Raw genomic sequence first — 143,170 nt, forward strand, 5'->3', positions numbered from 1 at the left:
AGTGTATATATATATATATATATGGCATTTGAAGTGAAATGATAATGTTGTCATCTGGCTCCAGAGCAAATCCATATCAAATATTTTATTTCATCGTATAACTTGGAAAACTTCTCAAATGTAAATCGAAATGTTTTAATCACAAGCCATTTTTTAAAGTAAATTTAAACTACATATAGCATCAATCATATATTCTAAAACCGTAAATATGTTTATATTTTTATGGAATGATTTATGCCACTATGTGTATTTGGTATATGTGTACCATGCATTTTTTCAAGAATAAACAACAATACAAGTTCAAAAACAACAAAAACAGGAAATAAACTTGGGCACATCTGCATTGTTTCCGTTTTCACGACATTCCGCGATAGAAGCCGCGGTTTACGAGGAGATCCTGAATGCAGCAAAATACCGTTTACACTTTACAGGGAGACAACCGCCAGACCTTGAGACGCATTTAGGATCTCGTAAGTAACAAAAGATTCATTATAGCAAGTTTCTTCACACATGAAATGCCCGTCACACCAGTTCACGAGGATCAGAGGAATGCGGTGCCGACACACAGGCTGCCCGGGGTCTTATCGGCATCGAGCCGCTTTACTATCTAGGAGGAAGCTCGAAAAACAAAAGTTCCATCTCCTCATGTCCTTTCCTTCAACTTCAACGCGCCGTTACCGTTATTTACGTCACCCCGCCGGCGCGTCATGGCTGTGTTTATACACCGACACACAGGACCGCCGAGAAGTCAAAGCCTCCATAACGGGTCCTCGTATCGAGTAAGTGATGCGTTTGTAGTCGGTACCGGTTGTTGGGAGCAGCCGCTAAGTAACAGTCTAAGTAAAGACTTCAGTAGGTGATGACACAGCTGCGTTCAATGTGTGAGCGGAGCTCGGAGGAAGTCACTCCGGGCAAGACGTTGAAATGGACCCGTGTAACGGGAGTGAGCTCCCGCTACAACGAGAACCGAAGTCACGTTAGTGGGTGTAGCTCCATGTGAGGTGTTGGTGAGCAGCACCAAGCTAGCCCGGTACCGAGTATCAACGGGAGTCCAGCTGAGCTTCTCCAACATGAAGCACTGTTTATTAGCATTGGTACATTTACTGCCATGCATTATAAATAGAAGATTACACACGAGTTGATACGGTATCCACGTGATGCACACGAGGAACTATTATAAATAACTTCCAATACAATTATACAAATTATATATTTCAATAAAACAACACAAACTACATCCCTCCTCCTTGAGATCAATGTATGTTTTATTTGAGTGCATATAATCCTTTGTATTCCTATTTGGCCATGAGTACCAGTATTCAACTCAACTAACATATTACAATAGTTTCACTGGCTTATTTTTTTAAACATCAAAACATTTTCATGGGACATCACAATGCTTTTAAGAAATGATTTTCAAAGACCTTTCCATTACAGTGTGTAATAGCTGTAGAGCTATGTTCTTTCATTAAAGAACATAGCTCTACAGAAAAGTGATTGTTTGTTTTACGAGTCGTTTTGCTCTTTATACAAGTATCACTCAGGTGTTTGGACAAGAGGTAGTAGGCATGTCACGTGAATGTCACGACCTCACAGCTGTTTGCTCGTGACTGATAAGATGGAGTGGAGGAGCCTCAGTGCTGTCAAGGTGAAAAGAGAAGAGAACGCTGGAGCTCCTCGTCGTACGCAGTGCGGAGCCGTTGATAACAAAACACAGAGAACTCAAATATTCAACCGTGCCTCAGAATCCTCATGAATATTGAAAACGGTTGTTAGAGTCTTGTTAATGTATGTTTCCGTTTCTTCCTCTGACAGCCGAGTCGGTCCTCATGAATCACTTATGCATTTTTTTCTTGTTAAAGGTCAAATGCAACAACACAGAGCAACTGCCTGAGTATCACTGCATCCCTGAGTTTAGTGTCAGTGTCTTGGAGCTGCAACAAATGATGGAGAACACCCTGACTGTTAGGATGGTTTATTAGACATGATCATGTTAACATTTTATGCTTCCATCTTCTCAGGTGTGGTGTGTCACTTTCTGTGCTTGTGGAATAATGTAGTAAACTAAATATCTTATCCACAGTCTTTAGTGTTTATTTAAAAATAAAATAAGCTTGTCTCCATACTATTTAATTAAATGAACCCCCACAATGTGGTTAATTTATTTCTGGGTAATCTACTGTATTCAGTTCAACTACATTGTTTTGTCTCCCCAAATGGCCATTTCTGAAAGACGTGCACACAGAATAATAATGGTTCTTAAATGGTTCTTTAAAAGGCTTTGTGGTTCTACGAAGAGCCATCACCTACTGAATAACCATTTTTTCGTTTAAGGCACCATTATAGGTTCTTTGAAGAACTATTTAAAGAAATGGTGCCTTAAAGAACGATTTGTTTAAGGTTCTTTGAGATACCTTTGTAGGTTCTTTGAATAACTCTTTAAGTAAATGGGTCTTTACAGAACCCTGGTGTGAAAGTTTCTTTGTGGAACTAAAAATGGTTCTTCTATGTCATCACTCTGAAGAACCACTTTTGGTTCCAGATGGCACCTTCATGTTTCTGTGTGTGCTGCATTGACAAACAGAACGTGCCTGTGTTGGAGCCAACATGTGTGTTAGGCCTGTTGGCTCATGGTTGTGATTCCACTTCTTTTCATGCTGTCATCGTGTCGGAACAACTCTAGTTTTTAGTGCTGCATTAGGCGAAAGCTCACAACAGGCCGGGGCCTGTTGTGATGATCTCACCGCGGTTGTTTGGCCTGATGGGAAGCAGAGGGTAGACGACACCCTTATCTGTGATATATTCACAACATATCAATGATAGACTAAAGGAATTAGACCTCAATGCAGTGGTTTGTGGGTAATATATCACGACAATGAACCAGGCGGAAATCTCCGGTTCAGGGGTTGACTCCTCTGGTTGTATAGAAATATATGTGTCATGTGTTAAAGCTGCATTCTCTCTACTGACCACCAGGGGGCGACTCCTCTGGTTGTATCGAAGTCTATACTTCATGTGTTAATGCTGCATTCTCTCTACTGACCACTAGGGGGCGACTCCTCTGGTTGTATCGAAGTCTATACTTCATGTCTTAAAGCTACATTCTCTCTACTGACCACCAGGGGGCGACTCCTCTGGTTGTATCGAAGTCTATACTTCATGTCTTAAAGCTACATTCTCTCTACTGACCACCAGGGGCCGACTCAGTCTATACTTCATGTCTTAAAGCTACATTCTCTCTACTGACCACCAGGGGGCGACTCCTCTTGTTGTATAAACTTTTATATAAAATGACTACTTTTCTCTTGATTTACTCCCTTCGTAAAACATTGTAAACATGAGTTCATGGTCTCAATCTCTAGTTGCATACATGAACATACAGCATGATGTTCATTTGGTAAATGGTCCATTTAGTGTCAAACAGACCATAAATCAAGGTATGCTTCAGTGCTGGGCTACTATACATGCCTCTATGTCACTCCACCTCAGTACAAATATCATCACTTCTGCTGAGTGGTTGCTAAACAAACAAGATATCACTCTCTGCTAATCACTAATACAATGTAACTTTTCTTCCTAATTATGTCAAATCATCATTTGTCTTTAATCCAGAATGTCCACTGTAGTTGAGATGAGGTTTTTTTCTGGGACCCATTTATATAATCTGATAATTTACTTGGCGACCCTGACAGAATCCCCACTATGGGGACTGTGGTCCAGACCCAGTCCTTGGGAACGACTGCCATTCAATTCTATCACCTAAAAAGATTTTTTAAAAACATATTTAAGTAAGAGCCAGGTGTACAAGAAACGACGAGAGAGCTTGTCCCCGGAGCCCGGCATCTCACGGCACCGTGTCCCCCCTGGCTCCAGGGCCTGTTAGTCCGGGTCCCAGCTGAACACCAAGAGGCCGAGTTCCCTCCAACCATGACGACCAGCACTGCCAACACACAGCGGCTCGTCATGCACGTGGTAGTCTGGCATTGTCGGAGGCCACAGGCGTCCTCCGAAGAGGAGGGACAACAGCATTGTTACTGTTGCCATGGGAGCAGTGGTGTGACTGACATGTGGTCAGGACAGACAACCAATCAGGCTGTGCTCCTACCGCCTTGCGTTTGGCCTTTTAGCCTCAACACTTCAGCTGAGGAGGCCATGCAGTTTAGTTTGATGATCCATAGTGGAGCCCAAGGCACACGCCTTCAAGCCCTCTGCTGCTTAAACGCTAACCTTTGAACTGAAGCAGGTCTTTACAGTTAGAATATTTCATTTTCTCACAAGTTCCAATGAAAATGTAAATGTTGAATAATCCCGTAAGACTCATACATTGCATGATGGGAATACAAATACAACATGGGTACATTGTACACTATGTTATCATTTCTATCCTTCTTTCAGGAGATGGCCCAGTGGCAGCTATGAGTCAGAGCAGCCCCTGCCTGTGGACTCGGCTCCCCCAGAGCAGCCGGTCCCCGTGTGACCGCTACAAGCACGCCTGCTGCAGCCATGATGGGAACGTCTATATCCTGGGAGGAAGGAACAGCAGCGGCCTGGGGGACTTCTGGAGGTACAGTGTGGGTAAGGGCCACACTTACTGTTCCCTTTGGGGCTTTACTTTAGGGCAGGGGACCCAGGCGCTGTTGTATCTGGACCCTGAGAAAGATTATATGTTGACCGAGCGCTTATAGTTTAACCGAAGCAGCTTTTCCAGCCTTTAAGCTCAGCGGTCCAGAAAACACACCAACTGAAATACATGCGTTGTAAATCACAGGATGCGACTCGTCCAATCAAATGTGTGCATTCTGGTAAGCATCGCGACTCGAGTGAGATATATACAGACAAGGAGACAGGAGGAGATACTAGAGAATGAGAGACTAGAGGTGGAGAGACTAGAGGAGGAGAGGCTAGAGGAGGAGAGGCTGGAGGAGGAGAGACTAGAAGAGGAGCGGCTAGAGGAAGAGAGGCTAGAGGAGAAGAGACTGGATGAGGAGAGACTATAGGAGGAGAGATTGGAGGAGAAGAGACTAGAGGAGGAGATTGGAGGAGAAGAGACTAGAGGAGGAGAGACTAGAGGAAAAGAGGCAAGAGGAGGAGCGGCTGGAGGAGGAGAGACTAGAGGAGAAGAGACTAGAGGAGGAGATATTGGAGGAGAAGAGACTAGAGGAGGAGAGACTAGAGGAGGAGCGGCTGGAGAAGGAGAGACTAGAGGAGAAGAGACGAGAGGAGGAGAGACTAGAGGAGGAGATATTGGAGGAGAAGAGACTAGAGGAGGAGGAGATATTGGAGGAGAAGAGACTAGAGGAGGAGATATTGGAGAAGAAGAGACTAGAGGAGAAGAGACTAGAGGAGGAGATATTGGAGGAGAAGAGACTAGAGGAGATATTGGAGGAGAAGAGACTAGAGGAGAAGAGACTAGAGGAGGAGATATTGGAGAAGAGACTAGAGGAGGAGAGACTAGAGGAGGAGATATTGGAGGAGAAGAGACTAGAGGAGGAGATATTGGAGGAGAAGAGACTAGAGGAGAAGAGACTAGAGGAGGAGATATTGGAGGAGAAGAGACTAGAGGAGGAGATATTGAAGGAGAAGGAGATAATAAGTATTGTTGAGATTGTCGACTTCAATACATATGGACCTAAACCATAATGAGACATTATGGGATGGAGGACAGGACCTGGACCTTGTTGAGCATGAGTTGAGCTTCTTTAGAGTAACACAAGAAAGTGGGGTTTGTGTAAATCAAAAAAAAAGTGTTATTTGTAATCTTGGCATCATTACTAACTTATTTTAATTCAGGCATGATATATTTATAGATATATAAACTAATTCAATTGAATTCCGTTTATTTTGTATAGCCCATTCTCACAAATTACAAATTTGTCTCAGAGTGCTTTACAATCTGTACACGTAGACATCCCTGTCCCAAAACCTCACATCGGATCAGGAAAAACTCCCAAATAACCCTTCAGGGGGAAAAAAGGGAAGAACCCTTCAGGAGAGAAACAGAGGAGGATCCCTCTCCAGGATGGACAGGTGCAATCGATGTAATGTGTACAGAAGGAATCATACACAAATTAAAACACAGTAACAACACAATCAAGGAATATGACAGAGTGTATGAATAGTTGGTAGTAGGCATGGACTACAATCCAGACCTCCATGATCCATCATGGTAGAGAGGAGGAGTGGGCGGAGCATCAACAGGGCCATTGCATAGTTGGTAGTAGGTGTATTCCACGAACCAGACCTCCATGATCCATCGGAGATGGAGGTAAAGAGGGCAGGGCATCAGACCCAGCCAGGTCCAATGGACCCTATGAGACGTGAAGTCAAAAGGACTCTGGGTGGAAGCAGAGTTCGTAATGTGCAATAGAGAGATGAAAATTCATCCATAAGTAGAGAGAGAAGAGGAGAGAGGTGCTCAGTGCATCCTAAACGTCCCCCAACAGCCTATCAGCCTATAGCAGCATATCCAGGGGCTGGACCAGGTGAACCTGATTCAGCCCTAACTATAAGCTCTGTCAAAGAGGAATGCCTTCAGTCTACTCTTAAAAGAGGTGACTGTGTCTGCCTCCAGGACTGAATGTGAAGCTGGTTCCATAAAAGACGTGGGAGTTAAAGGACAAGTCCCGATCAAAGATAACGCTGAGATTCTTTACAGTGGTGTTGGATGCTAGAGCAATGCCATCTACAGAAACCACATCACCAGATAATTGATACCTGAGGTGTTCAGGGCCGAGTAAAATAACTTTAGTTTTGTCAGAGTTTAACATCAAGAAGTTGCAGGTCATCCATGTTTTTATGTCTTTAAGACATGCTTGAATTTTACTGATCTACTCGTGTTTAATGTTTTAGTTCGTAACGATTGGACCGAGTTGAACTGCACCAGTGAAGCTGCCCCAGAGGAGCTGGAGGAACATTCTATGGTGGCTCATGAGGTACACACAGCGTTCACTGGGGGAGGCACACACAGAACCTGTCACATGACCTGTCACATGTTGCCCATATGAACTCTCCCGTCCTCCAGGGCTTCCTGTACGTGTTCGGAGGCATCCTGGACTCGGCATACACCGCGTGGAGATGTCCGCTCTGGGTGTTTGACTTAGGTGAGTTTCACCGGACGAGCAGTGAAAATATGCAGGGCTAATAATAATAATAATAATAATAATACTTTTAATAGCACTTATCTAGACACTCAAATATGCTTTTGTGAACCAATAGTTCAGTACTGTTGGGGAAACGTCTCCAGACTGTACTTTTTCTGGTGTGTGTGTGTGTCACCCATTTGATTGATCCCTTACATTATTGCACACTTTCTGAAGATGTTTAAATATCCAAATGAATCACTGATTTATTACCTTCGCATTGAAAATGCCGGAAAGTTATGTTTTGATCGCCGTGTATTTATTTATTTATTTATTTATTTGTATGCGTGTTATTCGCAAAACTCAAAAAGTATTGAACCGAATCGCATGAAATTTGGTGGGATGATTGTTTATTATCCGGGGACCAGTTGTTTTTTTACAATAAAAAAGTATATTTATTGTTTTAAATTGTATTAAATTATGGAAAGTATGGGGTAATTTTTTGCCTCTCCTAGTGACATCAGGGGCAAAATGAGATTTCTTAGCGGCAGGTCTGCCCATTGCCCTGGTGTATTTCTGACGCTGCATACATCTCAACCGGCTGTCTGTGTGACATCAACTCACCATCATTGCATAATATTTCATTTATGTCTTTTTGAACCTGAGCTCTACTTTATTTCCCTTTGTCGCTTCAGCGAAACAGACGTGGGTGAACTGCCAGAGGCCGACACGCCCAGCTCAGGTATGGAGACGTCTACCACGCTGACGAGTGGAAACACGTCAGATACGGCCCTGTAGTCCGTGTTGCCACTGACGATGCATCCCGTTTGATTATGCAATGCACAACACGCTGACAATGGAAGAACAAAGAAGTATAAGCGTTGTCCTCGTCGGCGCACATTAGAGAATGAACTGAACTATGTTAAAAAAAACAAAAAAAACATCATCCTTGTGTAGTGATTTCCACAGGATTATACATTTGTGTATTTTCTTTTGTAGAGTAGTGTTTTCAGCATAACAAACTGTAGGTGCTATTCCACTGCGGATGTTCTGTGGGGCAACATTTTTGTTAATAAAAAAAAATCATTAGAAAAAAGAGAATGAACTGAACTGAGTGGTTTCATGTCAAACTTCACATGTTTGAATGAACTTCAGATGCTTAGTGCAAAATATATCACCAGCATAGATTTAATAATTATTGTTGGGTTAATGTGTTGAAATAGTTCTTCACAGTGGGATGTGCTGCGTTTACTGAACAAACAAATGTTTGTGTACTGGCAAAGAATTCCAAGTTTGGAGGCACTTGAATGCAGCATGATGTGTTCAGGTGTTCCCTGTGCACACTCACAGACGCGCACATCGAGAACCACATGAGATCTGGAATCCTGTCGACTCCAGAGACACATTAAGCCCAGAGCTGCGCGTGAGTCCCGGGCTCAGTCTGTTTATGTTCTGGTTCTGACCTAGATGCCGACCAACAGGAAGGCCCACAGCGCTGTGGTGGTGGGCTCGGCCATGCTGGTGTACGGAGGCTTCGTAGACATGAAAGGGTCCTCGCACGACTTCTGGAGTTTGGACTTGGGTGAGTTTGAAGTTGCTTCCATTTAAATTACGAGAGGATTATAATGTCTGTGCACCTCGTCGGTCCGGATCTGGAGCGCGTTGAATATGTCATTTTTATTTCTCTCTCCATTATTCTGCCGACTAAACATGTATACTTTGTCACATGGATAACTACAGATGCAGAACAATTCCAAAATTACACTCTTTGCTAAACTTTATGGGAGTGAGACGGGGCGGATAGACATCGCAAATGTATGTCAACAGTTACCCTTATGTAATGTTCATTTCCCCCATTTGTGCAGCACATTGTTTAATGTGTGTGTGTGTGTGTGTGTGTTAGACACCATGGCCTGGTCCCTGCTGAGTGGCCCCCAGCAGGCCTCATTAGGCCCCGGCCCCAGACACAGTCACTCCGCCGTGGCCAGCCAGAGCTGCATGTTCCTGTTCGGGGGCTTGAAGGGTCTCCGAGAGCAGAGGGACTTCTGGAGGTGGAGCTCCACCAGCGACACGTGGACTTCCCTCAGAAACAAGTGAGAATCCTTGTCCTCGTCGGTTGGCGCCTCATCGGTGGTGCCTCGTCGGTAGCCTTGCCTCCACCGACAAGGCACCACCCACGTTTGCTCTTTACTCTGGGATTGTCCCACCTAGGCCTCCGTAGCTTCTCTGTGTGCAGTGCAGGCTGTAATGAGATGTGTCCTTGTAGATCTACTCTTCCATCACGTTAACCAGCTCATCACGCTGCAGCTGTTTTCATGCTCGACGTTGATTGTTGACGCGTACAGACTGGTGCGTGAGTTAATATCTGCTGCACATAGTTATGAAATAAATACATCAACAAATCACAATACTTACACAAGGTATACAATCAGATGACGTATCCCTGCATTACTCCTCACTTAACATACACACATGACACTTTCATACTTATTCTAACATACTTTTGATTTTGTTTTTGTTTATTCTACGATCGCATTGTCCATCCATCCATTATCAATACCGCTTATCCTCATTAGGGTCGCGGGGGCGCTGGAGCCGATCCCAGCTGACATAGGGCGAAGGCAGGGGACACCCTGGACAGGCCACCAGTCCATCGAGGGCACGATCGCATTGTGTTTATTGTTATGCACCAATCACCAAGACTAATGCCATGTAGGTGCAAACGTACTTGGTCACATTGAGATTTACACTGGTATTGGTATTGGTATTATCATGAGTGACATGGTACGCCCCTAAAGTAAAGTTACATCCTTCACACGCGGGTTCAGGCCACGCCCACATCTCACATCTCAACCAGCACCGGCTGACATGTGGAGAGTCACTATGAGTCATGTGATGAGTTCACTCTGAATAGATCATGAAATGATCTGCAACAAGTCCATTTGCAAACTTGACCTCCTCTCGTCGTTTCTTTTCTCAGTATTATTTTGTTGAAGCAGGATGTCCACCCCGTCACGGTTCCAGCTGGAGGTTGCACACAAAGACACAATAGGCATTGTTGGTGCTCCTTCCTGCTGAAGGAATTGTCCCAGGAATTGTCCCACCTAGGCCTCCATAGCTTCTCTGTGTGCATTGCAGGCTGTAATGAGATGTGTCCTTGTAGATCTTCAGTCATTACATCACGTTAACCAGCTAATCACGCTGCAGCTGTTTCCATGGTCAACACATCACAATACTTCCCCCCTCTTGTCCTCCTCAGGTCCGGGCCCTCCAGGCTGATGGGCCACTCGGCCGTGGCCTACAAGGACAGTATGCTGATCTTTGGGGGAGGCGAGAGCCAGAACTATCCAAAGAACTGCCTGTGGAGGTACAACTTCACCACGCAGAGCTGGGGGCAGGTGGCCACGGTCCCGGGCTCCAACCCCCCAGACAAGATCCACCACTGCTGTGCCGGGCTCGGTCCCAGCTACAAGTACAGCAGCAGCAGCAGCAGCTCCAGCTCAGGAATCCAACCGGGCCTTCTGGGAGGGAAACTGAGGCACTTCAAGAACAAGTGCTTCCCCGCCCCGCTCACGTTCCTGGGCTCAGAGGGCGCCATCGAGCTGGAGACCTTCAGCCCGGATAGATGCTACGGAGGCACAACACTGGCCCCGCCCTCCAGTCCGGACCACAGCACAGAGGGCTCGATGGGGACGGACGCTCAGCTGACTGGAAACTGTCTGACCTTTGAGAACAAGTCGTTCAGGACCCAGTGGAGTCCTACGGAGGAGCTGCTGGACGAGGAGGACCACGATGTGGCCCAGCATCTGCCCGATCTGCTGCTGGTGCTGGGGGGGAGACCATGGACCAGACACAGTCCCATCTCCATCTGGCAAATGACTCTGACGGACTCCTAACAGAACCTCTTGTTTTTGAGAGACATGTGCATCAAGAAAGCTTTAGTGTTAGATTATCACTTTGAGGAGTGTACTGACATTCTGTGTAGGAAGTAACGACAATTTTTATAATACTGTCACTTTGTTTTTTGATGTTGATTTATTTTTAATGAATACATACTTTTCCTTTTTGCAATACAGACCATGCTGTGATTTGATTTCAAGCTTTCACCTTTTCATGGAAGATGGTGACATTGATGCCAAACTGATTCTTACTGAAGACTAAAGTGTGAGACTGTCATTGTTTTGTAGCCCGGTGAGGGAACACCATGGGGGCGGAGCCTGTGGTCCGCTGAGGAAAGTCGCAACATTCCTTTCAGGAACACATCTAAACATTTTCTTTATTTCTATTTCTGCAACTGTTTTGATCAGATCCAGAAAAGACACCTGCAGTTACCACTTATCGCCAGACGTGTCGGCAAAGAGACTGAAACGGATCTTTCACCTCATACGAAATAGAAGCCTGGTGACCATGGAGTGTGTTTTTTGTCTCGTTTGTGAGTCACACAACATCCTGCTGCCTCAAACTCACTAGATTGGTGCTCACCAATCGTGTATTAATCCACAGCTGAAATCAGTCAGACTCGTATCGGTGTGAATGATGCTGCGTTCAAACAAAAAGCGTTGCAAAAGCTCACCTGAGTTTACTCGCTTGACTATTTTTTTTCGCTTCATTCGCATTTTAGAGGGGCGGGGCTTATCTCTGTGGCTTTACTCCTTGGAAACAGTTATCATGTCATTCATCCACCATGAAGAACTAACCACGAGTTCTGATTTATACTTGTTGAGGACATCCCACAAATGTCTGAACATCTAACGCCCTCGTGTTTGGGTTCATAACATTAATATCATATATATCATAACATCCCCCGTAGGCTCACACAGCTCGGTGACTTTCACCTCTATGTCTGAATAACTGTCTCTTCCAGCTCCACTAGAGCAGCAGCAGTTAGATTCATCAACGGCGGAGCAGCTCAGCGCTGATTGGCTTTCGCAATTTGAAATCGGGCGAATTTTTCCGCTTTGCTTTCAAAAATTTGTGTCATCAAAACCACTTGCGTCTGCACGTTGACTTTGTGATCTATTCGGGCGAAGAAAATTCGTTTTGGCCTTTGTATTTGTTGTCTATGAAAAACTTTGACCACATACGCTTTATGTAAGATATATAATACCTACGCTTTATTTGATGTAAAAAAAACTAATTCAGCATTTTCTGAATCATTTGACATAATCTGCCATTCATAAATAATAGTTATTTTCAAACCAATCCTCCTGTTATAACCACTGAGCTTTCAGCTCTCATCCAAAAATAACCTGAACTACAACGATAAAGTGCACAACATTGTGAGCATAGTTGTTACGACCATCATATATCCCACTTTCCCTCGTGATTCTGTTGTGTTATGTGAAAAATTTATAAAAGAGGCAGTTACATAACACCCCCCCTCTTGATGACATCACACACATGGTCACTCCGCTCTGCACTTATAATAGAATAGTACCATGACTTTAATCGCCCTTTCTTTGACTCCTAAGACTTGCTGTAAAGGCATCCTGTCTGTCAACATCTTGTGTCTGAATAACTGGCCGACCAATGAGGTCAGGCCTTTGGTTCACTGCCTCAAAGGCCGACCTCATTGGCCTCTTTCACGATGCCCCGCCCCTTCTTCTGCATTATTCAATTATTATTCATTTCGGTCATATTAATTGAATGTGTTGTAATAATGTGCCCGTTATCATCCTTTTTGTTCATTAATATTTAGAGGTGGCATCAAAGCAAATAAAAGCAACACTAATACAAAAAGTATCAAATGTTTTAGAACATTTTATATCTCTTTATACAATCAATTTTTTTGGAAAAAAATTATGAACATCAAAGTATTCTAATTGGTTAATAACTGACACTTGGGAATGTAGAAGTGGAGAAATAATCCCAGCAACATTTCTGAGCATATTTGTCCCAGATGGTTTTGACGTTTGGTGCAGTGGAGTCGGAGGAGGACGTCGGACTAACTACCGGAACCCTTTGGTCGCTTATCATAACTGTCAAACGTGGATTACCATAACTACTTCAAGTTCTCTATAATAACACTGTTGTTGACACCAATTTGGGAGTTTTTCCTGGTCCGATGTGAGGTTTTGGGGCAGGGATGTCTATGTGTACAGATTGTAAAGCACTCCGAGACAAATTTGTAATTTGTGAAATTGGGCTATACAAATAAACTGAATTGAATTGAATTACCCAAAAATGTAGTTTTTTTGTGTGCACTATGCTGTTGAAACAAAACTATTTAGAGTAACATTACTTTCTGCTTTCTTCAAAATAGTCCTGTTTTCACACATTGAACAGGAGCTATTTTCTGGATCTTTAAGTCTCCAACAATGTACATTTTAATGTGTGAAGTGTATATTGTAGAGTCATAACACACAATAAGAAGAGCAGTGAGACCGAGGACCGGTGTTCTGAATCTAAAAGGTTCCACAAACCAAGAACCACTTTAATATGAAGACTGACGCTTTCAGCTAGAAAATATTTGTTTAGGCCAAAACAAAAAGAAGGAAGTTCACTAAATAATCGTGTTAGTTTTAATGGCACGTGTTCAGCCGCTCTGCAGCTTCTTCATAATGAGGCTGCTGGGCGGTGCGCTGGTGAATATCGTCCCCACAAACACATGCGTCCCCCAGAGAGCGTGTCGGATTACTCTGCAGCACCCCAGGTCCTCGATCTGGAAGCCCAGGTGGCGGTACCGGTCATCGGTCTCAAACAGGGTGTTGTTGGTGTACGAGCCGAAGAACTGGGGAGGAGCACACATTCATCGTGTAGTTATAGGATCACATCCATCGACAGAAAATAGAATAGCGGATACAATTCTCTTCAATGCGAGTTTTGCTCCGTTTAAGAAATATAAATGTATTCGTCATTAGTCCTGTTTAACGGATCACTCACTGTTGGTTAACGGTTAATTATTAACATCCCAAATGGTGACAGTGTCACACAACGTAAAAAAAAGATCACAGCCTGCATCATTTTCCTACAATACACACATGCTTGAACAGTGCAAGTTGCACTGCAGGACTCAAGCAGCTGACCACACAGAGAGGAGAGTATTGGTTCAGGTTTTTTCTTGGACTCTGGATGCATCCATGAGATCTCTACAGCGAAGTGGTTCTGGGGACCTTGAGACTCGTAGTTTGTGGATTAGTGGGCTCTACAACTCAACTATGATGAAATGTACAGCCGGATGTCATCATTCAACCGCTGGCTGTCGAGGTGGTGCCCAGCGAACGATGTGGGCTACGTAGATAAATGGAAGACTTTCTGGGGGAAACCTCATCTCATGAAGAGAGACGGCATTCATCCCACTTTGGATAGAGCACGCCACATTTCTGCAAACATGACCAAGTTAATCAACGGACAGCCATATCTGTGACAACGCAAGGTTCATGTCAGAAAGCAGAAACATAGTAGCCCCACGCCCCTCCCCCCCTGTCACCCAGTGCCCTCCATAGCACATCCCTCCCCCGCCCCCCCCAGAGCTCCATAGAGACTGTCCCACGGCCACTTAAACTAATTATATTAAAAATAAGCAGAAGAGGAGTCATCCAAAATAACCTCATAAAAGTTAACACCACTAATTCCGCAGTGCAACACAACAGGAGAATTAAATGTGGACTCCTAAATATTAGATATCTGTCATCTAAAGCTGTGTTACTAAATGATTTAATATCAGATAATCACATTGATTTATGTTGTCAAACTGAAACCTGGCTGAGCCATGAAGAATATGTCTGCCTAAATGAATCGACTCCTCCAAGTCATATTAATACTCACATTCCTCGAGGCACCGGTCGAGGAGGTGGAGTAGCACCCATCTTTGACTCGAGCCTATTAATAAATCCTAAACCTAAATTAAACTACACCTCATTTGAAAGCCTTGTTCTTTGTCTTTCACATCCAACCTGGAAAACACTTCAGCCAATTCTATTTGTGATTCTGTACCGGCCACCAGGTCCATATTCAGAGTTTATATCTGGATTTTCAGAGTTTATATCAAGTTTAGTTATTAAAACTGATAAATGTATGAGATTTTAATATTCATGTGGATGTTGATAATGATTGCCTTAGTGCTGCATTCATCTCATTGTTGGACTCGATTGGCTTCTGTCAAAGAGTACAGAAACCCACTCACAGCTTTGGCCACACGCTTGATCTTGTTCTTACATATGGCGTTGACATTGAGCATTTGAAGGTTTGAATTCTCTTTAGCATTGTAGCCAGGCAGACTGTCTTGTTAGACCTTAGTGCTGCATTCAACACCATTGACCATGACATCCTGTTACAGAGACTGGAGCAGTCGATTGGCATTTCAGGCACGGCACTAAGTTGGTTTAAATCCTATTTATCAGATTGATCTCAGTTTGTATTTGTAAACGATGACGCCTCGATAACCACCAACGTTAGTCACGGAGTTCCACAAGGTTCTGTGCTTGGACAAATTTGTTTTACCTTACACATGCTTCCTTTGGGCAATATTATCAGGAAACACTATATAAACTTTTATTGTTATGCAGATGATACTCAACTATATCTATCGATAAAACCAGAGACCAACCAACTCAGTAAAATTCAAGCATGTCTTAAAGACATAAAAACATGGATGACCTGCAACTTTTTGATGTTAAACTCAACTGAAGTAATTTTAATCGGCCCTGAGCACCTCAGAGATCAATTATCTGGTGATGTGGTTTCTGTAGATGGCATTGCTCTAGCATCCAACACCACTGTAAAGAATCTTGGCGTGATCTTTGATCGGGACTTGTCCTTTAACTCCCACGTAAAGCAAATCTCAAGGACTGCATTCTTTCATCTATGTAATATTTAAAAAATCAGGCACATCTCGTCTCAAAAAGATGCAGAAAAATTGGTTCACGCGTTCGTTACTTCTAGACTGGATTACTGCAACTCCTTATTATCAGGCTGCTCTAATAAGTCTCTGAGGTCCCTCCAGTTGCTCCAGAATGCTGCAGCTCGTGTTCTCAGGGATGTCTATACGTACAGATTGTAAAGCACTCCGAGACAAATTTCTAATTTGTGAATATACACTACCGTTCAAAAGTTTGGGATCACTTAGAAATGTCCTTATTTTTCAAAGAAAAGCATTGTTTTTTTCAATGAAGATAACATTAAATCAATCAGAAATACACTCCATACATTGTTAATGTGGTAAATGACTATTCTAGGTGGAAACATCTGGTTTCTAATGAAATATCTCCATAGGTGTATAGAGGCCCATTTCCAGCAACTATCACTCCAGTGTTCTAATGGTACATTGTGTTTGCTAATCGCCTTAGAAGACTAATGGATGATTAGAAAACCCTTGAAAACCCTTGTGCAATTATGTTAGCACAGCTGAAAACTGTTTTGCTGATGAGAGAAGCTATAAAACTGGCCTTCCTTTTAGCTAGTTGATTATCTGGAGCATCACATTTGTGGGTTCAATAAGACTCTCAAAATGGCCAGAAAAAAAGAACTTTCATGTGAGGTAATGTGATGGTCTGGGGCTGCTTTGGTGCTGGTAAAGTGGGATATTTGTACCAGGTAAAAGGGATTTTAAATAAGGAAGGCTATCACTCCATTTTGCAACGCCATGCCATACCCTGTCTGTGGGCAGCGCTTGATTGGAGCCAATTTCCTCCTCCAACAGGACAATGACCCAAAGCACACCTCCAAATTGTGCAAGAACTATTTAGGGAAGAAGCAGGCAGCTGGTAAGCTGTCTGTAATGGAGTGGCCAGCACAGTCACCAGATCTCAACCTGAGCTGTTGTGGGAGCAGCTTGACCGTATGGTCCGCAAGAAGTGCCCATCAAGCCAATCCAACTTGTGGCAGGTGCTTCAGGAAGCGTGGGGTGACATTTCAACAGATTACCTCAACAAATTAACAGCTAGAATGCCAAAGGTCTGCAATGCTGTAATTGCTGCAAAAGGAGCATTCTTTGACGAAAGCAAAGTTTGAAGAAAAAAATTAATACTTAAAATACAAATCATTATTTCTAACCTTGTCAATGTCTTGACTATATTTTCTATACATTTTGCAACTCATTTGATAAATAAAAGTGTGAGTTTTCATGGAAAACACGAAATTGTCTGGGTGATCTCAAACTTTTGAACGGTAGTGTATATATATATAATATACAAATAAACTGAATTGACTTGAACTGAGAAGAGATTTGTCTAAATGGTACCATACAAGCTGATGAAACACGTCTGTAAAGGGTTCCAGTGTCCTCTGTGACCTTCAGCATCACTGATAGAGCTGCTGAACGATGACACACGAGCAGGAGCAGAGGGGTAGGAGACAGTCAGTGCATTTACATGCATTCGAATAACTGGCTTAGTCGGACTGAAATCGAATTATCCATTTCATGTAAACACCTTTGTTCGACTATGTGCGGTCCGACTACGATCCGATTAACACCCCTGGATAACTCGATCCGATCCGGTTGATAATTCGACTATCGCGGCATGTAACGGTGAATTGGATTAGGAACTGGACTTTGCGTCTTTGCGCATGCTTGAGATCCCGCCGCCCTCCTCCCTCCCTCCCTCCCTCCCATGTCGTGACCCGGAAGTCGAAAGAGACGATAAGTTTTCACTGCCGGGAGCCTGGCCGGCAGAAAACAAACAAACAACCAGTACCGCTGCTAACCATGTTGGTGCCTGAAGCATAACTCCTTCATGATGCCCCCCTGAGATAGGAAAGTGACCCACGGCGGTCGTTGTCACCTGTGTGTGCGGATGTGTCGGCGCGCATCACGGCAGAGCGATGCAACCCGAGAAGTGTTAATGGGGGGGGGGGTTGCTGAGCGATTAATTATATCTCTTGTTTTGCCTGTTTTGTGATATATATGCCTAAAAGGCACCTAATATTTCTAGACTGAAATAATATCGGCATTATAATTATTATAACTATGAGGATTTTTTTAGTTGTCTATTTTGTGGAGCCCCCTCAGGACTTGGTGCCCTACGCGCAGCGCGTAGTGCACATTATGGGAGCGGCGGCGCTGCAAACAACGCTATGGAGAACACAAGAGCCACCACACATTTCTGGACCGAAGAGCAGACAGAATTTATGCTTAATGTATTGAAGGAGTTGAACATACTAAAGTTCATGGTTCTTTCTCGAAATGTTGATGTTGTTGTTGTTGGTTGTTGTTGGTGGTGGTGAAGAGGTCAAGCGGAAATGGCTGTATCACCACGAGTTGTAATGAAAACAGCGCCACCTATCGTATCGGATATGACATGCTTTCAAAGGCCAATGATTCGAATTACTCACTGCCATGTATATTGGGATAATAGCAGATCCCCCAAAAGATAGCATAGTCCGACTAAAGCAAGATTCGAATTATACCATCATGTAAACTCACTGAGTGTTTAATGGGGCAGAAGGGAGAACTAGATACCTGCACCCTGACGTAGTCCAGTCTTTGAAATAAGAACAGGGCAGATTCTCTTCCACAAAGATGTCTTCCTTCAATCCACCAAACATGTCATGCACTTATTGTGGTCGCTTTGGATAAAAGCGTCAGCTCAATGTGGAAAATTAAAGATTGTTAAGTGGATTCAGATTTGAATCCGAAGCTTTATCTTACCGCCATGCCCGAGGAGGGGTCGATGAAGTCGGCCCAGAAGCCCTCCGTCTGCAGGGCGGAGCAGATCTCCTTTGCCCCGTCAACAAACTGCAAAGCAGAGACACAATGCGTGTCGGTTGGTGATAATAGTGCAACACGTCTTTTCTCAGGTGAATTACAACAGGGGAAAACAACTTCATTAATACAGTTGTGTGAAATACATTTATTAAGGGTACTCCGACTTTCAGCAGACACAATTCCTTCTAAATGGTTTGATCTGTGGCCTCCATGAAGGCCAATCAGAAGAGATGATCTGAGGCTACATTAAAAACACTTTCATGAGAGACACATCCGTCTGCAGCAACAGTTTCACCAACCGTCTGATTTAAAGTCAGAAGAAAAACACGGGTAATCAATATCGGAAAAAATAATTTATACTATATAATTAATATATATTATTCATATATAGAATATAATTCAATCTGGTAAATGATCAAATGCATTCCTTTTGATGATCCTGCTTCCAGAGGGGAGATGAGAGCACACACACAATCCTCCTTATTGTCTAGAGAACATAATTCCCTCCAAGCACAAAATAAACATTTTCAAATAAACAAATAATTCTATTTCCAGTACAAATCCTTAGCATCAATACATTAGCATGTGTTCTGAATGTGTACATTATCTCCCTTTGTGTGACAATGTCGCTTTTGTAAACATACTGGATTTTGTAAATGTAAATTCATGAACAAATGTTGACTTTTGGGCTTTACAACGATTTGGAGTTACTGAACATGTTCGGATCACACGGGTCAGTCACATGTCGACGTCATGAATGAAGCTTTACACTTCTGGGTTTAGAGATAATATTCGGTTCAGTTGGTTTGTACAGACACAGCACCAGCCCGAGGCTCCAGAGACTCGTGGAGGGTGGAGTGGATCCAGATCCTGGGGCATACACCAGCATCACGCTCCACGTGGCCTCCGTGGAGGTCTGGACTCTCTGGTTAAGAACACATTGTTTTACATATTTCTTGTCGTCCGGGGCTGGAGTGTGACCCATTCTACCCAAACATAGAAGAACACGGCAGCTCACCGTGTCCAGCATCTGATCCCTCTCCAGCTCCACCTCAGCAGACCATGACGTCATATCGTTCTGGGTCTTTTGGGTCACGGTGACCACCATCATGCTAGTGGGTGGGGCTTCAGGGAACATGGACTGGAAGTCTGTTCATCAGCAAACACACACACATGAGACAGAAACCACTTCTCCTCAACAGTAAGAGCAGAACATCCACAGTGTTTCTCTCCAGAGGGTTCAGAAAGACACAACACTGTTAACGAAGGATCACATGGCCGGTTTAGCCAGTCAAAATGAAGACGATGAATGTGGATGTTGCTGCAGCCTCAGCGCTGTACCTTTCTTGAGAAGTTCAGGGCAGGACTGTATGGCACACTCCAGACTGGAGCTGTCAAAGTACTGAGTCGCTCTGTTGACATCCTGAGACGAGGAAGGGTCGTCTTCTTCTTCCTGAGAGAGACAGAGACGGTCAACACTCGAGGAGGTCAAGCTGAGCAGTCCTCTAATGAACATGAAGTCCGACTGCGTGTCAATTAGTATGTTAGCTTGTGTAGTTTGTTACCTCATTGTAAATGTTAAACAAGTGCTTGCCCTGTTTGAGTGTCAGAAGAACTGAGCATCACGTAACATAACACAGAACATTAGACCAACTATAACAAGTTGAGAGCCTTTTTACTTTTGGAAAGAAAGGGAAAGGTTTCTCACCCTAACATCCACCTCACATGTTTGACTTCTGCCTGCTCCTTTTACACACTGTCGTATGAACCATGATGTGGCGTCACTCTGAATGCATCATTAATAACAGAATATCCAGAAGTGTGATTTCATGGATTACATCATGCGGCTGTTCTGAGCTCATGACTGTCCAGGGTTTCTTTTGCTGGTACTTTGTTAACCCTTTAATGTCGCTGCAAATTCTGTGATCTCCTTTCATGGATGGATGGTTACGTGATTATTTGGAGAAGAGAGGGTCCGATTGATAAGTAAAATAAAGCAACAGTTGAAGGATTTCTGATGCTCCTCATCAGCTGCTCTGGTATCGTGGACCAGGAGCTGATGGTCCTGTCTAATATATTCTACAGATCACCTTTGTGGGGAGAAATAAACTGAAACCAGGTCTGATAGGTTTTAACCCTATGGCAAGAAACTACTTACGTTAACATTACTATACTTACAAAGAACTCTCCCATGACCTGGGCCAGAATGAACTCATGTCTCTCTCTGCTGGATGGGGAGGACAGCAGGTCAGGGACCATGTTGTGTGCCAGGCTCCTCTTCTGCTCTGCTAATCCCTCCAGGTGGCAGTCAAATCCCACTTTACCAGGCAGCTGGAAGCGCTGGTCCTGGGGCCCAAAAGGGCCCATGCTCTCATCGGGCCACACTGTCCACAGTCCATAAACAGACAGACATGTTATTCAGAGGTCACAGACTTCTCATTTTTATTTTATATCATCAGCTCCAGCTAATTCATGTTTAAAACAAACATCCTACTCATGTCGGCGGGCGTGATGGCTACGCGGGTCTCATCAGAGCCTGATGATCCAGCACCAGAGAAGGCTCTGGCTCCAGCCACACGATGCACCAGCACATGAAGCCCCGGGAGGTAACTGACCAGCCTGGCTCTGCTGCACAGCACCTGTTGTGGATCGGTTTGAATGATGGAGTTCATAAAGAGAGGCGGTTCTATCACTCTGCCTCCCTTTATATGTACGCACACATGCAACCGTTTCAAATAAGGGCCAGGCCCGTCTGCACATATTTTCCTCCGTTAAAAACGCTTACTCGTCCTTCTTTTAACAAAATATCCAACCATGTAGTTAGAAGGACGACCTCCTCCATCCTGAGCTACAGTAATGTATGAACTCTGTCTGTCAGTTGTTGACTGTCTGTTGTCAGGTCTCTGTCTTGAGTGTTACTATCGACCATTCATTCAACCTGCATGTATAACTTTTGTTGTTGTTTGTCTTCTTGTCTTCTTGTTAGTACAATGTCTAAGAGTATAATCACTATTCTCACTATTAATTGTTTGTGCACCCATTGTAAAGCGTTGCATGTGTAATCTTATGTTTTTAAGTTTGTTTTATGACATCTGCCTCTCGGGACGACAGATGAAAAACAGTCTCTTGGCTAACTGGCACAATTACAGAAATCTTTTTATTAATGTGCTGATCAAATAAACCAAAACAAGAAGAAAAAAAACTGAAGAGACATTGTTTGGTTCGTTGAGCTACTGTAGAAAGATGGAGGACTCAGAGGACCAGCTCCCCAAGGAGACTTGAAGAGTAACATACTTGGTGTGTGTTGGTGTACTCTTAACATGTTTGTTATCATACATTATTATACATTTTAACTTTACTATTGTACTGTTTATTGTTACGCACCAATCACCATACCAAATGAACCCTTTTGGATCCTAAGCCAACATAAACTTAGTTATGAATATTATATGAAATCCTCTGCCAATACATTGGTGTCTCACACACACACACACACGCACGCACACACGCACACACGTACTTACACTGGCCATCCTGGTGGGCCTGTTCTCCTGCAATGCCAGTTATATTTCTGTGGGAGAAACAGGTGAAACAGTCAGAAAGTAGCCATACCCAAACACTCGCGTTGAATAGCAGAACCTCAACCCAGAGTGAGAAAGAGCAACATGTCAACGTTTTAACAAGAGTCTGACAGAACTAAACGTTGCCACTAAATTCAGAATATAAGTGTCATTGGGTGACATACTGTGTACAGACACTGAGCAGATAGGGCCACTGTTACGGTTCAACCTGAGACCCTGTTAACTGGCGACCTTCGGTCGAATGCGTCTGTTGTTGTCGTAGTTACGGCAGATGTTGATAATAGCATGAGAACACGCAGCTGTCCTCGCGAATGCCGCATTGTTTAGTTCTACAATTCAATGAGAAACCTTCTCGTGTCGTGTCTGGTCTGAACATACCGGAGGAGACGATGTAGAAGAGAAAGCGTCCAGCGACTTGAAGCGTCGCGTGTTGTTTATGGGTTGAAACAGGAAGTTAGCAAACTGCCCTTCCTTTGAAATACAATATCCAAACATTATACCCATATGTGATTGTTTACCATCTGTCATATTTAAAGTAAACTAAAGAAGTGACCTGAACTGTTTGACCTCTCTGTGTTCTTGGCTGGTTGAATTCTTAATTGTGTGGCCAGCCAACAACACAGAGAAGTCAAACAGTACAGGTCACTTATTTACTTTATTTAAGTGGCATAAATCACAGACACAATAAGGCAAAGTAAATATGACAAACTTAATGTGGTCAATGCCCATGGTCTATGGACAGATGGTAGACAATCACATATGGGTGTAATGTTTGTATATTCATACATGTATGACCATTTCTGGCCTTATTGTCCATATTGTGTATGTTTACCTCATGACAACAACACAAACATTTTCCTCATTAATGTGCCGCCCTTTAAAGACGTTTTGAATTGAAACAGCTGACTATTTGTTTGAGAAGCCATCACTATTGTAGAGTGCTCCTTCGTTCACGTCAACATGCTCCATGGTGGTCGGCAGTGTGCTTGGTCACAAGTTGATCTGGTGGTTCTCTGCCTTTCGTGGTGACCAGTGACCGCAGTGCAGGTTATTTAATTGTGCGAACAGAGTAAATCGTGTCGATTTTGGCCTAGTGGTAAGATCCCCGTCAATTAACCGTTTTTCCTCCCAAAGACATGAGTTCGAATCCCGTAACATCCTTATATATTTTTGTTGTTGTTGTACTACAGAGTTATGCTACGTGATACATGTTTGCACAAAACAGACTCCCAATTGTATGTTGATTAAGTGTTTATTTATTTGACCAAATGTATTTCAAAGGAAGGGCAGTTTGCTAACTTCCTGTTTCAACCCATAAACAACACGCGACGCTTCAAGTCGCTGGACGCTTTCTCTTCTACATCGTCTCCTCCGGTATGTTCAGACCAGACACGACACGAGAAGGTTTCTCATTGTATTGTAGAACTAAACAATGCGGCATTCGCGAGGACAGCTGCGTGTTCTCATGCTATTATCAACATCTGCCGTAACTACGACAACAACAGACGCATTCGACCGAAGGTCGCCAGTTAACAGGGTCTCAGGTTGAACCGTAACACCACCTTACAGTGACTGGTCACTTCTTCTCCTACAGCGTGTCCTCTAACGTCACTGAATCTGAAGAGTCACGGAGCACTACGTAAGGTGACCGCCAGCATCGGACGTCACTTAGCTAGGCTAACAGAACCAGAACCAGAACTTACCTGACGGCGTAAAGTTCAAAGTAGAAGCCAGTTAGCGGGCATTAGAAGTGTTAGACGGACCACCCGACAAAAAACACGTCGTGCTTTCTGCTAGCGTGAGCGGATATGTTCGATTACTTAAGTCACTTAAGGTTAGTTAGAATCACAGCAGCGGCTAACGCTAAATAAACTCATCCCACAGGTAGCGTTATATCCCTGGAATATTCACCTTGAATTCGCGCATGCGCCGTTGGGATGGTGAATAGTCTCTTTTTGTTGTGTTTTGGTAAACAACCATAATACGCATTACCGCCACCTACTGACCGGAGTGTGGACGTATCTGGCTTTTCTGGATATACAGGACTGTCTCAGAAAATTAGAATATTGTGATAAAGTTCTTTATTTTCTGTAATGCAATTTTAAAAAACAAAAATGTCATGCATTCTGGATTCATTACAAATCAACTGAAATATTGCAAGCCTTTTATTCTTTAATATTGCTGATTATGGCTAAGAAAACTCTAAAATCCTATCTCATAAAATTAGAATATTTCCTCAGACCAAGTAAAAAAAAAGATTTATAACAGCAAAACAAAATCAAACATTTGAAAATGTCCATTAATGCACTCAGTACTTGGTTGGGAATCCTTTGCACGATTACTGCATCAATGCGGGGCATGGAGGCAATCAGTCTGTGGCATTGCTGAGGTTTATGGATGCCCAGGATGCTTCAATAGCGGCCTTTAGCTCATTTGCATTGTTGGGTCTGGTGTCTTTCAGCTTCTTCTTCAGTCAGTGATGGTTTGGGGAGCCATGTCAGCTGCTGGTGTTGGTCCACTGTGTTTCATCAAGTCCAGAGTAAATGCAGCTGTGTACCAAGAGATTTTAGAGCACTACATGCTTCCGCCTGCTGAAAAGCTCTATGGAGATGAGGATTTCATTTTCCAGCATGATCTGGCACCTGCCCACAGTGCCAAAACCACCAGTAACTGGTGTACTGACCATGGCATTACTGTCCTCGATTGGCCTGCCAATTCCCTGACCTGAACCCCATAGAGAATTTGTGGGGTATTATGAAGAAGAAGCTGAAAGACACCAGACCCAACAATGCAAATGAGCTAAAGGCCGCTATTGAAGCATCCTGGGCATCCATAAACCCTCAGCAATGCCACAGGCTGATTGCCTCCATGCCACGCCGCATTGATGCAGTAATCCGTGCAAAAGGATTCCCAACCAAGTACTGAGTGCATTAATGGACATTTTCAAATGTTTGATTTTGTTTTGCTGTTATAAATCTTTTTTTTTACTTGGTCTGAGGAAATATTCTAATTTTATGAGATAGGATTTTAGAGTTTTCTTAAGCTGTAAGCCATAATCAGCAATATTAAAAGAATAAAAGGCTTGCAATATTTCAGTTGATTTGTAATGAATCCAGAATGCATGACATTTTTGTTTTTTTAATTGCATTACAGAAAATAAAGAACTTTATCACAATATTCTAATTTTCTGAGACAGTCCTGTACATATTGTGATATATATCTGAACTAGAAAATGCATTTCCTGCTAAAAATGCGTTGGAATGCTAACATCTGAAAGCTTGAAGGTGAAAAATAAACACTAAATTGCTGAAAATGTTTGAAAATAGCTGAAAATGTCTGAAAATAGCTCAAATATGAAATGAATAATTGAAAATATCTGGAAATAGCTTTTTTTTTAAAGCTGAACATAGCTGAAAATAGCTGACAACAGCTGACATAGGCTGAAAATAGCTTAAACATCTGAACATATCAAAAAGGGAAAATTCCTGCTGAAAATGTTGAAGCACAAACATATTGGGCGGAAATGTATAACTGGAACAGATAAGCAAAACGTTATCTTCTAAATACCTTTGGATTTGATAGAGAACCATAACTCTGGTCCTAAAGGTGTCTATATTAGGAGATCCTCAAGGCTTTTGTGAACGTTTACATGTCCTTAAATATTTTTTAGGTATAGAAATGAGAGTTTAATCTCAGTTCATAAAGTGTTCCTGTTTGCTTTAAAAAAGTTGAAATGTTGTCAGATTTTCAATGAAGATGACTGAGCAGAAAGGTGGAGTTCTCCCCTCGTTAAGGCTCATCTAGAAAAATCTGGGAAACTGTTGGATTCCATAGTCACACGTCTACGACAAGCACAAGATTCCCTACTACTTTACCAGAAAATAATGCCTAAAGAGTAAGAATTGCGGCCGTAGTGACGATATACAACAACAAATTCTGCTTGATCCTAATGCATCTCTCCCATCTAGCGATGATGTCACTGCTCTAGACTTACCCACACACACCCATTGAAAACTCCAGGTGGAGCGGAAAAATACATACAACTAAAACGGGGACAGTTAAATAACTATAAGAGCTATGAAGAAAAGCTGAATTCATTGAATGTATTTTAACTCTAAATCTGTCCTTCTGTACACATTACATCTATTGCACCTGTCCATCCTGGAGAGGGATCCTCCTCTGTTGCTCTCCTGAAGGTTTCTTCCATTTTTTCCCCCCTGAAGGGTTATTTGGGAGTTTTTCCTGATCCGATGCAAGGTTTTGGGGCAGGGATGTCTATGTGTACAGATTGTAAAGCACTCCGAGACAAATTTGTAATTTGTGAAATTGGGCTATACAAATAAACTGAATTGAATTGAATTGATATAACTGGCAGTAGATAGGAGACCAGAGTCATCGTCGTGGAGACCGCCCAAGTAAAGCAAAGAGAACATCAAATACGTGTGTACTATCATTTTGGGAGGGGAGACACCACAGGGTTGACAGTACGTCAACTGTATGTTAGATTTCATTGTTTGCGTTCACATGAGCGGACATACCTAACACAGTTTTAAAGGAGCTGGGGACAATGCCCCATTTCCTGTTCGTATTAATTATCTATTCTGCATTGAATGGCTCATTTATGAAGCAAAGTCACAGAATACTCATTAACTATCAATCTCTTTATAGCAACTAGTGGAGATTGGTCCACAACTGGTCGGATATTGGAGATAAACTTTAGTGAATTCAAAAGGACAGACAGAAAGGTCATTTAGTTCAACCAGTCCTGAGGGTTTTATAGGACGTTGCCTCTGCACTATGTTAGTGTGTAAAGCAGCCCTCCAGCCATATATTGAGCCATGTTTGTGTAACGGAGTTAGAAATACACTGTCATTTCTTATTTTCAATGTATTATATTTTATTTTTGTTTATTATTCAACGATACTGTTGAGTGTTTGTGAATTTTATTTTAATGAGTTATTTTTATTTAGCGTTATTTCTAAAAATCTGTTTCCTACGGAAATTGCGGTTCATCTCCTTTGCACTTCCTGAACCTTAGTCCTGTCTTTCCCTCACAATGATTCTATATTGCTGAGGGTGAGTTGAGTGGGAAATGATGTTGCACTATTTTGGTTGTATTCTTTAAAAATGTAACCCTTTATGTTACACACGGTAATGGTTGCTAATATGATCACGGTGTCCAGCTGTTGTGTGTCATTTGGGTCAAAGTATACATTTTGTGGCGGTTTAATTGAGCCACTTTGGCGCCGTTTGTTTAGCTACATCCGGTCGCCCCGACGTATATTTTCCTTGTATAAATTGTGTTGTTTTGCATGTTTAGGAAGTGCAGAGAGAGACGGATCAGAAGGCAATGTGTATGTTTTATTGTCTTCTGCAGGTATATGTGTTTTCCTTTGTTTAACATTAGAATGTTCGCTGTTTCTGCTGAGTTAAGGTGCGTTCACACCAAAAGCGAAACTAATTTTCGGGGGGTGCTAGTGACTTTTTCTCTGCTCCGTCCCGATGCGCGCAGACCGGCGTCGGAGCTCTGCGGCGACCGCGATCGATTGGTCGATCGACGTATTGAGCACCCCTGCATTCAAACATTAAATAGCCGAGAGTTTTTTTCAGCGTGAGAAATACGATGTGTGGCGAGAGTGCGTGAGTTAAGACCGAAATGCGTGAGTCTCACGCTCAATGCGTGACACTTGAGAAACCGGATTTCCGTCATCCACCAGAATAACTAACAACTAGTTCTGCTTTATATTTGTTGTGGACATCCCACACACTAACGCCCTCGTCTTTGGGTTGATGACGTCACCCGTAGACTCACTCAGCTCAGTCACTTTCACCGTTGAAGTTACTGTTACGTCTGAAAGACTTCCGCTTCCAGCGCTACGAGAGCGGAACTCAAGAGCTGATTGGCCCGAGTTGCGAGATGACCGCCTCAAAGTTGAAATATTTCAACTCAGGGCGAAAATAGCGCCGCTGTAAACGCGTCGGCCACATTGCGTTGCCCCAAACGCGCCGCCCGGGAAAATATCGCGTCTATCGCAGCCACACGCGTCTGTACGTTGACTTTTCATGGGATTCAGTCGCGCGAAAAAATTGTTTCGCTTTTGGTGTGAACGCACCTTATCTCTAGCGCATGGTTATTTATTTTGTCCATTAGGGTCGCTGTTATCCCTTGTATGTTACAATTCATGGTTTTGATGAGAATTGTTATCGTTTAGATTTAACGTAGTCCTGTTTTCCCGGACAATGTTTCTATATTGCTGAGGGAAGTGGAAGTGCAGAAAGAGACGGATCAGAAGGCAATGTGTGTTTTATTGTCCTCTACAGGAATAGATAAATGCTGGAAAAACTATCATCTGAGTCGACTTCTTCCATGCCCTTTTCACATCTGTTACATTTGGATGGATCCAGTCTCACTAAAGAAAACACTACACCTGTGGTTGATTGAGTATTCAGATCTTTTAATGAGCAATAGAAGAGACAGACAGATTGACAGGCGTACACCATGTTGAGTATTGGTCTAAAACTGTAGGACAGGAAGTCAAGTATCATTAACAATTCTCCCTGAGCCCACTGCTTTATCTTCAGCTTGTGTACTTGTAAATAATAATAATAATCATGTAGGGAAGAGAATCAACAGGTTGCTCAAGAACCGTGTAACATAAAAACACAATTTTCTCAGGGAAGTATGTGTGATTTTAGCCCAATGTTGACAGTCCTCTATATGTCAGGAAAATCATACATTGTTAAGTGTCTTGCACATAAAATCACTAAATCTTCAGCTCATCTTGCAGCTGTGGGAGGCAGGTCCTCAGAGAAAAAGGCCTGCAGCGCCTTTCCCCTGGAATTGTACTGGATGCTCTCTATCTCACCGCCGTAATTACTGGGCTTCTGGAAGTGGATCTCCAGGTGGTCCTGCAGGTCATCCTCCTCCCCCATGTCCTTGATGTCCTCCAGGAGGATGGTACGCTTCGGAGAGCCACAGAAGGTCTAAAAAGAATCGCCAGCAGATGGATATTGATGATACCAAGTTAACATTAAACAATGATGGTCAACATACTTTGACTTTGTCAGGAGGAGGATCAAATGCTTCATAGAAATTCAGCAGAGGATCACAGCAGGTTCAGCTACATCAGCACGGGAGTGGAAAGCAGACCATAATATGCTGCATAGAATGAGTACCAGTCCTGGATCTCACCTGAAACTTGCACAGCTGGTGTTTGTAAATGGGTCCAACCTGCACGTTCACTTCAGAATCCAGATCCACAAGGTACCTCCCTCTCAGCGCCAGGCTCTCAGCAACTACACACACACACACAAACACACAGATGTTGGTTCTGAATTCAAACTGATGACCAGGTGTAACCATAGTGCTGAGTCATTATGTCCCTCTACAGAAACAAGATTCATTAATGAACACAACATCTGATGCTCTGTAGCAGCTGCTGTGGTTACAAACTATGAAATCAGCCATCGTTCATCTGAAGAGACACGTAGAGGGTTCCCTTCCCCTCAGTGGAGCATGTGGCCGGTCCTATTCTACTAAACTATTCTTGACTCTTGTTGCATTCATTATCAAATTACCCTTGAACATTGGAACATTGTCAATACATTTGAATGTCTGGAGTTCAGTCCAGGAGCTCTGTGTTAATAAATCAAATCCCCATAGACACATTTGTTCTTCAGCTCTTGACCAGAGTTGTACCTCCAGGGTGGAGAAAGGTGATCTGTCCTGTCCCATTGTTCCTGTCGTACTCCACACCATCCACCTCTCCTCCTCCTCTGCTCTGCCTGGAGAAACTCATCTCCAGGCGCTCCTTCATTCTCTCTTCTGGCATGGAGGTGGGGATGTTGGAAACCATGAGCTCTTTTCTGGACACATCGAGGTGGATCTACGGCACAAACGATGACAGTAATGCACAGTGCAAAAAACACAGACCATGTGTACAGTATATAACACATTAATTAAGCACCACTGTTCTGCGAGTCAGTGTTGGTGCTGGAGCTACACTTGTATTTGTATTTTGTCATTGAACCTGAACAAAGCCCCTCCCAATAAGATAAGCTGCTTAACACTCTTTTCTGCAAAACGAAAGCTACATGTGAGGAAATAATGGTTCAATATTCAGATGTTACTATTACGGATGGATAGCAGCCCACGGACTTCAGCTACCTTGCCTGGACAAGGGAAACCGGGGCACCCTCCCGGAGCCAGACCCAGGAGGGGAGCTCCCCGGCGAGGGGCTGGTGGATGGGCCTTCGCACATGGGGCCCGGTCGGGCTCAGCCCGAAGAAAAAACATGGAGCAGCCCCCCTGAGGACTCATCACCCGCAGGGACAAGCATCGGGGTTGGGTGCTATGTAGACTGATCGGCGGGCGGGGCAGAGGCTGCTACGGTTGTCCAAAAGCTTCTTGGTGGCAAGGTGCCGGGGGTGGATGAGATCCCCCCTGAGATGCTGAAGGCGCTGGACATTGTTGGGGGCTGTCTTGGCTGACATGCCTCTTCAATGTCGCATGGGGGTCAGGGACAGTGCCCATGGACTGGCAGACTGGGGTGGTGGTTCTCAGTCTCAAAAAGGTGGACCGGAGAGTGTGCTCGAACTATCATGGTATCACACTACTCAGCCTCCTGGGGAAAGCTTATGCCAGAGTGCTGGAAAGAAGCTCCGACCGTTGGTCGAACCTCAGATTCAAGTAGAGCAGTGCGGATTGCGTCTCGGTCGTGGAACTGTGGACCAGCTCTTTACCCTCGCAAGACTACTGGAGGGGTCCTGGGAGTTTGCCCAACCATTCTACATGGGCTTTGTGGACTTGGAGAAGGCTTTCAACAAGATCTTTTTTTTTTTGTGGGGGTACTGCGGGAGTATGGGGTTCCGGACTCGGTGCAACGAGCTATCCGGTCTCTATACGCCTGCAGTAAGAGTTGTGTTTGCATTCTCGGCATTAAGTCAGACCCGTTCCCGGTGAGTGTTGGCCTTCGCCAGGGCTGCCCTTTATCACTGGTCCTGTTTGGACAATACAGGACTGTCTCAGAAAATTAGAATATTGTGATAAAGTTCTTTATTTTCTGTAATGCAATTAAAAAAACAAAAATGTCATGCATTCTGGATTCATTACAAATCAACTGAAATATTGCAAGCCTTTATTCTTTTAATATTGCTGATTATGGCTTACAGCTTAAGAAAACTCTAAAATCCTATCTCATAAAATTAGAATATTTCCTCAGACCAAGTAAAAAAAAAGATTTATAACAGCAAAACAAAATCAAACATTTGAAAATGTCCATTAATGCACTCAGTACTTGGTTGGGAATCCTTTTGCACGGATTACTGCATCAATGCGGCGTGGCATGGAGGCAATCAGCCTGTGGCATTGCTGAGGGTTTATGGATGCCCAGGATGCTTCAATAGCGGCCTTTAGCTCATTTGCATTGTTGGGTCTGGTGTCTTTCAGCTTCTTCTTCAGTCAGTGATGGTTTGGGAGCCATGTCAGCTGCTGGTGTTGGTCCACTGTGTTTCATCAAGTCCAGAGTAAATGCAGCTGTGTACCAAGAGATTTTAGAGCACTACATGCTCCCGCCTGCTGAAAAGCTCTATGGAGATGAGGATTTCATTTTCCAGCATGATCTGGCACCTGCCCACAGTGCCAAAACCACCAGTAACTGGTGTACTGACCATGGCATTACTGTCCTCGATTGGCCTGCCAATTCCCTGACCTGAACCCCATAGAGAATTAGTGGGGTATTATGAAGAAGAAGCTGAAAGACACCAGACCCAACAATGCAAATGAGCTAAAGGTTGCTATTGAAGCATCCTGGGCATCCATAAACCCTCAGCAATGCCACAGGCTGATTGCCTCCATGCCACGCCGCATTGATGCAGTAATCCGTGCAAAAGGATTCCCAACCAAGTACTGAGTGCATTAATGGACATTTTCAAATGTTTGATTTTGTTTTGCTGTTATAAATCTTTTTTTTTACTTGGTCTGAGGAAATATTCTAATTTTATGAGATAGGATTTTAGAGTTTTCTTAAGCTGTAAGCCATAATCAGCAATATTAAAAGAATAAAAGGCTTGCAATATTTCAGTTGATTTGTAATGAATCCAGAATGCATGACATTTTTGTTTTTTTAATTGCATTACAGAAAATAAAGAACTTTATCACAATATTCTAATTTTCTGAGACAGTCCTGTACATATTGTGATATATATCTGAACTAGAAAATGCATTTCCTGCTAAAAATGCGTTGGAATGCTAACATCTGAAAGCTTGAAGGTGAAAAATAAACACTAAATTGCTGAAAATGTTTGAAAATAGCTGAAAATGTCTGAAAATAGCTCAAATATGAAATGAATAATTGAAAATATCTGGAAATAGCTTTTTTTTTAAAGCTGAACATAGCTGAAAATAGCTGACAACAGCTGACATAGGCTGAAAATAGCTTAAACATCTGAACATATCAAAAAGGGAAAATTCCTGCTGAAAATGTTGAAGCACAAACATATTGGGCGGAAATGTATAACTGGAACAGATAAGCAAAACGTTATCTTCTAAATACCTTTGGATTTGATAGAGAACCATAACTCTGGTCCTAAAGGTGTCTATATTAGGAGATCCTCAAGGCTTTTGTGAACGTTTACATGTCCTTAAATATTTTTTAGGTATAGAAATGAGAGTTTAATCTCAGTTCATAAAGTGTTCCTGTTTGCTTTAAAAAAGTTGAAATGTTGTCAGATTTTCAATGAAGATGACTGAGCAGAAAGGTGGAGTTCTCCCCTCGTTAAGGCTCATCTAGAAAAATCTGGGAAACTGTTGGATTCCATAGTCACACGTCTACGACAAGCACAAGATTCCCTACTACTTTACCAGAAAATAATGCCTAAAGAGTAAGAATTGCGGCCGTAGTGACGATATACAACAACAAATTCTGCTTGATCCTAATGCATCTCTCCCATCTAGCGATGATGTCACTGCTCTAGACTTACCCACACACACCCATTGAAAACTCCAGGTGGAGCGGAAAAATACATACAACTAAAACGGGGACAGTTAAATAACTATAAGAGCTATGAAGAAAAGCTGAATTCATTGAATGTATTTTAACTCTAAATCTGTCCTTCTGTACACATTACATCTATTGCACCTGTCCATCCTGGAGAGGGATCCTCCTCTGTTGCTCTCCTGAAGGTTTCTTCCATTTTTTCCCCCCTGAAGGGTTATTTGGGAGTTTTTCCTGATCCGATGCAAGGTTTTGGGGCAGGGATGTCTATGTACAGATTGTAAAGCACTCCGAGACAAATTTGTAATTTGTGAAATTGGGCTATACAAATAAACTGAATTGAATTGAATTGATATAACTGGCAGTAGATAGGAGACCAGAGTCATCGTCGTGGAGACGCCCAAGTAAAGCAAAGAGAACATCAAATACGTGTGTACTATCATTTTGGGAGGGGAGACACCACAGGGTTGACAGTACGTCAACTGTATGTTAGATTTCATTGTTTGCGTTCACATGAGCGGACATACCTAACACAGTTTTAAAGGAGCTGGGGACAATGCCCCATTTCCTGTTCAGACATTATCTATTCTGCATTGAATGGCTCATTTATGAAGCAAAGTCACAGAATACTCATTAACTATCAATCTCTTTATAGCAACTAGTGGAGATTGGTCCACAACTGGTCGGATATTGAGATAAACTTTAGTGAATTCAAAAGGACAGACAGAAAGGTCATTTAGTTCAACCAGTCCTGAGGGTTTTATAGGACGTTGCCTCTGCACTATGTTAGTGTGTAAAGCAGCCCTCCAGCCATATATTGAGCCATGTTTGTGTAACGGAGTTAGAAATACACTGTCATTTCTTATTTTCAATGTATTATATTTTATTTTTGTTTATTATTCAACGATACTGTTGAGTGTTTGTGAATTTTATTTTAATGAGTTATTTTTATTTAGCGTTATTTCTAAAAATCTGTTTCCTACGGAAATTGCGGTTCATCTCCTTTGCACTTCCTGAACCTTAGTCCTGTCTTTCCCTCACAATGATTCTATATTGCTGAGGGTGAGTTGAGTGGGAAATGATGTTGCACTATTTTGGTTGTATTCTTTAAAAATGTAACCCTTTATGTTACACACGGTAATGGTTGCTAATATGATCACGGTGTCCAGCTGTTGTGTGTCATTTGGGTCAAAGTATACATTTTGTGGCGGTTTAATTGAGCCACTTTGGCGCCGTTTGTTTAGCTACATCCGGTCGCCCCGACGTATATTTTCCTTGTATAAATTGTGTTGTTTTGCATGTTTAGGAAGTGCAGAGAGAGACGGATCAGAAGGCAATGTGTATGTTTTATTGTCTTCTGCAGGTATATGTGTTTTCCTTTGTTTAACATTAGAATGTTCGCTGTTTCTGCTGAGTTAAGGTGCTCACACCAAAAGCGAAACTAATTTTCGGGGTGCTAGTGACTTTTCTCTGCTCCGTCCCGATGCGGCAGACCGCGCCGAGCTCTGCGGCGATCGCGATCGATTGGTCGATCGACGTATTGAGCACCCCTGCATTCAAACATTAAATAGCCCAGGGGTTTCTTCAGCGTGAGAAATCGATGTGTGGCGAGTGCGTGAGTTAAGACCGAAATGCGTGAGTCTCACGCTCAATGCGTGACACTTGAGAAACCGGATTTCCGTCATCCACCAGAATAACTAACAACTAGTTCTGCTTTATATTTGTTGTGGACATCCCACACACTAACGCCCTCGTCTTTGGGTTGATGACGCCACCAGACTCACTCAGCTCAGTCACTTTCACCGTTGAAGTTACTGTTACGTCTGAAAGACTTCCGCTTCCAGCGCTACGAGAGCGGAACTCAAGAGCTGATTGGCCCGAGTTGCGAGATGACCGCCTCAAAGTTGAAATATTTCAACTCAGGGCGAAAATAGCGCCGCTGTAAACGCGTCGGCCACATTGCGTTGCCCCAAACGCGCCGCCCGGGAAAATATCGCGTCTATCGCAGCCACACGCGTCTGTACGTTGACTTTTCATGGGATTCAGTCGCGCGAAAAAATTGTTTCGCTTTTGGTGTGAACGCACCTTATCTCTAGCGCATGGTTATTTATTTTGTCCATTAGGGGTCGCTGTTATCCCCTTGTATGTTACAATTCATGGTTTTGATGAGAATTGTTATCGTTTAGATTTAACGTAGTCCTGTTTTCCCGGACAATGTTTCTATATTGCTGAGGGAAGTGGAAGTGCAGAAAGAGACGGATCAGAAGGCAATGTGTGTGTTTTATTGTCCTCTACAGGAATAGATAAATGCTGGAAAAACTATCATCTGAGTCGACTTCTTCCATGCCCTTTTCACATCTGTTACATTTGGATGGATCCAGTCTCACTAAAGAAAACACTACACCTGTGGTTGATTGAGTATTCAGATCTTTTAATGAGCAATAGAAGAGACAGACAGATTGACAGGCGTACACCATGTTGAGTATTGGTCTAAAACTGTAGGACAGGAAGTCAAGTATCATTAACAATTCTCCCTGAGCCCACTGCTTTATCTTCAGCTTGTGTACTTGTAAATAATAATAATAATCATGTAGGGAAGAGAATCAACAGGTTGCTCAAGAACCGTGTAACATAAAAACACAATTTTCTCAGGGAAGTATGTGTGATTTTAGCCCAATGTTGACAGTCCTCTATATGTCAGGAAAATCATACATTGTTAAGTGTCTTGCACATAAAATCACTAAATCTTCAGCTCATCTTGCAGCTGTGGGAGGCAGGTCCTCAGAGAAAAAGGCCTGCAGCGCCTTTCCCCTGGAATTGTACTGGATGCTCTCTATCTCACCGCCGTAATTACTGGGCTTCTGGAAGTGGATCTCCAGGTGGTCCTGCAGGTCATCCTCCTCCCCCATGTCCTTGATGTCCTCCAGGAGGATGGTACGCTTCGGAGAGCCACAGAAGGTCTAAAAAGAATCGCCAGCAGATGGATATTGATGATACCAAGTTAACATTAAACAATGATGGTCAACATACTTTGACTTTGTCAGGAGGAGGATCAAATGCTTCATAGAAATTCAGCAGAGGATCACAGCAGGTTCAGCTACATCAGCACGGAGTGGAAAGCAGACCATAATATGCTGCATAGAATGAGTACCAGTCCTGGATCTCACCTGAAACTTGCACAGCTGGTGTTTGTAAATGGGTCCAACCTGCACGTTCACTTCAGAATCCAGATCCACAAGGTACCTCCTCTCAGCGCCAGGCTCTCAGCAACTACACACACACACACAAACACACAGATGTTGGTTCTGAATTCAAACTGATGACCAGGTGTAACCATAGTGCTGAGTCATTATGTCCCTCTACAGAAACAAGATTCATTAATGAACACAACATCTGATGCTCTGTAGCAGCTGCTGTGGTTACAAACTATGAAATCAGCCATCGCTCATCTGAAGAGACACGTGAGGTTCCTTCCCTCAGTGGAGCATGTGGCCGGTCCTATTCTACTAAACTATTCTTGACTCTTGTTGCATTCATTATCAAATTACCCTTGAACATTGGAACATTGTCAATACATTTGAATGTCTGAGTTCAGTCCAGGAGCTCTGTGTTAATAAATCAAATCCCCATAGACACATTTGTTCTTCAGCTCTTGACCAGAGTTGTACCTCCAGGGTGGAGAAAGGTGATCTGTCCTGTCCCATTGTTCCTGTCGTACTCCACACCATCCACCTCTCCTCCTCCTCTGCTCTGCCTGGAGAAACTCATCTCCAGGCGCCCTTCATTCTCTCTTCTGGCATGGAGGTGGGGATGTTGGAAACCATGAGCTCTTTTCTGGACACATCGAGGTGGATCTACGGCACAAACGATGACAGTAATGCACAGTGCAAAACACAGACCATGTGTACAGTATATAACACATTAATTAAGCACCACTGTTCTGCGAGTCAGTGTTGGTGCTGGAGCTACACTTGTATTTGTATTTTGTCATTGAACCTGAACAAAGCCCCTCCCAATAAGATAAGCTGCTTAACACTCTTTTCTGCAAAACGAAAGCTACATGTGAGGAAATAATGGTTCAATATTCAGATGTTACTATTACGGATGGATAGCAGCCCACGGACTTCAGCTACCTTGCCTGGACAAGGGAAACTGGGCACCCTCCCGAGCCAGACCCAGGAGGGGAGCTCCGCGAGGGCTGGTGGATGGGCCTTCGCACATGGGGCCCGGTCGGCTCAGCCGAAGAAAACATGGAGCAGCCCCTGAGGACTCATCACCCGCAGGGACAAGCATCGCTGGGTGCTATGTAGACTGATCGGCGGGCGGGCAGAGGCTGCTACGGTTGTCCAAAAGCTTGTTGGTGACAAGGCGCCAGGGTGGATGAGATCCCCTGAGATGCTGAAGGCGCTGGACATTGTTGGGGCTGTCTTGGCTGACATGCCTCTTCAATGTCGCATAGCGGTCAGGGACAGTGCCCATCGACTGGCAGACCGGGGTGGTGGTTCTCAGTCTCAAAAGGTGGACCGGAGAGTGTGCTCGAACTATCATGGTATCACACTACTCAGCCTCCTGGGAAAGCTTATGCCAGAGTGTTGAAAGAAGCTCACCGCTGGTCGAACCTCAGATTCAAGTAGAGCAGTGCGGATTGCCTCGGTCGTGGAACTGTGGACCAGCTCTTTACCCTCGCAAGACTACTGGAGGGGTCCTGGGAGTTTGCCCAACCATTCTACATGGGCTTTGTGGACTTGGAGAAGGCTTTCAACAAGATCTTTTTTTTTTTTGTGGGGGTACTGCGGGAGTATGGGGTTCCGGACTCGGTGCAACGAGCTATCCGGTCTCTATACGCCTGCAGTAAGAGTTGTGTTTGCATTCTCGGCATTAAGTCAGACCCGTTCCCGGTGAGTGTTGGCCTTCGCCAGGGCTGCCCTTTATCACTGGTCCTGTTTGGACAATACAGGACTGTCTCAGAAAATTAGAATATTGTGATAAAGTTCTTTATTTTCTGTAATGCAATTAAAAAAACAAAAATGTCATGCATTCTGGATTCATTACAAATCAACTGAAATATTGCAAGCCTTTTATTCTTTTAATATTGCTGATTATGGCTTACAGCTTAAGAAAACTCTAAAATCCTATCTCATAAAATTAGAATATTTCCTCAGACCAAGTAATTAGAAAGATTTATAACAGCAATACAAAATCAAACATTTGAAAATGTCCATTAATGCACTCAGTACTTGGTTGGGAATCCTTTTGCACGGATTACTGCATCAATGCGGCGTGGCATGGAGGCAATCAGCCTGTGGCATTGCTGAGGGTTTATGGATGCCCAGGATGCTTCAATAGCGGCCTTTAGCTCATTTGCATTGTTGGGTCTGGTGTCTTTCAGCTTCTTCTTCAGTCAGTGATGGTTTGGGGAGCCATGTCAGCTGCTGGTGTTGGTCCACTGTTTCATCAAGTCCAGAGTAAATGCAGCTGTGTACCAAGAGATTTTAGAGCACTACATGCTTCCGTCTGCTGAAAAGCTCTATGGAGATGAGGATTTCATTTTCCAGCATGATCTGGCACCTGCCCACAGTGCCAAAACCACCAGTAACTGGTGTACTGACCATGGCATTACTGTCCTCGATTGGCCTGCCAATTCCCTGACCTGAACCCCATAGAGAATTTGTGGGGTATTATGAAGAAGAAGCTGAAAGACACCAGACCCAACAATGCAAATGAGCTAAAGGCCGCTATTGAAGCATCCTGGGCATCCATAAACCCTCAGCAATGCCACAGGCTGATTGCCTCCATGCCACGCCGCATTGATGCAGTAATCCCTGCAAAAGGATTCCCAACCAAGTACTGAGTGCATTAATGGACATTTTCAAATGTTTGATTTTGTTTTGCTGTTATAAATCTTTTTTTTTAGTTGGTCTGAGGAAATATTCTAATTTTATGAGATAGGATTTTAGAGTTTTCTTAAACTGTAAGCCATAATCAGCAATATTAAAAGAATAAAAGGCTTGCAATATTTCAGTTGATTTGTAATGAATCCAGAATGCATGACGTTTTTGTTTTTTTAATTGCATTTCAGAAAATAAAGAACTTTATCACAATATTCTAATTTTCTGAGACAGTCCTGTATATCTAGGCCAGGGCTCTCAAGTCTCACGCATTGAGCGTGAGACTCACGCATTTCGGTCTTATCTCACGCACTCCCGCCACACATCGAATTCCTCACGCTGAAAAAACCTCTCGGCTATTTAATGCTTGAATGCAGGGGTGCTCAATACGCCGATCGATTGTTCCGCTGCAGAGCTCCGACGCCGGTCTGCGCGCATTGGGATGGAGCAAAAAAATAGTCACTAGCACCCCCCCCGTCAACAACTCTTTTCGGCTCGATGCCGGCGCGCGCAACGGTCAGCTGTATCGTGTGCTGATGGAAATCTCACGCTTGCCTGTCTTCAAAACTTGAGAGCCCTGCTAGGCGCAGCCTGGGGGTGGAGACGGTCATGGTTGGGGGTCTCGGGATTGCCTCTCTGCTGTTTGCAGATGATGTGGTCTTGTTGGCATCCTCGGACCAGGGATGAGAGTCAGTACTTCCAAATCTAAGGGCCATGGTGCTCTGCCGGAAACTATGGTGCTCTGCACCCTCGGTGTGGGTACAGTGTGCTGACCCAGGGCTCCAGACTAACTTTTTTTACTAGGAGCACAGTGGCCCCTAACTTAAAATTTTAGGGGCGCAAGCAGAAAATTTAGGGGCGCACACTATAAATCGACTTGCAAAGTGTTCCCATCATTTTTACTCTATTACTGATAAATACCACTCCCCCCCCCCCCCAGAACGCAATTTTCAGATATTAGTCAGTCACGCGCAATTCCAGGATGCTTTATTTTCATTGGTTGCTGGATTGAATCTTACCCAGATACGGGTTGTTTTCTGATTGGCTATTGTGTAGCCCCTTTTTTTTTGTGGATTGGCTGATAAGTGGCTCCTCACAGCAGAACTCCAGGGGAGCGCTTGATTCCTCCACGGTGAGGGCAGTGCGGCTCATGTTGAGGCTGCACATTAAAACATTAAATAGCCGAGAGTTTTTTCAGCGTGAGAAATACGATGTGTGGCGGGAGTGCGTGACTTAAGACCGAAATGCGTGACACTTGAGAGCCCTGAATTCGGCCTCCTCGGCGCACTGGTTAGCAGCCTCTTGTCTTCTAAATGCGACTGGAGCTGCACTTTCATTGCACAGGTCGCGGCACATTTTATGTTTCAGACTGGCGTTGTGTTTGATCAGCGTGTCGTGTTTGATCAGCGTGTCGTGTTTTAATTGTGTAGTGCCAGTCTTATCAGCACATTTCGTGTTCCCCGCATGTTGTGGGAATCGACAGCAGAATTTAGTTCATTGAATTGGTCTCCCTGAAATACCTCAGCCAGGTGAACTCGCGCAGCCACTCATCGCGAAAGCTGAATTTCCTGCCTTTTTTCGCCACGACTGCTTCTCACAATCTGAGTCAGACTCATTCTCGGATTTGTCTTCTATATCATTAGGTTTAGGAAGAAAGTACGAACTGATAGTCCGCTTCGCCATTGTCCATTGTTTACAGGAGACACCGCGATGTAAAATCTTTGGATTTGCGCGATAACCCCCAAGACCCGCCTCTTTTCACACATTAGCCTATAACCGTGGTCATCCCCCCCCCCCCCCCGCTCTCACACACAGGCCAGCCTTCTTCTTCTTCTGTTTTCGTCTCCTTTCTTCTTCTTCTGGAGTTAATGTCGGTTAGCAAACCAGTCATTCAGGCATTACCGCTAAATATAGTGGGCTGAAGTGTAGAACAAGTTTGTCAGCAAAAAAATTATTTAATAACAAAAAAATAAATAATCTGCTAATTTACTGGTCGCGCATGCGCGAGTTGATGAAAAATTTACTCGCACTGTGTCTAATTTTAGGTGCAAAATGCGACCATTTGGTCGCAGTCTGGAGCCCTGTGACCCAAGCGAAGGAGTTCAAGTATCTCTGGGTCTTGTTCACGAGTGAGGGTAAGATGGAGCGGGAGATCGACAGGCGGATTGGTGCGGTTGCAGCAGCAAAACGGGAGCTGCATCGAACCGTCTTGGTGAAGAGGGAGCTGAGCCGAAAGGCAAAGCTCTCAATTTACTGGTCGGTCTACATTCCAATCCTCAGCTATGGTCACGAACTCTGGGTCGTGACCGAAAGAACAAGGTTGCGGATACAAGCGGACAAAATGAGTTTCCTCCATAGGGTGGCTGGGCTCAGCCTTATGGTGCGTTCACACCGGACGCGTCGAAAAATTCTCGACGCGTCTGACGCAGCAGGCTCGACGCGCGTCGAAAAAAGGGTGTTCACACCAGACACGTCGGACGCGTCGGGGGCGGAGTATAAATGGATCGAGGAACGACAGGACCGCAGAGTACTTCCACTTTTTAGTGGACTGAGCTGCACTCCCACTGCGCTTCTCGCTGCTCTCTCTCTCTTCTCTCTTTGATACGTGTCTCTGAGACTTTTCCACCTACGGCGGCAGATCTCCTCTGCCATGAAACACATCTGCCGGCGGTTGGTTGATAGTAAAGTACAACAAATAGCGAGAATAAAAGCAAATACATACATTCAAAATTTACCAGGTAGTCCCACGGCTTCTCCGACCTTGTTCCACGCTTTATCTTTATAGCTCCGGTTTCGGTAAGCATAAAGAGTTGTATCAGAAAGTTCGGGTGCCCACAGACAGCGACAATAATCTTTTCCTCCATTTTTTAAACCGGCAGGACGATGACGAGCGGAGCTGCTCAACGCTGATTGGCTGACGCAACTATGACTCACGCGTCTTTGTTGCCAGAGTTGGGAAATTTGAACTCGCCAACGAGCTGCGTCGTCGCTGTTCGCTGAGTTCGCCCCGCGACAAACCCTCTGTTCGTGCTGCTTCAAACGCGTCTGACGCGCTGCTCGCTGGAAAATACGCAGCTACGCAGCTTCGACGCAGCTTCGACGCAGCTTTGCATTGACTTAACATGTAATCTCGACGCGCGTCAAAATTTTGACGCGTCCGGTGTGAACACACCATTAGAGATAGGGTAAGGAGCTTGGACATCACGAGGGAGCTTGGAGTTAACCGCTACTCCTTCGCATCGAAAGGAGTCAGCTGAGGTGGTTCGGGCATCCAATTCGGAGGCCTCCTGGGCGCCTCCCATTGGAGGTTTTCCAGGCACTTCCAACTGGGAGGAGACCCCGGGGAAGATCCAGGACATGCTAGAGCTATATCTCCCAGCTGGCCTGGGAATGCCTCGGGATCCCCCAGAATGAGCTGGAAAGTGTTGCCGGTGAGAAAAAATTCAGCTGGGCAGTGTTTCCCCTACCATTCTATCAGGGTGGCGGCCCGCCCCCCTGAAATCTCCGCCCGCCACCCTGTAATTTTCTCTATAGCGCCAGATTACAGCGGAAGTAATTTAAGGTCCCTTTTCTTAAAGACGTCTTTGTTCTTTTACTAAACAAACTAAACAGCCGTCTGTCATTGATCGTCTCTACACAACAGCATGTCATTTGTCTCTACGTGTCGCGTTAACACTTCTCGGCTCTCCGTCTCGCGTGCTGCAGAGCTCCGATGCTGGCGTGTGCGCGCAGAATCGTGCGCGCACACAGGTGAGCACAAGGGACCCCCCTGTCGACGCCGCCGCATCGACAGGGGGTCCCTTTACTATCTCAGGGGGCATCGTGAAGGAGTTGCTTAGGGCACCAACATGGCTAGCAGCGGCACTAGTCCCGGCCCCCTGAAGCTGTAAACCTAGGGGAAACACTGCTGGGTTTGCTGTCAAATGGCCTGACCCCGGATTAAGCGGATGAGAATGAATGGATGGACTATTACTGTCCTGACTATCCTTCTCTCTCTGTCTGTCTCTGTCTCTCGGTATGTTTGTCCTCACTTCCTGTCTCTCTCTTCTGTCTATGTATTGCTACAAGGGGTAAAATAGACGTAGGACCAAAGTCTATTTACATTTAGGCTAAGACACCTTAACACTCACACAAACAAACAGCCCACCATTATTCAGTGAGTCACAATAATTGTGTTGTTTGAAGTATTGACCCCCCAGGACAGTGTGTGCCGACTGGTATCACTATGAGTGTGCGTGTCGACGTAGAAGTGGACAATAAGACGTACCTCAAACTTAACAGCAGGATCCATGGTTATTCTTTTTGGTTTCACATCCAAAGTGATGTTCTCACAAGGCACGGAGCACTTGGCAATCATCAGGATCTTAGAGGCCACTGGAATACGGAAACAGTCATCACAGTCAGGCTACATCCACATTAATGGGTTTCTCTTTTCAACCAAAAATCATCTCTGTACACACCTGCCCTTCATCATCATCTCTCTCTATACTAACAAGGCTGAAGTTCGTTTTAGAGCCTTTATGCTTTTGTTCCATTACACTTTGTTTACTTCACAAAAGTTGTGCAGAACAAAATAAGTATTGATAAGCAAAGGAAAGTCCTCCTTTTTGTGTCAATAGCCGCAAACTGATAAGAGCCAAGCAAAAAGTGTCTACGTCTCTGTTTCTGCACAAGCTAGGAGTCTTCAAACTAAAACAGAGTGATTTTCAAAGATCTTCGACTTAGGTATTGACGAAGCAAAAAAATATCTTTCATAAAAGGAAAACACATCCGTGTGGAGCCTGAGTCTACTACTGTGTCTTAATGAAACAGTAAGCAGTGGTCCCCAGTGAGGACACTGTTATTGTTCCAGGCACTCTTTTCATCCATATCCAAAACAGCAGCCCCCCCTGCTGGCTGTTTGGCTACATTGGCTTAATGTTAAGTTGTTTACCATTGGCATGTCTACTAATGTGAGTGTATTTGACAGCCAGTCAGCACAGACTGTTAAGACTCATTACAATAGGGTTTATTGATATCTAAATGTAAGAAAAGAGTGATAAAGAAGCCAGCTACTTCTCATACTCCAGTCTATCACACAGAAGTGTACCTTTCTCTTCTTCGAAGGTGATGAGTGCCTGTCCTTCCTGCAGGAGCACAGTGGGTCTCTGGCTGATGCCGAACACTCCTCTGATTGGCTGACTGTCGTCGTCACTCTCCTCTTTACTACGAGCCCTAAACTCCACCTCTGTGTCTGGAATCTGGACGTGTATCTGGAATTCATTGTACAACAATAATTATACAAAGGACAGTTACATTCTGTTGCTGCTATGCGGTGGCAGGTTCGTGTAGTTACATGATAGATGGACGGACTTCATTCCCACCTTGAATTTCTGCGTTAGTTTTCTGGACTCGGCCCTCTTGGCCTCTAGCGCTGCTTGACATTTCTTCAGTTTGTTCAGCAAGTCTTGTCTGCGTTCACCAAGCAGCAGAAGTTCATCCTATGTGAGAGGATCAAGTGAGAATATGCAGTCCCATGAAACTCTCTCTGTAGGTGTTACAGAGATGACATAACTGTACCGTCACTGTGTTCATGCTTTGAGTGAATTCCTTCTGACTCTCCTCTTGCTTTTTAACGCAAGCCAACATTTCCTGCTGGGCCTCTGCCTTGGCTTCATCTTCGTCCAGTTTTTCCAAGATCAGCTTGGCTTTCACATCAGCGGCTTTCTCTGCTTTAGACTTAAAGAAACAGACGGAAAGGTTCAGAGAGACAATGGGAGACCTGTGGACAGTTTGCATCGAGGCTGTTTCTAACACGAGAAAGTAGTTCCAGCTCCAGATAATCTTTTTACATGTTAAATTCCATTCACCTAAATTATATAATGGATGCTGACATTTGAGGTAGGTTTTTCAACCTGGACACTACAGTATCTGCACGGACCGATTCCACCAGATGGACGAGAGAAAACTAATCCCTAAATTTGAAAGGAGGAATTGAATACCAATGTCCATATAACTGAGTTCCATGTGCTGAGTTGCACTGTCATGCTTTTCAGATATTTAATGTGAAATATACATCACATTACATTTAAAAAGTAAAATTTCACAAGTTAATTTTTTTGCTCTCATGCCATACTGACAGTATAGCCGAGCGCACCCAAAGAGGATTTGAGTGAAGGTCGTCCCTTTATTAGAAGCGTCATCTGCTCTATCTCTCCATCATGTGTGCATTTCATAGCTACACACTTTTTGGGTTTGCTTGTGTGCCAGCTAGTGAGCCTTTGGCAAAGGCAGGTCTGGTTTTGCTGGTGTATGTTATACCACAAAGATATGATACATAACATCTCCTCACTTCTTACTCAAAACACTGGCAAGGTAAAAGGACAAGGCTCATTCAACAATATACAGTAAATAGTGATGAACACATTTTTTTTTTGAAGCGCCCATTTGTTAATGTATAATATAGCTGCCTACATAATTTGTTAATTTTTAACATTTGATTGGTGTCTTCACCAGTCGCTGAAAGTAAATAAGAAGGCCTACATTGGGCTAAGTTACTAAGTAAAGATAAGCCTACATAAGGCTAAATTACTAAGTAACTCTAGGCCTACATGTTATCTAGCTGGACTGAATGTCGTACACCGCACCAGTGTATTTTGACAGGTTGTGTTTTGAGACTAAATAAAACAGTTCTCTGTACAAAGCTGGACAAGTTCCAGAGGGTCAAGTACAAGCAGTCAGGAGGTGAACGTTTACCTTCCATGTCTCCAGTTCTTTCTTGGCCTCCTCATATTCTCTGGCTTCCTCCTCCAGACCTCCATCCTCCTGCCCATAAGGAACATTAGCTCTGTTAAACTCTGGTAATTACGTGGCAGGGTCACTCCGTTCACCTCCGAGGATCCTTACCGTGCCATTAACCGGGCGGTCACTGCAGATGTCGGCCATGATCTGACGGTTTACAGAGAGAAACTCGGTAAACAAAGAATCCTGCGACCAAACCAAAGCCAGTTAAATGAGCCAATGTGAACGCTGAACCGACTACTAGCTGTTCTGTACTTCTTTGCTGCTTTATTTTGCGTGAAGTGCCGAGAAGTGAGAAGACACACCGAGCAGCTGCAGTCTTGAATCAAAAGTGAAAGTAAAGATTGAAGATGACGCATCACTCTTGGCGGAGGGATAGTGGCATGTGACCAGACGTGGTGGTGGATGCCTGCTGGGACACCTTCCCTATATTCTTTCCAATAGTTTACAGGCATGTTCTGTAATCTCAGAACTCGACACACAAATACAAACAAACACACACACACACACACACACACACACACTTCTTACAACCAACCAATTGAAGTTAAATCAGACTTAACAGTTCAATAAAAAGTCATAAATATAATGGAGGACTTGGACGAAATATAAATTGTTCTCCATGAAGAGATAGATCTGTATAAATCACGTTTATTAACATGCACAATTGTTAAGAAAAATAAGTGATGTGGAAGGAAGAAGAATACGTTTGGAAGCTAAAATCAACGGAATATAAATTAATCTATCCAATATATATGCCCCAAATATCTAAGATCCAAGCTTTTTTTAATGAAGTAAATACATTAGTGGCGGGTAACATAGTTGCTGGGTAGACAATCATAGCTGGAGATTCTTTATTTGATACTATGATATAACCTTTTAAATCGCATACTATAATATTGCCTTTTTAATGACCTTTTATAATCTTTTTAACGGGATACTATATGACCTTTTGTTGGTACACGATAATATTACCTTTTTAATGGTGTACACATGACATCTATTCTTCTGTCCATCCTGGAGAGGGATCCTCCTCTGTTGCTCCCCTGAAGGTTCTTACCTTTTTTCCCCAGTGAAAGAGGTTTTTTTATTTCTTGGGAGTTTTTCCTGATTTTATGTGAGGTCAAAGGTCAGGTATGTTGTATGTGTACAGATTGTAAAGCCCTCTGAGGATAATTCGTTATTTTGGGCAGAACTAAATTAACTGAATTGAATTGAATTGAAACTGTGTGACACAGCTCTTCCTGTACTCTTGAACACAAACTTTGTTTGCTTCACACTTCCTGTCATGTGGGTGTTGTCTCTCTATCAGAAAGTGTTCAACACAACTCAACCATGCACGTCTTCCTGTCACTGGTAAGTTTGCTTTTATAACACATTTTATTTTACTCCTATAACCCGCCTCACGCTTTTCTTCTTGATATTCATCTATGAAGAACTGTGGATGTGTTTCAAACAAAGTCCAATGAAAGACAAGTAGACTGTGTTTTACATCATCAAACATGTTGTGAAGAACTATTTGTTATATCGTAGTGTAATATCAAGTCAGAGAAGCCAAGTAAAATAATAAAATATCTATACATGTTGTGAATAACCATATGTTGTATCATAGTGTAATATCAAGCCAGATAAGTCTAGTAAAATAATAAAATATCTATACATGTTGTGAATAACCATATTGTATATAATAGTGTAATATCAAGTCAGAGAGTTCTAGTAAAATAATAAAATATCTATACCTGTTCTGAATAACCATATGTTATATCATAGTGTAATATCAAGTCATTGAAGTCTAGTATAAAATAAAAATATGTCTATATTGCAACACCACTGTGAATGTATATTTATAGAAGAAGGACATGTTTCTTGTTTCTGAGAGGAAGTGAATCAACTCCTGGCAGACAGATTGGACTAGAACCAAGAAAAGTATTCTCAACCATGATTTCTGAAACTCAAAGCTGGCGTTTGTGTTTCTCAGAACAAGTTCAGCAGACCTTTGCATTTTGATTAAAAGGTATCAGGGCCAATTGAAGCTTGACATGAAGTCGGTTTCTTGTGTGCATCTTCAGCATGTTTGGTTGTGTCTCCACAAGGCTTCATTACCCTGTTAACGGCCCTGTGCTCGAGGTTGGCTGTGATTCAGCTGCTTCACATTTCATTCAACAATAGTTTTGTAAAAAGCATCACTGAAGCATGTTTTATGATATAATCCTCAGGTCTTAAAGTATTTAGTCCATGTGTCAACATCTTAGTCATCAAATTAAGTCACATCTCTATTAGAGGTGGCATCAGTATCCAGACCATCTGTTCTGAGTTGTAAGGAAAGTGTACATTATATTTATGGCTGAACACAACAATGACATAAATGTGTTGACATCAAAGCTCTGAGCAATAGTTAGCAGAGCTGTTCATGTACCGTCATCTCACTTATGAATGTGTACTTTGAGCGCGTGTTGTGCACTGTGCTCACTGAAATTAACAAAGACACAAATGTCCTTACATAGATATATTCTGCTTTCTTCTGAGTGACAAAGCGGAAAGTTACTAATAATACAACACTCGGTTCCCTTTTACCTTAAATGGTGATAAGTGTCGACACAGAAAAAGCGCGAAAATAGCGCCGCTGTAAACGCGTCGGCCACATTGCGTTGCCCCAAACGCGCCGCCCGGGAAAATATCGCGTCTATCGCAGCCACACGCGTCTGTACGTTGACTTTTCATGGGATTCAGTCGCGCGAAAAAATTGTTTCGCTTTTGGTGTGAACGCACCTTATCTCTAGCGCATGCAGTTATTTATTTTGTTCATTAGGGGTCGCTGTTATCCCCTTGTATGTTACAATTCATGGTTTTGATGAGAATTGTTATCGTTTAGATTTAACGTAGTCCTGTTTTCCCGGACAATGTTTCTATATTGCTGAGGGAAGTGGAAGTGCAGAAAGAGACGGATCAGAAGGCAATGTGTGTGTTTTATTGTCCTCTACAGGAATAGATAAATGCTGGAAAAACTATCATCTGAGTCGACTTCTTCAATGCCCTTTTCACATCTGTTACATTTGGATGGATCCAGTCTCACTAAAGAAAACACTACACCTGTGGTTGATTGAGTATTCAGATCTTTTAATGAGCAATAGAAGAGACAGACAGATTGACAGGCGTACACCATGTTGAGTATTGGTCTAAAACTGTAGGACAGGAAGTCAAGTATCATTAACAATTCTCCCTGAGCCCACTGCTTTATCTTCAGCTTGTGTACTTGTAAATAATAATAATAATCATGTAGGGAAGAGAATCAACAGGTTGCTCAAGAACCGTGTAACATAAAAACACAATTTTCTCAGGGAAGTATGTGTGATTTTAGCCCAATGTTGACAGTCCTCTATATGTCAGGAAAATCATACATTGTTAAGTGTCTTGCACATAAAATCACTAAATCTTCAGCTCATCTTGCAGCTGTGGGAGGCAGGTCCTCAGAGAAAAAGGCCTGCAGCGCCTTTCCCCCGGAGTTGTACTGGATGCTCTCTATCTCACCGCCGTAATTACTGGGCTTCTGGAAGTGGATCTCCAGGTGGTCCTGCAGGTCATCCTCCTCCCCCATGTCCTTGATGTCCTCCAGGAGGATGGTACGCTTCGGAGAGCCACAGAAGGTCTAAAAAGAATCGCCAGCAGATGGATATTGATGATACCAAGTTAACATTAAACAATGATGGTCAACATACTTTGACTTTGTCAGTAGGAGGATCAAATGCTTCATAGAAATTCAGCAGAGGATCACAGTAGGTTCAGCTACATCAGCACGGGAGTGGAAAGCAGACCATAATATGCTGCATAGAATGAGTACCAGTCCTGGATCTCACCTGAAACTTGCACAGCTGGTGTTTGTAAATGGGTCCAACCTGCACGTTCACTTCAGAATCCAGATCCACAAGGTACCTCCCTCTCAGCGCCAGGCTCTCAGCAACTACACACACACACACAAACAAACACACAGATGTTGGTTCTGAATTCAAACTGATGACCAGGTGTAACCATAGTGCTGAGTCATTATGTCCCTCTACAGAAACAAGATTCATTAATGAACACAACATCTGATGCTCTGTAGCAGCTGCTGTGGTTACAAACTATGAAATCAGCCATCGTTCATCTGAAGAGACACGAGGGTTCCCTTCCCCTCAGTGTTAGTGGAGCATGTGGCCGGTCCTATTCTACTAAACTATTCTTCACTCTTGTTGCATTCATTATCAAATTACCCTTGAACATTGGAACATTGTCAATACATTTGAATGTCTGGAGTTTCAGTCCAGGAGCTCTGTGTCAATAAATCAAATCCCCATAGACACATTTGTTCTTCAGCTCTTGACCAGAGTTGTACCTCCAGGGTGGAGAAAGGTGATCTGTCCTGTCCCATTGTTCCTGTCGTACTCCACACCATCCACCTCTCCTCCTCCTCTGCTCTTCCTGGAGAAACTCATCTCCAGGCGCTCCTTCATTCTCTCTTCTGGCATGGAGGTGGGGATGTTGGAAACCTTGAGCTCTTTTCTGGACACATCGAGGTGGATCTACGGCACAAACGATGACAGTAATGCACAGTGCAAAAAACACAGACCATGTGTACAGTATATAACACATTAATTAAGCACCACTGTTCTGCGAGTCAGTGTTGGTGCTGGAACTACACTTGTATTTGTATTTTGTCATTGAACCTGAACAAAGCCCCTCCCAATAAGATAAGCTGCTTAACACTCTTTTCTGCAAAACGAAAGCTACATGTGAGGAAATAATGGTTCAATATTCAGATGTTACTATTACGGATGGATAGCAGCCCACGGACTTCAGCTACCTTGCCTGGACAAGGGAAACCGGGGCACCCTCCCGGAGCCAGACCCAGGAGGGGAGCTCCCCGGCGAGGGGCTGGTGGATGGGCCTTCGCACATGGGGCCCGGTCGGGCTCAGCCCGAAGAAAAAACATGGAGCAGCCCCCCTGAGGACTCATCACCCGCAGGCACAAGCATCGGGGTTGGGTGCTATGTAGACTGATCGGCGGGCGGGGCAGAGGCTGCTACGGTTGTCCAAAAGCTTCTTGGTGGCAAGGTGCCGGGGGTGGATGAGATCCCCCCTGAGATGCTGAAGGCGCTGGACATTGTTGGACTGTCTTGGCTGACATGCCTCTTCAATGTCGCATGGGGGTCAGGGACAGTGCCCATGGACTGGCAGACTGGGGTGGTGGTTCTCAGTCTCAAAAAGGTGGACCGGAGAGTGTGCTCGAACTATCATGGTATCACACTACTCAGCCTCCCGGGGAAAGCTTATGCCAGAGTGCTGGAAAGAAGCTCCGACCGTTGGTCGAACCTCAGATTCAAGTAGAGCAGTGCGGATTGCGTCTCGGTCGTGGAACTGTGGACCAGCTCTTTACCCTCGCAAGACTACTGGAGGGGTCCTGGGAGTTTGCCCAACCATTCTACATGGGCTTTGTGGACTTGGAGAAGGCTTTCAACAAGATCTTATTTTTTTTTGTGGGGGTACTGCGGGAGTATGGGGTTCCGGACTCGGTGCAACGAGCTATCCGGTCTCTATACGCCTGCAGTAAGAGTTGTGTTTGCATTCTCGGCATTAAGTCAGACCCGTTCCCGGTGAGTGTTGGCCTTCGCCAGGGCTGCCCTTTATCACTGGTCCTGTTTGGACAATATATCTAGGCGCAGCCTGGGGGTGGAGACGGTCATGGTTGGGGGTCTCGGGATTGCCTCTCTGCTGTTTGCAGATGATGTGGTCCTGTTGGCATCTTCGGACCAGGGATGAGAGTCAGTACTTCCAAATCTAAGGGCCATGGTGCTCTGCCGGAAACTATGGTGCTCTGCACCCTCGGTGTGGGTACAGTGTGCTGACCCAGGGCTCCAGACTAACTTTTTTTACTAGGAGCACAGTGGCCCCTAACTTAAAATTTTAGGGGCGCAAGCAGAAAATTTAGGGACGCACACTATAAATCGACTTGCAAAGTGCTCCCATCATTTTTACTCTATTACTGATAAATACCCCCCCCCCCCCCAGAACGCAATTTTCGGATATTAGTCAGTCGCGCGCAATTCCAGGATGCTTTATTTTCATTGGTTGCTGGATTGAATCTTACCCAGATACGGGTTGTTTTCTGATTGGCTATTGTGAAGCCCCTTTTTGTTTTGGGATTGGCTGATAAGTGGCTCCTCACAGCAGAACTCCAGGGGAGCGCTTGATTCCTCCACGGTGAGGGCAGCGCGGCTCATGTTGATGCCATGCACATTAAAACATTAAATAGCCGAGAGTTTTTTTCAGCGTGAGAAATACGATGTGTGGCGGGAGTGCGTGACTTAAGACCGAAATGCGTGCGTGACACTTGAGAGCCCTGAATTCGGCCTCCTCGGCGCACTGGTTAGCAGCCTCTTGTCTTCTAAATGCGACTGGAGCTGCACTTTCATTGCACAGGTCGCGGCACATTTTATGTTTCAGACTGGCGTTGTGTTTGATCAGCGTGTCGTGTTTGATCAGCGTGTCGTGTTTTAATTGTGTAGTGCCAGTCTTATCAGCACATTTCGTGTTCCCCGCATGTTGTGGGAATCGACAGCAGAATTTAGTTCATTGAATTGGTCTCCCTGAAATACCTCAGCCAGGTGAACTCGCGCAGCCACTCATCGCGAAAGCTGAATTTCCTGCCTTTTTTCGCCACGACCGTTTCCTCACAATCTGAGTCAGACTCATTCTCGGGATTTGTCTTCTCTATATCATTAGGTTTAAGAAGAAAGTACGAACTGATAGTCCGCTTCGCCATTGTCCATTGTTTACAGGAGACACCGCGATGTAAAATCTTTGGATTTGCGCGATAACCCCCAAGACCCGCCTCTTTTCACACATTAGCCTATAACCGTGGTCATCCCCCCCCCCCCCCCCCCGCTCTCACACACAGGCCAGCCTTCTTCTTCTTCTGTTTTCGTCTCCTTTCTTCTTCTTCTGGAGTTAATGTCGGTTAGCAAACCAGTCATTCAGGCATTACCGCTAAATATAGTGGGCTGAAGTGTAGAACAAGTTTGTCAGCAACAAAAATATTTAATAACAAAAAAATAAATAATCTGCTAATTTACTGGTCGCGCATGCACGAGTTGATGAAAAATTTACTCGCACTGTGTCTAATTTTAGGTGCAAAATGCGACCATTTGGTCGCAGTCTGGAGCCCTGTGACCCAAGCGAAGGAGTTCAAGTATCTCTGGGTCTTGTTCACGAGTGAGGGTAAGATGGAGCGGGAGATCGACAGGCGGATTGGTGCGGTTGCAGCAGCAAAACGGGAGCTGCATCGAACCGTCTTGGTGAAGAGGGAGCTGAGCCGAAAGGCAAAGCTCTCAATTTACTGGTCGGTCTACATTCCAATCCTCACCTATGGTCACGAACTCTGGGTCGTGACCGAAAGAACAAGGTTGCGGATACAAGCGGACAAAATGAGTTTCCTCCATAGGGTGGCTGGGCTCAGCCTTAGAGATAGGGTAAGGAGCTTGGACATCACGAGGGAGCTTGGAGTTAACCGCTACTCCTTCGCATCGAAAGGAGTCAGCTGAGGTGGTTCGGGCATCCAATTCGGAGGCCTCCTGGGCGCCTCCCATTGGAGGTTTTCCAGGCACTTCCAACTGGGAGGAGACCCCGGGGAAGATCCAGGACATGCTAGAGCTATATCTCCCAGCTGGCCTGGGAATGCCTCGGGATCCCCCAGAATGAGCTGGAAAGTGTTGCCGGTGAGAAAAAATTCTGCTGGGCAGTGTTTCCCCTACCATTCTATCAGGGTAGCGGCCCGCCCCCCTGAAATCTCCGCCCGCCACCCTGTAATTTTCTCTATAGCGCCAGATTACAGCGGAAGTAATTTAAGGTCCCTTTTCTTAAAGACGTCTTTGTTCTTTTACTAAACAAACTAAACAGCCGTCTGTCATTGATCGTCTCTACACAACAGCATGTCATTTGTCTCTACGTGTCGCGTTAACACTTCTCGGCTCTCCGTCTCGCGTGCTGCAGAGCTCCGATGCTGGCGTGTGCGCGCAGAATCGTGCGCGCACACAGGTGAGCACAAGGGACCCCCCTGTCGACGCCGCTCGCGCATCGACAGGGGGGTCCCTTTACTATCTCAGGGGGGGCATCGTGAAGGAGTTAAGCTTAGGGCACCAACATGGCTAGCAGCGGCACTAGTCCCGCCCCCCTGAAGCTGTAAACCTAGGGGAAACACTGCTGGGTTTGCTGTCAAATGGCCTGACCCCGGATTAAGCGGATGAGAATGAATGGATGGACTATTACTGTCCTGACTATCCTTCTCTCTCTGTCTGTCTCTGTCTCTCGGTATGTTTGTCCTCACTTCCCTGTCTCTCTCTTCTGTCTATGTATTGCTACAAGGGGTAAAATAGACGTAGGACCAAAGTCTATTTACATTTAGGCTAAGACACCTTAACACTCACACAAACAAACAGCCCACCATTATTCAGTGAGTCACAATAATTGTGTTGTTTGAAGTATTGACCCCCCAGGACAGTGTGTGCCGACTGGTATCACTATGAGTGTGCGTGTCGACGTAGAAGTGGACAATAAGACGTACCTCAAACTTAACAGCAGGATCCATGGTTATTCTTTTTGGTTTCACATCCAAAGTGATGTTCTCACAAGGCACGGAGCACTTGGCAATCATCAGGATCTTAGAGGCCACTGGAATACGGAAACAGTCATCACAGTCAGGCTACATCCACATTAATGGGTTTCTCTTTTCAACCAAAAATCATCTCTGTACACACCTGCCCTTCATCATCATCTCTCTCTATACTAACAAGGCTGAAGTTCGTTTTAGAGCCTTTATGCTTTTGTTCCATTACACTTTGTTTACTTCACAAAAGTTGTGCAGAACAAAATAAGTATTGATAAGCAAAGGAAAGTCCTCCTTTTTGTGTTAATAGCCGCAAACTGATAAGAGCCAAGCAAAAAGTGTCTACGTCTCTGTTTCTGCACAAGCTAGGAGTCTTCAAACTAAAACAGAGTGATTTTCAAAGATCTTCGACTTAGGTATTGACGAAGCAAAAAAATATCTTTCATAAAAGGAAAACACATCCGTGTGGAGCCTGAGTCTACTACTGTGTCTTAATGAAACAGTAAGCAGTGGTCCCCAGTGAGGACACTGTTATTGTTCCAGGCACTCTTTTCATCCATATCCAAAACAGCAGCCCCCCCTGCTGGCTGTTTGGCTACATTGGCTTAATGTTAAGTTGTTTACCATTGGCATGTCTACTAATGTGAGTGTATTTGACAGCCAGTCAGCACAGACTGTTAAGACTCATTACTATAGGGTTTATTGATATCTAAATGTAAGAAAAGAGTGATAAAGAAGCCAGCTACTTCTCATACTCCAGTCTATCACACAGAAGTGTACCTTTCTCTTCTTCGAAGGTGATGAGTGCCTGTCCTTCCTGTAGGAGCACAGTGGGTCTCTGACTGATGCCGAACACTCCTCTGATTGGCTGACTGTCGTCGTCGTCACTCTCCTCTTTACTACGAGCCCTAAACTCCACCTCTGTGTCTGGAATCTGGACGTGTATCTGGAATTCATTGTACAACAATAATTATACAAAGGACAGTTACATTCTGTTGCTGCTATGCGGTGGCAGGTTCGTGTAGTTACATGATAGATGGACGGACTTCATTCCCACATTGAATTTCTGCGTTAGTTTTCTGGACTCGGCCCTCTTGGCCTCTAGCGCTGCTTGACATTTCTTCAGTTTGTTCAGCAAGTCTTGTCTGCGTTCACCAAGCAGCAGAAGTTCATCCTATGTGAGAGGATCAAGTGAGAATATGCAGTCCCCTGAAACTCTCTCTGTAGGTGTTACAGAGATGACATAACTGTACCGTCACTGTGTTCATGCTTTGAGTGAATTCCTTCTGACTCTCCTCTTGCTTTTTAACGCAAGCCAACATTTCCTGCTGGGCCTCTGCCTTGGCTTCATCTTCGTCCAGTTTTTCCAAGATCAGCTTGGCTTTCACATCAGCGGCTTTCTCTGCTTTAGACTTAAAGAAACAGACGGAAAGGTTCAGAGAGACAATGGGAGACCTGTGGACAGTTTGCATCGAGGCTGTTTCGAACACGAGAAAGTAGTTCCAGCTCCAGATAATCTTTTTACATGTTAAATTCCATTCACCTAAATTATATAATGGATGCTGACATTTGAGGTAGGTTTTTCAACCTGGACACTACAGTATCTGCACGGACCGATTCCACCAGATGGACGAGAGAAAACTAATCCCTAAATTTGAAAGGAGGAATTGAATACCAATGTCCATATAACTGAGTTCCATGTGCTGAGTTGCACTGTCATGCTTTTCAGATATTTAATGTGAAATATACATCACATTACATTTAAAAAGTAAAATTTCACAAGTTAATTTTTTTGCTCTCATGCCATACTGACAGTATAGCCGAGCGCACCCAAAGAGGATTTGAGTGAAGGTCGTCCCTTTATTAGAAGCGTCATCTGCTCTATCTCTCCATCATGTGTGCATTTCATAGCTACACACTTTTTGGGTTTGCTTGTGTGCCAGCTAGTGAGCCTTTGGCAAAGGCAGGTCTGGTTTTGCTGGTGTATGTTATACCACAAAGATATGATACATAACATCTCCTCACTTCTTACTCAAAACACTGGCAAGGTAAAAGGACAAGGCTCATTCAACAATATACAGTAAATAGTGATGAACAACATTTTTTTTTGAAGCGCCCATTTGTTAATGTATAATATAGCTGCCTACATAATTTGTTAATTTTTAACATTTGATTGGTGTCTTCACCAGTCGCTGAAAGTAAATAAGAAGGCCTACATTGGGCTAAGTTACTAAGTAAAGATAAGCCTACATAAGGCTAAGTTACTAAGTAACTCTAGGCCTACATGTTATCTAGCTGGACTGAATGTCGTACACCGCACCACAGTGTATTTTGACAGGTTGTGTTTTGAGACTAAATAAAACAGTTCTCTGTACAAAGCTGGACAAGTTCCAGAGGGTCAAGTACAAGCAGTCAGGAGGTGAACGTTTACCTTCCATGTCTCCAGTTCTTTCTTGGCCTCCTCATATTCTCTGGCTTCCTCCTCCAGACCTCCATCCTCCTGCCCATAAGGAACATTAGCTCTGTTAAACTCTGGTAATTACGTGGCAGGGTCACTCCGTTCACCTCCGAGGATCCTTACCGTGCCATTAACCGGGCGGTCACTGCAGATGTCGGCCATGATCTGACGGTTTACAGAGAGAAACTCGGTAAACAAAGAATCCTGCGACCAAAGCAAAGCCAGTTAAATGAGCCAATGTGAACGCTGAACCGACTACTAGCTGTTCTGTACTTCTTTGCTGCTTTATTTTGCGTGAAGTGCCGAGAAGTGAGAAGACACACCGAGCAGCTGCAGTCTTGAATCAAAAGTGAAAGTAAAGATTGAAGATGACGCATCACTCTTGGCGGAGGGATAGTGGCATGTGACCAGACGTGGTGGTGGATGCCTGCTGGGACACCTTCCCTATATTCTTTCCAATAGTTTACAGGCATGTTCTGTAATCTCAGAACTCGACACACAAATACAAACAAACACACACACACACACACACACTTCTTACAACCAACCAATTGAAGTTAAATCAGACTTAACAGTTCAATAAAAAGTCATAAATATAATGGAGGACTTGGACGAAATATAAATTGTTCTCCATGAAGAGATAGATCTGTATAAAGCACGTTTATTAACATGCACAATTGTTAAGAAAAATAAGTGATGTGGAAGGAAGAAGAATACGTTTGGAAGCTAAAATCAACGGAATATAAATTAATCTATCCAATATATATGCCCCAAATATCTAAGATCCAAGCTTTTTTTAATGAAGTAAATACATTAGTGGCGGGTAACATAGTTGCTGGGTAGACAATCATAGCTGGAGATTCTTTATTTGATACTATGATATAACCTTTTAAATCGCATACTATAATATTGCCTTTTTAATGACCTTTTATAATCTTTTTAACGGGATACTATATGACCTTTTGTTGGTACACGATAATATTACCTTTTTAATGGTGTACACATGACATCTATTCTTCTGTCCATCCTGGAGAGGGATCCTCCTCTGTTGCTCCCCTGAAGGTTCTTACCTTTTTTCCCAGTGAAAGAGGTTTTTTTATTTCTTGGGAGTTTTTCCTGATTTTATGTGAGGTCAAAGGTCAGGTATGTTGTATGTGTACAGATTGTAAAGCCCTCTGAGGATAATTCGTTATTTTGGGCAGAACTAAATTAACTGAATTGAATTGAATTGAAACTGTGTGACACAGCTCTTCCTGTACTCTTGAACACAAACTTTGTTTGCTTCACACTTCCTGTCATGTGGGTGTTGTCTCTCTATCAGAAAGTGTTCAACACAACTCAACCACGCACGTCTTCCTGTCACTGGTAAGTTTGCTTTTATAACACATTTTATTTTACTCCTATAACCCGCCTCACGTTTTCTTCTTGATATTCATCTATGAAGAACTGTGGATGTGTTTCAAACAAAGTCCAATGAAAGACAAGTAGACTGTGTTTTACATCATCAAACATGTTGTGAAGAACTATTTGTTATATCGTAGTGTAATATCAAGTCAGAGAAGCCAAGTAAAATAATAAAATATCTATACATGTTGTGAATAACCATATGTTGTATCATAGTGTAATATCAAGCCAGATAAGTCTAGTAAAATAATAAAATATCTATACATGTTGTGAATAACCATATTGTATATAATTGTGTAATATCAAGTCAGAGAGTTCTAGTAAAATAATAAAATATCTATACCTGTTCTGAATAACCATATGTTATATCATAGTGTAATATCAAGTCATTGAAGTCTAGTATAAAATAAAAATATGTCTATATTGCAACACCACTGTGAATGTATATTTATAGAAGAAGGACATGTTTCTTGTTTCTGAGAGGAAGTGAATCAACTCCTGGCAGACAGATTGGACTAGAACCAAGAAAAGTATTCTCAACCATGATTTCTGAAACTCAAAGCTGGCGTTTGTGTTTCTCAGAACAAGTTCAGCAGACCTTTGCATTTTGATTAAAAGGTATCAGGGCCAATTGAGCGTAGTCGGATTAACAATTGATGTAAGGCAATTGGTGGTACGAGTGAGTTACTAACCATGGATCGCACGGCCTGAGGTTTGGCACCTAAGGGCCTCGAGCGATGGAGTTCCACTCCTGGAGGCGCCCCAAGAGGAATGCTGGCATCCACGGGCCTGGGCCTCGGGAATTCAGGATCCGAAATCCCGGGGCAGGGCTGCCGGAATCCTGCGCCCTGATCTCAGAGTTCTGAATGTATAGAGGCTGTTTCTACCCAGTGCAAGCCTAATGCTGTTCCCGCAATGTAATTCTTCCAGAGTTTTGGTCCTTTGTAACATTCTTCGCCTCGCCCCATGCTCAACCACCGCATGTCATTCTCGACTGCCCGTCTAAGCATCTTCTGGTTGCGCATCGAGCTTCACGCAGCGCGCAGCCCGCAGACATGCGGGTTGACAGCGACATTGGCCACCCGGATAAGCGGAGCTATATAGGGGATCCATCTGCTGGCTCTTCCAGCTGCTGGCCCCGTGTGAGCTACCTAGTCGCCTGAATGTCAGGACAAGACGCCGGATTGCTGGTAATGTACACCTGCTCTACAGACTACATACCAGCATCATCGAGTACATACGTTGTTTGATATTCCTGTCTTCCCGACTGTCTAGACTCGTTAACTGTACACAATGCCTAAGTAACAATAAGGTAAGACCAGACATTAGCACGGACCATTTGCATCTCATCTGTAGTCAATAAGACTCTCCAAGGTAGTTCCATTCATTGTTTCTTTAAGATTGACGAACAGCATATAGAGGCTACTAACTAAAGTCTAAATTTACTTAACTTGTAAACCATATATCTGTCACACAAAAGAAACACTCCTTATGAATAGCTGAAAATGGTTAGACAACAGTATTGCTACTCCATTAATGGGTTCATCTTTCAACAAAAATCATTTTACACATGCTTATCGTCTAAAAGCTCTTAAAGCTGTTTCATAGAAACAAAGTGCAGAGTCTAACTGTTTTATAACAAGTTCAAATACGAATAGATGCTAGCAAGATCCATTTGAATAGCAACCTGTTGGCACGAGTTCAATCTTTTACAGTGATTCACCATTAGGTTTTGGGATTGTCAATTAAAAAATACCTTGGACAACTTTGGACATGATAAGCAGTTCTCATGACTATCGTTACACATGCTGTTCTCATAATGGTGAGACCTGCTGTATCATCTATGAGCTCTTTCTTCCTATAATGTCCAAATCATGCGTCTTTGGAGTTGAGCATCAGTTAACCTATGTGGCATGTCATGTAGTGTATACCAGTACGCCTCTATCCATCTGTTTCTGTATCAGACGTTGAATCGTTAAATACGACTCGATTTGCATCCGCTTAGACGAGTAATTCTGCATTCTGTCTTTTCATGGATCAGAGTTCTGTAGAAGCAAGGGTCATATATGTGAATCTATGAAATTTTGGAGGTTCGGACGATCGTCACGCTGTTATTCCCACTCTTAGTTTCGAGCATCCCCTGCTTGCCTCTTGCTTCTCATTGCAGTTTCCGTCAGTTGCTTCAGTTCAATTCATTCAACTAGTTAAGTCGTTTGCTGTAGGTCAAGTCACGAGCTGTTTAACGTGTAGTAATTTTCCTGACTTCCCTTTTCTTTAATCAACAAATCTGATGGCCTTGCAGCTTCTCATCTTCCAGTCTTAGTTCACAATCACGTACTCTAATTATGACAAAGGATCATGGAATCTGTGAGGCATGATCATGTTCACATAGACTATCCGCTGATTACAGAAGAATCACTAATTACCTCTTATATCTAAGTGAAACTGATGTTGTCATGTCTAACCTGAGATTCCTTCTGGCACATAGTCAACTTTCAATTCAAAATTGAATAGCATTGCAATTCTTTGTAAATACAAGAGTTCTTTCACTGCTCTTGATTCACGAGATTTCGATATACAGATTACATTTAAAGCCTTTAAGATAACGTCATTACATTATCTGAGTATTCAGCACAATGGTTGAGTATTGTCCTAGTTAAACCGGCATCAGCTATTTAGCTATTAGATTCAGTAGATACTTTCTACTTTGTAAACAGATTTGACAAGGTAGGTACGGTTATTTTGTTAAAATGAAATCCTTCATAAACTGCATTAATCCTTAATTTATAAGCAATGCATTAATTTTGCCTGCATATGAGCTTAGCTCCATTCATAATTTGTAATAAATTTTTGTTAAGTCTTGACTTCTGCATCAAGTGTGTATTGCTACTTGTGTAGTAAGGTCAGCAAGTGGTACTAGTTCAGAGTAGAAAGCGACAGGTTTCTTGACATTTGATTACATAACCTTTCCTTACATTCTGTTAGCTCATAAACGCAGGAATAACTTAATTCGAAAATACGTATCAGCTCATACTTGGAACCATTATAGTCATCTCAATGCATTACTATTTGGCTCACTTTCAAATTTCTGGTTACCTCCAATCCAGTCAACATTGCCAAGAGAAGAATCAACCTTTAACCTAGTTCATAATGCGATGGCACAGATCTACAGGATTAAGGAACAAGTGGAATGACATTGGTTAGAAAATAAAAGCAATGTGACCAAGCTTTAAGCAGTTGACTGGCTACACTTCTAATTCTTAAGTTAAGGTTCCCCATGACTCCAAGCTTGAATCACTGCTACTCAGACTTTATCATCTTCTAGTCATAAACTTAGCGTATAAGCTTTGGAAGTAGCTTTTACGGGATTAGCCTTTTACAGGAATTTCGTGTGCAAGACACCCTAACGAATACACTACAATATACCTCTAAACATTTACTGACACAATAATAGAGCCAGTCAACATATACAGTACATATGTGATAAACAGAATGTTTTGACGTCTAAATTCTATGAATTATTGCTATATAACGTTAATCTTAAGAACATGCAAAATTTGTTAAGAAAAAGTAAAGGTGAAATGTAAGAAATCATCGGTTGACTTAATCTTCAATAAAGAATTATCTAAGTCTGGGAATCTTAATTCCTTAATAAGTGGTACAAGTCGTAATTAGATATGTGTTACACCAACATAAAATATTTATATTTGATATCTATAAAAACATTAAAAATATCTGTACAAGTATAGACTTAACCAATGTTTACATAAATTCATGGAGAGTGAATTACTTTATCTGAATGTTTCCCCTAAGATATTCTGTTTCCTGTAATTATAGTCTTGATTCTTAAATTCAGAATTTATAAACCTTGAGAATTGTGATTAGTTGGCAAGAATAAAGTAATATAATTGTTAAATTGTAAGCCTTCTAGAAAAGCCTTTTATGGTAATTTTAACTGTTGCATGAACATGAGGATAACCTGACATGAATAATTTTAATCGATACTATTTATTAGATAGCAAATCTTTCAATTGGATAAATCCTATGGAATTATTACTTTCATAAACAGTTAACATCAATCTAGCCTGTTGGAATATGATCTACTGTTTCTGATTACTTTCCTGAAGTTCTTATTACCTTGAGTTTTCAAAATGATTTTGAAGACAAGAGCAGTTGTTATGTTAAACAAGAGTTGTAATATTGGAATCAGTTCACTTGAAATAATAAGAATTTCATTGTGATGTACAATTTTAGTGCAAGCTCTAGTTGTAAACATCTTCTATGGTTTGATACCACTATTTATATATGTTAAAACATCTCTAAGCAGTTTTACATCATTAACTTAGCTAAAAAATATTATATCACACTGTTATCGTATTATCATAAATAAATGCTAATGCACAATGTTTAATGAAGCATTGTCTGAATGTGAAGAAGTCGTACTTAATTAAGTACCAGAAAGCATAATTAATAAAATCGTATGTTAACATCGTCAGTGTTTGCAATATCAAAGTTAAGCACTAAGTGAATTAATTTTCTGGACTGTAAATAAACATATGGTTATAAATGTTATTAATCAGATATATGCCAAAAGTAAATCGTGCACATTCATAGCTGTTTGAAAACTCATAAATTTTGTGTGTCTCTAAAAATAACATGTTAAAATTTCTATTAGGACATAATGTTTATAATGCCCCATTTATGTCTAAGATGTTAATCCTGGTTCAAGTTGATAATTTTAGAACAAATAAATTTTTCCAACATATTCTGGAAGTAAGAGCTAAGGACTTTGTGTTAAAGGTTTAGTCCCTGAATTAAAAAAAATACCAAGATTATTTCTGCTCTTTCGGGATCTTACTTTTTAAAAAAGTTTTATTTCCCTTGTTTTAATGGTTAATGGCAGAGGTCATGGTCCTGAAAGGGCTTCATAAGTTTTGTAAAGCCCTGGGTAATTTTATTCTGAGGAAAAATTAACTGTTTTTAAAAAATTTTTTTTTGGGGCCCCTTTTTGGGGAAAATTTTTTCTTTTTTTTCCCGGGTTTGGGTTTTTTTTTCTTTGAAAAATTTTCCCAAAAATTTTTTAACCTGGGAAATTTTGCAGAAAAGGTTTAAAAATTTTTATTTTACTTTTAAAAAACTTTTCTTTTGAAATTTTCAGGCCCCCCCAAAGTTTTTTTAAAAATCCAAAAAAAACAATTTTTAAACAAATTTTTTAAAATAAAGGGTTAGGGAAAAAAAGGGAAAGGCCCTGCTGTTTTTCACTGTGTCAAATTTATAAGAAATATCAACTTTTTTATTTATTTAAAGGGCTATTTAGGTCGTCAACAAACAAACATAAAGTACCTCACACTTAAACTTGGGAAGCAATATTAATTCTAATAATTTTCTGTAGGTTTTAATTGCTGGGGTCAAATTGACCCCGAGGGTAAAATATGTTAGTAAATGTAAAGGTAACAGGAGGGTTAACCTCTTCCACTCCACTGAGGACGCCGGCGTCCTTAAGACCCTCCCCTTCCCTTTAAACGGCTTGCCCACGCAGACCACGTCAATAAACATGGGCATGTTTGGTATCCCAGCATTCAACATATCCTCATCTTTGCAAAGAACATATACATTTTCTTTTATTTCGTAATAATTTTTCACAAGAGGAGCCCTAACACACAATGTCTAAAGTCGCGATCAATGCAGCAAGTCGGGTCTTGCAACATTTCGACGGAGAAAACGTACAGAATACACTTTCTAAGTAGATGTATTAGCGGAGGTATTAGCGGAAGTACTAGCGGAAGTTAGCAAAGAGCTAGCGGAATCAGAAAAGGTAAAAGTTTTACAAAAACTTTTTTTTGGGTGCGCTGTGTCTTCCCTGACAGTAACGTGTTGAAGCCAGGAGACCGCGCTGTCTTTGCCCGGGCCATGAACACAGTGATTTGCTCCGTTTTTGTTTGACTACATTTTATGAGTAACAGTTAGGGGGGTGCTAGTGACTTTTCATGCGCGAAGACCGGCATCTGAACTCTGCGGCAACCGCGATCGACATATTGAGCACCCCTGCATTAAAACATTGGTGCAAGTGACTTTTTTTCGTCCCGATGTGCGCACACACGCCGGCATCCGGCGAGACGGGGATCGGAGTCGTGTTAACGTGACACGTAGAGACAGAATGACATGCTGCTGGTTCGAGACGACCAACAACAGACGGATTGGAAGCTCATTCTGCGCATGCGTTAAATGCGTTAAAAAAAATAACGAAGTTAAACCTGTAATTTAATTAACTGAGTTAACGCGTTATTTTTCACAGCACTAGTTTTTAGTTTCCGGCGGAAGATGTAAATACTTTGTAGTGTTAAAGTAATTTGAATGCTCATCGACTAGAAAAGTACAAGTAGAATCCTTTCTCAACATATAGACTGCCTTCATTTACTGAAAATACATATTTGTAATTCTAAAAGCTCACCGCACGCGTGTCAAACACCTGAACAAGAAGCCAACGACTGTAGATTGTAAATTGTAGATGTAGATGTAGACTGTAGAAGAAGAAAAAAGGCTCGATCCCATACAGGCTGCCTCTCTGCATGCAGCCGGTGAACCTTGCCCCTGAGTTTGCCAGTGCGTGAAGCAAAAAGTCTTTGCATATCAGCAGAGTGATATTTTGAACATTACACTGAATATATCTTGTGATCCATTATAGTATAGATATTAGTGGAGACATTATTATATGAATATGGCTCTTACTTGAGAATGTACAATTTACAGCTTTCAAATCAATCGTGAAAATGTTTACGTCTTTTAAATATGAACTTATTTCTAATGTTACAACAGTATATATGAACAAAGTTTAGTAAATCTTAAGTATAGAATATATTTCTTCTATACCCCCACAGAATTTCACCAAAGCCGGTGAGCAGGATGCAGTACGCTGTGACACTCAAACTCAGCTGATAAGGAGAGGCTGCAAGAAGGAAGAAATCATCTCCCCACAGAACAAAATAACAATTATCCAGGGAGATTCTCTGTCCATGTCGGTCAACCAACCGGAGCCTGTCCAGCTAAAGCCACAGAAGATTAGTCTGAGACTGCGATCTGGTTAGTGAAATCAGTTAATACTCAACTTTGACTGGAGTAATGCAGTGTTTGCAGTAAAAACAGAGCAGTTACATGTGAGCTCTGTGGCCAGTATCTGGATTTGTGCAGGATTTGTCCATCCAGCCATCTATTTTGATCTGCTTACTAGCACTCGACCCCGAAGATTATCCCTGCAGGTGGTGAGTCCACAGGGTGACTGCTCCATGTTATTTCTTCGGGCTGAGCCCCCATAGGCAAAATCCCGACCACCAGACGCTCACCGGCGAGCTCCCCTCCTGGGTCTGGCTCCGGGAGGGTGCCCCGGTTTCCCTTGTCTGGGCGAGGTAGCTCATTTTTATCAGGGTTTTCTGCACCACTCTTAGTCTGGGCTCTAACCCAAGACCTGTTTGCCTTGCGCGACCCGACCAGGGAGTGATGTCATAGCTCCAAGGATCACTGAGCCACTCCTCCACCACGCCAAGGTGTCGATTTGAGGAGTAAAAAAGTCAGAAATTCCAAAAGCTCGCTTGGTTTTCATGTGTTATATCATCTACCATCGTATTTGATTTAAGAATTGTATAAACTTACTGTCACCGAACGTTATATATGCATACATGAACATGCTAGTATTTGTTGTTTGTGTTTCTCTTCTCTGTTTACAGGGCTTTCTACCACATTCAGTGTTTCCTTCAAGAGAGCTGAGGGTTATCCAGTCGATCTCTACTACCTGATGGACCTGTCTTACTCCATGAAAGATGACTTGAAAAATGTCAAAGAACTGGGAAAAGATCTTTTTGCAACTTTGAATAAAATCACACCACATGCTCAAATAGGTAATGTAATTATAATCTATTTCTGACAACTTAAATCATCTAGAATATTAATACCTATTATTTGAAAATACTTTATCATAAATCAACAACATACAGTGTAATTATCTCTAATAGAAAAAAATGCTTCCTTGATCAGATGGAGCTGTACCAATGCTTCCTCTTCATCTCCTCAAACACATGTTTAGGAAGTGTTGGAGTTTGTTATCATATTTTTTTATAAAGAAGTCATTTAATGTTGAGGATCCAGAATTATAGGGTGCATGGCTGAATCTAAACCCTCCACTCTGCAGAGCAAAGCTTACTTTATGCGAGAAAAACGACGTTGTCACGGCGTGGGGTGCGGAGACTTTGGTTAGATCTGTCTGTCGGGGGCGACCCTTGACATTGCCCTCACAGATGCCTTGTGATTTTTGCTAGGGAAATCTTGTGTCTGTGAGAAAGCGACTGCACCGTAGGCCCTTTCTAGCATCACAACAATTGTGGACCTCCCTTTTTACTCTAACATTGTGGCATCTTTCCCTTCCGGCTCTTGGGTTGAACGTGGCCTTTTAAATTCCTATTGTGATGCCATTTCCGTATTGATATTTCAACGTGTTGGCTGTGAATACTCCACCATTTGAGGTATACATCCAAGTCTGTCGGTGAGGCAATACCAACACAGCAACAAAGAGTGTTAGCCATTCCAAATAACACTCATAGACACTTGGCACCTCCTCCCTCCTTATTGATGCCCGGAGAGCAGGTGAATTTAGTGGATGTCATTTATAGCCAGTGTGTGCTGAGTCCGAGAAGGACACCTGGCAACTACTGCCAGGTTCAAGGCAAGGCCCATTTATTTATAGAGCACATTTCAACAAGTCAATTCAAAGAACCTCACATAAAGCTTTCAGGGACTTTGTTCCAGCTGTGTGGAGCTGAAGAACTGAAACCTGCTTCTCCAGGTTTAGTTCTGACTCTTGCAAACAGAAAGTAGACCAGACCTAGACCACCTGAGGGGTCTGGATGGTTGATAAGGTAGCAGCAGATCACAAATGTATGAAGGCCCAAAACCATTCAGTGCTTTATAAACCAGCAGCAGGGTGTTAAAGTCCATTCTTTGTTGGACAGGAAGCCAGAGCAGAGACCTCAGAACTGAAGTGATGAGATCCACTTTCCTGGTCTTGGTATATTCTTTCGGTGATAGTCGGTTGATTTTATGATTGTGTTGATATGGCTGTTCAGGTTGACGTCTGAATCCGTAATCTATTGTGGTTTTTAGCATCAGCGATTGAAGCTGAGCGCTGACTTTTAATCGTTCCTCCTTGGGACCAAAAACTAATTTAATTGAGGAAAGTTCTGGTAGTAGTTGTCTGGTGAGAGTTTGTCCAGCGTATTATTATGGGCAGTGGAAGATGAGACTTTACTATTAAGATGGACCACAACTTAGCATTGGATTTGACCGCTTCAGGGGAAATGATTGTGACATAGCCCGCAACCCCCAGTGGTGCTGGCTACACAGTAGCTCTCAGAAAATCTTAATGCTGTGCTATACATGTGAGGTAGAAGTACTTGGTTAACTGCAGGATCGGGCAGGCAGCCACAGAGAAGAATTTTAAAAAGTGCATGTTTCCTGAAGGGCACTGTGAAGCTCAAAGTAGACGGATTTTGGGAGTGATAACAGCCTTATTCACGGCTATTCTAAAAAGAGGCGGACCGTCGGCAGAGCTGATGCATGCCAGGTGATGCAGCAGAGGAGCCAGCTAGCTGCAAGCAGTCTGGGACAACATCCATCTGTCACTCAAAGCAGCTACGCACAGAATTATGACTCATTTTAAACCTTAACTTCATTTTAACGGGATTGAAAACCTACCGTTTTCTGCTAGGCTGTAAACATGTTTATTTATGCGGTGAGGTCTGGTATTGACTCAAGGCATTTTCTAAATTTGGGAACCAGCTTTATGTGGTCATTTGTGAAAATGCAGTTTTTGACTTCCTCGTTGGCTTCATTTTTAAGGGGCTACAGTACACAAATCCACAACCAATAGCTTATCAGCCTTTTATTGAAGTTGTGTATTACAAGCATAAATACATGCTGGCAGTTCAATTCAGTGTGGTTACAGATGCTTTTTGGGATGTACTTAAAATACACACACATATACATGTTTGTATTTATGTTCTTCTTAATGCAATGGTCTGAAATGTTTGATAACCCTGTGCTACCTTTGTAAGGAAAAACAATAATTGCCATTTCTATAACTCCAGGGTTTGGTACCTTTGTGGATAAGACCGTCCTTCCTTACACCAACATTAACAAGGAGAAACTGTTGAAGCCATGTGATGAGAACGACCAGCAGTGCCAGGCCGCCTTTGGCTACAGGCATGTGCTTAGCATGACACCGATGGAAGATGAGTTCAAGAAGAAAGTGACGGAGCAGTTCATTTCTGGGAACTTGGACTCTCCAGAAGGCAGTCTTGATGCCATGATGCAGGCTGCCGTGTGTGGGGTAAGGACTCTAATAAATAACTACAGGGTGTAGTTTATTAGAAAACAAATTAAACCTTCTGTTTTGGCACCTTTAAGTTGCAGTACCACACAAACTGTGCCTTTTAACGGGCTGTATACACTTGAACCACGGCTGCTGTGGGACCAAACACCAGGCCAGCATATTTCATCGTCTGTAAGGGTTACAGGTACTGGAACCCAAAAGCACGACCCAAAAATAGGAATGCAGGTGGAGGCTCTTTACTTAGTGATTCAGGCAGGGTCAAAACCGGGTGGTCCGTCAAACAAGGCATCAAATCCAAAAAGGGGCAGGAAACAAATCTCAAGTCGGGTCAACAGGCAAACAGGGTCGTAACGGGCAGATCAGAATTAGTATTTAGGAATTCGCTCGAGAGTTTGGCAACGACACACAAGACAACCTAGCAGAGGACAAGTGGAAGTGAGGGAATTAAATAGTGAGGGACTAATGAGGGGATGGGCTGCAGGTGAGACAGGCGTGAGGACCAGGTGAAGGGAATAAGACAATCAGGTGAGGATGCCAGGATCTGGAATGACAGGAGAGTTAATTAAGCATGCAGGCAGGAAGAATATAACTATGATGGTGGGGAAATCGTGACATCATCAAGACGTAGCAATATTTGTTCTGTGCTCTGTCAGCTTTTGGTGAAAGGAAAGTTTCCTTTTTGTCTGTAACAAAATTAGATTGTTTGTTCTGTTAAAATGACTTAACCAACCAAACGTTCTAGTAGCCTTTTAAACATAACCCGAGCCACACAATGCCTGCATAGTGTCATATTCTATAGATACAGACACTGAAACTGTAGTAATGTTGCTGGTATGATGTCAATACACGGTCAGCAGTTTAAAAAAGAAAATCAGGAATAGTACCTGTTGAAACTTAAAACATGTTGTGCTCAAGCTGTTTTTTACAAAATGCAGCAGAGTATTACAAAATGGGGGTTATTACATTACAAAATGATAATGTGTAACTTTGCGTCAAGTTTTTGTCCAAAGAATCCCTAAGACATATTGTTGCTTAGGACAAAATCGGTTGGAGGAACAGCAGCACTCGTCTGCTGGTGCTGACCACGGATGCTGGATTCCACATGGCCGGGGACGGGAAACTAGCCGGCATCCTGGAACCTAACGATAAACAGTGTTACATGGAGAACAACCTTTACAGCAAGAGCACTGACATGGTATGTATGAAGTAACATTAAGGAATGGAAGGGTTCATTGGCATGTCATCAGAACAGTTTGAACTAGAAAGGTACAGATCCCAACCAGGTGTGTCTGCAATGACCACGGTACGATTTGATTGAATGAATACGAGCCTCTTTTATTTAGAGGTTGTAATATGTGTACCATGGACATTAAGTGTACAGTTTAACTGATGTATCTCATGTTATGTTTAGGACTACCCGTCTGTTGGACAACTAGCTATGCAGTTGGAAGAAAACAATATTCAGCCAATATTTGCAGTGACAAAAAATGTAGAAATTGTGTATAAGGTAAATTGACTTTTTATTTCTGTACACTGTTTTATTTATTCACACATATTTTTCACTTTCATGGATTTTACATTTGACTTGTTTTTTTTTTAATCCCAGCAACTTTCTAGAATGATTCCAAAATCAGAGGTGGGAGTTCTGTTATCAGATTCAACAAATGTTGTTCAACTGATTGAGAGCGCCTACAATGTAAGTTGTTAATTTGTGACTCAAACATTTTGATACGTTTCTCCCTTTGTGTGTGTGTCACTGCCCTTTGCGACCAATATATATATATTTATTTTTAAATATATACATGTATATAAACATATTCATACATATATTAAGAAAGAATATATGTATACAAAATGAATGTATATGTATTTATTAGGGCTGTCAATCGATTAAAAAAATTAACTAATTAATCGCACATTTTGAAATTCATTAATCGCGATTAAAAGTTTTTCTTTTCTTTTTAAAGACAAAACTCCACACAGAGCTGTGTTTTCAAAGAGGCTCCTACCTATAAAGTGCCAGCGAGGTATTTAATATTGTGGATGATAAATTGTTTCTTCAGTGAAACATCCAGATTAGTACAAAAAAGTATATTGAGACCCCATTGGTCCTGTCATCTTTAACATTGAACAGCAGCAGAACCAGTGGCCTTGGTAACTGACTGACATTCAAATGTGTCACGTTAACCCTCTGGAGGCTGGGGGCATGTTCTCCATTTTACCAAAAAATGTTAATTGACCTTTTAAAGGTGTTTTAATGTGACACATACCCACGTGTTCTACATCAAACATTCCAGAACAATCTCAGCTCTATATATGAGCAGTGGTGTATAAAGTACCCAAAAGTCATACTTGAGTAAAAGTAAAGATACTTGACTGGAAAATTACTCAAGTAAAAGTAAGTCACCTATGAGAATACTACTTGAGTAAAAGTATTAAAGTATCTGATTTTTTTTGTACTTAAGTATCAAAAGTAATTTTCTGATATTAAATGTACTTAAGTATTGAAAGTAAAAGTAAAAGTAAATGCTGTTAATAAAAAAAACAAAGGGTCAGAATTTTGAGAATTATGAAGTTTATTTGTTTGGGTGCTGTGGCCGCCATGAACAAGGAGTATGAGCTAGGATGAACTTAGCAATATATGAATACTATGAAATTACTAAAATATAAAAACACGATTAACACAGAAAAAAGCAGAACCAAAAGTAACAACCAGAATCATCACTTTAAAGTGAAAAATGTATTGTTCATCTTCAAAAGAAGTTGATTTTCAAAATGGACAGATGTCAGTGTCGCTCTTCTGGGGCTGAAGACGAGTCATGCGATGCTGAAGAGCCGTTCACCTGGTGCAGGTAGAGTGTGTCTAGCTTCACAGGCCCTGATGGTGCAGGTAGAGTGTGTCTAGCTTCACAGGCCCTGATGGTGCAGGTAGAGTGTGTCTAGCTTCACAGGCCCTGATGCAGGTAGAGTGTGTCTAGCTTCACAGGCCCTGATGGTGCAGGTAGAGTGTGTCTAGCTTCACAGGCCCTGGTGCAGGTAGAGTGTGTCTAGCTTCACAGGCCCTGATGGTGCAGGTAGAGTGTGTCTGGCTTCACAGGCCCTGATGGTGCAGGTAGAGTGTGTCTAGCTTCACAGGCCCTGATGCAGGTAGAGTGTCTAGCTTCACAGGCCCTGATGCAGGTAGAGTGTGTCTAGCTTCACAGGCCCTGGTGCAGGTAGAGTGTGTCTAGCTTCACAGGCCCTGATGCAGGTAGAGTGTGTCTAGCTTCACAGACAGCCTGCACACAGTTGGGAAGCATTTCAGCAAGTCAACGTGATCCACGTCTCCACCCAGCTGTTTGCTGCTGTCACGGGCTTGAGATGACATAGAAGAAGTCCTCTTCATCAGATGAACTGGACCTGGTGGCATCACATAGCTGCAGGGAGGGTTCTTCCATGTGCTGCTTGATGTGGTCCATTCCTGAAATAAAGTGAGAGTATTACAGACATGATAGAATTAATAACACTTCCTAACATGTCATGACCCCAACCTAAAGTTTTGTACAAAATAGTTTGTTTTAATTTGAAGTTTATACATTTAGTTTCATGCACTGTCCGTGCTTCCAGAGTTGATTTGTGAATATGTACTTGTATCTCTGTAGTTAAACACAACAACAGTCCCAAATCAATATCGTCGCCATTACTGGACCGTCACTCTTATAATATTAATACAAATAATTATAATAATGCTGTAATGATTAGAATTATATTATAGCTAAGACGACTCAAATCAACAAATTATCACAACTGTCAACACTTCTTCAGCTCATTAACTCGCTAGAGATCCGTCTACTCCACTCACGCTAATTGTCTCATTTAATTGACGATAGCTAGCGAACGTTAGCCTAACGTACAACATGCGGAGGACAATCAGACACCTGCCTCCCCCCCTCCTGCCAAAGATATATCGTACTCCAATCCTGAGGATAACGCTGCTAGATATCTTAACAGGTTTATGATGACTAAACATTAACGTTGTGGCTCATGGGATTAATCTTAATTTACCTCAATGTGTTTCCTGAGGTTGGTGAGTTGTTGAAGGCCATATCTCTGTAGCTTTCGGTCGGCATAAGAGGCACTTCATCCGGTAGGAAGAAACTTTCACTCCGACAAAAGAAAAGAGTTCGCCCAAATATGGCCACGGACGTTGATCTTGGTCCCCGTGATTGTTCGAGTAGCTTCCATTGCTGCTCCGCATGAAATGAGTCGTATCTGTAGCCGCTCGCTCGCTAGCATCCTGGGCATCACTGGGAAGAGAAAACACGCGGCAAGGACCACTGATCCCCAACCTGGTGCTCGTGCTGCGTTCAGGTGCGCTGCGTTCAGGTGCGCTGCACAACAGTCCCCGATGTTTCTCATGATTATTTTTTTCCGTAGTAACGAGTAACGATACTGTTTCAGGGGAAATGTATCGGAGTAAAAGTACAAGTTTTCATTGCAAAATGTAGTGAAGTAAAAGTAAAAGTAAACAGAAATATAAGTAGTAAAATAAAGTACAGATACCCAAAAAAACTACTTAAGTAAAGTAGCGAAGTACTTCTACTTCGTTACTATACACCACTGTATATGAGGCACATTATCCTCGCGCCGTGCTCTCTGTTCTCTGACTGACAGGCTGAGAATGAGGCTCACCTGTGAGGTGGGAGGTCCTTGTGATTTACTGAGTGTTCATTGGTTGTTTTTTTCGCAAAATGTTGGCAGACAAACGGATTGACAAATCACAGTGAAGGTTTCGTGTGACGAGTTCTTTCCGCGCCGCGTCACCCGACACGTCGCCCCTCTGTTTCTCTGTGTATCAGAGGGGGAGACGGGAGGAAGGAGCGCAGGAGGAAACCTGACTGATTCATCCACGAGTTTAAATTGATATCTGCTCCTTATTTTCGCGGAGAAATAATTGTTTTAAAAACGGAAACAGTGTAAAAACTTCAACGAACACCGGAAGTAAACAAAGTTGCGTTAATTGCGTTCAAATATTTTACTGCGTTAACGCGGCCAAATTAATCGCATAGATTAACGCGTTAACGCTGACAGCCCTAGTATTTATATATATTTATTTATATACATTTATATGAATATATATATATTTTAAAAATATATATATACATTTTTGTACATATATATATATGTAAAATATATATATTGGTCGCAAGGGGAAGTTGTATATATATATAATTTTTATAGATATTTTTATATATATATATATATTTTTAAAAATTGTATTTTAGATTTGTATCTCACAACACTCATTTGTTAATCCCTGACAGAGATTGTCCTCCAAAGTCACTTTGACCCATGATAATCTGCCTGATAATGTACGAGTGGTCTACACCCCTAAGTGTGACCATGCAGGACCACCAGGGGACAGCGAAGGGGTCTGTGACCATGTGCGAGTAGGAGAGGAGGTCAGTTCTCTTTCTAGTTGTACATGTGCTTTTCATGGGGATGTTCATACATCAAGTGCATGTAGTTCTTGTTCCATCAATGTCATTGGCCGGTTCCCAGCTCTTTGACTCCGCCTACTGCTCCGAGTACCAGTTGATTCCTTCAATTCACATTTAAAAAAGTGCAGAGACCGAAGAGTAATGGTGTGTTTACACCGGACGCGTCGAAATTTCGACGCGCGTCGAGATTACATGCAAAGGCAATGCACAGCTGCGTAGAAGCTGCGTAGAAGCTGCGTAGCTGCGTATTTTCCAGCGAGCAGCGCGTCAGACGCGTTTGAAGCAACACGAACAGAGGGTTTGCCGCGGGGCGAACAGAGCGAACATAGCGAACAGACGCAGCTCGTCGACGCGCGAGTTGAAATTTCCAAACTCCGGCAGCAAAAACGCCTGAGTCATAGTTGCGTCAGCCAATCAGCGTTGAGCAGCTCCGCTCGTCATCGTCCTGCCGGTTTAGAAAACTGCCACTCACCGGAGACAGATGGACAGGCGCTCAGCAGCGGAGATTGAACGCCTGTAGTTGGTGTCCACCCGAGAGATCCTGGCACCGAGCCGAGCCAACAGATCATCAAACTGGCTAACGTTTAGCCTGAAGTAGCGCTGGAAGCGGCCGTCATCCAGACGCAGTTCCTGGAGGAGCCGGTGAAATTCACCGAGCTGTCTGCGTTTACGGATGTTACGATGCTTTTCGGCCTTCCACAACAAGTATAACGCAATTCCTTCCATGGTCGATGGCGAAAAAAGAAGGGAGAAAAAGAAAACTCTTTTTAACGTAAAGAAGCGGGAGCGATAAGCCACGCCCCGACGCGTCTGGTCTGAACACACTTTTTTTCGACGCGCGTCGAGACTGCTGCGTCAGACGCGTCGAGAATTTTTTCGACGTGTCCGGTGTGAACACTTACGACGCTACTAAATACATTGATGCTGCTATCGTGGCTCAAAGTCAGCAGAGTGGGCCAGAGATCTGGACCCAGGCAAACCGCTCTGGGGTTCAGACTCTGTCACAGCTGCTTTTTCCGTGTTGTCTCAGTGCTTCATATATTTTTTGTAATGCTGTAGTAAATGTACTCTGACTCTTCAACCCTAACTGCCCTCTCCAGATTTCATTTGATGTCACAGTGACGGCGACCTCGTGCAATGAGGACCAGTCTTTCACGATCAGACCACTGGGCATCAAAGACACACTGACAGTGACTCTATCGACCAACTGTGAGTGTCAGTGTGTTGACCCAGCGATCAGGAGCCACCCACACTGCACCGGCAAGGGACAAGTCAGCTGTGGCATATGCAGGTAAGTGTTACAGCGCTTACACATGACTGTCAGTGAGCTGGCAGGCATTACTGCCATGGCCCTGCTGATGCCCCCCCCCCCTCCTCCTCTCTACTTTTATTTGTTTCGTGGTTTGTGGAGGTCTGGATCGTGGTCCATGTCTACCACTAGTTATTTATAATTTCAGTCATATTCATTGAATGTTTATGTAACTCTGTAACTCTGGTCACATGACATCTATTCTTCTGTCCATCCTGGAGAGTGGTCCTCCTCTGTTGCTCTCCCGAAGGGTTCTGACCTTTTTTTACCTGTGAAAGGGTTTTTTCTATTTCTTGGGAGTTGTTCCTGATTCGATGCGAGGCCAAAGGTCAGGGATGTCGTATGTGTACAGGTTGTAAAGGCCACTGAGGGGTGTTTGTAATTTCTGATATCGGGATAGACAAAATAAACTGAATTGAATTGTAATTACATGAAGTATGACACACTGAAAGTAGTACATTTTTAGTGCAGTTTTTGGTCCACACACAAAAAAGTGAACATCAGCTTTTGGTTCAGACATGTAAAATGACATATAATTATATATTTTTCTGATAATCAAACTCTGTCAGGAGCAAAGAAGCTTTGCATAGCTTAATATTAATGCATTAATTAATGTTGGAAATACTTATTGTTAAAATGTAAATGTGTCTACGCTAACTGTAGTTGCGTCGTTCTTTCTGACATGTCCTGATGCAGCTGCAGTGAAGGCTTCATCGGTCAGTTCTGCGAGTGCTCCATCGGCGATAAAGACGAGCGGACCTTACGAGCATCCTGCCAGAGGCAGAATGGCACCGAGTGCGAGGGCCGAGGAGACTGCGTCTGCGGCCGGTGCAATTGCCACACCACGGAGAGTGGGAGCAGCTACTATGGCGAATTCTGCGAATGTGACCACGAACACTGTGAAAAGTTCATGAATAAACTTTGTGGAGGTAGAGTTTCTGATCTATAACTTTCTAATAACTTTTTCCATTGTAGTTGAACAAATACAGATACAAGACACATCCTGAATCCTTTAAGGGGGGTCGGGTGGGAGGAGAGGATTATAAATGACAGAAGATAAAGAAAGACAGAAGATGGGTGACATGCCCCTGATATTTGTTAAAACATACACACATAAAATAATATTTTTTAAGGAACCGAGATATGCTGTGAGAGGGACATTTTACAGTGCAAAGACAAACAGTTATTTACATTATTAATCATAATGTAAATCCTGCAGGCTCTCAGTTCTCTCACTTCATTGAGTGAGTTTCTGCTTTCTGGATGGCAAAGTTTTAATAAATGCATCACCATATGGAAGAGAAGGAAAAGGGAATGCCACAGTTGTATATTGATTTGGAGTCTGTTATATTATATTTATAGACATTACACAGTGGACACGGTAGTAAACTGCATTTGGCTTTATGGATTTATCATCGATTGAAGAGATTTATAGAAACTAGGGCATAGTGTTTATAGTTCAATGTTATATTTCACTAGACTGTCGTATCATTTGTGATAAGTCTTTAGTTATGTTGTGATGTTTATTTGATGATGCTTTGTTCAGATCCATTGCTCAGAGGAAGTGCAGGATTTGTATAGCGCTCTCATTCCCCTTTCTGTTCCTCACCACTTGTAGGGAAGGGCAAGTGCAACTGTGGTGAATGTAAGTGCAATGGCGGCTACGAGGGCTCCGCCTGTCAGTGCCAGGTGTCTGAGGAGGGCTGCCGGACCCTGAACAACACAGTGTGCTATGGCAGAGGCGCCTGCAAGTGCAACCGCTGTGAGTGCAGAGAAGGATACCAGAACCCCCGGTGCCAGACATGCCTCGGCTGCACCGACCCGTGCCAGACCAAACTGTAAGAAGTCCAAACATCTACTGTTATGTTATTATTGAAGGTTTCTCACCAAATTACAAAAATGACTGATAAATCAACAAAGTAGCACCACCACTGACCTGTCTTAACTGTTGCTATGCACCTTGTCTTCAGGAACTGCATTGAATGCCTTGGCTTTCAATCAGGTCCCTTTAAAAAGAACTGCAGTGAGGCTTGCAGCACTAGTATTTATCATGAGATGGTGGATCAGTCCACCATACAAAGCAAGAGGTGCCAGCAAAAGGACTCGGACGGCTGCTGGATCAAATTTAATCTGCACCAGTTGGTCGGAGAGGATAACTACAAGGCTGAAATTCTGAAACAGAGAGGTAAGCTGTTGATGAAACACTGAAAGCTCTTCAGAGCTGTCAAACTCTTACCTTTATGAACAATGTCTGTTTCATTGAAGTTTTAGTGGTTTTGCTATTTGGAACCATTAAACCTGACATTAGGGCTGTAGGCTACTTAAGCAGGTATGAGGTTGATCGCGTTCATGCATGCTAACATTTACTAATTACAGGCGGAAGGAAGCCTCTGGTTCTGAACAGTAAAGCCAATGCTGTAGTGGCTACATTTTTAGGGGGCGACTCCTCTGGTTGTATAGAAGTATATGCTTTATGTGTTAAAGCTGCATTCTCTCTAATGACCACCAGGGGGTTACTCGTCTGGTTGTATGGAAGTATATGCTTTTGTTTTATATTTAATTTTTTATTCTTGTGTGTTTAGTTTATTGGTGCTGCTACTGTTACGACAAATTTCCCCTTGGGGATTAATAAAGTATATATCTATCTATCTATCTTCATCTGTTAAAGCTACATTATGTCTCCTGACCACCAGGGGGCGACTTCTCTGGTTGTATAGAAGTCTATATACATGTCTACTTATCTCTTTATTTATTCCCTCAGTAAACATGGTAAACATGAGTTTATGTCTCAATCTCTAGTTTTCAAGTCTTCTTCTATACAGCGTGATGTTCATTTAGTACATTATGGTCATTTAGAGTCAGATGGCGGGGCTACAATGTGATTGATAGGTTGCTACCAGAGCCATAGAGAGCATCTCTGTCAGTCCAAATGTTGTCGCTTACATTCAATAGTTATAAAAAGTTAAGATAGCGACGGACAAAATGTTGAACTCAAGGCTTCCAACTGGCTGTCCACAAACCAGTGGGCGGCGTCACAGTAATTACGCCCACTCTACATATTCAGTGTATGATTAATTGGAACTAAACACAAAGAACAGCTGAGGCTGATGGGAAGTATGGGCACAGTAGAATGTTGACCTGATGATGGCGTAGATGACAGGTTGGAGGATTGTTTGAACCAAATTGCTCAGCACCTTGTTTCTGTGGACCAGTAGTCTGATAGACCGGCAGACTGAAGTTGCTATTGCGAGATCCGCACCACAAGCGTACATACCAATTAAACATACACCTTTGTCTTTTTCATTCTTTTTTTTTTCATAGCAAAGCATGTTGGATAGGAGTAAAACTTTGGGTTTTCATCCCTCTTCCTCCAGACTGTCCAGAACCACCGAGCGTCACAGCGATCATCGGAGGCTCCCTTGCGTCTGTGGCTCTCATCGGCATCTTGTTGCTGATGTTGATCAAACTACTCATCTACATGAAGGACCTCAAAGAGTTCAGGAAATTTGAAAATGAAAAGAAGAAATCCAAGTGGGCAGAGGTGAGATGAACTTATTTCGATGTTATTTTTTTCCTATCACTGCCAAGAAAAATTTGAAATAATCACAAGAACTTTTCATTCAACTAAAAGCAAGACACTGAAGTCCCAGTTTCTCCCCGGCCACTTCACATTCCACACACAATGATCTAGTAGAACATCTTTACTATTAGATGTTAGGTTAAAGTAGAACAAGACGCTCGTCAATGGTTGGACCAGACTGACAGCTAAAAGAGACAAAGATCCTGAGCAACGGTTGAATAAGAAGAGAAGACATCAGCAGTCTTTTGTAAAAGAAACTGGAAGCTTTGATTTAAATGAAGTGTCAAGAGTTTCAGAAGCAGCCTCAAGCAATCTGGAATAAACTTGAGCAAAGCTCTTCAGGCTTATGATGGAAATAGAAAGTTAGCCTCGTAGGGTTAGCACTGTTGAAACATCAGCTGAACTAATCAGTTTAAACCTCTTCAATCAATATTTAGAGTTCATCAATGAAACTAATTCAACATCAACATGTTGCTCAACTGTCATCATTTAATTAAGATTGAAGAAGACCATCAATGTAACAGCCGATACTGGTTCATTTGGATGTCAATGGAACTCAACAGCAAACTAAATAAAACCATGATGAAGATTCATGAAAATAAAGTAATCCTTGTGATTTCTGTGTTGCAGGCCGACAACCCCCTTTTCCAGACTGCCACCACCACTGTGGCCAACCCAATCTTCACTGGAGAATAAGGACTATTGCTGAATGGTTGTCATTTGTTTATTTACTATTCCCCAAAAAAAGTTTATTTTTGCTCATTGCTTATTACATGTGAAATATTGTAATATGTGTTGCTCATAATATATACAGTAGGACAGAGAATTCGCCGATTGTAATGATGTGTAAAGTTTATACTTCTGCAAAAATGCTTCTGCAGAGCTGCACAGATGGTCTGTTAAGCAGCATCGAGCTGAGGAGACCACCGGAGGAGGAACCTGGCTTTACATACACTGGATCCACCATTTGAGGGCAGTAGCTCAGTCACAGGGACTTGGTTTAGACTGGTAGAAAGGTACCAGTCTGCTTCTCGGGCACTGCCGTGGTACTCTTGAGCAAGGCACTGTATTGTGACTGTCCACGCCACCTAATGTTCAGATACATTTTATTTCACTGCGTGTGGTGTACAATACAATGTGTGACAATAAAAGTTGAAAGATGTTTCTCTGTTGATGAGTCCTCTGAAATCAGGCTGGGAAAGACTTTCAGGCAGTAGTCTACAGGTTCAAAGTGTTTTTGAGATTTTTTTCTAACAATAAACACAAAAACATAAACCAGACTATCATATTAAATGTTATTTATTTGTGATTATTTATAGTTAATACTTTTTTAAACAACTATTACAAATTATAACTTTTTGTTATAAATCAAAATTATATTTATGGATTTTGTGTGTGTACCTTAGTACATGCAAAACAGATGGAACCCACAAAACACAGAACAAAATGCGATTAAATTATCAGATTATAGGGGCATTTTGTGCCCCTCTCCTAGTGATATCAGGGGGAAAATTATATTTCTTGGGGGCAGTTTTGCCATTTGCCCTGGTGTATTTCTGACGCTGTCTGAAATGTGTCTGAAATCCCACTGGAGTTTGAAGAATTGACAAATTCTGTTTATTTCAAATGTTTGATAAGCTAAGTGAATTTTATAGCTGCAGCTTCAAGTTTTTAGTCAGATATATTGACGAAATGCTTTGTATTTTTTCAAATGTCCTACTGCTGTAGCTTAAAGTATCAGCACATTGTGGAATCATATTGTCTATCCTGTCACAGTTCAGTTTCCCTTTTCTTATTTCCTGACACTATCCCTCACCCACCTGTTAGTCACAATTCAATTCAGTTTATTTGTATAGCCCATTTGAACAAATTACTAATTTGTCTCAGAGTGCTTTACAATCTGTACATACAGACATCCCTGACCTTTGACCTCACATCGGATGAGGAACAACTCCCAAATAACCCTTCACGGGGGAAAAAAGGGAAGAAACCTTCAGGAGAGAAACAGAGGAGGATCCCTCTCCAGGATGGACAGGTGCAATAGATGTCATGTGTACAGAAGGAATCATTACACACAAATTAAAACACAGTAACAACACAATCAATGAATATGACAGAGTGTATGAATAGTTGGTAGTATATATGGCAGTATATGGCATATTCCACGATCGAGACCTCCACGATCCATCAGGCAGATGGAGGTAGAGAGGAGGAGTGGGCGGAGTCTCAGCAGGACCATGGCATAGTTGGTATTAGGCATATTCCACGATCCAGACCTCGATGATCCATCAGGCAGATAGGATCTATGGACCCTATGAGACGTGAAGTCAAAAGGACTCCGGGGAGGAAGCGGAGTTAGTCATGTGCAATAGGGAGATGACAATTCATCCATAAGGATAGAGAAAAGAGGAGATAGGTGCTCAGTGTATCCTAAACGTCCCCCAGCAGCCTATAATATATATATATTTACTTCGAGACTGGATTACTGCAACTCCTTATTATCAGGCTGCTCTAATAAGTCTCTTAGGTCCCTCCAGTTGATCCAGAATGCTGCAGCTCGTGTTCTCACTAAAACTAAGAAAAGAGATCACATCACTCCTGCACTAGCTGCTCTGCACTGGCTACCCATAAAATCAAGAATCACTTTTAAAATTCTTCTCTTAACCTACAAAGCCTTGATTGGTGATGCACCATCATATCTTAAGGAGCTTGTAGTACCATATTGCCCCACTAGAGAGCTACGCTCACTAAATGCGGGACTACTTGTAGTTCCTAGAGTCTTAACAAGTAGAATGGGAGCCAGAGCCTTTAGTTATCAAGCTCCTCTTCTATGGAACCAGCTTCCACCTTCAGTCCGGGAGGCAGACACAGTCACCTCGTTTAAGAGTAGACTGAAGACTTTCCTCTTTGACAGAGCTTATAGTTAGGGCTGAATCAGGTTCACCTGGTCCAGGACCTTGATATGCTGCTATAGGCTTATAGCTACCGGGGGACGTTTTAGGATGCACTGAGTACCTATCTCCTCTTTTTTTCTCTCCTTAAGGATGAATTTTCATCTCTCAATCACACGTTACTAACTCTGCTTTCTCCCCGGAGTCCTTTTGACTTCACGTCTCATGGGGTCATCGGACCCTATGAGACGGCATAGATCCTATCTGCCTGATGGATCATCGAGGTCTGGGTCGTGGAATTCCTGCTCCTGACTACGCCACTGTCCTGTTGAGACTCCGCCCACTGTTGAGACTCCGCCCACTCCTCCTCTCTACCGCCATCTGCCTGAAGGATCATGGAGGTCTCCATCGTGGAATATGCCTACTATGAACTATTCATACACTCTGTCACATTCATTGAATGTATTTAAACTCTAAATATGTCCTTCTGTACACATGACATCTATTGCACCTGTCCATCCTGGAGAGGGATCCTCCTCTGTTGCTCTCCTGAAGGTTTCTTCCCTTTTTTTCCCCCTGAAGGGTTATTTAGGAGTTTTTCCTGGTCCGATGCGAGGTTTTGGGGCAGGGATGTCTATGTGTACAGATTGTAAAGCACTCCGAGACAAATGTGTAATTTGTGAAATTGGGCTATACAAATAAACTGAATTGAATTGAATTGAATAAGCCTATAGCAGCATATCCAGGGGCTGGACCAGGGCAAACCCGATTCATCCCTAACTATAAGCTCTATCAAAGAGGAAAGTCTTTAGTCTAAATGAGGTGACTGTGTCTGCCTCCAGGACTGAAGGTGGAAGCTGGTTCCATAAAAGAGGAGCTTGATAACTGAAGGCTCTGGCTCCATCCTACTTTTTATGACTCTAGGAACTACAAGTAGTCCCGCATTTAGTGAGGCAACTCTCTAGTGGGGCAATATGGTACTACAAGCTCCTTAAGATATGATGGAGCGTCACCACTCAAGGCTTTGTAGGGGAGGAGAAGAACTTTAAATGTGATTCTTGATATTACAGGGAGCCAGTGCAGAGCAGCTAGTGCAGGAGTGATGTGATTTATTTTCTTAGTTTTAGTGAGAACACGAGCTGCAGCATTCTGGATCAACTGGAGGGACCTAAGAGACTTATTAGAGCAGCCTGATAATAAGGAGTTGCAGTAATCCAGTCTAGAAGTAAAGAACGCGTGAACCAATTTTTCTGCATCTTTTTGAGACAAGATGTGCCTGATTTTTGAAATATTACGTAGATGAAAAATGCAGTCCTTGAGATTTGCTTTACGTGGGAGTTAAAGGACAAGTCCCGATCAAAGATCACGCCGAGATTCTTTAGTGGTGTTGGATGCTAGAGCAATGCCATCTACAGAAACCACATCACCAGATAATTGATCTCTGAGGTGCTCAGGGCCGAGTAAAATTACTTCGGTTTTGTCTGAGTTTAACATCAAGAAGTTGCAGGTCATCCATGTTTTTTTGTCTTTAAGACATGCTTGAATTTTACTGAGCTGGTTGGTCTCCTCTGGTTTGATCGATAGATATAGTTGAGTATCATCTGCATAACAATGAAAGTTTATGGAGTGTTTCCTGATAATATTGCCCAAAGGAAGCATGTATAAGGTAAATAAAATTGGTCCAAGCACAGAACCTTGTGGAACTCCGAGACTAACGTTGGTGGTTATCGAGGCTTCATCGTTTACAAATACAAACTGAGATCGATCTGATAAATAGGATTTAAACCAACTTAGTGCGGTGCCTCAAATGCCAATCGACTGATCCAGTCTCTGTAATAGGATGTCATGGTCAATGGTCTCGAATGCAGCACTAAGGTCTAACAAGCCTTCTCTGACCAGCAGCATCAGACAAACAGGTCATGACGGTGTTTGTGCAATCCCAAGACGTTGTTTGGTGATAAACCACGTCGTCATTAGCGCTGCTGAAAACATGACATCGCAACTGGTCCGTTGTTTCCTAAAAAAATAAACAAACAAAAGACTCCCTAAATCCGTGATTTCAATGCTGTTTACTGACGTTAGTTATGTTTAGAGAATAGAGAGAGGGAGAGATGTACAGGCAGGTATCTTCTTTGTGTTGTATAAATGTTATTTAGACAATTTCGAAAGTATATTGAACTTATTAATTCATTTTATGAATGTCACAAGAATTCAATGCTAGCTCTCGATGTCATGCTATCCTTGTGCCACATTGTTTTATGTGGTATGTTTCTTTGTTTTGTCTGTTCCAGTTTTACAAAGATCAATAATGTATGAGCATTGCAGAGTGTGAAAAGAGTAAACGCAAGAAAAAACAACACTTGTAATAACTACTTACTAATCGAAAGTGAGGTCATGTCCGGAAATATCAGACTGAGGCTTTATAAAGTTTTTACAGAGGTTTAATATTTCCCGGCATGTTCCCGCATTTCCCAAGTGGTCGAGGTTAGTAAAGTTGTTTATTATATGGCATTTCGCTCCTATCATTTTGTAAATTAAAACACATTGTAATGTTAATAGAAACAATTTCATTTTGTTCAGCTCTCATGTCTTCTCACAACACAATGTGTTTCAGGTGTTGCTAGCAACCAATTACTTAACTTGAAGTTACAGTAATCAATAGAAAAATAATGTTGCCGATGGGTGCCCTTTTTTGGGGTTTGAGCACCTGCCCCCTAAAATATCTGTGCACGTGCTTGAATGGGGCAATGTGTCACACCAAACGGCTTCCAAAAGATCTTTGATCTGGATGTTTGATGTGTGGGGTCAGAGCACTGGTCCAACAGACTGGTAGAACATCTCAGAGCACTGGTCCAATGAACAGACTGGTAGAACATCTCAGAGCACTGGTCCAACAGACTGGCAGATATATCAGTATGCTTTTCACGCGACATGTTAGCCGCTCTCCGCAGGCTGGTGGGAGCCTGCTCACCAGTGTGCGCGCACATGTCTGTGCGCATGTGTCTGTGCGCATAGGGGCGGTGCTCCGCCGCCGGCGATACGGAGAGCCAGGAGAAGCGTGAACGCGACTACGTAGACATGCCGCTGTGTAGATACGATCAATAACATACGGCCGTTTAGTTTAATAAAAGAACAGGAAACCTTAATTTAAATTACTTCTGTTATCTGGCGCTATAGCAAAACAAATTACAGGGGGGCAGGGGGAGTATTCAGGGGGCGGGCCGCCACCTTGTTCTAATGGTAGGGAAACGCTGCTCTGTGTGTCTACCCTGCCGAACCCTGAGAGTGACTCGCAGAACCCCAGAGCTTCGATCCAACCCCGGTTCGATCGAACCCAGGTTAATAATCACTCGACTCAAGACCAAAACGTTCCCTGGACACAGAAGAGATGTGACCTAATGGTTGATTATCGAAATGAGTTGTCTTGAAACTAATAAGAGGTGGTGTAGCGTGTAGGCTTCACAAGCCTCCTGCACCACACTGACTCAGGGACACAGAGTATTTACTCGTACATAAATATTATTATCCATGTCCAGAGCTGCCAACTTTTCAAAAAACCTTGGAGTGAGATTTTGTCGGGGGTGACCAAAATGTTGCCGCGCACGCAGCCACACAGGTTGGTGGCTCAAATATCAGGAAATTTGAATTAATGTGGCGTTGTACCCATGTTGTACCCATGTTGTACCCTGCATTCTGGCCTGGCAAAGGTCTTTTACGAGGCATCTTTGCTACCTTAAATAATTAAAATGTTTTTTAATAACTCTACTCTCATTTACAAAAACATGACTAATTCTATTGCACAAATGTCCTGTCTTTATGTTAAATTCTTTATAATACATCTTACTTGTTCAAAGAGCTGTTTTGAAATTTTTTGAGAGGGGCCTTTTCCTAGGCCTGCAAATAAAGTGATAAATGCTATGTGGGCAGCCTTAATAAACAATGCGATGATGTTTTGAGCATGCAGTATACCAAGAGGTGCTCTCCTGCTGCTTGTTATGACAGCTGAGTTTACATCACCACACAAAATCACACGCACAAACACAACACATAATTTCAACATTTAAAGTTTAAGAGAGTGAGAACTTAATTGAACCACATGTCATTAACAGGGCTCTTACGTTTTGAAGACAGGCAAGAGTGACATATCTATCCAGGATGCTTTATTTTCATTGGTTGCTGGATTAAATCTTACAGATACAACAGATACGGTTTTTTCTGATTGGCTATTGTGTCGCCCATTTCTTTTTTTTGATTGGCGGATAAGTGGCACCTCACAGCAGAACTCCAGGGGAGCGCTTGATTCCTCCACGGTGAGGGCAGCGCGGCTAGCTCATGTTGGCGTGCTGCGGCACATTAAAACATTAAATAGCCGAGTTTTTTCAGCGTGAGAAATACGATGTGTGGCGGGAGTGCGTGACGTAAGACCGAAATGCGTGACTGTCACGCTCAATGCGTGACACTTGAGATCCCTGCATTAACACACCGTAGTCTCTGCTCGTTGTGTCTGTTTGAAAATCTTCTTCTGTTGCTAACTTCGGGACTCTTTGGGGTAAATAGGATGTCTATGCAGCGAATAGGTTTATAGATGCGCTCCTTAGCGCCATCTATCGTCGGGGAGTTTGAAAAGAAACCAACGCGCCTCGGCCCAAAATCAGAATTTCTTTTTCCGTGAGATATTGGTTGTGTGGCGTGAGAGCGTGTGAAAACATGCAAAAGCGTGTGTCACACGGCGAAACCGTGAGAGTTGGTAGCTCTGCCATGTCCCATGCTCCGAAATCACCAAGTCAATGTCCTTGCAATAAAAAATAATTCTGATACTGAAGAGAGGAACATGTTCAAGAATAATTTGCCCTGCTTCTTGAATGCAGTTACACACTCCGGTCCAGTAGGTGGCAGCGTAGGCTACACTTTAAACGTCGGTTTGTCGTCCGCCATGAAACTAGAAAGAAGAAGAGGAGGACGAAGAAGAAGAAGAAGAAGAAGAAGAAGAAGAAGAAACCACCACCACCACCACAGGCTGAACTGTCGAAAGCCAAACAACTGTCTGAAAACGTAATACGCTAACGTTTTAACGAAGAACGTTTTAACGAAGAACGCGTTCACACCGCCCCGTTATCCGAGCCTGCTCGCGGGCCATGGCCGCATGTGACGCGGTGCTCACGGTACGTCTCGTCCGGTCCTTCGAGCACAGGAACTTCAAGCCAGTCGTTTTTCACGGAGTCAATTTGGACCAAACGGTTCAGAACTTCGTTCAGATGGTCAGAGCCGGTACGTAACCAGAACGTTATCATGACGTATCGTTTGTTAATACCGATGAACTAACTGATAAACCCTTCTAGATGTCGCAACCAGAGGAGGGCTTCCCCCTCCTTTCAAAACATATGCATACGGTACGTATACCGGTTAGTTTGGTGTTGGGTCACGTGTCTAAATAATAATCCATATTTGTTTTAACAACCTACTACAAAGGCTGATTTGGCAATAATGTACAACGACATGTTATAAATAAAATTGTGTTTGGGGCTGTAGATGCATATGTTTTTTTATCACCTAAGCTAATGAATTCATATATTTAGCTGTCAGAGTATATATGAACACTTTGATTACATGTTGACATTAGTTCACTGGGTGTTTAATAGTACATGTGTTTCATCCTCTACGTTGTGATGAGACAATTTTGGAGCCCAATTTAAGAAACCATGTCCAAAACATGAACTGCATTGGAATCATTATTGACCACATGTCGACTTAATCTAAATACATTCAAAGGAACCAATATTTTCTCTCTTTCAACCTATAACTAAACAAAGTATCAATATTTTGCAAACAATTGATGTTTTGTGACAATGTAACCACATTTTTGCCGGTAGAAAAGACGGCAAAAAAGTGTCTTAGTTGTTCAGACTTTAAAATCAACCTGTTTTCAACTATATATTAACATTGAAATCCCGCTTAGTGCTCAATGGGATTGGCAAGATAAATGAGAGGACATGTAATGTATCACACGTGCTGCATCTAATTCTGTTCTCTTGTACTTTTAGACACCATGAAGATTATCCACCAAGCACATGGAGCAAAGGTATCGCTCTAAAGAAAGAGTCACTTTCCTCGGCCATTAGCTGTGGGCCTGAAGGCCAAGTGTTCTCAGTATTTATACTTCAACTGAAATGTATTTGTAATAGTTTAAGCTAGGTGAGTCTCTCCCGCATCCAGCTAATCAGAATGTGTGACATCATCTAAAGGACCCCAAGCTGAGCTCATCTGGTACCTACACCGGTTAATAGGGCATCTGCCAGATCATGACGGATGTTTCATGAATGCCATATGCTTGTTCAATCTGAATACTACAATAATTGTCATAGGACTAGCCAGAGGGGTTGATCACATGGTCACTACATGGCTGTAATGAGGGGTGCTGCCATAATGACCTGATTTAACACAAATAGTGAAGCAAAACACATCCATGCATTAGGATGAATGTAAAACATTAGCAGGACACTATATTTCATTAGTTTATACGTAATGTAAAGGGCACAAACGGGGATTGTGTGGTCTTTTGGAAATACATTTCGTCATTTAAGTGGAAACCTGTTTTCTTGGCAGACTAACGAGTTGGTGATGAGTTTAGAAGACGATGACAAGCTCATTCTGCGAGACGACCAAACCCTCCGAGCTGCTGGCGTCGGTAAGAGTCTGTCTTTGTTTATTGAGCTGCACGCGTTGTTATGGGAATACTGGATCCTAAAATATAACTTTGGATATGTAAGGTACAGTAGATATTACCTTTATGATGGGGTCTCGCATGCATAAGTCATCAGAAAAGTCATCAGGCTATATATACTGTTTTAATGTTCTCACTCATCAGTGTTCTTCTAGATGTGGGGAGTGGGCAGGAAGGGATTTCCAAACTTTTTTCACTCGGCGTCACACACAGAAAAATATATGAAAGGCTGGGCCACTCACTAGAGGTGACCTCTAGTGAATTGAAGTTTACACAAATATGCTTGATGTTTGAATATGTTTAAACAAGGAAACATCCCAGCTGTCCATTAATGGATTAATTAATTTTGTTAGGGTTGTCAACTAATTTTCAAAACGGCTGCCTGAGATTGCTTCTTAGTCAGGATGGTGAACTTAAGGATATGTATATTTAAGCTAGTGAGTACATGTGAATACTGTAATATTGTAACTCCTATAATGGGAACAGCGCCTCACTTGGTGGGAGAAGTGATGCTGCACTTTGACCTGGAGGATGCTGGCAGGTCCGGGGTCAGTTTGGTGGTTGAGAAGCGAAGGACATCACAGACATGTCGCTCATTTTGGTTCTCAGTCGGCTTTAACAGAAGATGTTTGCTCACATGTGAATGTTGAGCCAGACAGACTCTGGTCCTTGTCCAAGCTCCGGTAGACGTCTGGTAGGGAGAGACGCTGATTCTTCAGAGGATCGTCACACTGCATTTCCATCAGCTCTAATTGCAGACCATACCCCTCTGAGGTCATGGATAGGTCGGTCCTTCTTTCAAAAACTGGTAAATGTCTGATTTCTGGGAATAAAAACTGCTGCAGCACAAAGCCGAACGATGGAGACCCTAATGGTGAACATCGGCTCTCGTGCTCTAATTAAGTTGACAGTTGTCATCACATTGCCAGGTGGTGGATGGTACAGTGCATTTTAACATCCTCGCCTCCACTCGCTCACGCCAGAGAGGCCGTTCCTCTGCGCTCATTCCACAGCTTTAAGTCCCGTCTAGTCGATTGCATCTGACGGCAGACGTCCCTCCCCGTTGTTGTGTTGAGACTCCTTGCATCCAGCAGCTAATGCAAAACAATGAACAGCTGTGCACGGCGTCTGGCATCTGTTCTCTCGTCACACACGATGGAGTAAAAAGCACGAGTTCCGTATGACACCCGATGCTTTGAGTCCTCCTGTTTGTGGACGTGCTCAGGTTGTTGAATTCCCGCCAGTGAACGAGTGTCCGTGTCGTTGTTCAACGTGAAGACCCCCAGGTCGGCAGCAACATTCATACGGCGCTTTGCGTTGGCCATCTCTGGTTGAATATGGGCATGTAGAGGGCGGACGTGAGGCTGAAGCAGCTGCATACAATCACTGGTTGAGTTGGGATTCATACCAATACATACCTCACTGTATGCAAGGTTTTATAGATCTGGATATGTTTTGGCGTACATGCATGTTCTCCTTCTGAACGTACTTAGACATTTAGTGTTGATCCTACTTACTGTTTTATAAATGAGCCCCTGAACTGGTGAAAAGTGGTTGCATGTGTTGCACCTGATACTGAGGCCAGTAGTGAGTTCAGTAAAATCATTTCCAATAAGTCACTGATGTTCTGCTGCTGGTTTTATCACAATGTCAACTTAATGTATTCATATTTGTTTTTCCAGCAAATGAAACTGAAGTGGCCTTCTTCAGGAAAGAAGACTACGGTCTCTATAAAGCCAATCCTCGAACTGCTTGGTGACCACACTACGTTACTTTACTCTTACTAAAGATCCAGCATGACAGAAACAAGGACAACAAGAATGATGCCGTCATGTTCCCGTCACAGTTTTACTTTGTGGGTTTGTTTTAAAAACAAAGGGACAGGTATGCCTTTTCATTTCGTTCTTTTGGTCGCAATCCTGGACATTAACAATCATTGTTTAAAAAGAAGAAACAACTGCTGAATGAAGTTCAAACAGCTAAAGTTGTTTGAATGTTGCTTTTAAAAGGCATATATATAACAGAATAAAATGTACTGCACATACATTAAAACATTGAATTGTGCCCACAAACTCTACAATTGTCAAACGTGTTTTATTTTAATTGCAGCATGAGTTCTTTATGGCGTCTTAATGCGGTACCGGTCATTTTTGCCATATATATCAATTCTTGCAAACATGTTGTTCTAAATCTGTGTATCAAATGGTATCTTGTCAAAAAATTTACTTATGAGACATGATGGAGCCTGGGATCGTCATCATAACGTTCTATACCCACTAAACATTCAACATTTGAATAGATGCCTAAAACAAATCGGTCTGATATGTACTTACATTTTTATTCCCTAAAAATGTTTACGCTTGATGTACCTAGCATGCAAGGACCTGGTCTCTTGACCCCTCTTGGTAGTCCAGACTGTTCCGGCTCTCCTCTTCAGGTACAATGCAACATGCAAGTAGAAAAACTACAATTAAAACTTTTACTAATACTGCTCCCCATGTTGTCACCATCTCATGACCATCTCTAACATGGGTTGGAACATGTGCGGTTGCATCGTCATCTGATTCAAAGTTTCTGTCTCTTCCAGGATGGCTGAGTCTCTTTGGTGTCCTCACAGGTTTCACCATGTCACCATGTTAGGTGTGTGTGTGTGCTCCTATGAGTTTGCATGAGATAGCTCATTAGTGCAAGTGGCAAAGCATCCGCCCAGTTTAGCTTATTCCGTGCACAGATTTAGTTAACCTTTGTCTTTAATGTATTGTTAATGAGTCGGCTGTAGCTCACAGGGGAGAGTGGTTGTCTCGTGACCACAAGGTAGCCGGTTCCATCACCACTCTCCCCATAGTTAATTTTGAAGTGTCCGTGAGAAAGGCGCTGAACCCCCAGTTGCTCCCCGGTCTTTACTGCAGCCCTCGGCTCCTTCATAACTGAGGATGGGTTGAATACAGAGTAGAGTTTACCCCCGGGGATCAATACGTGTCCCTTTCTTCTTAATACTCTTCACTAAACCCTGACTGTGGGTGGAACACGACTCAAACCTATCATGTGCAATTTGCACATTTCAGCTCAGCCCCGTCCTAACATTTCCCATCTTCATGTTTCCCTCCACATATTCTACCCCTTTGTTTCCCTTTGCACCCTGCAGCGTAACTTATATAGATCCCACTGTCACTTTATCAGAGAACACCTTCTTTTGGAAACGCGGCAACAATGATAAACTATGAACCCTCTTTTCTTGCTGGCAGATGTCATCATTTGGATCACCCTCCACCTTTTCCTCATCTGGGATACTATAAAACGCCTCTAACTTATCACTGCACACCTTTCAACTTCATTGCTTTCTCTTTTTATTTATTTCTCATTTATTTATAAAGCCATGATTGCTTTTTTAAATTGCTATCATTTCCAATACTAATAACAGTTATTAAATGACAGAGCTGTCACGATGCTATAATACACTCCGGTACAGTAGGTGGCGCCATGTTACGGTTGGTTTGTAATCGATACATTTCGTAAGTAGAAGAAGCGGCGGTATCGCATGGGGTGGGTCAGTGGACTTTGACCATTCATCAGTGGACTGCAGTCGAATCCTCACCTACAATGGCAGATCTCCAGGTGTGTATAGCATAAGTCCGCCACGGTTCATCTTCCCAGGGCTCGTCTACACTCCATGAAATGAGCGTCGGCTGCTCCTCCGCCAACTCTAACGACGGCGACCCTCGGGCCGCTACTCCTAGTCTCCCGAACCCGAATACACTGCACCCGGCACTCTGGTGCAGCAGCAGGCCCGTTGTGCCACCGAGGAGCGACCCGCGTCAAGAGGGCTTGCTCCCCGGGAGCCGCGAGGAGGACGAGCCGGTGGGAATAACGGGACCGTTACACAGTCTGCGCGAGGGCGGTTCGTGTTTGAAGTGGTGCGGACAGTTTGTCTTTGAACCAGAGTACAGAAGCGCCATTTGTACAATATCTATCGATTAGTTAGATACATGCACTAGTTATGCATACTAATTAATTAATAGGCATAGCAATAGTTATGCATACAAATTAGTTATATGCATAGCAATAGTTATGCATACTAATTAATTGTTGGTGTGTTGCGTAACGCGGACCGTGTACGGCCTCGCAGTCAGTCACTCATGCGCGTGTGGGTGTGTGCGCGCGCGTCAAGTGGAAGAGTTTGGGAGAGCTTTGACAAGGTGCCCGTATTCCCTGAACTTTGACCCAGAGACAACCCGACCTTTGCTCCATTTCGTACTTTCTTCCGCCGCGTGAGCACTGAGCGGCACAGCGCGGCACGGCGCGTGAGTCTTTGTTGTGAGAACAAGCGATGCCATTGTACTCTTTAGTGACATTGAGCCGTGGGTTCCAGGTCTGAATGCATTAGTGTCAAGGAGACAACAGTAATAATAATAACAACAATCAGCCTGTACTGTTAGTTATTTCTATGGTTAAGATGATTTTATTTTTATTTTGACAGTTTTGAGTTGGCAGCTGAGCTCAGTGCAAGTTTATATATCATGGATCATACTGTTTATCCTATATTATTTCCCCAGCAGTTTAGAATCTAACAAACAAAAAAAAGTGCTACATCTGTCAATTGTTTATGCTAAACTTTATTTTTGCACGGATTCAGGACAAAGCAGGTTTAGAAAAGTCTGACCCGTCTTACCTGGCTAGTCCGGTTCTGGTCAGGCTTAGTTTGGTGGTGGGAGGAAGATGGCTGAGCTCTCATCCCTGATGGACAGCACCTCCCCACCCCATGCAGGACACTAGCAGCTCTGCTCAGCTCCTTCATCACTGTGTGTGAAGGAGAGGAACCACAAGTCCAACCTGCTGCTGTCAGGCTGCACAACCAGCTGAGCCCAGTAGACTCAACACTTAATAACTTCATTCAATCCAACCTGTGCAATATTAATGCACTGTAGAGATAGACATTTATTCTGCCTGTGTGCAGGGCTCCAGACTGCGACCAAATGGTCGCATTTTGCGCCTAAAATTAGACACAGTGCGAGTAAATTGTTCATCAACTTGAGTATGCGCGACCAGTAAAATTAGCAGATTTTTTTGTTATTAAATAGAAGAAGAAGAAGGCTGGCCTGTGTGTGAGAGGGGGGGGGGCTGTGAAAGAAAGAGGCGCCAACGAGAGACACAACGGGCGAGGGCCAGAGGGATCCTCACCACCGAGCAACGTCCCCCCCCCAGTTGAATCTCTCTGGGTCAACTCAGCCGACCTCACATGTGAGCCCCTCTGAGCGCGCGGAGCGCGAGGGTTTTGATAACGACAACATCCGGTTTTGCAAAGTTAGCGAAGAACAAAATTAGTCAGTCGAAATGAATGATGCAGATGTGTTCCATACTATCTGAAATCCTCTACAATATAATCAAACAATTTTAATGTATCAAAGTTCTAAATGTTTAAAGAAATCGGTAATTTCTTTAATGTTTGTTGCAAGTCGATTTATAGTGTGTCAGGGTTTTTCCTGCAGAGAAAATTTGGGCGTAGCGCCTAAGCCTTTTTCGGCCTATGAAATCAAAAATCCGCGAAAAAAAAAAAAAAAAAAAAAAAAAAACAAAAACAACTGTGTTCATCAGGTTCATGTGTGTGCTCACCTGTGTGCGTATCATCACAGCAGAGCGGCAGCTGGCATGAATAGAAGGTGTGCGCAGCGCAAAAAAATGTTTTGGGACCACCCAAGACCCATTTTGACCCAGGAAAAAGTCGCCTAATTTTTTCTGCTTTATGCCTAACATTTTAAGTTAGGAGCGACTGTGCTCCTAGTTAAAAAAGTTAGTCTGGAGCCCTGGTGTGTATATATTATTCAGCTACCGTAGAGTGTTTTATTTACTGTTATATTTGTATTTGATCCTGTGTCCTGTGTGCACTTTACCCCTCTGCTGTTGTAATCTTGTACATTTCCTCACTTCAGGACAAATAAAGCATTATCTTATCTTAATTCATAACTGATGAGCCAGAGTTAGCTATTACAGCTCATTCACATCTGCAGTCCCTGTGAATGAAGAACATCAATAAACACATAGCAGTTTGTCAAAAGTACAAATGTATAACACTCTCATACGAAATATACATTGCATAATGTCATTGTCAGAAAAAAGGTGGTTCCATACACGCGTTAAGGCCAGTGACCACATGACTGGTTTGTCTTTGATGTAACAGTGTTACAATCAAGCTGTTGGACTGAAACACACTGTGTGGTCCAATAAACAGAAAACACTTATTTTTAATATGACATAAAAAGGTACATCACGATACATAGTATGTCAAATGTAGGGCTGCAACAACGAATCGATAAAAATCGATTATTAAAATAGTTGGCAACAAATTTCATTATCGATTCGTTGTGTCGCGCGATTATTACTGCGCTCAATAAGTCGCGGAGTATAAAAAAAGTTGAGTAGAGTGCAGAGCGGCGCTGGAGAAACAAGAGCGGAGGGAGAGGACATACCATAATGCTGTGTTGTGAGAGCCAATCAGCGCTGAGCTGCTCCGCTGTTGATGAATCTAATTGGCTGCTGCTGCTCACGTGGCGCTGGAAGCGGAAGTCCTTCACGTAGTCGGAGACATCCAATATGCTAAATCATATCGTTTTTAACGTACGGGTACTTTGTTAATATCGCTACACCATGCAGCGTGACAGCAGCAGATGTAGCGGACTAACATTCAAGCTAACCTAACTTCCCAAACGCTGTCGACATCTGAATGCTGATTGGCCGAGACTCGACACGTCTCATTGTTTTATTGAGAAGAGCACCACTTCACATTTTTTCCGCATCTCACTGCAATCTCAACGGCAGCGGGCCAGGTGAAAAAAATAATAAATCGGAACGCGTCTCTGATATTGTTCAGGGGGCCGGACCAAATGGGGACCACTGCTCAGGAGAGTAAACCGCTGTCAGTCTGTTTGTGACGGGTTCATCCACATGCTGACCAGTGGATCTCCAGGACCTTTCCATGACTTTAACCCTTGTGTTGCCTTCGGGTCATTTTGACCCGAATCAATATTACACCCTCCCCCCGCTTTAGGATTAATTTGACCCCATTCAATGTTTAATGTCGGTGTTCTTTCGGTAGTCAACAAACAAACATAAAGTGCCTCACACTTAAACTTGGAAAACAATATTAATTCTAATAATTTTCTGGAGGTTTTAATTGCTGGCGTCAAATTGAACCCAAAGGGTAAAATATGTTAGTAAATATAAAGGTAACAGGAGGGTGAAACATTGAATCGGGTCAAACTGACCCAAAGGCGGGGGGAGGGTGTAATATTGATTCGGGTCAAAATGACCCGAAGGCAACACAAGGGTTAAACCAAATTTCCATGATTAAACATTTTGTGAAAACTCTGTCTATACTTGACAAAGTGAGAAGATGTAGTATTTAAACTAACAATGAGAATTCCAAAGCATACCGTATATATACCGTGTAAATTAACATTTGAATAAAACAAATTTGCATTACTTTTCCAAATATTTTGGGATTTTATTTTTTTCAATTACTTTTCTAGCCCTGCTAATAGCCATTTAAAAATTCCATGACTTTTCCAGGTTTTCCATGACCGTACGAACCCTGTTTTGAATAAAGGGTTGCAAATTAAAGTTTTTTTGTTTTTTTATCCGATTAATCGATTAATCGAAAAAATAATCAACCGATTAATCGATTATCAAAATAATCGTGAGTTGCAGCCCTAGTCAAATGCACTATGACAAAAATACCAGAATACCCAACTGCATCCAGTCCCATTTTAACAGTATGCAAAGCAACACGAGAAGTCTGACACACAATCCTGTGTACCGGGGATATAAAGGTTGAAGGTCAAATGTTATGAGGAGGAAGTGGGTCCCATTTGAATACATACTGCATGCAACCAGGGTTTTTCCTGGGTCAAAATGGGTCTTCGGTGCTCCCAAAAAAAAATCTTGGTCTATATTACCATGTCATGTATTTCTTTTTCTTTTTTTCACATAAATAATGGAGGCAATGCTTGAGGAAATCATTTAGCTTCCACTTTAGATTGAAATAGATAGGCTAATAGATTGACAATTAGAGACGCAGCGATCAGGTTTTTGGGTGCCGAGCACCGATCACTGAAATCAGTATTTGCCGATCCGATAATACTGATCACCGATCACGGTGTCGATTGAAGCATTCTATTTATTGTGTAGCATTATTGCCTAGGAATATGAGGAAATACATATATAAAGCACCTCAAACATTAAATAAATTAACGATTTCTTTAAATATTTAGGACTTTTACTTTGAAAAATGTCCAAATTGATACATTAAAATTGATTGATTGCCAGTGATGGGGATTTCAGATATGTATGGAACACATCCATACCTGCAAACTTGTCACCTTTTTGAACTCAAAATAGGTCATCCACGTGAATCGTGGAGATCCGAAGTTTTTTGGGGTCACCTGGCCCGCTGCTGTTGAGATTGCAGTGAGACGCGGAGAAAATGTGGAGTGGTGCTCTTCGCAATAAAACATCTTTGATGGGACGTGTCGCGTCTCAGCCAATCAGCGTTCAGATGTCCAGAGCGTTTGGGAAGTTAGGTTAGCTTGAATGTTAGTCCGCTACATCTGCTGCTGTCACGCTGCACGGTGTAGCGATGCTAACAAAGTACCCGTACGTTAAACACGATGTGATTTAGCATATTTTTAGTATCGATACTTCATTAAGAGAGCGATCAGAGCGCACGCGCTGCTCCGTGTCAAGCTGTCTGCGCACACTGCGCTGCGCAGCTCTCACAGCGAGAGAAGTGGCGCAGCTTTAGAGACCGACTTCGGCTTTAAAAAATTAATTAAAAAAAGATGCCAGAAGTGAAATGTTTCAATTCAATTCAATTCAATTCAGTTTATTTGTATAGCCCAATTTCACAAATTACAAATTTGTCTCGGAGTGCTTTACAATCTGTACACATAGACATCCCTGCCCCAAAACCTCACATCGGACCAGGAAAAACTCCCAAATAACCCTTCAGGGGGAAAAAAAGGGAAGAAACCTGCAGGAGAGCAACAGAGGAGGATCCCTCTCCAGTCTGTAAAGTTCTGTAACTCTACAGCTGCTCATCCTGATGAACTGTGTATCATCTGGTCAGAGACTAACGGCCTCATAGTGTATAATCAATGCTATGATGGAACCATGTAGTTTCATTCATATCTGGCTGTATTAATACTAATATTACTGACATTTGTTAAGTGTTGAACAAGTTGGTAAAAAGTGAACCATACAGATGTTTTATTTATTACTGTTATAGATAAATATACCAGTCTCTTATTTATGGTATCATATTATTTCTATGGTATTGTATTGAATTCTGGTATTGGGTATCATGATATTTATGGCAGGTATGGTACAGAAGTTATAATATGAGTATCGTGACAAACAGGTAGAGGCAGAACAGACTGAAGGAAAAGTCCATGAGGACTGTTCAGGCCAAAAAAAGTAAGTTGATTCATGAATGACTTTCACCATATTTTATAAAATGACAATGTATATTTGTTATTACTATCATTATAGGGCTGAGTCAGAGCAGAGGACCTTTTGTTCTTAAACTGTTTATTATCATTATTTAGATTTGTGGTCAGAACAATAAAATGACTGAAGTTGTGGTTCTAAAAGCTTTGAGGCTTCAAACAACGTGGATGTGGTGTGGTGACAAAAAAAAAATCACCTGCAACCCCCCCCCCCCCCCCCGTTGTCACCTTTTTCACCCCTCATGAGTTTGCAGGTATGCACATCTGCATCATTCATTTCCTGGAACTCTTGGGGAAATCTATATACAGGACTTTTCTTAACATACAAAAGTCTGACTTATTTTTATAAACTCTTCCTTGGTACAGTAAAAATGTTTTAATGTTAGCATAATTTAAGCTAAATCTCAGAAACGATCTCTAAAGATACAAAATCAGTTCATTGTTTACTTGTATATGTTAGTGTATGATTTGTCGAAATCTTATTTTGAAAAACGGATGTTTCACGTGGTTCTTTCCGCTAACTTTGCAAAACTGGATGTTGTGTCACGTAAATCCTTCCGCTAACTTTATCAAAACCCTCGCGCGCTCCCGATCGAATGCGTTTACCGTCAACATCAGTCTATAGGGGCTCAGATATGTGAGTGTCGGCTGAGTTGACCGCTGTGATTCAACTCGGGGGACGGGGACGCCGCTCGGTGCGTGAGGATCCCCTCGTGGACCTCTGACCTCTGTCGGCCCTCGCCGGGCGCATTGTCTCCGTTGCGGTTCGCCGCGATTGAAACGTCTCTGATAGTTCTCGCAGATTTTATGTCATCTGATCGGCCAAGTTTGATCGGCCGTTTTGAGAACGCCGATCAAAACCGATAATGGGAATATCGGCCGATATGGATCGGCGCCGATCAGATCGGTGCATCCCTATTGACAATAGTCCAGGTGTGTTCGTGCACGTCGGGCTGTTGAGTGATCAGCAGCTGGCCGCTCTGTCCATTCACGCACCTCACAGTTGCGTATTGATCAGACAAGAAGACACACTTATCAACTCGATTACTATTGATCAAAACAGAACGAGGGTTCGGCTGTAGCCTACTTGAAACATACTATTGAGAACATATTCGCTGACATGCACGTGATGAACACAGGTTTTTTTTTCTGTTTTTTTTCCATCGCGGACTTTTCTTGCCTTAGGCGCTCGGGATTTGACATAGGCGTTCGGGAAAACGGCTTAGGCGCGCGCCCAAATTTTCTGGGCAACAGGACAACCGATGTATCAGATTTATGTACTGTGTCAGCATGGGTTCCCTCCACGTTCTCCCTGTGGCAGCATGGGTTCCCTCCACATTCTCCCTGTGGCAGCGTCGGTTCCCTCCACGTTCCCCCTGTGGCAGGGTGGGATCCCTCCATGTTCCCCCTGTGGCAGCGTGGGTTCCCTCCACAATCTCCCTGCACTTAATGCTGCTCTTCAGATTTAGATTTTTAAAATGTAACGCCTGCTGTGAAGGCCATCCTGACCTCCGACCTACTGTTGTCCAGGGGAACCATCATCAACCAGTCCATAATCACAGTAGTATGGTTCTGAAGGTTCTGTCCTCTCCTCTGCAGGCTAAGTTTGATGAAGCAGCTGCTGAGGTGAAGCAGCTGAAGGCCAAGCCTGCAGATGAAGAGATGCTGCAGGTGTACTCCATGTTCAAGCAGGCCACCGTGGGGGACGTCAACACAGGTGGGAGAACACTCACTGCCTCCTGCTGGTGGAGTCGTCCACTAGGATTATTACATTTAATGATGTTGTATGATGCTGGAAAACCTATTGCCCAGTAACCTGTGAGCACATCTCTGGTAAACAAGTAACCTGTGAGCACATCTCTGGTAAACACATAGCCTGTGAGCACCACTGGTTTTAACGTATTATATAATATATCACATATATATATAATATATATATATATATTTTATTATATATCCAGCCTATCCCAGCTGACATTGGGCGAAGGCAGGGTACACCCTGGACAGACTCCACACAGAGGGACCGCCCATACCGGGAATTGAACCCACGGCCGTCTTGCTGTGAGGCGACAGCGCTAGCCACTACACCACCGTGCAGCCCATTATTATATATATTTTATATATTTATATGTTATATATATATACACTACCGTTCAAAAGTTTGGGATGATAAAGTTCTTTATTTTTTGTAATCCAATTGAAAACTCACACTTTGTTATCATGAGTTGCAAGACCAAGTAAAAAAAAGGTTATAACAGCTGAGTGTTTGTCAGGGCTCAGGACCCTTTTAGTATGTTTCGAGTTAATTAGACAATTCAAGGATATTTGTTTAATACCCTACTGGTATACTTTCGCGATATGTGTTTTCCTTGAAAACTCACACTTTTATTTATCAAATGAGTTGCAAAATGTATAGAAAATATAGTCAAGACATTGACAAGGTTAGAAATAATGATTTGTATTTGAAGTATTAATTTTTTTCTTCAAACTTTGTTTCGTCAAAGAATGCTCCTTTTTCAGCAATTACAGCATTGCAAACCTTTGGCATTCTAGCTGTTAATTTGTTGAGGTAATCTGTTGAAATTTCACCCCACGCTTCCTGAAGCACCTGCCACAAGTTGGATTGGCTTGATGGGCACTTCTTGCGGACCATACGGTCAAGCTGCTCCCACAACAGCTCAATGGGGTTGAGATCTGGTGACTGTGCTGGCCACTCCATTACAGACAGCTTACCAGCTGCCTGCTTCTTCCCTAAATAGTTCTTGCACAATTTGGAGGTGTGCTTTGGGTCATTGTCCTGTTGGAGGAGGAAATTGGCTCCAATCAAGCGCTGCCCACAGGGTATGGCATGGCGTTGCAAAATGGAGTGATAGCCTTCCTTAAAATCCCTTTACCTGGTACAAATCTCCCACTTTACCAGCACCAAAGCAGCCCCAGACCATCACATTACCTCAACCATGCTTGACAGATGGTGTCAGGCACTCTTCCAGCATCTTTTCACCTGTTCTGCGTCTCACAAATGTTCTTCTGTGTGATCCAAACACCTCAAACTTGGATTCATCTGTCCATAACACCTTTTCCAATCTTCCTCTGTCCAATGTCTGTGTTCTTTCGCCCATACCAATCTTTTCTTTTTATTGGCCAGTCACAGATATAGCGTTTTCCTTGCGACTCTGCCTAGAAGGCCAGCATCCCGGACTCGCCTCCTCACTGTCGACGTTGCCACTGGTGTTTTGCCTGTACCATTTACAGGAGCTCCCAGTTGAGGACCTGTGAGGCGTCTATTTCTCAAACTGCAGACTCTAATGTACTTGTCTTCGTGCTGTGTTGTGCACGGGGCCTCCCACTTCTCTTTCTGCTCTGGTTAGAGCCTGTTTGTGCTGTTCTCTGAAGGAGTAGTACACACCGCTGTCGGAAATGTTCAGTTTCTTTGCAATTTCTGCATGGAATAGCCTTCATTTCTAAGAACAAGAATAGACTGGCGAGTTTCACATGAAAGTTCTTTCCTTCTGGCCATTTTGAGAGTCTTATCGAACCCACAAATGTGATGCTCCAGATAATCAACTAGCTCAAAGGAAGGCCAGTTGTATAGCTTATATCTCCAGCATAACTGTTTTCAGCTGTGCTAACATAATTGCACAAGGGTTTTCAAGGGTTTTCTAATCATCCATTAGTCTTCTAAGGCGATTAGCAAACACAATGTACCATTAGAACACTGGAGTGATAGTTGCTGGAAATGGGCCTCTATACACCTATGAAGATATTTCATTAGAAACCAGACGTTTCCACCTAGAATAGTCATTTACCACATTAACAATGTATAGAGTGTATTTCTGATTGATTTAATGTTATCTTCATTGAAAAAAACAATGCTTTTCTTTGAAAAATAAGGACATTTCTAAGTGATCCTAAACTTTTGAACGGTAGTGTATATTATATGATATATATATATTATATTATATGATATATATATATATATATATCATATATATATAATGTATTACACCTCTTAACTTCCATGTGTTCATGTCTGGTCTCTGCAGCTCGCCCAGGGATGTTTGATTTCACTGGTAAGGCTAAGTGGGACGCCTGGGAGAAGCAAAAAGGTAAACAGTCAGTTCTCTAGATGCTGCTGCTATGAATCTTTGTTTGTCATGACACAACCCAGACAGACCTTCTCTATACTTCTGTATGAGTTTGTTTACTTGTAGGATTTTCCTTCTTCTCAATTACACTGCTGAATGACATGATTCCTGGGTTATATTAGGCCACAGATCAAAGGTAATCAGAGATGTAGGACTGAGCATTGGATTAGATTAGATATAGTTTATTCATCCCCAGTTTAATTTCTTTCCTGATCCAAATCCTATTATTGTTTGGGATCGGCAAAGTCCAAAAATAAATGCGAAAATATAACGACGAATAAATAAAAGAATAATTAAGTCAATAAGAACATGTGAGATATTAAGAGAAATAGATAAATGTTGAAATATAAAAATAATTAGACTCATTCCTGTATCAATTGTTCATCATTTTTATTTATTTATTTTGTCTTGAATACTTTTTACTTTTTCTCTTCATTTGTTTTATTAAATATAAACTGTATATTTCTGATTTATTTACTTTTATACTATTACATTTGTTGTTTTCCTTATTCTTTGCCCTCTGGCTTGAGCTTCTTCCTCATTGCGTTAGCTATTCCTTTATTTGTTGATTTATATATACAGAAATGAAAATGAATCAACAAATAAATGAATGCTCATTCTTTTGTATTTCTTTAGATATCCACATTTATTAACTTGTTCATTCTTTTATTAATTATTATATTTCCACATTTATTTTCTTGTTCTTTACGTGTATTTTTCATAATAAATAGTGCTCATGTTTTTATTGTGTGTTTCGTAAAATTCATTTTGATTTACCTTCAGGCAAGAGCAAAGAGGACGCCATGACCGAGTACATCGACGTGGTGAAGCAGCTGAAGGAGAAGTACGGGGTGTGACCTCACCGGACTGAGAGACCTTTCCTCAGGCCTTAAACCCCAACGCGTGTGTCCTTAGACCTGTGAGTGTCTGGTGGTCCAGGTGGGATCACATGGGCCTGATAACCACGATGCTCGATCATGACCTGGCCTCCACGAGAGGACCGTCTTTTTTTAATGAATGAATATCTGCACAGAATCCTGTCATTTCAATTTAAAATTGTGCTACTCTAAGTGGGTTTTGGTGGTCTCTGATTTCATTCATATTCCAGTTTCACATTCCTGTGTATTATCACAGTCATGAGATAATGTACAGTGGATTGGATGGGCGCACGGTGAATAGCTGCATCATGGCCGGTTCCATTGTCCCCCCTCACACACTCCTTCAGTCCACTAGTTATCAGTTGTCTGTGTCCTATGATAACCTCATCAAAATTGATAATTTGGTTTAAAATAATTGTTTCTATATAAAAAAGAAACAATTTAATGTAAAATGACACAGACTGAAATATCATCCTCCTACTTAGAAAAAAGATCTGACTTACAAAGTAGTTATACTAATCCATCATATTCATATTGTGTATGCTATATTAACTAGTCATACACATGTTTTTTGATTTAGGACGGTACACAGGTTTTATTTAGGTTAACGGTTGTCCGCTTCACGACATGAAGCTAGATTGTTGTATCGTTGGTATGCTAGGACACTACCGATAGCTGGGCCGGCCCGACCGCAACGATACGCGTCAGGGAGGAAGAGGGCAGGAGGGGCTGAAAAAGCCAGGTTGAAAAAAAGAAAGGCATTGGAGGAGGATGCTGCGAAATGTGCCAAGCTTACAGATTTATTTTCAAGAGGACAAACACAAGTGGCAACTGGTAAAGAGAGAGAGGCCTAATGATTAGCAACATAACTATTCGGCTAACGTTGTAGCCTTGATTAATATCATTGTAGCGTTGTCAACCTATTCCCAAGCAAAATATTAAATTGAATTAAAATATTAGCCTTTTTATATCACCCAAAATATGGCGATCCATAGACTTTGCAAATATTATGCAAATATTGATATATACTATTGATATTGAAGTATGCAGTAATATGACTCAATTTTTCTTTGTAGCTTCGGAGCAGCAGATAAGACTGTCTCCTGCTGAAAATGATGAGCCCGACATTTGCAATGAGGAGGCCATGACGACAGGGACAGGTAGAGAGGATAACTGGAAACAATATGAATTAAAGTTATATATTCTAAGAAAGAGCAGTATATGACAGTACTTGATGAACCAATATGCATTGTTTGCTCATTAGTGTGTGTAGTAAAGGAGTAAATCACCACTATATAATACTCATGTAGAAAAATGATAATGACCATGACAATGACGGCCCCCATGAGGTCTCACTCCAACAAATCTGGCCTACTGCCTAATCTGAGTGACACCCCTGCTATGCCCTTCTGCCTTTTTTAATGTTATGCTTATTTTTTGTTAACTTCTCATCTAAAGTGGATTATTATTGTTGTATTTAACCTTTTCATTATTTGTTGGACCATGGTATTAATAAAAGAACAACAGGATAGTAAGAGTTGAACTGTTGCTTCATTTATCCAATTTCCACTACCATGAAAATAGTGGGCTGGTCTTGAGCCTGAAATTCCCGGGCTGAAAAGTGGCCCCACTCCGGCCCTGCCTGCCCCTAATATAGAAATGCCACTAGGATACTATAATTTCTCGAGTGGGGTAACATGGTACTATAAGCTCTCTAGTGGGGTAACACTGTAATATAAGCTCTCTAGTGGGGTAATGTGGTACTATAAACTCTCTAGTGGGGTAATGTGGTACTATAAACTCTAGTGGGGTAATGTGGTACTATAAACTCTCTAGTGGGGTAATGTGGTACTATAATCCCTCTAGTGGGGTAATATGGTACTGTAAGCTCTCGAGTGGGGTAATATGTTGCTATAAGCTCTTTAAGGCATGTTCAAAGACCTTTCTGTAATGGGTTATTCTGCTTTAGAAATAAGTGAAATTATTAGGCAATGATAATTAACTTAAATAAAAAATATTAAAACCTTAGTTATTTCCCTATTGCGCTGAGACTTTTGACAGACGAGCAGCCTTCACAAGATGGATTCAGTCTTGTGTTGCCGTTGTTGAAGGCTCTTTTGCGTTAAGTTGGATTGAAGCTGTTTAATGCATGAGTGACCTGAAGAGGCCTTGCTGACCACCCAGCTCATGGCTGTTTGAAGTGATACAGCTATATTTGCTTGGAAGTGTGTCTCACATCTTTCCAACTTATGTGTTCTGTAAGTATTTGTTCAAAAAGATCTGAAAATCAGTGAACCCATAAGACTATACCGTTATCTGTACGTCTTTACGGCTTCATTAGAAACCACTACGGCAGGGGTGCTCAATACGTCGATCGCGATCTACCAGTCGATCGCGGCGACCTACCAGTCTATTGCGGCGTAGTATTGGTAGATCCATGACATTTAAAAAAATTGGCCCGCCCCCCTGTGATTTTCTCGATAGCAAGCCTTTGTTCTTTTATTAAACTAAACAGCCGTCTGTTGTTGATCGTATCTAACCAACAGCATGTCATTTCTGTCTCGACGTGTTTCGTTAACACTTCTCGGCTCTCCGTCTCGCGCGTCGCAGAGTACGCGCATCGGGACCCCCGTAGGAAGATCATTTTGACTTGGTCATTTTATAAGTAGCTCACGTGCTGAAGAAGTGTGAGCCCCCCTGCACTACGGTCAATAAGTTTAATATATAAGTGTGTGAATGCATTTTCGGTAGCATGCAGTGGTGAAACGTTCATTAACTCCATTATTGTACGAATGTAGAATATTGCGATCCTATTCTACCTGAGTATTTCATGTTATGCTACTTTACTATACTCTCTACTACAATATACTTTCTAATGTACAATATATGTTTTGTTATAGTTACTTTGCAGATGATGACCATACATTTTAAAGAAATGGTAGTAACACCCTTTTGAAGATGAAACCAGCGATTCCTGTGAACTCACAAGACAAGTCATTTCTGTTTTGAGGTTGGTTTTGTAGCCTTAACCTTCTTCTGAGGACAGAAATCCTTTTATACATACTGCATGTAACAAGATTATATTGACACGCTGTATGACATGTCACTAGCGTGGTATGTAGAGTGTTTGAAGCCACTGACAACTGCTTTATTTGATGCATTTGTTTTAAATGTTTATCTATTTAGTTATAGGTTTTAACTTTAAGTTCCAAGTTATATTTTATTAAAGGAACAGTGTAAGATGTGGAGGCATCTAGTGGTCCATCTATGACATCTTCCCAATCAGAACTGAGGTGGCCTCTAGTACGCACAGGTTAGGATGATTATTTTAATGCTAGGAGCTCTTATCAATACTCTGTTCCTCTAAATGATTAAATAATCTCTTTTAAAAACATATCTGACATTTGTAAGAAATACATTCATAGCAGTATTAGCATTTGTTTATATTTTAAATATCATTGGATATTGTTTCTAGAGCAGCAACAGTTATGTTTACAACAGAAAAGTCACTAATATCTCACTGGAAACAAATCTAAAATATATGTTTTCTACCGAGTGAAGCTGATGCAGAAGTGTCTTAAAATAATAATTTCCTTTACTGACCACCAAGGGGAAACTCCTGCTTGTGTAGAAGTATATACTTCATGTGTTAAAGCTGCATTATCTCTACTGACCACCAGGGGTCGACTCCTCTGGTGGTATAGAAGTCTATGCTTCACGTGTTAATAAAGCTGCATTATCTCTCCTGACCACTAGGGGGCGACTCATCTGGTTGTATAGAAGTATCTTCTTCATAGGATAAAGCTACAATCTCTCTCTACGGACCACCAGGGGGTTGTATAGAAGGCTATGACACAATGACACCTCACTACTTTATGTTCATTTCATAAATCATGCTCCATTTAGAGTCAAACGGACCATAAAGCGGGGTATGCTTTAAGGCGGGGCTACAAGTTGATTGATAGGTTGCAGACAAGAATTGTAGTTTAGCTTTTCTTTAAGAAATTGTACTTTCTTGATTTTCGTCATTTCTAGGACTTTTTTACTCCTGGTTGATGCACTTATTGTAAGTCACTTTGGATAAAATTTAATGTAAGATGTGCACTACAGCTTGATTCTATAAAAATATTAAAGTGCTTAGAAAAAAACCTCACGTTGGAGTTTATCAACACTCCGATCTAAATTAATTTTAGCACGAGGCCCGTTGAAATGAAATACCATTCTTGGAATGGCTGAATCAGTTTGTACTGCTTGTATGGTAAGCAGTTTCAAATTCAGCAGACAAATTCTGCATGCATATCAATAATACTCTGATAAGGTGATGTTTTGTCTCAGCGCCTCATAGTTTATGGAGCATCTCATTGAGTCACAGCTCAGCACATCCCTCCCCTTCAGCACCTTGTTCAGCTGCCTGGACCTGGCGGCGGTGGGTCAGTACGCTAAACGTGCTTAAACAGTCTGAAGGTAATCATGCGCTCTATATTCAATGACGAAATTAAATAACTGATACCATTGCATTTCACGTTAACCTCTTCAGGAGCTGCCATTGTTGTTCAGAACGAACATTTGCCTCCATTTCATCCCACACATGTGACTGTACCTCCACATGAATACTTCAGCACCAGGGACCAAGCTCATCATTCTCACTGGGCTACTTACAGTGAGCTTTGTTCACAGGAAAAACTGTGGAGACTTTGCCGTGGGAAAGGTTGGAAACATTGGACCAACTGAAAGGGCAGCTCTGAAAAATATTTAATTATCTAACTTATTACACCCTGAAATAACTTATAAAAGGCCCCCAAAGCACTTACAATTTGCCAATCAGCTGTATACCCTACGGATTTACTTCAGAACAACGCAGAATAAGCTGATGAGGTGGGTGTGACCAACAGGTATACAGAATCAGCTATATTAAGATGGCCCGATGAACCTTGTAGGGTTATGGTCAGCCTGTTTCTATCCTCATTGTGTTTCTTCTCCTGTGTCGTCCTCCAGCTATAGTGACGTTCACTTTGCCCAAAATGGAGCGTGAGGAGTTCTCATGTCTCCTGGTGTTCTCATGTTTTCTGTGTCTTCATGTCTCTTCCTCCATAACTGTCCATGTAGATCTGTTTGTGTGGATCTGTCCGTGTGGATCTGTTTGTGTGGATCTGTTTGTGTAGATCTGTTTGTGTGGATCTGTTTGTGTGGATCTGTCTGTGTGGATCTGTCCCTGTGGATCTGTTTGTGTGGATCTGTTTGTGTGGATCTGTTTGTGTGGATCTGTCTGTGTGGATCTGTCTGTGTGGATCTGTCTGTGTGGATCTGTCCCTGTGGATCTTTCCGTGTGGATCTGTCCGTGTGGATCTGTCCGTGTGGATCTGTCCGTGTGGATCTGTCCCTGTGGATCATTCCGTGTGGATCTGTCCGTGTGGATCTGTCTGTGTGGATCTGTCCGTGTGGATCTGTCCCTGTAGATCTGTCCCTGTGGATGTGTCCCTGTGGTTCTGTCCCTGTGGATCTGTCCTGTTGAGGAACACACCCTGGTTATCGGGGCTCTATAGTCGGGAAACGTGAAAATAGCGAAGCCACGGACCAGAGTCGGGCCCCCGGGGGGCCAGAGCGGGCGCGGAGTCTTGTTTGAAGCTGCTGGCTAAGGAAAAGCGGAGATACAGTCAGATTGTAATACCGCCGGTGGAAAGGCCCGGGCCCGGGGGGAACTCACTAAAATTAATGTGGAATCGGTGTGCTTATGCCAAGCGTTGTCGGACACCGTAATTTTCTGGCCCTCCCCAAATTTGCAGACAGACGAATTGTATCCCGAATGTCGCTTTCAACCGCTGGCTGTCGGGTGGTGCCCAGCGAATAATGTGGGCTCGAGACAACTGGAAGACTTTCTGGGAAAACCTGATCTGATGAGGAGGCGGCTTTCATCCCACGTTGGGACGGGCGTCCTCATTTCTGCAATATGACCAAGTTGATCCCCGGACTCAATCTATGACAACCCAGGGTTCAGATCAGGAACCGGGAGCAGAGTTGTAGTTTAACACCCTTCTCTGCTCTTCCATTCGAGCAGTTACCCACCCTTGACTTTAGAGTAGAGACTGTGTCTGTCCCACGGCCACTTCAATTAAATAAATAAAAAGTAAGCAGAAGGGGGTCGAACAATAACCTTATACAAGTTAACCCCATTATTTCAGCAGTGCAACAAAATAGGTCTATTAAATGTGGTCTCCTAAATATTCGATCTCTGTCATCTAAAGCTGTGTTACTAATTGATTTAATATCAGATAATCACATTGATTTATGTTGCCTAACTGAAACCTGGCTGAGCCATGAAGAATATGTCTGCCTGAATGAATCGCCCCTCCAAGTCATATTAATACTCACATTCCTCGAGGCACCGGTCGAGGAGGTGGATAGCACCATCTTTGAATCGAGCCTATTAATTAATCCTCAACCAAAATTACACTACACCTCATTTGAAAGCCTTGTTCTTAGTCTTTCACATCCAACCTGGAAAACACTACAGCCAATTCGATTTGTGATTCTGTACCGCCACCAGGTCCATATTCAGAGTTTATATCTGAATTCTCAGAATTTATATCAAGTTTGGTTCAAAAACCGATAAAGTTATTATTGTTGGAGATTTTAATATCCATGTGGATGTTGATAATGATTGCCTTAGTGCTGCATTCATCTCCTTGTTGGACTCGATTGGTTTCCCAGGGGTACAGAAACCCACTCACAGCTTTGGCCACACGCTTGATCTTGTTCTTACTTATGGCGTTGACATTGAGCATTTGAACGCCTTCCCACAGAATCCTCTTCTGTCAGACCACAACCTCATAACTTTTGAATTTATACTACGGGTGTACTCCGTTAGTCAAAAGTTTCTACACAGATGTCTAACTGAAGTGCTGTAGCAAAATTTAAAAGGGCGATTCCTTCTGTATTTGATTCGATACCACGCTCAATATAACAGAGGACTCCTGGTCTAACTTTAGTCCGTCCCAGATTGATCATCTTGTTGACAGTGCCAAGGCTCTTGAGAATGACACTGACTCGATAGCCCTCTGAAGAAGAAGACAGTGAGGAAGGGAGGTTTGTTTGGTAAAACCCCTCAGACCCGCAAACTGAAGCAACGTCACGAAAGCTTAAAGCATATGGGTTCAACTAATCTCAAGAATCCCGCTTAGTTTGGCGAGATAGTCTTAAAACATATAAGAAGGCCCTCCGTAATGCCAGAGCAGCCTATTACTCATAAATAATAGAAAAATAAAACAACCCCAGGTTTCTCTTCAGCACTGTAGCCAGGCTGACAGAGAGTCACAGCTCGGGAGCCGAGCATTCCTATAAACCTTAGTGGTAATGACTTTATGAACTTCTTTAATGAAAAGATTTTAACTATTAGGACAAGATTAAAAATCTCTTGCCCATAACCAGTGCCAATCTGTCCTCAAGTGGAATGGCCTTGGAAACCGCTGTATGCCCTGGTGTATTTTTGGGAGGTTTTTCCCCCATCAACCGTGACCAATTATTTTAAACGGTTTCTACTTAACACCCTACCTGTCTCTTGGACCCCATCCCCGAGGCTGTTTAAAAGACGTTTTGCCTTTAATTGGCGGCTTTTATTAGATATTATCAATGTGTCTCTGCTAACAGGCCACGCCCCACACCCTTAAAAGTGGCTGTTATTAAACCTCTCCTGAAGAAGCCCACTCTGGATCCAGAGGTTTGGCTAACTACAGACCGATCTCTAACCCCCCTTCCTCTCCAAGATCCTTGAGAAAGTGGTGCAAATCAGTTGTGCGACTTTTCCAAAAAAGTTATAGAATTCATCGGTTTTAAAAAAAGAAAAAACCACAGCACGGGCCCGCACTGGTGAAAATTACAAAATTCCTCTTAATAAAAACCCGTTTGGGACTCCTCTTTTTGGGTTTGGCCTTTTCCCCCTTAGGGCTCCCCATTGGGGGACACATTTGAAAAAATAAAAACCAACCTTTTGTTACAAGTTTTTGGAAACCAGTTCCAATTTCATCCAGGCAGCACTATTTGGTTTAAATTCCTTTTACAGTTTTATTTTCGGGTTTGTTATTTATGCGATGGCTTATCCCCACTTTTAATCATGGATTCCCCTTTTTCTTCCTTGGAAATTTTATTTAACCTTAAAACCTTGTTTTCTGGGCCTTTATTTACCCCAGGACACCCATAACCATGTTTTTCCCCGAGGGATCCCTAATTTTCGATACCCCAGGGAGAGCCCCCCCCCTAATTCCAGGATTTTCTTTAAAGCCATAAACTTTTATAACCTGCAATTCTTAAATTTTTTTAACTAAAACCCCCACCATTAATTTTAACCCGGGGGCCCCTTGGCCCCCACCTTTTTTTTCCCGGGGGTTTTTTAATTTTTCCTGGTGATGTGGGTTTTGGGGGGCGGGATTCTTGGAAAATTTAAACACTGAAAAATTTGTAATTTTAAAATTGGGCTTCAAAAAAACTAAGAAAAGAAACCAAGTGCATTTTTCTCTTATTTTAAAAAAATCACCACATTTTCTAAAAAAAGATAAGAAAAATGGCCCCAGGGTTCCCCTAACTTGGGAAAACTGGTCCCCCTGCACCCTTCCTTTTTTTTTTAGCTTTTTTTAATTCTCTTAAAAGGGTTTTAGTTGTTTTTCCAAATTTTTTGGGGACCTGGTTTAATAAAAAAAAAAAGGGAAAAGGGGAATTTCCAACTTTTCCACTCCAAAAAAATGGGGGCGGGTTTTGGCCAAATGGCTCCCCGTAAATAAAATCCACTTAAAATTTCCTTTAACTTACAAAGCCTTGTGGGGTTGAATTGCCCCATTAATTTTCTTAAGGAGTGGGGTAATATTTGCATAAGCTCGGTTTTAAAAATTTTTAATGGGGACTTTTTGAAAAAAGTTTTTTAAAATTTTAAAAAATTTTAAAAAAAAAAAATTTAGTTTTTTCCCTTTTTTTTGGAAACTTTTTTCAGCCGGACCCCACAAGAGGGGGTTTTGGGGTTTTTGCTTAAGGGGCCTTTTTTCTTTGGAAAAAAAATTAAAATGTTAGGGCTGAAAGGTTCTGCCACCCAAGCTCATGGCTTTTGGGGGAACGTTTTGGGTGAGGTTTCCTAATTTTCCCTTTTTTCTTAAGTTTTTCAAAACTAAAACCTTTTAACCCAAAACTTCTTTTTTCCCGGTTTTTGAAACCCCCCCCCAGGGCCCCGCCGGACCCAGGGAGCGGCATAAATCTACGGCGGATTGGGATCCATAATTTTTTTGGGTTTTGTGTTTTTCCTTTCCCTTTGCCCCCATTCCTAACCCCCCCCTTTGTTGGACTCCACCAATTTCCCCAAGGGAAATCTTTTATGGATTTTTAAAGTCTCATTTTTAAAAATTTTTTAATCTTTTTTAATATTCAAAAAAATTGTTTATTTTGAAGAAATTTAAAAACCAAATTTTTGGGGTTTTCCTTTCTTAACAAAAACCCCCCCTATTTTTGTAAATCCGGGGAGGGGGGGAAAAACCCTCCTCTTTTTTGGTTTTTTCTTTTTTTCCCTGGGGGTTTTTTTTTTGGGGGGTCTGGTCCATTTAAAATTTTGCAGGGGGATGTTTTTTTAAACGGGATTTAAAACTCTGCCCAAATTTTAATTTTTAAAAAATTTGCTTTTAAAAAATAACTGAATTGTTTTGAATTTTTTAAATATTTGGTTTTTTTCAGAAAAACTTTTTTCAAAAAAATATAAACTATTAAAAAATTAAAAAAATTTTTTTCTCCAAAGTGTCAAATTCCCTTTCCATTTTTTGAAAATCAATTCCCCTCCCCCCCTTTTTTTTGACCCGATTAAATTTTTCCCCCTCCTGTTTTTTTTTCCTTTTTTCCCGGGTTCTTACCCCCTTCCCGAACATTATTAAAATTTAATAGCCTTTTAAAGGGGAGGCACATGGGGAAGGCCCCCAAAAAAAATTGTTTAAAATTAACCGCTTGGGGGAATTGTTCGGCAAAATACTGGCCACGGGGAAAATTTTTCACTGCCACAAAAACCTGTTTGTTAGAAGTTTTTTCTTGAAAAGGCTTACCCAAGCCAAAGGGGGCCCCCCGGTGGGAAGCAGTTCATTTTTCTCTTACCCCCTGAACGGGGGCACCTCGGGTTGAAAAATCCCATGGAAAAAAAATTTCCCCCACGGCCCCGGGGTTTTAAAGGCTTGCCAATAACCCCATTTTTGTTTTTTCAAAATCATGCTCCATTTGAAACGGTAACATGCTTTCGAAAATTTAAAAGGGGCAGCAAAAATTGAGGGAAATTTACCGTTTTTCGTTTTCTGGTTTTTACCCCGGGATGACTTTTTTAAAGCCTTTATAAAATTTAAATTTAAATTCACAATTTACAAAAAAAAACAAAAAAATAATTTAAAAATTTTAAAATTAATTTTAAATTGAAATAAAACCATTTTGGTGCAAATCGTTTGTCTCAGGGGCTTTAAATTCCAGCTTTCATGTATAAAAATACTCGATGGGATTTTTTTCCACCCCTTTTTTACATCTTTTCCCCCAGAAATTTCCCCCCCTTACATTGTTATTATTTTGCAAATCAAACAGTCTGAAGGTAATCATGCGCTCTATATTCAATGACGAAATTAAATAACTGATACCATTGCATTTCACGTTAACCTCTTCAGGAGCTGCCATTGTTGTTCAGAACGAACATTTGCCTCCATTTCATCCCACACATGTGACTGTACCTCTACATGAATACTTCAGCACCAGGGACCAAGCTCATCATTCTCACTGGGCTACTTACAGTGAGCTTTGTTCACAGGAAAAACTGTGGAGACTTTGCCGTGGGAAAGGTTGGAAACATTGGACCAACTGAAAGGGAAACTCTGAAAAATATTTAATTATCTAACTTATTACACCCTGAAATAACTTATAAAAGGCCCCCAAAGCACTTACAATTTGCCAATCAGCTGTATACCCTACGGATTTACTTCAGAACAAAGCAGAATAAGCTGATGAGGTGGGTGTGACCAACAGGTATACAGAATCAGCTATATTAAGATGGCCCGATGAACCTTGTAGGGTTATGGTCAGCCTGTTTCTATCCTCATTGTGTTTCTTCTCCTGTGTCGTCCTCCAGCTATAGTGACGTTCACTTTGCCCAAAATGGAGCGTGAGGAGTTCTCATGTCTCCTGGTGTTCTCATGTTTTCTGTGTCTTCATGTCTCTTCCTCCATAACTGTCCATGTAGATCTGTTTGTGTGGATCTGTCCGTGTGGATCTGTTTGTGTGGATCTGTTTGTGTAGATCTGTCTGTGTGGATCTGTACCTGTGGATCTTTCCGTGTGGATCTGTTTGTGTGGATCTGTTTGTGTGGATCTGTTTGTGTGGATCTGTCTGTGTGGATCTGTCCCTGTGGATCTTTCCGTGTGGATCTGTCCGTGTGGATCTGTCCGTGTGGATCTGTCTGTGTGGATCTGTCTGTGTGGATCTGTCCGTGTGGATCTGTCCGTGTGGATCTGTCCCTGTGGATCTGTCCCTGTGGATGTGTCCCTGTGGTTCTGTCCCTGTGGATCTGTCCCTGTTGATTTTACCGGCTTGGATCTTCTTGGAAGAGAAGTGTTTGCGTTATCTGTCGTTAAAAAAGAGCTTGATGAGAACGCTCAGCTTTTGGGCGAAATGACTTTGGCCCAAAAGCTGAATCTATTTTAGGACACTGATTGGCTAAATTGTATATCAATCATTTATATCTTTAATCTAGGGCTGCAACAACGAATCGATAAAAATCGATTATTAAAATAGTTGGCAACGAATTTCATTATCGATTCGTTGTGTCGCGCGATTATTACGGCGCTCAATAAGTCACGGAGTATAAACAAAGTTGAGTTGAGCGGCGCGGGAGAAACAAGAGCGGAGGGAGAGGAGAGACGGAACGCTGCATTGTGAGAGCCAATCAGCGCTGAGCTGCTCCTCTGTTGATGAATCTAATTGGCTGCTGCTGCTCACGTGGCGCTGGATGCGGAAGTCATTCACGTAGTCGGAGACATTCACAGAGCTAAGTGCGCCTCCGGGTGACGTTATGAACCCAGGCACCAGGGCGCTACATGTCACGACGTGTGTGGCATTTCCACAAGAGTATCAGTGGCGGGCCGTCAGGGCCAGCAAGGCCTTCTCTGCTGGCCTAAACATCATCAGAATATATATTTTTTTCTAAATATATTTTCCCACAAATATGTATTCAATTATTTCCCAGAGTAAGAGTTATTCTCTTAATTTCATAGCGTTCCTCTCGGTTGCGCTGCTGCCATGGTTGAGATTTGGAGGCTGGTCTTTATGTTAGATCTTTTATCCAATCATATTCAGCCATCGTGTGTTGCCAGGGGCTAAAATCTGCCCTTAGGCCTTCAGAATCAACATTGCGGGCGCTGGTAGCTTCAAGTGAATGGGAATGACAATGTTGTGTCAACCAATCAGCTTTAGAGTTGGCTCCTGTAGGCCTTCTAGAAGGCCCCGGAACCCGCACAGAAGCAGCGAGCAGGCGGAGGGCGTGCACGTCTTTTGATTGGATTACCAATATTGAGAGGCGGGTCCTATGGGCAGGTAGATGCAAAACCTCAGAACTAGGAAACTGAATTTGATAAAGGAATTAATTCGCGGACTACAAAGCTGTTTTTTCAACCCACAATGGCGGAAGGAGGAGAAGATGTCGATTTGGTCGAGCATATACTTTTAACGCCTTTCTCAAGACGAACTTTTCAAGAAAAGTTAGACATCGTAAGGAGGACTTTTTTTTCTTCTTTTTCTCCGTCCCGATGCGCGCATTCTGCAGCGCGCGAGACGGAGAGCCGAGAGAAATGACATGCTGTTGTGTAGATACGATCAACATCAGACGGCTGTTTAGTTTAATAAATGAACAAAGACGTGCTATAGAGAAAATGACGGGGGCGGGCCAATTTTTTTTAATGTCATGCGATCTACCAATACTACGCCGCGATCGACCGGTAGGTCGCGATCGACGTATTGAGCAGCCCTGGTCTAGAGCCATGGCATCATAATGATAGTAATAAGAGGTGGATTAATTCGGGTGGGACTGTGTAGGATCTCACTGAAGGCCCAGGCCCCAGGCCCACGGCCCGCCACTGAAGAGTATAATGTAGAAAACGTGGTTATTTATTCCGTGGCGAATAGCGGAAAATATTTTTCCACGGAGAAAGGCAACGGAGATAAGCCACGACGCCACTCGCTGTGAGCGCTGCACTGCGCGTGCAGACAACATTTAACGGAGCGGAGCAGCGTGTGAGCTCTGATCGGGCGCTCTCTTAATGAAGTATCGATACTAAAAATATGCTAAATCACATCGTTTTTAGCGTACGGGTACTTTGTTTGTATCGCTACACCGTGCTGCGTGACAGCAGCAGATGTAGCAGACTAACATTCAAGCTAACCTAACTTCCCAAACGCTGTGGACATCTGAACGCTGATTGGCCGAGACTCGACATGTCCCATCAAAGATGTTTTATTGCGAAGAGCACCACTTCACATTTTTTCTGCGTCTCAGTCACTGCAATCTCAACGGCAGCGGGCCAGGTGAAAAAAAAAAAAAATCGGAACGCGTCTCTGGTATTGTTCAGGGGGCGGGGCCACATGGGGACCACTGCTCAGGAGAGTAAAGCTGTCAGTGTTTGTGATGAGTTCATCCTCATGACCAGTGAACAAGTTCATCCACAAGCTGACCAGTGGATCTCCAGGACCTTTCCAGGACTTTAAACCAAATTTCCATGATTAAACATTTTGTGAAAACTCTGTCTATAGAAGACGTAGTATTTAAACTAACAATGAGAATTCCAAAGCATACCGTATATATACCGTGTAAATTAACATTTGAATAAAACAAATTTGCATTACTTTTCCAAATATTTTGGGATTTTATTTTTTTCCAATTACTTTTCTAGGCCTGCTAATAGCCATTTAAAAATTCCATGACTTTTCCAGGTTTTCCATGACCGTACGGACCCTGTTTTGAATAAAGGGTTGAAAATTAAAGGTTTTTTATCCGATTAATCGATTAATCGATAAAATAATCAACCGATTAATCGATTATCAAAATAATCGTTAGTTGCAGCCCTACTTTAATCAGTGATAGGCAGTGATGTTTCTTAGACCCGCCTCTTCTGGGCCAAAACGAGTTGGCCCCAGCTGAGACATGCAGACAGGTGGAGAGGACGTGCAGGATGTGCAGGAAAAGCAGATATCCTATTTTACAAATATAACTGGGTATATTCCATATCTTCAAAACACAAATATTGACAACTTGTATAAATATAATTTATATTCTTCAAACTTTTGTATACTTTTTTTTTTGTGGCTCAATGTGGGTGGGGCTAGGCCCCGAGGCCCTCTATTGGCCAGCTGCCACTGGTTGATATGCTTTGTGATGGGTGGATGGACAGAGGGATGGACCTGGGCTCATGCCCCAGCTACTCTTGGCAGATCCTAATGTGTTTCCTGGTTCGGTTGAATATGTAATTCCTAGAGCCTGATCACTGTCTACTGCATGTTCACCTCGCAGAGAGCTTTAATTTAGTCAAGGAGAGTCCTTCAAACACTGTCCCACAGCTATAGAAGTAGTTTGTTTCTTTATGATTCAAATTTAAGAATTACAGATTTGATACAATGCATCTTCAAAGAATCAACACACCCTTTACATATATTATAGATTAATCAAAGACTAGATCGAATGTGTTAAATGTTAAGCTTTCCCCCCCCGTAAAACACAAGGTGACATTTCACAGACCTTACAAATCAGAGCTCTGAAGTCAAACTCTGTAAGTCATTGATGCACAAATCTCCATTTCTGTTGGCATCTGTCAGACTTCATCAGACATGATTGTTTACTGTGACCCTTTCTCCATCCCACAAACATTTCTGCTAAATAAAATGCAACAGGTTTTATGGCACATCACATAAAATGTGCCAACGGGCTGCGGTAAAACATTCCATTTGAGATTTCCTGCCTTTCTCATCTAGCTTGCTTTCAGAGTTCAGGCAGCTGTCTGATTGTCACCTGAGCCCGGGGGCTGACAGAGATTACCTCTGCACCGGCACTAATAAAACGAGACGCTCTGTCACTTCCAGAAACAAAGAATGGAGCCGGACGACATTGCCGGCATGTGTCGGGCAACGTATGCTAACCTTTTGTGGAAAGAGGCAATGATTTAAAATAGGGTTGTCTGAGCGCAAACAGAGGACTGAGGGTAAACATTTCACGACAAAGAAATCCAATATGCTGCGAGCAGCGGGGGAAAGACTTGGATCGCCCATTAAGACAGGAATATTATGGACTTTGCTTTTGTCTTTCTGCATTTGATCAATCCATTTCCTAACTCTGCTTTGCCATGACCAGTAGAAAGGCAAAAGCTCTCGTCTTGATGATCAGATCACATTCTCTGAAACTCTATGATAGGCTACAGTAAATATGGAAGTCTGATTTAAAACCAGCATATCTCCATTGTGTGCGCCATATCAAATAGCTTTTATCCTCTTTACTTCTTTGCTGACACCACAATAGATTCCACATATGCAGGTGGAGGGAGACATTGCATTTGAGTTATGTCCCTGATTCCACTTCCTTTGGGTTGATTTAAAGCCCAAGTCCTGTAAATCAGATATAATGCACCGCCACTGTTTCTCAGATGTGTCACATTTCTATTCACGGGAGCTATTCGGAAGACGAAAGCAGTCGAAACTTGAGAATTTATCATGGAGTAAGGTTGCCCTGGGGGAAAGAGATGAGAGTGGACCACAGACATTACACATCCTCCAGGAGTGGATGGCTTCCAGTGAGCAGCTGCCACCCACTAACGTCAGTTATCACTATGCTAAACTGCTCCGATAAGTTGGGTGCTGTCACTCCCTGACACTGATACACACTGATGTCACCTCATAGCCTCACACCTCTGCATTCACTCAACATTTAGACAGTACAATTCTGCAGGTTAAAGAGAGTTGTTGGAGGACAGTGCTGATGTATGCTGACAGACGAGGGAAAGTTGTGGCACCCTCTGAGTCGAAGACGTGAAGCCAGGGACCACAGTCGCATGCATCGCGGGGGCCAGAGCGGCGACATTGAGTCTTGTGTAAAACTGCTGGCTAAGTATAAGAGTAGATACAGTAAGATTGTAATACAAGCCAGATGTAATGACTCCCGACTACGCCGGTCGGTCACAAAAAACAAAAGTAAGCAGAAGAGGAGTCATACAAAATAACCTCATGAATGTTAACACCACTATTTTAACTGTGGACTCCTAAATATTAGATCTCTCATCTAAAGTTGTGTTAGTAAATGATTTAATATTAGATAATCCCGTTGATTTATGTTGTCTTACTGAAACCTGCTGAGTCATGAAGAATATGTCTGCCTAAATGAATCGACTCCTCCAAGTCATATTAATACTCGCATTCCTCGAGGCACCGATCGAGGAGGTGGAGTAGCAGCCATCTTCGACTCGAGCCTATTAATAAATCCTAAACCTAAATTAAACTACAACTCATTTGAAAGCCTTGTTCTTAGTCTTTCACATCCAACCTGGAAAACACTACAGCCAATTCCATTTGTGATTCTGTACCGGCCACCAGGTCCATATTCAGAGTTTATATCTGGATTTTCAGAGTTTATATCAAGTTTAATCCTTAAAGCTGATGCAGTTATTATTGTAGGAGATTTTAATATTCATGTGGATGTTGATAATGATTGCCTTAGTGCTGCATTCATCTCATTGTTGGACTCTCTTCTGTCAGAGAGCAGGGTGTCCGCGGGTCCTTAAAAAGTCTTAAAAAGTCTTAAATTGCTTTTCCTAAAAATAAGGCCTTAAAAAGGCTTAAATTGTCTTAAATTCAGATTGGATTGGTCTTAAATGTCATGTCCAGGGGTTTTCCTGGGTCAAAATGGGTCTTCGGTGCTCCCAAAAATATATGTTGGCGAGCTGCGCGCGCACCGTCTATTCGTGCAGGTCGGGCTGTTGAGTGATCAGCAGCTGGCCGCTCGGTCCATTCGCGCACCTCACAGTTGCGTATTGATCAGACAAGAAGACACGCTTATCAACTCCAGTGTTTCCCCTATAACAGGGTGAAATCCCCCCCCGGCAAACAATTCTCGGCTCGCGCGACAGAGCGATGCGCGCGCCGGCATCGAAACTCTGCCGTGATGCGCGCACACGGGTGAGCACCGCGTATTCGGTCCTATCAATCCCCTACAACGTGAAGCATCGGCTACTTTAGAAAACATGGCAGGATGCAAGTTCAACAACGGCTTGAAAAGAACGAATGTTTCTGGTCACGGTGGGTGAAATGCTTCTGAAGCTGCGTTATGTGTCGCGAGACTTTCCAGCGGTGGAATCTCACGTGCAGAGCAAGAAGCACAGAGACTAGCGAAGGCCGCCAGCAGCCCGCGGGGCTAGCTGCTGCTCCGCCGCTAGCTGCTGCTCCGCCGCTAGCTGCTGCTCTGCCGCGAGCTCCTGCTCCGCCGCCCGCAACGACGTCAACTACAACGCTGGAGGTCACCGGAGGAAATCCAGCGCCTTGCAACAAAGAGCTCATCACCGAAGACCAACGCTGCAGTGCGTTCTTCATTCTGTTCCACGAGACTCTGGACCAGACCACCGCGAGCAGACAGCTGGACTTCATGTGCGTTATTGGTTAAATGACCACGTCCAGTCAGGATCCTGTGGAGCACAGCTCATGGGCCATGACACCGCCCAGGACCTACTTCAGCACCTCAAAGTAAGTAACATAAATATATGTATTAACTATCCTCTTGTATTTGAGTATGTGTTTCATATAGTTAAGCTTTACTCATGTGTCAAGTTAATAACAGCTATGCATAGGCGCACTACACATTAATTAGACTAATTAAAAATAATTTTAGAATGGTAGTAAGTAGAGTGGTGTTTACCTGTCAATATGTCTACATAGTGTTCACTAGGCTCAAGAGATGGCTCGCGTTGCTTAATTTGTAAAAATAGTATTCATTCCTATTTATCCAGTCTGACATTAATCTGAAGTGGTGGTGTCATAAGAGATGTGGTGACTGTTGTTTGGCTAATGTCTGCCTTTTTTCTTTCTTTTTTCCAGGAGAATGGACCAAATGTCAACTGGAAGTTTTTATATTAATACAGTTTGAAAAGGATTGTTTTCCTAGTATATTCACAAAAGCTCAGGAGTAGACATGAACCTGTGCACAAACATCCATCACATAGAGACATGAGAACTCACACTCACTCACCCACACACACATACATTATATTATGTAAATGAATTTGCATTTTAAAAGCAGCTGGAAATGTTATTTGTTATTTTATGGATTTTTTTTTGTTCAAAAGGAACTATGTTGCATGTATTTTTTAAATATATTTACTTAATTTTAGAGACATTTGTTCATGGGACTTAAATGTTCTGAAAATTTATTAATAAATATAATTTACAACAGCAATGACATTTGTGTTATCCTTTTGCATTACACCATACTGTTAATTTTGAACAGACATCAGTGTGTTTACTTTGAATTAATTAATTTAGATTAATGTATATTTCCATCGTAAATTAGGTCTTAAATTTTATTTAGACGTGGTCTTAAAAAGTCTTAAAAAGTCTTAAATTTCACTGGTTTATTCCTGTAGACACCCTGAGAGAGTACAGAAACCCACTCACAGCTTTGGCCACACCCCTGACCTTGTTCTTACATACTGGTGTTGACATTGAGCATTTGAAGGTCTTCCCCCAGAATTCTCTTCTGTCAGACCACAACCTCATAACTTTTGAGTTTATACTACCGGAGTGTACACCGTTAGTCAAAAGTTTCTACACCAATTCAATTCAATTCAATTCAATTCAGTTTATTTGTATAGCCCAATTTCACAAATTACAAATTTGTCTCGGAGTGCTTTACAATCTGTACACATAGACATCCCTGCCCCAATGTCTAACACCAGATGTCTAACTGACAGTGCTGTAGCTAAATTTAAAGAAGCGATTCCTTCTGCATTTGATTCAATACCACGTCTCAATATAACAGAGGACTCCTGGTCAAACTATAGTCCGTCCCAGATTGATCATCTTGATGATAGTGCCACAAGCTCACTGAGAATGACACTGGACTCGATAGCCCCTCTGAAGAAGAAGACAGTGAGGCAGAGGAGGTTTGCTCCCTGGTATAACCCTCAGACCAAAGCATATGGCGTTCGACTAATCTGGAAGAATCCCGCTTAGTTTGGCGAGATAGTATTAAAACATATAAGAAGGCCCTCCGTAATGCCAGAGCAGCCTATTACTCATCAGTTATAGAGAAAAATAAGAACAACCCCAGGTTTCTCTTTAGCACTGTAGCCAGGCTGACAGAGAGTCCAGGTGAACCTGACTCAGCCCTATAACTATAAGACTATCAAGAGGAAAGTCTTCAGTCTACATGAGGTGACTGTGTCTGCCTCCAGGACTGAAGGTGGAAGCTGGTCCCATAAAGAGATGCTTGATAACTAAAGGCTCTGGCTCCCATCGTATTTAAGACTCTAGGAACCACAAGTAGCCCCACATTTAGTGAGGCAGCTCTCTAGTGGGGCAATATGGTACTACAAGCTCCTTAAGAGCATCACCAATCAAGGCTTTGTAGATGAGAAGAACTTTAAATGTGATTCTTGATTTTACTGGGAGCCAGTGCAGAGCTCAGTACATTTCATTTATTTATAAGCCACAACTACATTCTGACTTTAAACATTTTTGTTTTTACTTAAACATGTTAACATTATAACTATTCAGTATAACTTTAAACTAGTGCTGTGAAAAATAACGCGTTAACGCGTTATGATTAAATTACAGGATTAATTAGATATTTTTTTTTTAGCGCATTCAACGCATGCGCAGAATGAGCTTCCAATCCGTCTGTTGTTGGTCGTCTCTAACCAGCAGCATGTCATTCTGTCTCTACGTGTCGCGTTAACACGGCTCCGATCTCCGTGTCGCGCGCCGCAGAGCTCGGATGCCGGCGTGTGCGCGCACATCGGGACGAAAAAAAAGTCACACGTATTGTATATAAATGGTCCGTGTACGTAATGTTATTTTGTTTTTTCGTTTCATTCCAAATACGGAATACGGAAATCACGTGGTTTTTTCGTTTTCCGTTTGAAAACCAAAAACGGAAAAACGGAATACCACCTCCGTATTTCGTTTCTGCTGTCTGAAACCAAAAACGACAGAACGGAAGTGCTTAAAATGAAAGTCAAAATAAAAGCCAGTGATACATATTCGTATTAACCTTAGAAGAATATTAATTAATCAATATAAAGAATAAATAATTAAACGGGGATATTTTAACGATGCAAACACATAGCAGGGTAACGTTAGAAGAATATTAATTAGTCAATATAAAGAATAAATAATTAAACCTGGATATGTTAGCGACAGTGGTGACGACGGGAAGTTTAATATTCATGTACACAGCAAGAATCACCTTCTCACTTAATCGTTGCATTGTTTGATGCAACACAGTTAATCAACATGTAATTAAATAACTATTTCACACTTTGATTAATTATTCAGAATGGTTAACTGAAGATATTGAAATGTGTGAAAGTAAGTTAGTCTGGGGGGGCGGGGAAAATATTTGTTTATCAAGAATCTGAAAATGTCTATTTTGCAATGACAGAATCACAGAATCGAGAGAATCTGGCCAGAAATCAACAACCGGGTTAACTACCCGTTGAAAGCTGCATTGGTCCAACTGGTGGATCAGGAGGAGCTGGACATGGAGGACCAGATGACTCGGTTCTGTGTCATCTTTGACATGCCAGTTGGCCCAGATCGGTGTTAACCGAACTGTGCAAGCATGGAATGCACACAGGATTCCTGGTATGTCTTCGGGTTGGTCTTTCAAGCCTTTTTTAATGTGAATAATTATTTTCAAAATGTTTTACTATTGAATGTTTCTTAAACATGTTTCATCAAATACTAGAAGGAGCATGTTGCAATACATGGCATGGTTGTGACAGCCACATTGAATTATTATGACAGGGAGGGGGATCCCAAATTACTTGCCCAGAGATGCATGCCCAAATAAGCTGTCGACAGACCTTTTGCCAAATGCATCTGTGGCTGCAGACTGGTACGACCAGGAAGTCGGCTCACTGACACGAGTGTCAGACTTTGGCACCAACCATTTCCAAGTTTACAGGACCAGGAAGCTGCAGTGAGGGAATTTGCTCTGCAGTGCCCTGATACAAGTGTACTGCTGGAAAATGCAGTGAATAATCTGCCACAACCGTTCAAAGATGGACTCAAAGGCCTCATCGACATCTCAAGGAGAAATTGTCAACGCTGTTGTTTTTGTGTGTGTCAAAGTTGTTATTGTCTGTGCTTTTTAATTAATTGGTTCAACTGACGGGATGTTTTTTCTTTTCTTCAAATGTTGGGGGTTTAAAGGGAGAAATGTGTTCTTTTTGAATAAACACTTATGTCTTTAAAGTTTGGCACGGATTTCATTTTTAATCTATAATGGGAAAGGCTGGACCTGTAACACCAACTTGATAGTGACACGGTGTGTTGACCCCCTGCCAGTGTGAGTAAGGCATTGGAAGATGGCTTGTTCAGTGACCTCTGACCTAGGTAACAAACGTACACCCCAAAATATACACACACAAGACGGTTGCAGCCGGTTTAGGACGGTGAAGCCATGATAACTTCATACATTAGCCACCATTGTATCACTTGTTTCAGGCTCATAAGTCGGTCTCCCCGACAGCCGGATATCACAGATTTGGACCCAGTGTGAAGATTTCCCACTGGAGGAGGACCCCTATGTGGTTGGGAACCTCGCTTGTTTATGAAGGGCAGCTTAAGGATATAGCCATACGGCTAAACACAGGCAACAACGCCTAACAATCACTACTATAAACTATGTGAGACATGTTAGAGATGTGAGGAGCTGTGCTCTCCATGTTTCACTCTGATACAATAACTCATGGAGTCAACTCCTCAAAACATGTTCACACACAACACAGAGCTCCATCCTTCTGGAGACCAAAGTACTACATGATGATGATGTGATGTAGTCAGAGGGCTAAGACTGCAGAGTAACAACAGAACAGGTTACATGTTGATGATGATGTGATGTAGTCAGAGGAAGAAACTGACAGCAGAGTCACAACAGAACAGGTTACATGTTGATGATGATGTGATGTCGTCAGAGGGAGACACTGACAGCAGAGTAACAACAGAACAGGTTACATGTTGATGATGATTTAGTTTATTTCGATCAGCAAAATATACAACAATCATAATTCAACAAAAGAAGAAAGTGGCTGACCGAAAGGGTCGAGGCTGAAGCTAACGAGCTTATAAGTGCCCTAACCTATGATTTCTCGAAAAAACGTATTTCAAAGAATCATATATACATATATATACACACATACATACGTATACATATACATACACATATATATACATATATACATACACACACATACATAAACACACACACACACACACACACACACACACACACACACACACACACACATATATACATATATACATACACACACACATACATAAACACACACATATATACATATATACATACACACACATACATAAACACACACACACATACATACACACACACACATATAAACATAAATTAACCATGAACATAAATATCAGAGGAAATAAACGGCATTAAATACATATGTATCAATAACAGGTATACTGCCATCTAGCGGTATAAAGGTGAACCGTTTACTCTGCGGTGGAAATATAAATAACAGCAACAACTCTGCACAGAAACATTACTTTGATTAATCTATATTAGGAACTGTGATTAAGTGAGAAGGTGATTCTTGCTGTGTACATGAATATTAAACTTCCCGTCGTCACCACTGTCGCTAACATATCCAGGTTTAATTATTTATTCTTTATATTGACTAATTAATATTCTTCTAACGTTACCCTGCTATGTGTTTGCATCGTTAAAATATCCCCGTTTAATTCTTTATATTGATTAATTAATATTCTTCTAAGGTTAATACGAATATGTATCACTGGCTTTTATTTTGACTTTCATTTTAAGCACTTCCGTTCTGTCGTTTTTGGTTTCAGACGGCAGAAACGAAATACGGAGGTGGTATTCCGTTTTTCCGTTTTTGGTTTTCAAACGGAAAACGAAAAAACCACGTGATTTCCGTATTCCGTGTTTGGAATGAAACGAAAAAACAAACTAACAATACGTACACGGACCATAAATGAGAGCTCCCCATCTGCAGGGCCAGTCTCAAAGGTTAACAGCGGCACAGCGCATGGCCAATGAGGGCTTCTAATGAGCAAAAGGAACATGATTGATTAGTTGGCTGAATCAGACCCTTGATTTCTGCTCCCCTGGGTGCAGACACATTGGGAGTCACAGGTTCGTCAACCGTAGAAGAGGCAGTGAGTTTGGGATACAATGAGACTCTTGGAGTTCTTATAATTGGACTTGTTGATCCCAAGTTCTCGCTGATGCATGTCAACGTCTAACCATGGACTCGTTGATCCTAATTTCTCCCTGCTGCAGTCTATGTAAAATTAAGTAACAATAATATCATTCATAGAGAGGTTGCAGGTTTTGATAGGAACTTGTTTTTTAATATAGTTTTGTGAAAACAGAAATTCAATAACATTTAATGTAATACTAATAATACCATTCGTAATTACTTGCTTCTAGGGATTCTTCTCAAGGTCCAAGTCTGGCTTTATTCTCAAATGGCGAATGTTAGTCATTGACCTTGAACGGTTATAGATAGGTATTGATCTTGAATTGTCAAGATTAGGCCTTGAATGTTTTAGGTTAGTTGTTTACCTCAAATGATTACGGTTAGGCGTTGATATTGAGTGGTTATGTTTAGGCATTGAATTAAAGGTTAACTAAAGGGTTGCCATTGGCTCCCAGTTGTCTAGCAGGTTCACAATTAGCAGGGTACACATTTGAAAGAGTCTGGAGATGCCACGGAGAATGTTATGCTGCCCGCAACAACTCAGGAGGCATATTCTTTGAACGTGCTAGCCAACGGTACCTTAACTGTTGTTCGGTACTGGGATGAAATCCTCAAACCCATTGTTAGCGGTAAAAGGCATTGATGCCATTGACTGGCCAGCCCTCAATCAATTTTAGAACCTCATGTATAGGTGCTCACTGATATACTGATCCAGGTCCCACAGGACGTCATCCGTCACCTCATCAGGAGCATGTCCAGATGTTGGCAGGTGTGCATACAAGCTTGTGGTGGCCAGACGCACCACTAAACCACATGAAGAGTTGTAAATAAATTCATGCAAGTTGGATGAGCTGCGATTTAAATTTTTCACTTTCAAATTCAGTGTGATTTTGAATCCAACCCTCATTTGGTCGTGGATGTTGGTTTCTATTGAGCATTAAGTAAAACCCAAAGTAATTGTGTTCTCCAAAAATGACATAATGAAGATATCACTTTATCAATAAAGATCAAGATCGAATTTGTGTTTTAAGTGTTCCCTTCATGTTTTTTCAGTAGTGTATAAACAAGTACAAGATAAAGCTATTTCATGATTTAAGATTGGCCAGAAAGTGTGAGGGAGAACTGGAACCAAAGAAAACTACTACTTTTGGAAAAATAAGAAAACAATGGAACTAAAAAGTTGCTGAACGCAGATTGCAAAAAATGTATTTAGTAATCTCTTACAATATGTTCTTTGAAAAATTTAAAACACTACATGCAAGGCAATTCAAACATGATAGCGCGCATATATATATATTTTTCTGATAAACACCAACACTCAATTCCAGACCGTTTATTACAATAGTTTATTTCGTAAACTATACAACAAAGTATCAAGCTTCCAGTTTCTAAAATGAATAGGTGTGCTGAAAATAATCAACATTAGTTCTAGTATCTGGGATCAAAATAAGGACACTGCACTTGTAACCATATCCTGTATACACACAGATTCAAGGTTTGAATGTTTTTACGTGGTTAATACTGAAACGAAAAACAGTAACAGAACTGAAGCCTTTGGCCTATTTCTAACCTCCATGTTTAATACTATTTTGAATTGTGTATCTGAAGACATCCATTGCGAAGTACCTTACTCTCTACATCATAGTGTCTTCCCATCTGACTTTTTTAAAAGAGGTTTAAAGACTTTTCACAGTACAGTAACCATTTGGAAATATTAGGGAAGAAATGATGCCTGGGGATTTTATTTCAGTAAAGTTTTATTAGCATGATTGTTGTGTTTACAGTACAATTTTATTTTGGCTAATGTCTTTCGTAATAAAGTGAAACTTTGAACTGAATGCAATAGTATGATGTGTTTTATAAATTTGTAATGACATCCAGCTGTGAACATCATTCGTATTGACGCGGTTGTGTGAGCCGTTCTTCGGTCTAGATACACTGCAATCCGGCGTCCTCGTTGTGATTGCAGTTGTGAATACCAACTCCTGGGTGTCGGCAGTTAAAGATGTCAGACTCTGTTCCTAAACATCCAAGCTCATCCAGCCAGATATTACCAGAACCTATAGAAGTGAGAACAAAACATGCATCAGACGCTTTTTTATACATTAAAGTGCAAGAATAGAAGTTACTCTACATGTTCCTGTGGTGTAATTTTACTGTCAACATCTTATGTAAGCAAAACTACAAAGAAAGGACTAGTAAAGGATGGCCTAATTTAAACAAAAGTATATACTGTTAGGTTGCTTAATCTAACATCATAATTTTAATGGTTGGTTCAGGTGTTCTGAGTCTTTTCTTTTCTTTAGATTTTGTTTTGTAATGACTTATTTACTTATATGAAACTCAGTGTGGACCATTTTAAAGTTCAAAACAATGATGAAGGATGTAAGTGTGCACACACAGTTGCAATAGCTTGTCCAGCTACGCTGGGCATTACTAACCAACAAACATCATGAATGCACCCCAAACTAACTGAGCAGAACTATCTGCTTTTAGTGAAGTGGCCCATTATGTAGTGGCCAGATATACAGGACTGTCTCAGAAAATTAGAATATTGTGATAAAGTTCTCATTTTTTTGTGTATAAATTAAAAAAAAAAAAATGTCTATTCATTCTGTTCATTACAAATCAAACTGAATATTGCAAGCCTTTTGTATCTTTTTATTATTTTATTATTACAGCTTAAGCAGAAAACTCTAAAATAAAATCTCAAAAAATTTTAATATTTCAGACCAAGTAAAAAAAAAATTTATAACAGCTGAGGAGTGTTTGTCAAGGCTCAGCTCGCAGTGTTTCCCAGTTAATTAGACAATTAGATTTATTTTATCATCTTTTTGTATATACTTTTCATGATATTATTCAGCGAGATAGGATATTTGAGTTTTATAGCTGTGTCATAATCAGCAATATTAAAAAGAATAAAAGGTTTGCAATAAATTTTTTGATTTGTAATATGAAAAGAATGCATGACATTTTGTTTTTTTTGTTTTTCAGAACAGAAAGAACTATACACGATATATGCATGTTTTTAATGGATGAACAGCATGTATCGTTAATCCAGCGAGAGGTCATAAGCATACAAGTCACTCCATGATTCAAACTCCATTATCTGTGATGTCATCATGACATGGACTGGGAGGTTTGACTTTATTGAGTTTTATAATGGGCGTAACAAACACGAGCATATCTGACCAGTCCAGTGTCGGTCAACACATGTGATAACTTGTGGTGTTTCGGTTTAACGAGTGACCGTGTTAACTGGTGACTCTCAGTCGGATGCGTTGGTTGTACCTTGTGGTGAAGGAAGCCGTTGAAAACGACAAACATAGAGACCCTCAATCATTTCAAAATACAGACGCATCTGTGTTTATTATCTACAGTACACCAACGAGTTACTACTAATACGAGCAACAATGGACGCATTCGACTGCAGGTCCCCAGTTAACACGGTCACTCGGTAAACTGAAACACCTGATGCTCTGAAACGGTCCTGTGGGGATTCTGTGGAACTTGAGTCAGCTGCTTCTGACAACCAAACATGCAGCAAGCAGACATTGTAATGCTGGTACCAGTTTTTATTCAAGTGTTTAAAGCGTGCTGACTCGTCTGAATGGTTCGGCCACAGTTCCCTTCCATTGCCAACATGGCCCGTAAAAGGTTCTGTACTACTGTTATCTTTCTCAGTACATACAGTTTGGAGTTAAACAACAGTTTATCCATCTTTCCAGCGCTTCCACATAGGTACCAATGTTGAGCACATCTATTGCTGGGAGAGGGGTGTGAGCTTCTTACCTGGGCTGGCGACGTAGGTGGAAACGGCCGTTTGGTAGCCCAGCATCTTACAGATCACTTTTCCATCCACTGTGTCGAAGCTGTCGTCACACACGGTGCCCCAGACTCCTTTGAAGTTCACCTCCACTCGGCCTCTGGCTTTCCCCGGCACCAGACGCACAACCACTGTGCTTGACACAAGGTTACAGCTGGTTAAAGTTCCCGGTAGCTTCAAGTTATTCTATTTTAAAAGTGTTGTAGCAGTTTCGTTAAGATAAATATTGTTCTCAACAACATGCATAATTACACTCTGGTGGAGTTCCTTTGTCTCCCGTGTCTCCTTTGGGACCTGGTGGTCCGGGAGGACCTGTGGAGGAAACATTTTCAAATATATCTTCCAACCAGACTGATGGTTTATATGAGCTGGTGAGAACATATCTGTAACTGCAATGATTCGCAGAATACATCACATAATGAAGAAACCTGTGATTGTAAAACACACTCACCTTCAGTTCCATTGAAACCAGGAAGTCCATTCACACCTGATGACAACAAAATGACATCGCTTTAAAGATATTGGCAGGACATCATTCACTTCAGTTACAGAATGTGGCTGTATATATATAATATAATATATCTGTAGCTTGTTACCTGCTTACATTCAGGTTTACTTGAGGCAAATAAAAAGAGTTGGAAACTCTCCAGTAAGCGAGAGTGTGAATGAGCGAATTTGAAATAACTATCGACATCTCTCTATTCTTTGCATTAATATATATATATTTTTTTTTCTTCATAGAATGGTATATTTCCCACTGAACTAGTTCATCTTTATCTCAGTGATAGAGTCCAAATGAGCATAAAATATCACTATGACCCTGAAATTCGGTCTCTAACATTGGATATCCAGGGCCAAAAAAAAAAAAGATTGTCTCAAAGCGATCAAAGCACAATGTTGATCTCACAATGTTGATCTCACAATCTTGATCTCACATTCTTCCGGGCCAAATAAAGAGGACATATTGGCTCATTATGTCTAGAAACATGTATTTATATGTCTGTGTTAGCAGCTCTTGGAGGAGGACCCACCGTGTACGGTGTAGATAGAAACTACGCGGCGGTGCTATGAATTATTTAGCTAACGTCCAAACCCCAAACCCTTACCTTGGGCCCCACGGTCCCCCTTCTCTCCCTTTGTACCTGGACCTTGATTCCCAGGGTCTCCTGGGAGCCCAGGTGTACCGATTGGACCTGCATTAACACACACACACACAAACACGCACAAAGATACACACACATAGAGTTGCATAACAGTGAAATTTAACTGACATATAAAAGTAGAAACTCTTTTCTCCATGATTTGTAGTTATCCGCTTTTAACATTTTATTTTAACCTCTTTGTTCAAACTTTCCAGAAAAAAGTACAGTCTGCCATTTATGTTTTTGGTACAAATAAATATTTCATTAATGCAAGCTGTGCAGATTGTATCATTATACATGACCCAGCGTATTAAACAGTGCTGTGTCAGCGATATCACAGATGATACCCAGAAGTTAAAGGAGGAAGAGAAACCGAAATTCATAATTTCATAACTGCAACTTGCTGATAGATTTCTTTTCCATCGAGGAACTGAGGCTCTGTAAAGTCGTTTGCTATACAGTATTTACAGGAGGTATACTGAAGATTATTACCTTCGCATTGAAAATGCCGGAAGGTTATGTTTTGATCGCCGTGTATTTATTTATTTATTTATTTGTATGCGTGTTATTCGCAAATCTCAAAAAGTATTGAACCGAATCGCATGAAATTTGGTGGGATGATTGTTTATTATCCGGGGACCAGTTGATTAGATTTTGGGATCGATCGGGTCAAAGGTCAAAGGTCAAAGATCATGAACAGCTCAAAATCTTTCGCAGAACTCAAAAAGTATTGAACCGAATCGCATGAAATTTGGTGGGATCATTGTTTATTATCCGGGGACCAGTTGATTAGATTTTGGGATCGATCGGGTCAAAGGTCAAAGGTCATGAACAGGTCAAAATCTTTCGCAGAACTCAAAAAGTATTGAACCGAATCGCATGAAATTTGGTGGGATGATTGTTTATTATCCGGGGACCAGTTGACTAGATTTTGGGATCGTTCGGGTCAAAGGTCAAGGTCAAAGGTCATGAACAGGTCAAAATGTTCTTGAATCGCCTGAAATTTGGTGGGATGATTGGTTATTATCCGGGGACCATTTGATTAGATTTTGGGATCAATCGGGTCAAATGTCAAGGTCATGGAAAGGTCAAACTCTATTTTTACCATAGCACGATACATTTTTGTCCAATTGGCATGCAACTAATGCCAAAATGTTCATAATTCAATGCCCAATCTTGTGATATGTGAAGGTATGCGCTCTACCGAGTGCCCATTCTAGTTTAACATGTTTCTACCCTGCTTATAGTAGAACAGAATTTTAGAAAGAACACCTTTTTTAAACAGCTTTAATGTATTTATTCATTTAATATGTTCATTAAAAAAAACTAAAGGAGAATGTCAACACGTTTCTGCTCGTAGCCCCTCATGCCCCCATCTTTATTCAATGGGTTTCATATGTACAATGACAATCAGAGCAAAACAATAAACCCAGACAATAAATGAGGCTCTTAACATGAAGATATTGAACAAGTGTTTAAAATGTGTGTGCTTGTGCTGAGGTGTGTGTGTTCCTGCTCCCACACTGTCCTCCTATAGGAGCGCAGTCTGAGGGCTGTCCTCCTATAGGAGCGTAGTCTGAGGGCTGTCCTCCTATAGGAGCGCAGTCTGAGGGCTGTCCTCCTATAGGAGCGTAGTCTGAGGGCTGTCCTCCTATAGGAGCGCAGTCTGAGGGCTGTCCTCCTATAGGAGCGCAGTCTGAGGGCTGTCCTCCTATAGGAGCGTAGTCTGAGGGCTGTCCTCCTATAGGAGCGCAGTCTGAGGGCTGTCCTCCTATAGGAGCGTAGTCTGAGGGTTGTCCTCCGAAAGGAGCGCAGTCTGAGGGTTGTCCTATAGGAGCGCAGTCTGAGGGCTGTCCTCCTATAGGAGCGTCGTCTGAGGGCTGTCCTCCTATAGGAGTGCAGTCTGAGGGCTGTCCTCCTATAGGAGCGTAGTCTGAGGGCTGTTCTCCTATAGGAGCGCAGTCTGAGGGCTGTCCTCCTATAGGAGCGTAGTCTGAGGGCTGTCCTCCTATAGGAGCGTCGTCTGAGGGCTGTCCTCCTATAGGAGTGCAGTCTGAGGGCTGTCCTCCTATAGGAGCGTAGTCTGAGGGCTGTTCTCCTATAGGAGCGCAGTCTGAGGGCTGTCCTCCTATAGGAGCGTAGTCTGAGGGCTGTCCTCCTAAAGGAGCGTAGTCTGAGGGCTGTTCTCCTCTCCTCTCTACCCTCATGTTGTGCTGTAATCTTTCATCCTTTACGTCTCTTTCTGAGTGAACGTGGCGCGTTTAGCTGCCGCTGCTCTCCGGTCGTCGTAACTGGTTTTAATGTGTTGTACGGCGACCTTGAGTGCCTTAAAAGGCAACTTATAAAATAAATGTATTATTACCTTCGCATTGAAAATGCCGGAAGGTTATGTTTTGATCGCCGTGTATTTATTTATTTATTTATTTATTTGTATGCGTGTTATTCGCAAAACTCAAAAAGTATTGAACCGAATCGCATGAAATTTGGTGGGATGATTGTTTATTATCCGGGGACCAGTTGACTAGATTTTGGGATCGATCGGGTCAAAGGTCAAAGGTCATGAACAGGTCAAAATGTTCTAGAATCGCATGAAATTTGGTGGGATGATTGGTTATTATCCGGGGACCATTTGATTAGATTTTGGGATCAATCGGGTCAAAGGTCAAGGTCAAAGTCATGGAAAGGTCAAACTCTTTTTTTACCATAGCACGATACATTTTTGTCCAATTGGCATGCAACTAATGCCAAAATGTTCATAATTCAATGCCCAATCTTGTGATATGCGAAGGTATGCGCTCTACCGAGTGCCCATTCTAGTTATAAGTGTAACGTTAGGTCAACTTAATGCAATATGTAAGTATTTGCTAATTAGCACAAACAAACAATATGGTTGAGGAGAAGAAAAGATTCCACACGGCTCCAGCAGACATCTGTCCTACTGTTTGCACATATGATCTATATGATGCTTCATAATAAATGAATGAAGTTGCCATGTTTTTACTGAAGCAGTGAAGCAGGTAACTGCAGTGTTTCTCAAATGGGGGTATGTGTACCCCTGGGGGTACATGAAGGCACTCCAGGGGGTATTTGAGATTTTTCTAAATATATTAAAAATTAATATCCATTAAAAAATAGTTAATTTATAAATATTCAATTAAATATAAATTGAATTGTACATTACTGAAAACAGGTTGAGAACCACTGCCCGACAGCATGTCATTTAGTATGGATGGGAGAGCCTTTTGTGATGGAAGCTAAAAGCTGTCAGAAACAGCTTCCATCATAACAATAACAATAAGTGCATTATTACATGGATAATAATCATAAGGAAACCCACCAGCAGCTCCTTGTTGCCCAGGTTGTCCGATGGGTCCCGTTCCCCCCTTTGGTCCTTGAGGGCCAGGAACACCACTGTCACCTAGAATGAAGAAAACAGGTGAGTGGTCTACTGGTGTGATCTATACTGATGTGATCTATACTGATGTGATCTACTGATGTGATCTATACTGATGTGATCTACTGATGTGATCTATACTGATGTGATCTATACTGATGTGATCTACTGATGTGATCTATACTGATGTGATCTATACTGATGTGATCTACTGATGTGATCGAAACTGATGTGATCTACATGTGTGATCTCCTGATGTGATATGCTGGTGTGATCTACTGATGTGATCTACTGGTGTGATCTACTGGTGTGATCTATACTGAGATCTCCTGATGTGATCTACTGATGTGATCTACTGATGTGGTCTACTGATGTGATCAGCTGATGCTATTTACCTGGTTAATATTGTTGGTAATCAGTGACATAGCCTCGACTGGTAAACTGGCATTTGAAGGGTTCAAATCCTCAAAATCAATCACTTCTTCATTGGTTTGATTTTATGAGCTCAGAGGCTCTAACACATGGAATGATCTTTCTTCTAATATCAGACCATTACATGTGGTTATTGTTGTGAAACGTAGATATGTCTATTCCTACCTGTTGTGTTGTCCCCATGGTGACAGCACGGGGGGATATTTGGGTGCTGAAGATTACCAAATTTATGGATTCATTATGCACTGATTATACTTCACCTTTAACTGCCCTCTCCTTAACTCACCTTTGAAACCTCTCTCTCCTGTCATGCCTTGAAGCCCATTTGTTCCTGAAATACCAGGCGGTCCTGAGGGCACATTACGCAACCTAATATTCAATTCAGTTTATTCGATATAGCCCAATATCACAAATTAAGAATTTGCCGCCGTGGGCAGGCGCGTGTACAGATAGACCCCCAGTGGTGCTCAAGCTCCTCCCCTTTAGCCCTGTATGAGAGAACTGCCCCTTTTTCTGGAGACCAATTTGTTCTTCATCAGTATTTAAGAATAAAAATTACTTTCGCTGTCATCAATTCCCTCCAAGTGTTTTGATATCCGACGGGGCTTTTTAAAAATGTTATATGACTACCCATTAGCCAATCAGAACGCTTGTACTGTCATTGCCATCTAATAATTCATATTTATTTATCAGGAAAATGTAAGCTAGCTGTCTACTCCTGCCAAGAGGAGACGAGACGCAGGTCGAGGAGCGAATAATTAGTTTAATGCTGCTAATGTTTCAACTCTGGTTTGAGCCCCTGCCCCCCAAAATGTCTGTGCACGTGCCTGTCCGTGGGCTTTACAATCCGTATACATACGACATCCCTGACCTTTGACCTCACATCAGATCAGGAACAACATAAAAAATAGAAAAGCTTTCACAGGGAAAAAGGTGAAGAAGCCATCAGGAGAGCAACAGAGGAGGATCACATCATAAAAAGAAAAAAGAAGCGTAGAAGAGAACAATTAATTTCCTGTCCTTTTTATGGTTCTGACCCGGGGTTGATGAACTCTGGTCCGGTTCTGACCGCTTGATGCTTTGCAGTTCAAAGTTCGCAGTTAGCCTGAAACCTCAAATCCATCCTTACTGCGCTCTCGTTCCTGACACTGTGGCTTTAAGTCCATACGCAGCCCACCTGGTATGAGGCTGATGGAGGTCAGCTGGCCCTCCAGGTTGTGTGTACTGGTGTTGAGCCGGTTCAGGTCTGACCGCAGCTGGGCAAGAGGCCCCTCCCCCCCACACAGGCTGCTCACCTGTTCTCATGGTGGAAACACAACTTTGATTTTAAATGAATGCTGTAAAACATGATCACATCAAACACATTGGCATAAAAGTTTCCATGAGACGTGTCATTAGATCTCTCTGCCAACGCTGATGAACTGAACACGATGTGCATTTAAAATAATGTTTCAAGCGCTCATACAACTATATAACATAATATAATATATTCAATGGCACAGGGTTCCAAATACATGTGACCTTCGGCACCCAGGAAAGAGACAGGAAGTCCCCAGAAAGCATCACGTGAGGAATTTAGGGGGAGTTCTAAAATGTTGTTGTTTTTGGAGAGAGAGAGAAACAGTTTGTAGGATTATTTACATTCGACACTCAGACTAGTGTTAATGACGTTAACACTTCTCAGTGTAATGTTATCACTATGTTCAGTGATACTTTACATTTAGCTGACCCTTTCATCCAAAGTGACTTTCAATGATGTTACATTCACGCACTGTAGACACAGCTACAGGGAGCAGTTCAGGGTTAAGTGTTTTGCTCAATGGTACATCGACTAGGGCAGGGATTGAACCACCAACCCCCTGATTGAAAGACAGAGCTACTAACCACTGACTCACAGTGGCCCTTTAACACTGTGTGGATAGGGACCCTATGTTTAGTGTTAATGTACTCTTTAATTCTACTGTGCAGCTTTTAACTCGGTCACGTTAGCCCTCTGCAATTCGGTATTTCAAGACACAAAATCATCTTGAGTGTAAGTTGAACTCAGTAGAGAGTTATTCTAAAATGTTGCTTCTGCTGAATTATCAACATTTGATTAAAAAAAAGTGATTTTGAGAAACTTACTGCAGTCTTTCCAGATTTAAAACGCGCGTGATGAAACTCAGTTTGAAATGAGAAGGAGGGGGCGGAGCTTTCCAGAGTGACAGTGAACGTTGTCATCACTGGGGTTTTACTCTTGCTCTAGTTGTAATAACTCTGAAAGAGTTAATATACTTTGACACTGATTTTTTAACACTGGGGAATTTACTGTGTGGGGACCATTATTATACATAATCTACATCCCACTCACTGCTTCCATAGCTGGGCTAGTTCCAGCTTGTATGCTAAACTAAGCTTACCCAGACTCCAACTCTGTAGTGAACACACACATAACAGATCCATATGAAAAAATAAGTCCATGCTCTAATATGTTGAAGTATTTGTCAAGATGTACAGACTTTTGAAGTAAAATAAAAACTAAACTAACTGAAGCTATATTCAAAAGTAAAAAGTTCAGTTAAATGTTACATATAAACAGCAGCAGGACCTGGCTCTTCAGGGCCCAGAGGTTGACCCTCAGGGTCTTGGTTTCTTGAGTGTTGTTGGAGAGCAGGGTTTGAATGTAGTCATCATCCAGAGGGATGGAATTGGACGTCTGCTTCTCCAACCTGGGATCAGAAAACGAAGACCCCAACTTGATAACTGGGACAGAGAGGAGAGAATAACCATCAGTAGGCTGACAATATGACTTTGTAGAGAATAATCCGTTGCACAAACTCTTCAACACATCACATGTAAACATGACAACAAATACTAATACTAATAAGCATACCTGTATAAAGGAGAAAAACATTGAGGGCGCTCTGGAAGATGAGGAAGAGGATAATGATATTAAAACACCACTTCTGTCTTCTGGGCTGCACCGGCTTCAGATCTGAAACACACACAGGAAGCACAATGGGCACCACACTTTGGAAAATCCTTGGAAAATAATTATCCGGTGACAAAAAGTAGCCACGGTCATCCAGTTGAGTACAAATGCTTTTTTTTAAATTTATTTGCAATGCTCAGAGCTTTAAATACTTGGACAATCAGTGTAAACATGTTAGCTGTCAATTAAAATGAAAACCTTGGGGGAATTATTTTTTGTTGTAAGAAATTTCATGAAAGTGACACTAAACCAAACTGGGCGAGATGTGTTTTACTTGACAATAAAGGCTTACTGTATCTATAAGTCATGAGATAAGCACATCTTTGCATCATTTGTGACCATCTTCAGTGCCATTTCCATAACACTAAATATTATCTTCAAGAGGTACTTTATAAACTAGACTTAATACATTCATTCATGGCTAACTCATTCTTTTCATATCCTCAGTTATACGAGCAGAATATATGCTAGCCTAAAGCTAGGCTACGATAACGAGAACAATATGAACATGTCGGCGCCCTCTTGTGGCTCACAGCAGGAGTTTAGAGATACAAAAAAGACAAGGGAAGAAATCCTGGGGAAAAAATAAGGGACCCAAATAAAATCTCCCTGCGACCCACCTGTGGGTCGCAACCCAGTGTTTGGGAATAAGTGTGTCAGAATAATGTGTAATATGCTCTGAGGTGGTCAGTGATGTTTTTGTTGTTTCATTTGATTTCAGAATGTGTTGCAGCTCAATTGCCAATGTTGCCAAAGATCACATGAAAATCACGTCAGTGAAGTCCTTCCCCCTTTTCCAAACACGTTCTCTCATGGTTCTGTATAACCTGGTGCTTAATTGTTCCTTATAGTCCAGTGATTATTAACCTGGGTTCGATCGAAGCGCTGGGGTTCTGCGAGTCACTCTCAGGGTTCGGCAGGGTAGACACACAGAGCAGCGTTTCCCGCCCCCTGAAATCTCCCCTGCCCCTGGAATATTCACAATAGCGACAGATAACAGAAGTAATTCAAGGTTCCCGAGCTGTTCTTTTATTAAACTAAACAGCCGTATGTTATTGATCGTATCTACACAGCGGCATGTCATTTCTGTCTCTACGTGGTCGCGTTCACGCTTCTCCTGGCTCTCGGAGACCTTTATTGAGAACTTCACATATTACAAAGTACACAGACATAAAACGAAGTCATTAATGAATAAAGAGCAAAATGCCTGTGCTTTCGTCTAAATGTTTACTTTACGGCGCTAACAGATTACGCTGCGCATGCGCGACGGCCGAGATTCTTGACAACTTGCCAGGTGTCTCGGTGAGTTCGGTGCTCCTGCTGTTGCCCTTCAAAATAAAAACTCTTTATTACCAAATAGTTGAACTTGTTTTGTTTAGTTTTTCACAGGTTGCACTTTATTGTAATTATCTTAAAAAGGCATTCAGTGAAAAACCACAATAAGCTAAATGTTGCACAAATAGAACTGTATTTGTATTATAATAAAGTGATTGAAAACTTTTATAATTTCTTTTGTCTGATGGAGCAATCTGGTTGAATTCTAAGTGACAGCTATATATATTTATAACATTCTAAGTACCTTAACCACACCATATAGCTAATCTGTTGGGCTGCACCTATCTTGACAAGCTCAACAAGCTTCTTTTGTAAATGTTTACCACATTTTTAGTTTTGCGTTATGTGATCGCTATATTGACAATGAATTAGATGTTTCTTGCATAAAATTAGTTAAATAATTCTTATAGTGCATTTAATTGTCGAGCGTCTTTAAATGATAACTTTTCCAATAATTTTTTTGGGTTGGCAAAAGCACCAACTATAGGGGTTTGTATCGGTCAGTGGGTCAGTCCCCGCTCCCTGAAGCTGTAAACCAGGAGAAACACCGAATTGTACAGCTCGGTTCACACGGGCAATGTCGGGCCGTTTTTTTTGTCGTCAAAAAATTGTCTGCCGACATTTTGAGCAACTCAGCATTTTTCTTTTCCGTGTTATGCTGCCTTCACACTAAAAGCTTTGTGAAGTCAATGCACAGACGTGAATGGAATGATATAGACTGAAGTGAAAAATTCGCCCGGCGCTGAGTTGCGAAAGCAAATCAGCTACATTAGCTGTTTTATATGTTTTGAAGAAATTAGATTTCATTTTTCCAATTACGAAGGGTTCGGCTCATGCACCGAAGAAGTGGCAGGGTTCAGTACCTCCAATAAGGTTGAGAACCACTATTTTAGTCCATAATGAAACCCTGTCTCATAGACATGTTTTAAAATACGACCGATACTTTAATAAAGCAGATAGCCAATAGATATAGTCTTCACCATAAGTAATCACTCATCTTCCACTATTGTGGTGTACCACAAGGTTCAATTTTAGGTCCACTTATATTTTCTATCTACATGCTTCCACTCGGCCAAATCCTCCAGCGACATAACTTATCTTTTCATCGCTATGCAGACGACACACAGATATACCTCCCGCCGAGACCAGGTGACCCCGAGAGCCTAGCTGCTGTTTTAGGTGGTGTCTCTGACGTTAACTGCTGGATGGCACAACATTTCCTTCAGCCCAATAAATCAGAAGTCATATTATTCAGTTCCCCAAAAAATAACACTGGTCTCATCGAGAGTGAAATTGGTCCGCTGGCTTATTATTTAAAACCGGTTGCCAGAAATGTGGGTGTAATGTTTGACTGTCAAACTTTGAATCAAAGATTTTTTTTAATGTGTCCAGTCCTGCTTCTTTCAATTACGAATACTCTCCCAGATTAAACCCACACTGTTACGGTCAGACCTGGAACAACTCATTCATGCACTCATTTTCTACCGACTCCATTACTGCAACTCCCTCCTTAAACCAAAAATCCATCTCCAACTCGTCCAGAATGCAGCAGCTAGGCTTCTGACTGGTTTACCCCAGTGCTGGCCTCCCTGATGGTTTTAGAATTGATTTAAATATTGTACTGATCACTTTTGAAACATGCCTGGGTCTGGCCCCAAGCTACATCGTTGAAATGTTAGCCCATATGAGCCAGCACGCAGCCTTGGAGCCTCCGGTGGCCTTCTGGACGTTCCAAAGTCGAGGCTTAAATCAAAGGGTGACCGTGGCTTTGTAACGACCCCCCGGAGGGGATAAGACTCGCAGAATCAGTGACTTCTTTGAAATCACTTCTTAAAACCCATTTTGATAGAACTGCTTTTATAACAAAATAGCCCAGAATCTCAATTCCTCCTGGGAGTTGGAACATCTTCCAGACCTGGTCGGACTTCTAATGGGGTAATTGATTCATTCATATATTGCTGTGAATGGAAATAATAATTAAAATGCCAACTGTAGTCCATATCGTGTGTGATTCTTTTACGCAGAGTTGTGGGGCTCATACTTAGGTGGAATACAGGAATAAATTCAGGATTCAGTTCTTATTCTTAGACTGAAAGAAGGAGCTTAAACATTTCTAGAATTAGACAAAAAGTGTTTTTGTGTTATCCCCATCGTGTAATTAATACTCTTGCTGAGGAGTTTAACCAATCAGATATGAGCTATTGAGTTGTTCTGTCCACGTAGTTAATTAAAGTCTGTTAGCTGCAGGCTCTTATGAATGTACTCCTCTGAATCAGAGCCATGGGACTCACCCTCGGGCTGGAAGCTGTAGAGGTCGGTCATGTCGAACAGCGGGTTGCTCTGGGTGTACGACCCTCCATCCTGCTGATCCGCGGACGTCTCCATGCTCTCGAGAAAGGCCACAATCACCCTCACTTCCTACTTCAGGAACTCTTATAACACACAAAGCATGATGCCAGAAAAACACCATCCACCCCAGATTGCAACAGAACCTGTAAAAGAACTAACATGGACAGAAGTAGAGGAAGGAACTGTGAGGGTTTGTAGCTGAGGCGGCCAAACGCACAGCAGGAGAGCAGAAAGAGGAAGTTGGTACTCAGACCACACTGCAAGGCCTTGCAAAACAGTAAATAAAATACAGTTCAGTATTTATTATCATGGTTTGATTGACTGATGAGACCTTTATGTTACTGTTGCTGGTATTGCTCCGTCATCGTGTCCACTGGTTCATCTGGTACTGAAGCCATAATGGAACGATCTAGAACAAGTTGAGTCACATTCAACATGAATAGGTATATCAATAAAAGCAATATACTAAAATACATACCTACACAAAGAAAAATAATGGTTCTTAAATGGTTCTTTAAAAGGCTTTGTGGTTCTACGAAGAACTATTACCTACTGAAGAACTATTTTTTCATTTGAGGCACCATTATAGGTTGTTTGAAGAACTCTTTAAGGAAATGGTTCTTTAAAGAACCTTGTTTTGAAAGGTTCTTTGTGGAACCAGAAATGGTGCCTTAAAGAACAATTCTTTGAAGGTTTTTTGAGACACCTGTATAGGTTCTTTGAATAACTTTCAGGAAATGGTTCTTTAAAGAACCCTGGTTTGAAAGGTTCTTTGTGGAACCAGAAATGGTTCTTCTATATCATCACTCTGAAGAACCATTTTCATTTTCAGATGGCTAATTATTCTGTGTGTCGTGAGCAGATGTTTTGGGAGGTTGCTGAGCCTT

The 143,170-nt window shown here is 42.2% G+C and overlaps 8 protein-coding genes and 1 long non-coding RNA gene across 15 annotated transcripts; 5 read left to right on the forward strand and 4 right to left on the reverse strand.

Annotated features, from left to right (window-relative positions):
* The first annotated feature begins 330 nt into the window (after window positions 1-330).
* On the forward strand, window positions 331-11,496 carry si:dkey-3d4.3 (leucine-zipper-like transcriptional regulator 1 homolog). Of its 4 annotated transcripts, none has more exons than XM_056424346.1 (8): window positions 331-779; window positions 4,396-4,575; window positions 6,850-6,932; window positions 7,022-7,100; window positions 7,775-7,821; window positions 8,547-8,661; window positions 8,983-9,172; window positions 10,339-11,496. In XM_056424346.1, exons 2-8 carry the CDS (start codon window positions 4,416-4,418, stop codon window positions 10,973-10,975), a joined length of 1,311 nt encoding a protein of 436 aa, XP_056280321.1. In that variant the 5' UTR covers window positions 331-779; window positions 4,396-4,415; the 3' UTR covers window positions 10,976-11,496. The 4 variants fall into 4 exon arrangements, with proteins under 4 accessions (XP_056280321.1, XP_056280311.1, XP_056280304.1 ...); XM_056424336.1 differs by having other exon boundaries at window positions 331-470; XM_056424329.1 differs by lacking the exon at window positions 331-779 and having other exon boundaries at window positions 3,212-4,575.
* A 1,325-nt stretch (window positions 11,497-12,821) lies between these two features.
* mmadhcb (metabolism of cobalamin associated Db) lies at window positions 12,822-24,220 on the reverse strand. Its single transcript, XM_056424433.1, has 8 exons — window positions 24,008-24,220; window positions 22,248-22,294; window positions 21,218-21,362; window positions 20,902-21,107; window positions 20,065-20,176; window positions 19,742-19,872; window positions 18,667-18,753; window positions 12,822-13,809 (listed from the first exon to the last, which is right to left on the reverse strand). Exons 2-8 carry the CDS (start codon window positions 22,254-22,256, stop codon window positions 13,615-13,617), a joined length of 885 nt encoding a protein of 294 aa, XP_056280408.1. The 5' UTR covers window positions 22,257-22,294; window positions 24,008-24,220; the 3' UTR covers window positions 12,822-13,614.
* A 4,517-nt stretch (window positions 24,221-28,737) lies between these two features.
* On the reverse strand, window positions 28,738-46,314 carry LOC130200319 (N-myc-interactor-like). Its single transcript, XM_056424508.1, has 9 exons — window positions 46,072-46,314; window positions 45,922-45,990; window positions 44,746-44,904; window positions 44,550-44,666; window positions 44,276-44,438; window positions 43,454-43,560; window positions 30,004-30,190; window positions 29,497-29,600; window positions 28,738-29,288 (listed from the first exon to the last, which is right to left on the reverse strand). Exons 1-9 carry the CDS (start codon window positions 46,108-46,110, stop codon window positions 29,082-29,084), a joined length of 1,152 nt encoding a protein of 383 aa, XP_056280483.1. The 5' UTR covers window positions 46,111-46,314; the 3' UTR covers window positions 28,738-29,081.
* Window positions 46,315-49,061: 2,747 nt separating this feature from the next.
* On the reverse strand, window positions 49,062-57,432 carry LOC130200261 (N-myc-interactor-like). Of its 3 annotated transcripts, none has more exons than XM_056424384.1 (10): window positions 57,333-57,432; window positions 57,183-57,224; window positions 57,033-57,101; window positions 55,855-56,013; window positions 55,659-55,775; window positions 55,382-55,547; window positions 54,560-54,666; window positions 50,336-50,522; window positions 49,821-49,924; window positions 49,062-49,612 (listed from the first exon to the last, which is right to left on the reverse strand). In XM_056424384.1, the coding sequence occupies exons 2-10, from the start codon at window positions 57,219-57,221 to the stop codon at window positions 49,406-49,408; spliced, it is 1,155 nt and encodes a 384-aa protein (XP_056280359.1). In that variant the 5' UTR covers window positions 57,222-57,224; window positions 57,333-57,432; the 3' UTR covers window positions 49,062-49,405. The 3 variants fall into 3 exon arrangements, with proteins under 3 accessions (XP_056280359.1, XP_056280349.1, XP_056280368.1); XM_056424374.1 differs by having other exon boundaries at window positions 57,183-57,263; window positions 57,333-57,419; XM_056424393.1 differs by lacking the exons at window positions 57,183-57,224; window positions 57,333-57,432 and having other exon boundaries at window positions 55,855-56,006.
* A 7,946-nt stretch (window positions 57,433-65,378) lies between these two features.
* itgb2 (integrin, beta 2) lies at window positions 65,379-80,372 on the forward strand. The gene is made up of 14 exons (XM_056424318.1): window positions 65,379-65,543; window positions 66,185-66,355; window positions 68,597-68,838; window positions 69,878-70,036; window positions 70,253-70,348; window positions 70,448-70,537; window positions 74,145-74,282; window positions 75,422-75,612; window positions 76,327-76,559; window positions 77,249-77,468; window positions 77,601-77,815; window positions 79,005-79,171; window positions 79,841-79,922; window positions 80,092-80,372. Exons 1-13 carry the CDS (start codon window positions 65,477-65,479, stop codon window positions 79,904-79,906), a joined length of 2,055 nt encoding a protein of 684 aa, XP_056280293.1. The 5' UTR covers window positions 65,379-65,476; the 3' UTR covers window positions 79,907-79,922; window positions 80,092-80,372.
* Window positions 80,373-87,073: 6,701 nt separating this feature from the next.
* c2h2orf76 (chromosome 2 C2orf76 homolog) lies at window positions 87,074-90,895 on the forward strand. 2 transcript variants are annotated; one of them, XM_056424473.1, is made up of 5 exons: window positions 87,076-87,369; window positions 87,441-87,491; window positions 88,143-88,180; window positions 88,705-88,786; window positions 90,505-90,895. In XM_056424473.1, the coding sequence occupies exons 1-5, from the start codon at window positions 87,237-87,239 to the stop codon at window positions 90,579-90,581; spliced, it is 381 nt and encodes a 126-aa protein (XP_056280448.1). In that variant the 5' UTR covers window positions 87,076-87,236; the 3' UTR covers window positions 90,582-90,895. The 2 variants fall into 2 exon arrangements, with proteins under 2 accessions (XP_056280454.1, XP_056280448.1); XM_056424479.1 differs by lacking the exon at window positions 87,441-87,491 and having other exon boundaries at window positions 87,074-87,369.
* A 1,458-nt stretch (window positions 90,896-92,353) lies between these two features.
* dbi (diazepam binding inhibitor (GABA receptor modulator, acyl-CoA binding protein)) lies at window positions 92,354-103,534 on the forward strand. The gene is made up of 4 exons (XM_056424493.1): window positions 92,354-92,437; window positions 99,919-100,036; window positions 102,363-102,425; window positions 103,248-103,534. The coding sequence occupies exons 1-4, from the start codon at window positions 92,423-92,425 to the stop codon at window positions 103,319-103,321; spliced, it is 270 nt and encodes an 89-aa protein (XP_056280468.1). The 5' UTR covers window positions 92,354-92,422; the 3' UTR covers window positions 103,322-103,534.
* Window positions 103,535-120,239: 16,705 nt separating this feature from the next.
* Window positions 120,240-121,816, forward strand: LOC130200329 (uncharacterized). Its single transcript, XR_008832987.1, has 2 exons — window positions 120,240-121,102; window positions 121,454-121,816. It is a non-coding gene; the product is annotated as an uncharacterized LOC130200329 (long non-coding RNA).
* Window positions 121,817-128,161: 6,345 nt separating this feature from the next.
* On the reverse strand, window positions 128,162-142,407 carry marco (macrophage receptor with collagenous structure). Its single transcript, XM_056424420.1, has 11 exons — window positions 142,226-142,407; window positions 138,501-138,602; window positions 138,216-138,370; window positions 136,806-136,923; window positions 135,915-135,977; window positions 135,140-135,220; window positions 131,767-131,853; window positions 131,112-131,147; window positions 130,913-130,972; window positions 130,627-130,791; window positions 128,162-128,894 (listed from the first exon to the last, which is right to left on the reverse strand). Exons 1-11 carry the CDS (start codon window positions 142,317-142,319, stop codon window positions 128,764-128,766), a joined length of 1,092 nt encoding a protein of 363 aa, XP_056280395.1. The 5' UTR covers window positions 142,320-142,407; the 3' UTR covers window positions 128,162-128,763.
* Between the last annotated feature and the right edge of the window lie 763 nt (window positions 142,408-143,170).

Source organism: Pseudoliparis swirei, chromosome 2 (genome assembly GCF_029220125.1).
Source record: "Pseudoliparis swirei isolate HS2019 ecotype Mariana Trench chromosome 2, NWPU_hadal_v1, whole genome shotgun sequence".
Taxonomy (NCBI): domain Eukaryota; kingdom Metazoa; phylum Chordata; class Actinopteri; order Perciformes; family Liparidae; genus Pseudoliparis; species Pseudoliparis swirei.

Bases quoted from the DNA above. Each gene is read 5' to 3' on its own strand.
- c2h2orf76 (XM_056424473.1), top strand. From the start codon at position 87,237: ATGGCCGCATGTGACGCGGTGCTCACGGTACGTCTCGTCCGGTCCTTC. The intron at 87,370-87,440 runs GTACGTAACCAG...AAACCCTTCTAG, and splicing joins CGTTCAGATGGTCAGAGCCG to ATGTCGCAACCAGAGGAGGG. The intron at 87,492-88,142 runs GTACGTATACCG...TTGTACTTTTAG, and splicing joins TTTCAAAACATATGCATACG to ACACCATGAAGATTATCCAC.
- mmadhcb (XM_056424433.1), bottom strand. The intron at 20,177-20,901 runs GTAAGTATAGTA...TGTCTCTCTCAG, and splicing joins AGGTCATGGGAGAGTTCTTT to GAAGAAGAAGACGACCCTTC. The intron at 19,873-20,064 runs GTACAGCGCTGA...GCTGATGAACAG, and splicing joins CCCTGAACTTCTCAAGAAAG to ACTTCCAGTCCATGTTCCCT.
- dbi (XM_056424493.1), top strand. The intron at 100,037-102,362 runs GTGGGAGAACAC...TGGTCTCTGCAG, and splicing joins CGTGGGGGACGTCAACACAG to CTCGCCCAGGGATGTTTGAT. The intron at 102,426-103,247 runs GTAAACAGTCAG...ATTTACCTTCAG, and splicing joins CGCCTGGGAGAAGCAAAAAG to GCAAGAGCAAAGAGGACGCC.
- marco (XM_056424420.1), bottom strand. From the start codon at position 142,319: ATGGAGACGTCCGCGGATCAGCAGGATGGAGGGTCGTACACCCAGAGC. The intron at 138,603-142,225 runs GTGAGTCCCATG...TGTGTGTTTCAG, and splicing joins CTACAGCTTCCAGCCCGAGG to ATCTGAAGCCGGTGCAGCCC. The intron at 131,854-135,139 runs GTGGGTTTCCTT...GTGTTAATGCAG, and splicing joins TGGGCAACAAGGAGCTGCTG to GTCCAATCGGTACACCTGGG.
- si:dkey-3d4.3 (XM_056424329.1), top strand. From the start codon at position 4,296: ATGTTGAATAATCCCGTAAGACTCATACATTGCATGATGGGAATACAA. The intron at 7,101-7,774 runs GTGAGTTTCACC...TTGTCGCTTCAG, and splicing joins GCTCTGGGTGTTTGACTTAG to CGAAACAGACGTGGGTGAAC. The intron at 9,173-10,338 runs GTGAGAATCCTT...TGTCCTCCTCAG, and splicing joins TGGACTTCCCTCAGAAACAA to GTCCGGGCCCTCCAGGCTGA.
- itgb2 (XM_056424318.1), top strand. From the start codon at position 65,477: ATGTCGGTCAACCAACCGGAGCCTGTCCAGCTAAAGCCACAGAAGATT. The intron at 70,349-70,447 runs GTAAATTGACTT...TTTTAATCCCAG, and splicing joins ATGTAGAAATTGTGTATAAG to CAACTTTCTAGAATGATTCC. The intron at 76,560-77,248 runs GTAGAGTTTCTG...CACCACTTGTAG, and splicing joins CATGAATAAACTTTGTGGAG to GGAAGGGCAAGTGCAACTGT.
- LOC130200261 (XM_056424384.1), bottom strand. From the start codon at position 57,221: ATGGCCGACATCTGCAGTGACCGCCCGGTTAATGGCACG. The intron at 55,776-55,854 runs GTACAGTTATGT...CCTCTCACATAG, and splicing joins AAAGCATGAACACAGTGACG to GATGAACTTCTGCTGCTTGG. The intron at 49,925-50,335 runs GTACAACTCTGG...GTGTGTGTGTAG, and splicing joins CACCTTTCTCCACCCTGGAG to TTGCTGAGAGCCTGGCGCTG.
- LOC130200319 (XM_056424508.1), bottom strand. From the start codon at position 46,110: ATGGCCGACATCTGCAGTGACCGCCCGGTTAATGGCACG. The intron at 43,561-44,275 runs GTACACTTCTGT...TCCGTATTCCAG, and splicing joins CACCTTCGAAGAAGAGAAAG to TGGCCTCTAAGATCCTGATG. The intron at 29,601-30,003 runs GTACAACTCTGG...GTGTGTGTGTAG, and splicing joins CACCTTTCTCCACCCTGGAG to TTGCTGAGAGCCTGGCGCTG.